The following is a 143,514-nucleotide window of genomic DNA, read 5'->3' as shown; positions in this document are numbered from 1 at the left end:
TTTTTCCAGAGAATCAGATTTTTGTTTCCTTGATTTTCTCCATCATTTTCCTATTTTCAATTTCATTGATTTCTGCTCTGATTTTTATAATTTTATTCTTTCTAATTGCTTTGGGTTTCTTTTGCTATTTCTTCCTATTTTTTTATTTCTTTTTGTTGTTAGTGCCCTTGAGTTGATTCCGACTCCTGGTGGCCCTGTGGACAGCAGAGGGGAACCCTGCCCCGTCTTCCTGCGCCATCCTCTCGCCTTCCGGCGCTCTATCAGACAGTGCTCCACTGCCATTCATAGGGTTTTCATGGCCAGCTTTTCGGAAGTGGGTGGCCAGGTTCCTCTTCCTAGTCTGTCTAGTCTGGAAGCTCTGCTGAAACTGGTCCACCATGGGTGACCCTGCTGGTATTTAAAATACCGGTGGCACAGCTTTCAGCATCACAGCAACACGCAGCCGGCACAGTATGACAACCGACAGATGAGTGGTGTGGTTCCCTGACTGGGAACGAATCTGGACCAGAGTAGTGAGAGCGCTGAATCTTAACCACTAGACCTCCAGGGCTGGCTTTTCCTAGTTTCTCGAGGGAGGAACTTGGGTTATTGATTTGAGACTTTTCCTCATTTCTAATGTAAGTATTTCATGCTGTAAAGTTTCCTCTCAGCACTGATTTAAAATGGTGATTTTTTTGTTGTTTGTATGACGAGTGATTTTCGGTTGTATACTGAATATGTCATCTTTCATATTAGGAGACATTGGGTTGGATTTAATTTTTTTATTTAGCAGGCAGTCACCCTGTTTACCTTGTGGCTTATTTTTGTGGGCTGTGGTTCTGATGACAGTTTCATTTTACAAGCTTTAGTGGTGTTATTTTGGTCTCCTTGGTTTATCTGGGGCCTCTGTTGCTCCTACTGGTCCCTGCTGGTGCTGCTGGAGGGGACAGAAGGCCTGGCCAGGCTGTGAGTGCGTCTCGGGGGGGAGGGACCAAGATGCTTCCTGGGTTGGGCTGCTTGCTGTGGTGGGGTTCTCTTGCCAGTGCCCCTTGGCAACCCCCATCGCCCCTGGTGGGAGAGGGGAGTCTCATGCGAACAGGGTGCGAGAGGCTTCCTGGACCAGGTGGCTTGTTGTGGTGGGGACTCCCCTGCCAATGCCACTGGCTGCCCTGGTATCTCTTGGCAGGAGGGGGAGTCTGAGGCCCAGTGGGGGAAAGACAGCACTCTTCCTGGCCACTTATTGTCAGCGGGGCTCCCAGTTGATACCCCTTGAGGGTGGTGCCAGGACAATGGTCTTAGTCCTAAACACCTCCATTTCTTGCCTATTCTGTAGCCTCCTAAAAGGTACCCCTGCTTCATTCTCACTGCACCCTCCCTGACCCCCCAGCTCTATTCTAGTGTGAACTTTGGAAAAGATAATAAAACTCCAATACTTTTCTCCTCAAAAACCCCCCAAGGGTCTCCCAGACTCCAAACCATGCACCACAGACCGTCCATCATCTGGCCTCATCTCTGACCACATTCTCTCTCCTTCTTCTATCCCAGCCCCAGTGACCTCCATGTAATTCCTGGCACATGCCTCAAGGCCTTTGCACCTTCTGTTCTGTCTCCTGGAACACTCTTACTTAGAGCTTCACCTCTTTCAAATCTCTGATCAAATGTTGCCTCCTTAGAGATCTTCTACCTTCCCATCCTATTAAAAAAACACATGGGTCATTCCCTTTTCCTTTATTCTGTTTCTGACGCTAGAGCACCTGGGTTTAAATTTCAGCATATCCACTGGGCAGGAAATGTTAAATTTCTCCCCCTCCCTCATCCCCCTTATCCATCCTCCCTTAGTTCTTTTGGAAAGTGAATTTTCTCTCACATTTAATCCGGTCGCGTGGCTGCCCAGGTAGAGCAACATTTCTCTGACTCCCTTGCAGCGAGATGGCCCATAGGGCCGAGTTTGGCCTAAGGGGATGTGTGTGCAAGTGCTGTGTGCAGTTGTGGTGTGTCTACTTGCCCTGGTCCTTCTCACTCTTTTCCCACCTCACAAACCGTAATGCCATCATGGAGCTGAGCTAGCTCTGACCCTGCAGAGAGGACCACACCCTGTGGGCTGGCAGAGGAGCAAAGCGGGAAGACCCGGGGCTCCTGAATGATCCCGTGGAACAGAACTTTCTGCTGACCCTGGACTACCCGCCCACTTCTGAGCTGTTATGAGAAAAAAATAGACTTCCATCTTATTTGGGCCACTATGTGTTGGAGTCTCTTTGTTATAGTGACTTGATTTATTCCTTAACTAATACAATAATTTACCAGCTGTGAGAACTTGGGCAAGTTCCTTAACTTCTCCATGATTCTGTGTCTTCATCACTAAATGGAGATGATAATAATAATACCTACCTCATGGTATTGTTGGGGGAGTTAAATATATTAACACATGAATGGGGCTTGTAAGAAGCTCTCAATCCATGTTGGCTATTATTATTCATTCATCTTTATGTCTTTTCTACCTACCTGACATGGTATACTATGTGTCCTTGTTTACTTGTTCATTGACTATCTCCCTCCATTAGAGTGAAAGCTCCCGGAGGCAGGGCCCGGCCTGGGCTGCTCCTCACTGTAGCCCCAGCTCTAGGACAGTGCCTGGTCCGGCATAGAAACTCAACAAATGTTTGTTAAGTAAGTGAGAATGAATGCATGCCTGTGTTGGCTCCTTAGCCATTCTCTCCTTTCTTTCCTTCACTTGTTATTTAATTCATCCTGCTCATTCCAACTTTGAAGCGAGAAGCATCTCAGCTGCTCCTCTAGCCATCCCGTGGGACCGGAGTAAGTGTACATTTCAGCTCCCTCCAGCCTCACTGCGTGTCAGGCCTCTGCCTGCTGCTTAAGCACAACCTGCCACGGCCTCTCATGGATGCTTCCGGCCTTCCCTATCTGCTCCAACAGCTATGCACTCATAATTTCCTCCGCTGATTCCAACACGAGATGGGAGATGAGCTGCATCCCAAAGCTGCATCACTCCGTTCCAACCTCCCCTGCAGAAGCGATCATCTCATCTCCTCCCGTGCCTTCTCTCTCTCCTCACTGTCTCCCCAGTGTTCCTGAGACACGAAACAGAGACTTGCTGGTTCTTGGCAAAGAGAAACGAGTCCTCTTCTCCTTGCTGCTACTCAGAAGAGGGAGCAGTCCTGGCCTTGCCTTGTCATTGGTGCCGAGAGAGCAGGAAGAGACGCTGAAGGCCAAGTGAGCTGTTCTCCCAACAAAGAGAGCACACAGCTAATGCCACACATTGTGCTGAGCCAAACAGACCCAGTCCCTGCCCTCACAGGGCTGATGGTCTTATGGGGGAGATAGACAGACATACATCAAATAATCAAATACATAAATATAAACTGCACAAACTAGGATGAGCATTATGAGAAAAAGCTGCATGATGCTACGAGAGAAAATAACATGGGGGACTGACCTAATCTAGGGGGTCATGGAAGTGACATTTGAACTGAGAATAAAAATGGAGAATAAAATTTAATTGGGAAACAGAGGCAGAGTGTGGAAGAGGAGAGCATAACAAGTAGAGGGAACAGCACGCGCAAAGGTCCTGTGGTTTGAGAAGTAGAAAAGGATTGCATGGATGGTACACAGAGAGCAAGATTGACACCAGACAAGTAAGTAGGGGCCAGACCATGCAAGGTCCTGTTGGCCACATGAGGCATTTTGTTCCTTATCTTAATGGTTTTGAGAAGAAGGGGGTGACGTGATCACATTTGTGTCTTGAAGAGGTTGGTCTGACTGCTGTGTGGAGAAAGGATTAGACTAGGTGAGAGGGGAGCTGGAAAGAAGAGTTGGCAGGCTAACGCAGAAGCCCTGGTAAGAGAGGAAGCAGCTTAGGCTAGGATGGTGAGGGTGAAGAAAGAGAACAGAGGGCAGAGAGTCTGGGAGGTGCAAAGAGCAGTGCAAAGAGTGAGGCCCAGGTTTCTGGGTCATCACTGGATGGAAGGGAAGTCCGGGTTTGGGAAGAAAAATCCTGAGAGCAGGTTTGGATTTGCCGAGTCTGTGACACTTGTGTGATGTCAGGTAGACAGGAGGATATGTGAGTCCAGAGCTCGGAGGAGAGACTGGAGATACACACGAGGGAATTGTGAGCCCAGGGGGTGGTGACCGAAGTCACAGCGTGAAGATGATCATCTGGGGAGAGAGTGTAGAGGCAGAAGAGAAGAGTGAAGGAGCAGACAGAGATGCCGGAGGTGAGGAACGAGCACAAAACATAAAAATATGAGAAGAAAATACAGGAACATTTAAAAATATAATCCTAAGGAAGGAAAGCCTTCCCCTACAAGTCACAAAACCCAGAAGACATAAATGAGAAGAAGACAGTCAGGTCTGAATTCTTTAAACAAAACGTAAAATATGTGAGCAAGGAAGACACAACAGAGTTAAAAGACAAGCAACAGATTGAAATGAAATATTTGCAATATATTCAAAAGACAAAGATTAAAAATTCTTAAATTCCATAAGGAAAAAAGACAACCTAATAGAAAACTGAACACAGGAATGACCAGACAGTAGACAGAAGGGACACACACGGCCACTGAGCACAGGACAGCGTGCTCCATGTTCCTAAGAACGAGTTACGGCGAATCAGCAGTGAACGCTCCTTGCCCATGAATTGGGCAAAATTAAATTAAAGTAATCCTGGGACTAAGGGGAAATAGACACATATCCTATTAGCAAAGTGTGTTTGGAGGGCAATTTGGCAGAATCTGTCAAAACTCTAGCCAGGAATGTCTCATCTAGAATCTACATTAAAAGAAAACTTATACACGTGTGTCAAGATGCATTTCGTTATAAAGAAGTTTGTTGCGGTATTTTTTTATAAAGGTTAAAAAAACCCACAAGTGATATAAATCCATAAACACATTATATACCATGTGAACCTATTTATGTGGAAAGGCACATGTGTTTATGGGCATAGAATGGTGGCCACTGAGTGCTGGAGGGTGTTGAAGGAAGATTTTATGTTTTACCCTAGAAACTTCTGCGTTGCTTGACGCATGCCTAACAAGAATGTACTCTTGTATTAAGTGTGTAATGAGAAAATTATAAAAAGTATAAAAAAGAGAAATCCTGAATTGGCGTCCGTAGGAAGAAGGCCAGAGGGAATGGTCACCTGCTGGCAGTCTTGACCACCTCTGCTCTGTCACCTACTGGCTGGGGAATGGTCATGCTGGTGTCCTGGGCTGCTCGTCCTCCGTTCCCATGTCCCTCTTTGTCCAGGTGGCCGGCCACAGGTTGCTCCCTCGTGGGGCAGGCAAGGAAGCCGGCAGCCCGCCGGAGAAGCTTCCATGAGAGGGAGGCCCATTGTAACTGCTCTGACCTCCCGTTTAAAAGCACGTTGACTCCCCCATTCATGCACATAGCCTGGCAGAATATTTTCGAATAAATCATGAGCATGGCAGTTACATTCTCTAAACCACACTGGAAAAAGGATTATGGTATTTACTGTGGGGACAGGAAGATTGATTCTTGCCCAGAAAATACGCCAGGTTCTTGATTTAGGGAGCTGGGGATCAGCACAGGTTAGCGCTGATTTATATCGGCTTGCTCTCCACGGGCTGCTCTCCTGTTCCAGGGGACACTTTGGGTGGGACAGCTCTGGAGCAACTACTGTCCTGCTAGTTGCTTGCAAGATGGCCCTCCATGGCTGCGGATACAGGCAGAGCTCGCTGCCCCCGGCTGCCTCCCGCCGTGCCCTCCATCCCGGCCGCTGCTCCGGTGGCCCCTGTCACCTGCTGGAGAAAGCTCAGCTCCTTTGCTTGGAATTGCAGGACCTCCTGGTTCTGCCACCTCTGTGGCCCTGTCTCCTATCACCCCTGCCCACCCTGCATGCTCTGCTTGTGGTTTCCTCATGGTGCACCCCGTACATGACTGACCCTTTCCTATGGCGAGGGACGAGCATAGAAACCAGAGAACATCCCGCCCTCAGACGGCTCAGAGGCCGGCGCAGGACGCTGACTCATAATCAGGCCTGTGTGATGAGTTCCATGGCAGGGTGGGCCGAGCGGGCAGGGAGGAGGCAGCATCCACGCCTCTCCTCCTCTGCCCTCCATTCGCCCACAATGCTCCTGGGTGACCTTTCTCAAAACCCTCATCTCACCTTCTTGCCCTTGCTGTCTTACTCATCATTCACGTATGCTAATTCTGTTTCCTCAGTGCCAAGTGTGATGCCTGGAACACACTTGGACTCAATAAATATGCATTGATCTGAACTGAATTATCGGGTGCCCTTGTCCCAGACTCAGCCCATTCTTGGGAATGAGCATCTAGCTAAGTAGGCACCACCAGGTGCTTCTTGTAGGGATCACTGAAGGGTCAGTGGGCGGTGTAATCAAGGCCACTCATCCTACAAGTCAGCGGGCTTTGGAACTAGCCATGGACTCGGGTGTTCCTGCGGGTGCTGGGGACGAGCTGCCACCCAGAGCTAGGACTTTGCAACAGGCCCCAGCCTTCCCTATTTTCACTTAAAACCTGTACTTCCAAAGCCGTCCCCCAGCCTGCTTTCCCTAGCCTGATTCCACGTGGTGTGGCTGCGGCGTCTGGCTGTTAACTGCTCCTCATCCCCGGGCTCCCTTCAGCTCTGCCCCCGACATCCTGTTGCGTTTCTTCCAGTCTATCTTCTACGGGAGATATTGCCCAGATCCACCGTAACCCCAGCCAGTAGCAAGGCACCGTGTACACTGAAAAGAGGATGCAATACAGACTCACGTCCCAGCTCCACCACGTGCGGGCTAGGTGAGCTTGGGCGAATCAACTTTCCGAGTCTCGGTTTTAGACACAGTAGTTAACTTGATGGTGGTTGTGAAGTAACCCGTGTAAAGGTACCTCCTCTGTCCTTGATGACAACATAAAGTCAGACCTTGATTAAATACCCAATTACCACTGCAAACCCCTACCTGCTGGACCCCTGCTGTGTCTGGCAACCCTGCAATGCTAGTCCATGTATCTTAAATGCCGTGCCCAGCCGTCCCTCCACGGTCTTGCCCCTGATAGCCCATGGGGGCTGTGGTGTCATCGGGAACTGCTGTTTTCCACCGAGGACCCTTTCAGCTGCTACTGCGCTCCCCTCTTTTGTCATCCCAAACCCAAACCCAAACACGGGGCTGCCCTTCTCTTCATTCTCTACAGCCCAGCCGAGAAGAAACTTCGACTTCAGACAACACTTTCGAAGGGTTCCATGTTCACAGAAGGGAAGAATCTTACAGAGAGGAATTACAACTGCTGTGGATGGGGCTGCACTCGGATCCGAAGGGCCAGACCCCTCCCTGGGGACCATTTAAAGCCACTTCTCTTCCAGTGGCCTCCATGTAACAAAGGCCAGCTCAGCTCAGAGGATACTGGGGTCCTCTGTCCCCAGTCTAGTGTCCCCTTTCCTCTTCTCCACTTCCTACCCGGGACCAGCCACTTCCCAGCAGGATTGACAGTGGGACTATCCACTCCCCTCAAGGGAAGCCCCACTCCACAGCGTGGGAGACAGTAGCTTTAGGCTTATTACCCTTAAATAACGCCATTCGAAGGACACTCGGTCCCATCCAATTCCCTTTCCCGGCCTTCCCTCCAGCAAGAGGTGAAGCGGTCCGGTCAGCAGGCTCTCTCTGAGGTCAGTCTTTCTCTCCTGTAAAGAACTGCTCAGAATGGACCCACGTTTCCCAGGAGCCGCCACAGTTTGCAGCGTGGTTCATCCAGAAGCAAGAAATATCTCCTACAGCAAAGCTTCCACCGGGATGCCCCTGCCCTCAAATGGGGAAGGACAAGAAAGTCTTCGCTGCCAGCAGAGCCCTTAAATTCTTCCTTTAAAAGGTTTGTATTCAGGTTAGCGGTGATTTCACGGTTCTCTCCAAGAACAACCGGTGAGTGTTTGTGTAACTAAAAAGCACATCATGGTAATTTTCCTAAAATAAAGGAAGAGTGTACTCTCTAAGATGAATGCAAGATTCTCAGGAGAAAATATAAAGGGGTTGCGACTTTTTCCCCACTCCGCTGCTCAACACGTTAAGTTTCCATGACTCTCAGCTTCCAGTGGTAGGAAGCAGGACCCCTCCCTCCATTACATCTGAGCCACCTTAGGAATTACAGACTCCCAGGTGGGTAAGAAGCCTAGAACTACCCTGTCTATCCCCAGGAATCAGGAGACCTCCTATTGACGTCCGCATCAGATGGCCTCTCAGCTCTGGCTCACGTGCCTTTCGTGGCAAGGAGCTCCCTCCCTCTTGGACCCGTCCACCACTGGCCAGCTCCAATGGTAGAATCGTCTTCCTCAGCTTCTACAGCTCGCTCAGTCCCAGCCCTTGGGATCACACAAAAATCTACTGCTCTTCCTGGGACTTCAGCCTGTTGATGTGCACACCGAGAACAGATCCTTTGATCTGATCTTCTCCAGGCTGAGGCTGAACACCTCCATTCCCACCCCTGCCCTCCCACCCCTCAGTCTCCCTAGCCCAGATTCACAGTTTTCTGTGATATGAGGTCTCCAGCCCTTCTACCACTCTGGACTTCTTCTGGGGACACGGCCCATCTGCTTGGCTCCTGCCCATTGTCTGCCCAGTGTGGGCAGAGCAGGGTGTCAGAGCTGCTGCCCAAATTCTGAAAAATACGCTCCCAACTAAGGCAACCTTCCTTCTCCTTGGAAATTTTTGACACTTGTGTTACAGACGGGCTCAGATAGACCTGAGAGGTGACCAACACAGGGTTTACAACTACAGACATGAGTATCAAGACACACTGTCACTCTTGCCTTTTGAGTATATGAGTACAATTCACTTTGTCTAAGTGGAAGCAGAATGATTCTAATGGCAACACAAGAGAATTCTGGAAAGATGAAACCTGAACATCCATCCCTACCTCCCTGTGTGCCAGCTGCCTCTTAACACCCTCTCCAGAGCGAGGCTGGACTGCCAGCATTTTTGTGGGGAATCAAACCAATTTACCAAGAATTATTTCACCAGTGGTCAATCCGTCATATGATCAATTTGGCCAATGGCCAATTTGCAAACTATTTTTTAAATTTGAGTTTTGCTATAGCCATTTTGCCTTTTTTTTTTTTTTTTTTTTTTTTGCCATTTAAGGCTGAGTTGCTTGCAGGTGTTGAGTTTGGGAGAGGGCTACCATTGTCATCCAGTTCCCCTGGGAGCAGAGCCCAGAGGGGCAGAGCCCGTGTGCCTCTCACTCCGGTCGGGCTGTGACAGCTGGAACTGGCTTCTGAGGACCTGCGGGACCGTGAGAAGGCAAAGAAAATCCCTGCCACCATGGGGACAGAAACCCGAGGGAAGCAGACCCGGGACAGGTGTCTCTTCCCGAAATAGATCTGAGCAAGAAGCAGAGACAACTTTAACACAAGAGGAATAAGAGCCCCTAAGAAGATCCAATAGGAGCGACGTAAAGATTCCTGAAACAAAAAAACAGTGGTTCTTGAATTTCAAAACATATATGTGAATCGGAAAATTGTCTTTTTTAACAATATAAATGATAACGGCTTATACCATCAGGTGGAGAAGTATCTTAACGCAGAGCCTAAATACAGAGAGAGAGAAATCAGGGAGAGAGAGAAAAAAAAAGAGAGAGAGAATGTGTACTGGGCAAAGGAGCTCTGGTGTGGGGGACTGGGCGGAGTAATCGCTGATTATCTTGTTTTAATACAGCAACAGAAGAATACGGGGTGCTTTATGCATGCGTAGGTCAAGACAGTCATCTCTAACAGAAGGCAAAACAAGAGAGCTGTCAAAATAATGGAAGGAGGAAGATAGGAATAAGTAGTTACTTGACAAAGCCAAATAAATTAAGGAAAAGGAACAAGAAAATAGCAGCAAAGTAAAATAAATAGTAACCATAATGTAAGAGGGAAGAAATGAGACAAATGTGTCCATTGTTTCCACAAAAGTGGATTGGCGGAATTCCCTGATTCAGAGATAGAGATGGCAGAGATCAGAAACCAAGCTTGGTTCTATGTTGTTTACAAGAACCTCATCTAGAATAAAGGTCAAAAATTAAGTGATTTGTGGGGCCGGCCCGGTGGCATACTGGTTACGTTTGTGTGCTCCACTCTGGCAGCCTGGGGTTCCCTGGTTCGGATCCCTGGCGCGGACCTACATACCACTCAACAATCCATGCTGTGGCGGCGTCCCACATATAAAATAGAGGAAGATGGGCATGGATGTTAGCTTGGGGACAATCTTCTTCAAGCAAAAAAAAAAAAAAATTAAATGATGGGCAAAAAGATGCCAAGAAAGTGTCTCACCCCTAACAACCACCACCAGAAGGAGGGGAAACAGTAATATCAAACTGGAATTTGAGGTGAAAGGCATTACATGGGATCAAGAGCATGACAAAACAGAAGCAGAATGAATAACAGTAATAAGTACTGTTTATTGAACTGTTGCCGTGCACACTGTGCTCTGGACTTTAAAGAACAATGCCACGTGACCTTCACCGCAGTCCAATAAGGTAGGTAATATCATTGTTCCCATTTTACAGATGCATATATCAAGGCTCAGAGAGTTTAAGCAGCTTACCCAAGGTCTCAAAGTTGGAAGCCATGCTCTTAACCAGCACCCTCTTGTTGCCTTCACTCCACTAGAGCAAGACGCAGTTTTCTCCCCACGACCAGCACCCAATGCAGAGTGATCCCACCTGTATTATGTGGCCTTCAGGGGATATAACCCATTTTAACATTTTTAACATTTTTCAAAATATCACCAATTAATTTGTTTGCAATGAAACGATTCCATCTCATTAATCACAGCCACTCTCCTGGCGGCATCTTTTACTCTCGTGATAAAGTCTCTTCTAAACTCGCTAGGGCCCTGCCTCCTCTGCCTTCGTAAAGACACATTAAAATGATCCAGACTCACGCCCGTCAAACCTTGACGGCCAGAATCAATGATCTTTCCTCCATGTGGGATCACCCGTGCCTCCAGCCCCATCACGATTTCCACACATCAAAAACCTCTACAAGGCAGGAGAGGTTCAACGTGATTAAAATAATCTGGTTCATATGAGTTGGCATCAAGGTAATTATAAAGTAATTTGATTAATTAAAAGTAAAACGTAATTAAATTGGAAGGATTTTGCAGCAGTCCTTCAGCAGCTCGGCTTAGCCGGGATGATATATTAGACCAGTCTTCTGCTTCTGCCACCAGAGTGTGATGCTGAAATAAACTCAGCGTTCTCTACTTTCAATACTTCAGATTTCATCCCATCCAACACTTGTCCATGCATTAGATGTGTTGTCCCGCATAAGTGACAGCTATGGCGGCAAAAGGAGAGGGTTGAACCCATGACAGATTCAAAAAACAACAGCCAATGTAAATAATATTTAATGTGTCAAATTGCTATCTAATTATCTTGATATTGAATTACCTGTAAAACCTGAAAGGCTTTAAATATCTGATATTGATAAGAAAGTCATTATCACTGAGCAGTTACTTACTACTTTTAGCCATTTCAGTTAATTACATGAAAATGAAATTTATTTCCTATGAAACTCTCAGTCGTCTTCTTACAATTAATTGATATCCAATCAACATAGGTTACCTTGTTGAATCCCTATTAGGGCATGTGCAGGGAGAGAATTGGAGACCCCCACTCAGCTGCGTTTCCAGTGGCCCCTGGGGCTTTCCTGTACCCTGGAGTACTTTGGGGAGGTACCCATCCTAAGGCTGGAGGTGAATGATGAATTACCGTGGTTCTCTCCCTGGGCTGCATATTAGATAATCACTTGGGGAGCTTTTAAAAATCCATATGCCCAGCCCTGCCTCCCCCCTAAAAAAACAAATCAGACTCTTTGGGAGTGGGGTCCAGGGCTCAGTATTATTTTAAACTCTCAGGGTGATTCCAATATGCATCCAGATTGAGAGCCCGGGTGAAGCAGACTGGAGGTATGAGCTAGACTGTGGGTCCCAGAAGGGCTGATGGTCAGCCAGGAGCCCTGGCCCAGCACAGCCCCTGGGTACTGGACTGCGCCCCTGCAGTGGGATTCTGCTCAGTCATCCCCCACCCCACCGTCTCCACCTGGCATCTTGTGACCATCATTCAGAGTCCACTCTGGAAGGAAGACTCCCTCCTCTAGCAGCCAGCCAAGCCCAGGTGAGCTTCGTCTGTGGCCCTGAGCTCTTTCTTTCTCACCCCACTCTCCTCTCCTGTCTTCTTGCCTTACTCTCCTACTTTCTCCCCTTTGGTGTGACTCTTCACCCAGCCTCGTAGTGCCCAAGGCTTTCCTTCTCTGGCCAGCCCCACAGCTCGGGGTCAGCCACACTGGCTTGGGAGGCAGTTCGGCTTTCCTGGGGCAGGGACTGTGATTGCTTGGTCGTTGCGGAATACACAGTGTCCAGTAGTGTGGGCACAGCATCAATATTCATCGAATGACAAAGCTTTAGAGAAGGGACGCTCACCTGTCACATGGGCTTTGAAAGGAGAAAGAAACGACATTGCTTTGCTGGAAACTGTTAGGAGTCCACTCTGCTACTTTATGAGGTAAAATTATCCCCGAGGAGCAGCATGAATGGACAGATACAGTGAGAGCTGGGTGAGAACATGGGTATCCTTGTGCAGGAGGGGAGGGAGTGCATATGGCGGGCGTGTGGTGTGGGGGGGTGTTTGTGAGGACTTGTGGACATTGTGTGTGCAAGCAGGAGTATGTTCATACACGTCTGTCTCATCTTTGTCGAAAGGCCCTATAGTGTGGTCATTAAGAACATTGTCTATAAGGTAAATAAGAACTAGGGATGTAACATACAACATGATGACTATAGTTAACACTGCTTTATGGTATATAGGAAAGGTAAGAGAGTAGATCCTGAGAGTTCTCATCACGAGGAGAAAGTTTTTCCCTTTCTTTTTATTTTATTTTTTATTTCTTTTTATTATACCTATATGAGATGATGGATATTAACTAAATCTATTGTGGTGATCATTTCACAATATATGTAAATCAAACCATCATGCTAAGAAAAACAGAACATTGTTTCTGTTGGCAAAAGAGAGAACATACCATATGACTCCATTTGTATAAAATTCTAGACGATGCAACTAACTGATGATGACAGAAAGCAGAACAGTGGATGCTCGGAGATGCGGGCGGGCAGGGCAGAAGGAGAGGTTACAAAGGGACCCAAGGAGACTTTTGGGAGTGATGAATGCGTCTGTTATCTTGATTGTGGTGATGATTCTATGGGTATACACACATAGCAACACTCATCAAACTGTGCACTTTAAATGTGTGAAGTTTAGTACATGCCAATTATATCTCAATAAAACTGTAAAAAAAACTAATGAAATGTGGTCAAAAAAGGAAAAAAACAGAATAAGACTTCTGAAGTCAGTCTGGGTTCTAACCCCGGCTCCCCTGCTTCCTAGTGGGATGATGGTGGACAAGTTACTTAAGATCTCTGTGCCTCGGTTTTTTCATCTGTAAAATGGTAATAATAACCTGCTTACCTCATATAGTTGTGCAAATTAATAAGGTGGTCATTGACATAAAGATATGCAAAGCACTGATGCCAGTGCCTGGCCCATTTTTACTGGTCAATAAATGGTCAACCTCTTATTATTACTGTTAGTGGACGTGCCCAGACATGTGCATAGGTTTTGTGTGCATGTCTGTGCATTTGTGTGTCTGTGCCTGTTTGTGCATGCAGGAGTGTGAGGTGTGAATCCACGTGTCTGCGTGTGTCTGTGAGGGAGTGAGGGGGGCTGTGGATTGTGAGCTCAGGCCTGAATCCCCCGTCTTCCACACTGTTCATTACAGCCTTCTCTTCCTCCAAGCAGACTGCGTGGATATTGATTTTTTTTTAAACAGTTACTAAACTGCTACATTTACGGACTCATTCAGTCTTTTATCGTATCCAGTAACACAGGGCATTTTGGAAATCACATCACCCGGGTTCCTTCATGGCTTCTGCAAATCAAATTTATTTTACCATTGAAAATGTCGAAAGGATTCATTCAGCCAAAGGGAACCTGGGGCTTTCTGGGGTGGGAGGACCCTGAAGCTGGCTCTTGGGCTGCAGTCAAGGAAGCTAAAGCTACCCCCTTTCCCAGTGGATTCAATTTCTGCCAATTCCCTGAAGCTGGGAGCCATCAGAGCCTCACCCGGGAGAACAGAGGCTCGGACCCGTCTGGAGCGGGCTCGCTTGGGAGGAGGGAATCAAGGGGCCTCTGGGGGTCGACGTGGCGTCACCAGTACTACTTCCCTGGGCCCTATCTGTGCTGCGCTGTGCTGGGGGCTTGAGGTGTGAGAGGAGTGTCAGCGACCTTGTCCCTAGAGAGGTCACAGGTGAGAGAGGCAGGGACCCAGGCCTGCCCCCCAGCTCCCGGGATGGCAATTAGCAATGAAAATTCTAGGTGATGTGGTCGAGGTGGGGTGAGAGAGCGGGGTGGACAGCTGGAGGGAGTAAAAGTGTGCTAAGATTCTCGTCTCAGTAGAGCAGAGGGATGGATGTACAGATTAATGCTAGGAGTTGCTAAAAAAAATCATAAGTGTGTTTGCTAATAATTTAAAGGTATAGAAGCTAAAAATAGAATACATAACCTCCAATCCAGTAGAGAAGAAATATCTGCAATAAGAATAAAAAACTTGGTCAAGCCAATGGAAAATCACGAAAGGAAAATAAAGAAAAAGAGAAATCCAGAAAAGTAGAAAACAAAATAAGACAGCAGAAAAAAGTGTACATAGATCATCAATTATAATAAATGCAAATATATTAAACTTACCAATTAAAAGAGATTCTTAAATTTGGTTTTTAAAAAGCCAGCTGCTCGCTATTTAAGAGCAAAATGGCTAAAACTACGTGATACCACAATATTAAAAATGAAGAGATAAAAACAATAATAGGCCTGCAAAAAAAAAAATACTATCAGATAAAATTGAACTTAAAGTGAAAAGTATTAAAAATATCAATGACAGGCATTTAATGGTGTGATTCCAACAACATTAGCCCCAAAATATATAAAATGAAAACTGAAATAATGACAGTGGAAAGTTGACAAGTCTGCAAGCATAGCGGGTGAATTTAACACACCTTTCTCAGAAGCTGATAGATTAAAAATCACGTATGATCATGTATGTATATAGATGTAAATTTGAGCCCTACAAATAGAGAATACATGTGGAAAAAGGGCTAGGTATTAGACCACAAAAGAAGTCTCCATAAATTCCAAAGAATCTTCATTATCAACAGGTTCTCTATCCAGCATGCATTAAAATTAGTAATCAACAACAAAGAGATGGTTTAAGTATATGTTTTGAAACTAAAAATACACTTCTAAACTACCTATGGGTTAAAAAAGAAATTATAATAGAAATTAACAAGTATTTCGAATTAAAAATAAGGAAATCACTACATATCCAAGCTTTTTTGAAGTAGTTTAGCTGCTTCTGAGAGGGGTGGTTTATAGTCTTAGATGCGTTTACTAGGAAATTAGAACCAATGCCAAAACTACAACTCAAGAATCTAGAAAAAGAATAAGAGAAACTAGAAAAAGAAAATAAACATAATGATGGGAATGAATAAACAATAAAGCAAATAATAGAATATCCACAAAAATAAAGACATCAACAAAACTAAAAGTGAGTTGCTTGGAAAGGCCAATACTTTAACAAACCTTGATAAGACTGGTCCAGAAAAAGAGAATGCATAAATGAACAATGTTCAGAATGAAAAGCAAAAATGTCCACAGACAGACTAGAGATGTTTTACCATGTAAGAAGACCGTAAACGACCATGTGCCAATCTGTGTGAAATTCTGGAGAGTGATTCTTTGATGTCATTTACACTCCCACAGCACAGGACACGGAGCCTGGGACAGCGCAGGGTCTCAACAGAGATTTATTGACTTGCAGAGCTGAATTAAAACTCTGGAGAAGAACATTTCATTATCTTAAGACTCCTTTAACTCAATTTTGAGAAATGGAATTCAACCAAATGGTATTTGTTCCAATGTGCTTCATAGAGCCAAGGGAGTTTGATGGGAGAAGGAATGATCAGAAATCAGACAGAAAAATATTTAGCAGGAGATCGTCAGATGAAGAAGGCGGAGAAAGGAATTCACTAATGAGGGAACAGCATTTGCTAAGGCAAAGAGAGCAGCGTGGGGACTGTCGGCCACTTATTAGCTGTGTAACTTAGAGCAAGTCTTTTAGCCGATCTGAGCCCAAATTTCCTCATCTTCAAGCTGAGGATAATCACAGTGCCTACCTCATGAAGCTGCAAAGATGAAATAAAATAATGGATGTAAAGCTCCAGGTCCAGGGCCTGGCAGAGAGTCAGCGCTCAATAAACGCAAGAGGAGGTGGTGACGATGACGACAATTGTTAGTGTTAGCAGTAGAGCTGCACAGGATGTGAGGGATGGAAGAGGAACGTTAGAAGGCACAGAGGAAGGGCAGGCTCGAGTCAGATTGGGAAGAGTCATAAATGCCACCTCAAAAGGGGAACTTCATTCCAGACATGCCAAGGAGCCATCAAAGGCTTTTGAGTTGGGACTTGCTGAATAAAATGGCTCACAATCTAGAGAAAGGGAGGCGTGTGTGTGCGTCAACTGTGGAGCTGGAAAGATGCCCAGGAAGAAGACATTTGTGCATCCTGATCTCCCAGTCTGCGTGGGTCTTACCACCGCCTAAATCTCTCCTTTTTTTTTTGATACTTTAATCCCTTTTCAATTTCCCCTTTCCCGCATGTGTGTGTGTGCATGTGTGCACGTGTGTGTTTAAATATTGGAAGCCACTAAAAGCAGAAGAGCAGCTTCACACAAATTCTCTCCATACCATGTTCATAAGCGTCCATCTCTTCTCCAAACAAGAGCATGTGGCAGAGTAGTTATCTAACTTGGCTAATTAGAAAAGATCTCTCCCTGCTCGGATGGAAGGCTAGGATGGAGCATATCTGGTATTCTCCAGTCACGTACACTGTGGAATTGGCTGGCCTTGCCGCTTAACAAAGCTTCAAAGGATGCAGCTGCTGCATTTAATTTCCCTATCACTCTGCCTCCCGAACACACTAGCCCCCTCAGAGGATGCAGAGAACTCCAGTCCTAATGAATCTTAATAAACTGTGCTACAGGAAGTCAGTATCCTGTTGAGTGAGACCTGCCTGCTTCTTTCTGTTAAAATCACTAATTTTTTTAAAAAAGTTAATTCTTAGAAAAATATAAGGGTTGGTTGAAGAGTCGGTGTTGCCGAGCCTACTGACTTGCACCTTTCTTTAGTCGATATTCTAGACTGCGCTGGCCTCCACATTTACACCTGGAGTCTCTCCCATCCACTTACCCCCTTCCTTCTCCATCTGTGCTTGGTAAGGTAGGGGCTAAACTAATTTAACAAACATTTATGAAGCACTTACTATGGTCCAGGTCCAGCGTGGGGCATGAATAATCCACTGCTGGATAAGATGCATTCTTAGCCTGCAGTGGTCTGGTGGGGAAGGGAGGTGAACCAGAAGCCAGCAGAGTGTGATATCTGCTCTAACTGGGGGACGCATGGAGGGCAGGGCAGCACTGGAGAAGAGGAACCTATGTCTGTCAAGTAGGAGCAGGGAAGACTTCACTGAAAAGGCAGCATTTGAACTGAGTCTTGAAGGATGAGTACCAGCTTTCCAGATGAGGGAGATGGGGGAGAAGATCCAGGCAGGAGAGGAGCATGATCTGAGACAGAGGTGCAAAGGACCCTGGTGCATTGGGAAACTTCAAGGAGGCCCATGGAGGTCAAGGAGGCCCAGAAAAACCCCATTGCTCCTCAGAGTCTGCCCAGGAAGCCTGCTCACTCTTTGGACCGGCCAGCCTGAAAAGACACTGGAACCAACTGGGAGGATTTGGTGGAGGCTGCTGATGGAAAGCATCATTGTCACTGCCACCACCAACATCCTTGTCACCACCATCATCATCACCGTCTCATCATGATCACTCTAGGATCAGCCATTTTCTACCTTTTTCTACATATCTACCAAGGCCCATAAAAATGAAAACAGGAACTTTGGCCCTCCTGGAAGTGTGGGTATGTGGTTTCTGCCCTTGTCTCCACCCATAAGAGAAGTGTCTTATCTGGTTGTGAGGTTAGATCAAAGCTCCATCTCTCTAGGCCACGTTCTCTTCCTTGACGGGCCTGACCACTGCTGCAGGTTGCCGTCCTCCTCTCCTCTAAGTGATAAGCTCACCCAGGAAGCCATGGGTGGGTACATTTAATTTGGTTAAATGGTTTAACTAATTTGGAAGGACTGGTTTTATTCACAAGTTTCATTCTCCAACCAAGCCCCACCAGGTCAAAAGAAATTTGTTTTGTTACTTTCCTGTTTTCTGTATATATTTCTCAATGGCTTCAGGACCTAGCAGAGTATATCCATCATTTATTGCCATACAATGCTGCATAAAATTACTACGAATCCTCAGGAGTCTGCAACCATCGCCATTATTGCTCATGTGTCTGGGGGCAGCTGTAGCCGGGGGGTCAGCTCTGCTGATCTTGGCTGGACTCACTCACTTGTCTGGCAGCTGGCCAGCTGTTGGCCAAACTAGAATGGCCTTAGCTGGGGCAACTAAGGCAACCTGGCTCTCCTTCCTGTGGATCTTATCCTCCGTAGGCAAGCCCAGGCGTGTTCCCACAGTCATGGTGGAGGAGCAAGGGAGAAAGCAGCCACATGCAAGGTCTGCAGGGACCTAGGTTTGGAACAGGCACATCATTTGCACTGCATTCTGTTGAACACAGCAAGTCACAAGGTCTCTCCAGATTCAGTGGGGCAAATGGACTCAGACTTTCTATGGAGAGGAACTGCAGGAGGCATGGCTACGGGAGGTGTAGGAAACGGGGAGAATTGGCATTCACCACCATCACGAACTCCAGCCTCATTGTCATCATCGCCCCTACCCTCTCCTCCATCTCGGACCCTCTGTCCAGGTGGCCTTCATCTTACACAGTGCCTAGCTCTTCCTCTCTGGTGGCTGTGACCAGATCTCACCAACACCTAACCCAGAATCTAATGGCAGAACTGAATTGTTTCCTTGAGAGAGGAAGGAAAGATATCACTTTCACTTTCTCCATGAGGAAAGTGGAATCTGGAGAGGTCAGCTGATCTGGAGAAGGTCGCACAGCTGGGCTGTAGGCAGGACCAGCCCCTTTCCCACGCCATGATCGAGTGACAGATGTGTGCTTCTACCAGCATCAGCTCAATGCCTGGCTTCTCTTTTGCTTTCTCCCCATTCACAGAACCAAAGGCTGCCTAATGCAGAGTCTCTTCCAGTTTCTGGGCTGCTCAGCTCCCTTGATCCGGAGGCTGCCCGCCTCACCCCTAAAGCTTAATTAAAATGAAGATGAAGTGCTCTCCGTGACGGGTCGCGCTCTGCGGCAGTCACTGTGCCAAGGACCCCGGCGGGGCCTCTGATGTTGAGAATTCTCCAGCTTCTGCTCCGGCAGCAGCTTCCTCCGGGATCCTCATTATAATTCCTTTGGTAATTAAAACAACAGATGTTGTAATTAAAAGGCTCCTCATTAAATCACAAATAACTGAAGCTTGAGGTGGGTCCTCACTGAACAGTGGCATCCGTCACCTTTGGAGGGAATAAAAAGCACGCGAAAGAGGAGGTCTTAGCCCGGCCTGGAGCTGCAAAGGCTGCCAGGTTGGGGGTGTTGGTGGGGTGCTGACAGAAGCATCAGGAAAGTCCACCGAGGGTCCTCAGGCCCCAGGGAAGGAACGTGTAATGGACAGTGGAGTGATCCCTCAAGGGGCTGGGGTGGAGGAGACAATCCAGCGGGAGGAGCCCGGGGTGCCTTGTCTTGCTCATTCTTTTGTACTCAAGGACCAGGTCCATAGGGAGCTCCCAGGACGGCTGATCTCTGAGAACTTGGAAGGGGGGCAAGCGCTGGATGAGGGCTCAGGACACTTTGTTCTCATCTTGGCTGTGCCACTCACTCCCTTGCTGTCCCTAAGCAAGCCCGGTCTCTGAATCACAGGACCTTTGTCTGGGAAATGGGCAGAATGACACCTAACCCTGAGCTGCTGGGGCATGAGATGCTTGTCAATCAAACAGAGGCATCTGGGGGTGTGAACCGCCTGGGCTGCTGTGACGTGTTTCTAAGGGACCCCTCACCCGGGAGCTACCTGAGCGTGGCTGTGGCTGACGGCTGACGGCTGTGGTAGGAGCTGTCTAGGGGGGATTTCTCCAGCATAAGCGTGTGTGTGTGTGTGTGTGTGTGTGTGTGTGTGTGTGTGTGTTGGTTCCAGCTGTAGATGGGATCCATCCCCCACAAAGGGGCAGTGTGCTGTCCTCTGTCCCCTCCCCCGCTCCCCAGCTGGCTGGGCCACTGACCTGGAGGGAGCTCTAAACAGCTCAGGGCACTAGGCACATGTTTTTATTGGAAGAGCCTGACCCCGGCCCTTCACTGCGGTGGAGGAGAGGGCGAGGCTCTGCCGGCTGCTGGGACCTGGCTGCCAGCCCCCTACTCTTCTCCCAGCCTATGTTCTCAGGCCGCTCTCCTTCTCTGGCTCAGCCTGTCTCCTGACTGTAAACGGTAAACCCGCACAAGCTGCCGTGAGCATTAAATGATAAACTAGTGAAAGCAAATGTTCCTGCAGTGCGTACTACGTGCCAGGAACTTTCTAGAAGTCCACCTATGTCAATCCATTCAATCCTCACAACGGACCTTGGGAGGACAGGTGGCAGAGGGAATCGATCAGTTGGGTAGCAACCTGGGGTTGGGAGCAGGGGTGAGATTTGGTCAGGCTAGTGGGGGACAGACCACGGCGGGGCCGTGCGGGGAGCTACAGGAGAGCCTCCGTGTGGGGCAGTGGATGGCACTGACCCCAGTGCCCCAGGCACTGCCCAGCACCGTCTGGAGCCTTCTCAGCCATCTCTGAGGCCCACCTCCAGGCAGCAGGTGCAGGGGCAGAGGGAGACAGTGCTCCTCCCCCCGGTGGCTGAGCCAGGGCCGGTGTCCATCCCACCAGCTCAGAGCAGCACCAGGTCAGGTAGGGGTGGGGGTGCTGGAAGGAAACCAAGGCCACAGCCTCAGATGTCAGAGCAGGGGAGGGAGAGAGGGGGAACACAGCAGAGATGTCCCAGCCTGCTTCCTCACTGTTACACCCCCAGCCTACTACTGCACCCAGCAAACAGAAAGCACGCAATAAAAGGTGGATGGATGGGTGGGTGGATGGATGGACAGACAGAGCCATAGGTGGGCTCTGTAGCTACCATTTATTGAGTATCTACTATATGCTGGATATTATATACTTCTCTTATCTTTTCTGACTGCAACCCCACCTTTATTATTCCCATTTTTTAGACAGAACAGTAAAGTTCCGTGACTTGCCTAAGTGCACGCTCCTAGAGAGTGACAGCATCTCCAAAATTGTATCCTTCCCACTATGCCACACAGCTCTTGCAGGACCAGAGCATCTAAGATCAGCTCCCCAGCCCCGTTTGGATGAATTCTGTCTTCCCTATGCACCCCCACAATGCAGCCAACCAGCATCCGTATGCTCTCCAGGACAGGCCCTGTGCTGAGAGCTGGGAACACAGACATGACCATGACCACGGTCTGTGGTCTGTGGTCTGTGGTCAGGAGATACAGTGGGGAGTTCTGGGCTTGGGGGATGTCCAGGGGCCGGGGAAGCCCAAAGGAGGAACAAACTGATTCCACCTGGCATGTCCCTGAGACCTTGGTGATTGAACTGGGTTTTGAAGGCAAGGTAAGAGCCAGACAGTAAAGGAAAGAGCGGGAAAGTCACTCCAGGTAGAAGAAAAAGCATTTTCAAAGAGTCATGAAGAAAACTTAAACTGTAGGCTACTTGCTGGTGGTGGCGATGGGGTGGTCGGCAGGGACCAGGGAGGAGGCAGGAAGAGGAGGTTGAGGTCAGGCTATGAAGGGCTTTGACTGTCAAGCCGGGAAGCGAGGACCCATCAGAGGTTCAGAGCTGAGGCATGCTGCGCTCAGATGTGCAGCAGGAAAGCTCGATCAGGATGAGGAGATCAGGACGACCAGAGGCTGGGAGACCTGGTGCGTAGATCTGGGTGACACCACTTATCCTTATGAACCATAAAATCATAGCAGATTGGGATGAAATGACCCTTGGAGACCATCTCCAACTCCCTGGTTGCATAGATGGTGAACCCAAGGCCCAGAGAGGGGTAGTAACTGGCTCAAGGTCACACAGCAAGTTGGTAGCTGACCAGGACTTGAAGTAGCAGCTGGGGGACAGATGGGCATCGTCTTCTTTTGTCTCTTGTGACTCCTGGGTTGTGAGCAGAGACCAGGTCAGTGGCTTCATGAATCGTGAAATCACAGCATGTCCGGGAGGTTTGTGTAAAATGATGCTCGTAATAAACTTTTCCCCCTTGAGGACAATGAAGTGCAAAAGGAGGTGCGAGTGCTTGCCAAGGGCTCTGATTAAAGCCAGATACAGACGTTTTCAACAATAAAGCCTACTGGTACCACCGAGAAAAGAATGACGCAAATGACAACAGCTCCAGGCCAGGCTGGGAGAGGAGGGGGTCCCAGGTGACTGAGGCAGGCAGGAAACCTGTGGTGGCAGCTCTCATGTCGCCCCCTCTGAGGAGACATTCTGCCCATCACACCCAGGCTGCCCCCCACCCTGTGCATACACCCCACGCTCCTCTCCTCAGGGGTTCCCCTGGCTTCCTGCATCCTAGATAGGGGGATTGTGTGATATAGATTGTGAGCAAAAAATTTTTTTGCTGTATAAATTTGTAAAAGAGTGACTCATTCGTGCAGTGGTGTGTCTTTGATTCTTTTTATAGACTGGCATTGTGCCATTTAAAAATAAATAAGGTAAGTAATTTAAACTTATATAAATCTAGAATTATATTAAAAAAATTTATAGTCTGAACTCCAAACACCCTCCCCTAAACCTTCCTCCAGTCTCCAGTCCTACCTCTAAAAGGCCAGGCCCATGTATCACCTCCTCCCTGAAGCCTTCTTGGATTGTACCAGTCTGTATTGCTGGCCCCAGACGGAGCCCCCACAGCCTCTTCAGGCTCTTCCAAAGGAGGGACCTTCAGTCCCTTCCTCAGCTGGCTATGCCTCCTGGACAGACCCCTGCCCACCCCCCCTCAGAGATCAGAGCTGAGAAATAGACGCTATCCCACAGCCCAGAGGCCCATAGGCTCAGATTTTCCCTGGAGATGAGCTTGGGATATGGGTAGGCTGAGGCTCTGGCTGACCCCTTGTGTAGGAGAGGGAGATCCTTCTAGTATGTGCACAGTCTCTCCTTACACTCGCCCAGCTGCTCATGGCCTACCTCTTATGGTTCGTGCTTCATCAGAGCATGTCTTCTGCTCCAGGTAGACCGAGAGTTCCAGGAGGATAGGCACCGTGGCAGCTCCCCCTTCCTCCTGCTCCTTCTTCCTCCAAGGCATGGCCACACACAGGGCGCTCAGGAGAAACCAGGCTAATTACTTGGAGCGAGGTTTCTGGGCCCTGTCTTTCATGGATCAGTTTCCCCCTCTGTCAATTAAAGGATTGGTCCGCATAACTTCAAGTCTGCCCGAAGAGTCAATGGATAGGAGATTTGTCCCCCAGACTGACTTAGAGGTGACATCTCCCAGTGATTCAGATGGGGTCCAACACAGGGTATGTGTAGGGAGCTTCACGTCTCTTGAGCACTAGCCTGGCAGGGCATTTCCAGGGTCCTGGGTCCACCTCGCCTGCTAGGCAGTTTGAGCAGCACAGGCCAGCAGAAAAGGCACGGCGCCTGGAGCCCCAGGAACCCACTGGGTGTGGACCAGACACAGCCACTGACAGGCTACTGAGCCCTGCACAAGCCAGTTCCCCTCTCTGGGTCTTGGTTTCTTTATCTGCAAAGTGGGAATCATGCCTTCCAGGCTGTTGTGAGCATAGACGACATAGGCAGATGATTTTTTCTTTGCCTTTTATGATTACCATTAGTATTCTAATTGTGCAAATAATATAGGAATATATTGTCATTATAAACATTCAAACAATGACATGAAAATGCAAGTAGAGCTTAATCACCTCCCCCTGCTTCAGATCCCGGACCCACCCCAGAGGTAACTGCTCTCGTCATTTAATGTCTATGCCTTTTTATATACATGCATTTACATGCACATATGTAGGCACCTATAGAAACAGAGTTTTATTTTGCTTTTTGTTTTAAGGCAGTGAGATCATACTAGCTGGGTCTTCTGTCCAGGGTCTCACAGGCTGCAATCAAATATCCACCAGGTTGTGTTCTCATCTGGAGGCTCGACTGGGGAAGAATCTGAGCTCAGTCCCAGCTCTGCCAGCTTGCTGGCAGAGTGCATTCCCTTGCAGCCCCGGTTTCTTACTGGCTATTGGCTGGGGATCGCCCTTTGGGCCGGAGGCCACCCACACTTGCCTGCCTTATGGCCCTGTCCCTCTCCCTAGGCAGTTAACGACATGGCAGTTTGCTTCTTCAACCCCAGTAGGAGAATCTCTCTCCAGTCTGCTAGGACAGAGTCTGATACAACACGATGTGATCAAGGACTGATGTGCCATCACCTTTGCCATACTCTGTGGGTAACGAGTGAGTCACAGGTCCCCCCACACTCAAGGGGATTACACATGAGCAGACTCACTAGCGTCACTTTAGGGTGTGTCCGCCATAGGGTGGTCGCATTCCTCTTCCCAACCCCAGTATTGGCCCCAGAGTCCTGCACCTTGCCTGCATCTTTGTAAATCATCTCATTATTAGCTGTCCTCGAATTTCCCAGTCTGAATATGCTGTCTGTCCTGGTGCCTGAACCATCGTGGAGACCACTAGCCAGGGCATAGTTCTGTGAACTAAATTCGTGAAGCGTAAAACTCAAGGGGAGGATGATGGTGAAGGGAACAAAGGGGCAAGGGTGTTGTGAATTCTTTCCAAACCCAGACAGTCCACACACGGCAGAAAGCCTACCTTCACTAGTATGGAATAAGGGATAAACACACTGTCCTCTCCTCCAGTTTCCATGAGGACAGATTGTCCTTAAACACCCATCCCTCTCTCCTCCCCTGCACTGCTCCATCCTCTTCAACCTGAAGAGAAGTGACTTAATTGATCAGGGCACCGGGAGGAGGACCTGGGCCTGCCTGACTGAGGTCCCCCCTCCACCTCCCTTGGAGCCCTGCCTGTCTGCAGAGAGTGGGTGCTCCAGACTGCTGCTTCATGCTCTGAGTTTTCATAGGAAGGCCCCACGTAAGGATCCCGGCACTCTCCAGCCCTGCCTGTGACTATATTCTAATTCTAGGGCTCAGAATATGGAAGCCCGTGACTTAGCGCATCCAAGCACGTCCTCCAATCCAGCTCGTAAAAGTACCGTAGCTGATATTCTGATCCTCAACTGCAGGGCTTATTTGTGTCTCCCCAGCAGTTCATCACACACCAATAATAATCAGAGAAATTCAAATTAAGTAAGATTTGCCATTTTCCCAGTCAAAATGGCAAAAATTAGAAAGTGAACATAGTGCTGGTAAGTTTCAGTGAGATGGCATCTCGTATCTTGTTGGTAGGGGTAGAAATTGGCACCAATATTCTGGAGTACGATTCAGAAGTAAGAATCAGAAGCCTTAAAATGTTCATACTCAGTAATTTCACTTTGGGATTTGGATAAGAAAGTAACCTGAGGTCCAAACAAAGACTCATGCACACATTAATTCCAGCGCGACGAATAAGAGCGAATCTTGCGGAGAAGACCCTAAATGCTCATCAATAGGGAAAAGGTAGAGCTTGCTGTGCTGCAGCCAGCCCATGAAATACCGCGTAGCCACAAAATGGTACTTTCAATGAGCGTTTCCTGATGGCAGAAAATGATGATGATACGACGTGAAGTGAGAACAGCAGAGAGAAAAGACTCGAACGTGCGATGCCAACTGGGAAAACGTGGAGGAGGAAAGAGTGGGTTACTGTGGCGGTTACGAGCCTTCTTTATTTTTTTCTATGTTTTCCGTGTCTCCTGCCGTAAACATGCGTGTCCTGCCCCCCTACCCCCACAGTTACACTGGAAGAGAGACCCACGTGCGTCCTCTTCCTGGGGACCTTTGATGTAACCAAGGGATCTGTCATGCCCGGAGCATAGCGTGAGTTGAGAGATGTTTCTGCAACAGTATCCTTCCTCAGACTTTCAAAACAGGATGCTGACCCCGCGATGTTCCTCATGATTGTGTGGAAGGCGGCGGCCTGGCTGAGGAAACGCCATCCTGAGTGTTCTTTCCCTGACCTCTCATCCTGTGGCTTCTCCCAAGAACTCCCGCTAGGTTTTTTGAAGAAACGTTTCTTTGTTCTCTGAGAGGATGTTCGAAGGGCATTGTCCCCTTGCACAAACATTACACTCCTGACCCTTGTTGTCCCAGCACGGAAGGCTCGCTGTAAGTGCTTAACCGGAGCACGCACCCACACGGACATTGGAACATAGACACAGGGCTGTGGAACGCACGCACGGGACTTGGGCTTTGTCCTGTGTGAACATGCAAGGCGGTGTGGCCACCCTGCCTTTTGGCCTGGCAGTGGGCCCTTGTCACTAAGGAAATAACCCTGGCTTTTTTGCTGTAGAAGAATAGCAGGAAGGTGCCTCAGAAGAAGGAAAGAGACAGGGCCATTACGATTGGCATCATCTAGGTCAGCAGAAACTGTAAGACTGAGGCCCACAGAGGCACAGGGTGGGTCTGCCAAAGAGAAGGAAAGTCCTAACTCTGGTCATCTCCCCAGCGAGCTCTAGCACCTGGGTCCTTCCCGGTTGCTGGGGGGGCTGGGCGCTGGGCCCAGGAGGTCTGGACAGCCTCAGGGGAGGGAGAGTGCTTGGGAAGGGCCCAGAGAGGGCTGTGCTACCCTGAGCTTGTTGTAGTATATCCTTCAATTGACAAGGAGCACATCTCCTCCTGTGGGAGGTGGTGACTTTCGCTTCCCATGTAGCCCTAAAGTGGCAGAGGGAACTCGTATGGTCTGGGAGGGCAGGGAGTCGGTCAGAGACTGGGCAGGATCCTAATTCATAGCAGCTGGGGGAGCGGAAATGAGAGCTTGGGGAGAGGGGTGTGGATCCCCAGCTGCCCCAGCAGTGGGAGGCGGGACACCAAGCCATCACATTGAATCATGACACAGTTCACGAGTCCAAGCTGTGGACTGTGGTCTGTGTTGGGAGCTCAGTCTGGGGCTGAGATCAGCATCAGCCTTAGGCCAGGCCAGGCCTGTGTCCGTGGATGGGGTGGAGGCTTAATCTGAGGCCATGGTCAGCTTGTGGTCAGTGGCCAGCATCTAGTTTACCGCTGGGATCAGCGCCCACTGTGTGGCCAGGTTGGGCCCAGCACCTCTGCCTCCCTCACTCTAGGAGAATCGATGGGCTCAGTTGTGGGGGTGCAAGGATGGCTGTCAGGCTCCAGCCTGCCCCCGGTACGACCTCTGCACATGCATCTAAGGAAGAGAACAAATCTGAGAAGATGAGGACTCAGGACCAAACCTCCCAGGGTTGCGCCCTGGCCTCCTCCTTGCCTCGTCTCCGGCCCGGCCTTCCCTGTCTCCTGACACACACCTGAGCCTGGGCAGGGGCGACTCAGTGGAGTGCAGTGAGGAGAGTGTCTGGCTCCTGCCCTGGAGCAGCTCACAGTCTGGCTGGGAGGATCGTGACCTGCGGGAATAAGAATAGTCCCATAGGCTGTGGCCCTGATTGGAGCCCCCTGTGCTCTGAACAGAGGCAGCTCCAGAGGCTGGGGCAGCAGGGGAGCCTTCCTGGAGGAGGCCGTGTGCACCGACTGGTGGGACTGTGGCAAGCAGTGAGGCCAGAACCCAGTCCTGTCAAGAGACCCATGAAAACCTGGTAAAACTACCCTGAGCCTTTTCTGGATGTTACCTTACTTCAGACACAATATTTTGATAGCTTCCACATGAAATGAATCAGAAACATATGCATTAATTTCCCCTTAAAAATATACACTTGTTGTACTTGGCAAAATGCAGCATGGGATTTGATGAATGTGAGGCAGCTGAAGAATTGTATGGGATCCAAGACTGGGAGGTCTCAGACGCTGGAGAATCTTGTGGCCTGTACCTGGAAGCTGCTTCTCCATCTCACATGTGGCAGGCCTGAGACAGTGCCACCTGCTCCAGCTGCTCTGTTGGGGACATCCTTGCGCCCAAAAGCTGGAGTCCAAAGTCAGGTCAGATCTCAGCGCATCCCTTCCACAGAGCATCTGACACGAGCTGGCCCCATCCTGGCTAAGGAGCTGATTTCTTGGAAAAGTCAGTGACACTCTGCTCCTCTGAATTTATTTGTTAATGTTTATTCTAATCAAACCTTCCTCGTTCTCCTCAAACAGTCCTCACATCCCACACTGAGAAGTGCTGACTACACTTATTGATCTACATATATGGAGAGGTTCGTCACAATCAAGGTTTGATTTTTCTTAACCCCAGACCTGAGATGAATCCAAAATCCTCTTTCACAACTGGGGCATCACCTGCCTTACCTTAGTATGAAAATGGGCCACTGAAGGTGGTGTCCTCAGATCTTGGCCATTGAATGAGCTCCCTTCCTGGTGGGCAGGGTGGTGCAGAGGAAAATGGTCATCCCTCCGAGCCTGTGCTCAGAAGAGCGATTCTTCAGAACACCAATGCCACTCAAGTCTATTTATAAAGTAGATCTGGAGGTGCAGGGTGGGGGTATCCCACTGAATTAGTTGCCTACTGCTGTGCAACAAATTACTCCATAGTTAATGGCCTAAAACAACAATAAGTATTTATGATCTGTCAGTTTCCGTGGGTCAGGGTTTGGGAGCAGCTCGGCTGGGCAGTGCTGGCTCAGGGTCTCGTCATCTGAAGGCTCGACTGGAGCTGGAGGTCCTCTTTCCAAGGTGACTCTCGCACATGACTGGCAGGGTGGTGCCGGCTGTAGGTAAGAGGCTTCTGTTGCTCTCCTCGTGGGTCTCACCACAGGGCTGCTTGAATGTCCTCACAACATGGCGGCTGGCTTCCCCCAGAGAGAGTGACTGAAGAGTGGAAGGTGGAAGCAACATCTCTTATGACCTAGGCTGAGAAGTCACGCACCGTCATTTCTGCATGTTCTATTGGTTACACAGGCCAGTCCTGATAAACATACAAGCTCACATACACACAGACACACATACACACATAAGGACACGAAACCAGGCAGGAAGGATCATTGGAAGCCATCTTGGAGGCTAGAGTTTCCGTTTCCAAGGTAATTCACACCCATTCAGCTGGATGTCCCATGGAGGCGGTAAATTACCCAGATGCCCTCTTTGATCCCTGTCCAAGTCACCAGCAGAGGCTTCTTTGCACATGGCATGTTCTGCTGGGATTGGTCTCCCACCCTGGTACCGACCGTGACTTATAACATGTCATGTTACAATCATTAGTCTGAGCCTTAGTCACTACGGGAATGCCTGAATGCCTGGTGTCAGATGTTAACGATGTTTGAGTATTGAGGAGGAAAGAGGCAGAGAAGGGCAATGAGCTAATAGAGGCAGGAGTGATGGATTAGGAGCCAGGAGACTTGAGTCCTCTGTCAGTAAACCAGTGGGCACCGACACGGGTCAGAGAGGGAAGGACACTCTCGGTTAGCAGCCACAGCCACAGGATGTGCTCCAAGTCACATCTTTCAGAGTGTGGGTGTAGATGCATGTGGGTTGGAAAATTTGGAGAGAGGTGAGAAGGAGGCACTCTTGTCTGGTTGCCTCTATTTTCTCAGTGAATTAGAAAGGAAGGTCATCAACAGGGAGAAAGGGCTGTCCTCTGGACCTGGCCATGTGTCCCGGGCCAAGATCCGGGGCAGAGGGAGTCCCTCTGTCTGGGGTGTTCTTTCCGTAAGGGTAAAGCCCAGGCCGACAGCTTCATAGAGACCACACTGGAAAAGTCCTCCCGGACATCCACCCCTTGTACCTGGGCCTGCAAAGTGCTGAAACTCATGCCTGGTGCATAGGAACTGCTGTTTGAGGACCAGCTGTGGTTGTTGCTGCTGCTCCTGCTGCTCCTCTGGGCATCCTTCACCCAGGAAAGGGGGAAGCTGCAGCCAGGCAGTGCCCAGCAGGCTGGAGCAATGGCAGTGGGGCCATGCTGGGGAGTTGCTGACCAGGCTTCTGCATGGAAGGCCTGGTCAAAGTCTCACCCTCCTGCCGATAGTGCTGGGAGAGTCTAGAAGCCATCCATACAAGCCAAGGCTTATGGATGGGGAAACTGAGACTCGGTGAGAGGAAGGACTTGTCCCACATGCCATAAAGAGTCTGGCAGAACTGGGACTAGAACCCAGGGCTCCTGACTCCCCTGATCTGGGGCTTTTTCTGCCACTCTGCATTGCCTTTTCTTCTGTATATATTTCGGGTTGTCTTTGCAGAGCTCCCCTGACATCTAGCTTCTCCTTTGATTGACATCTTAGCTATGGGCATTCAGTTCTGGGCCACAGCAGCCTCCATAGAAGTTCAGGTCATTCATTCTTTCCACAGATACAAGCACAACCTAAGAGCTGGGCTCTGTGCTAAGTGCGGGGTATTCCAAAACGAAGGAGGCACAGCCAGCCCCCACCTGAGAGGGTATGTGGGGCAGATGTGCAAAAGATTAACAAACAGGTCAATACTCAGGAATAGGGGCAGCAACAGAAGCACATACAAGGTGCAGCAGGAGCCCCGGGGAGTGGGGAGCGCTGTCTAGACAGGGTCAGGAAGGCTGGCCCAGGCGGTGACACCTGAGTCTTCAAAGGGGAATCGACCACCTGAGTCTTCAAAGGGGAATCGACCAGCCTTGTTAGATCTGTGGCCTGGCCTTGAACAAGTTCCCTGAGTCTGCAGTGCCTCCGTTTCCCTGGCTGTAAAACAGGGAATAACAGCAGCATCGTCCTCACAGGGATATTACAAGGATCGAAAAACACATATGGGGGCCAGCCTGGTGGCGCAGCCGTTAAGTGCACGTGCTCTGCTGCAGTGGCCCGCAGTTCACCGGTTCGGATCCCAGGCGCACACCAACGCACCGCTTGTCAGGCCATGCTGCGGCGGCGTCCCATGCAAAGTAGAGGAAGTTGGGCACAGATGTTAGCCCTGGGCCGGTCTTCCTCAACAAAAAGAGGAGGATTGGCGATGGATGTTAGCTCAGGGCCGACCTTCCTCACACAAAAAACAAACAAACAAACAAAAAACCAAACCACATATGAAGTACTGAGCGTGGGGCTGGCACACATGCAGACTCAACAAATTATGATTGTCGATATCACTGTTATCAACCATGGAGGCCCTTAAATGCCAACTACTCTGAGATCATTTCATAGGCCAAGGGGAGCCATTGAAAATGCTGGGGTAAAGAGTGGTGACAGGCATATTTGAAGGGAGAGGGAGCTGGGTGGGCCTGAAGGGTGGGTCCTCGTCCTAAAGCCAGGACCAATGGAGGCAGAATCCATCTCAGGAGGAGTCGAATCATAATCATAGCTGGCCAGAGAGAGAACAGTCTCTTGTGTGGTAGTGAGCTCCCCATCACCAAACATGTGCAAGTAGATGATGAGCCGTCACTTGGTAGAGATGTGGAATGTAAGTGTGTGAATGTGTTTTGGGGGAGGGCAGGCAGTTTTCCTCCCTGAATCTAGGCTCTGTGGGTGCCTCCATTCCTGAGAGTCTATTCTATTTCTAAGCCCCGGCGCTGGGCACCAAAGGGCTAGGTTAAGCTGGGCTTCCGACTTTATCACAACCTCACACAATAGCTGCCCTTCTGCCGGCTTTGAGGGGGGCGGGTGTTAGCAGGGAGCTTGGCTGAAAACCCTCCCTGGGTAAGCCACCGCTCTAGCTAACCAAAGGGCAGGTATTAATTAAAGCACAGATTAGCTGTCGGTCGTGGGTATCCACACCAGGGCTTAGAATTGCTTAATAAGAGGGTTTGTTACTCTGTTTTGCCTTGAGAAGGCAATATTGATCAGGAATCCCTGGCCTGGAACTAATTGAATATTCACCCCCAAATTGCAGCGGCTGATTACTTATAAGGCCATGTCTTTCATTGTTACTTGGGAAATTGCAGCCGAGGGTTGGGGCACAGAGACAGGGAGCGGGAGGAAACAGGAGGGAGGTGGGGAGAGGAGAGGGAGTTGGAGAGAGAGGAAGAAAAAGGGAAGGAGAAGGCGACAGGGAAAGGAATGGAACCTTTTTTTTTTTGCCTGAAAAATCAGATACGACAAGCCAGATAACACCTTCATCTCGAAACAACTTCTTATCCCTCCGAGAGGAGCTTCCGTGTCCAAGTTTACCAGGATGCGTTTGCAGCGCTGCAGTTTTAATGAAGGAAGCTTCCAGTATGTTAATCTTGGGAATAAACGGATATGAATTCATTCCTCTCCGAGCTGGCTCCCTCGCCCTGCAGCCGAGAGGCACTATTACAACAGGCTCTTGGTGCTGTTTGGGGATCCTGCGGCTTCTGAGGGAGGGAGTGGGGTCCTGGGAGTGTGTGCTGGAGCTGAGACGGGAGGAAATGGGGCTTGGGGGTCCCAGGGCTCTGCAGTTCTCGGCTCTCACCATGTGGCCACACGCGAGACCCTGAGCGGCTGGGAGGGCAGCGTCCTCCCTCTGTTGCCTGTGCGTCTGTCTGACCGCAAGCCGATGGCCTGCTCATCTTCCTGCCTCAAACGCAGATGAGGCTGGGCACAGATAGCCCCTCCACGCACGTCTTTGGTACCTATGCGCTGATGCCCAGGGCTCACAGTTGGGTGAGAGAGTTAGGAAAGCAATGGCGAACACACAAGCCAATGGGGCATGTGCTGCGAAAGAACTGTGCCAAGTGCTCCGAGGTGGGAGCCGAAGCTCCGTCCCTTCTGAGCGTGGGCTTCCAGGACTAGCGTGAGGTCAACTGGCAGCGAGGGGTGGGAAAGATGTTCTGAGGAAAAGCGGCAAAGTCAGGGGCACAGGAAACAGTGTGGTCTGTTCCGGACACATCAAGGATCTTGCTGGAGGGCAGGTGGACGTGGCTAGGTATGAGGCTAGGGGCTGGACCACGACGACCTCAAAGTTTAGACTTTGCCCTGAACGCCACGGGAGTGTCCCCAGAGATACTGCAGCAGGAAGTGATGGGGCAGAGAGCTGGCATAGGCAGAGCATGGATTTGGAGGTTAGGAGGCAGTTGGAAAGCAACTCCCGCCAGGGAGACCACAGAGAAGGCAGTTACAAGCCAGGGGTGAGCTGCTGAGGACCTGAACCAGGGAAGTGAGGCGGGCTGGGGAGAAGAGGGCTGTGATGGGGGAACGAGTGACTGATTGGGTCGGGGATAAGAGGCAGGGAGAACGCCAGGATGATGTTTCTGACCAAGAGGACGGTGGTGCCCTGAGATGGGGAACACAGATTCAGAAGCAAGTTTGGGGAGGAAATAGCATATTTATCCTTGGCTGTGCTGAGTCTGAGGTCCTGGGAGATGCCCAGAGCAGCTCGATTCAGGGCACAGGTGCTCAGGGGATGGGCACAGGTGTGTGGGTCCTTGAGACAGATTGAATAATTGAGGCCAGGCAAGAAGAAGGCCTTCGCTGGCCCAGCGGAGTGCAGAGAGTGGGAAGGGAGCCGAAGATCCACCCGGAAGGAATAGTAACACTTAGGGCCAGGAAAAACCCCCCACTGACTGAGAAACCACCATCCAAAGCCTAGGAGTGAGCATAATGTAAGGCAACCCTGTATTTTAACAAATTCTTGGTTCTACAGACATAACAGGAGAGGGGAGGCCTGAGTTTTAATAGTAATTTATCTCAATGTAGGCTTTTAAACCTCAATTTATCATCGTCACTGACAACACTTGGATTAATCTGTTGTTGCCCAGTGTCTTTGTCGCGGCTACGAATCCCAGAGGGGTAAAAGGGAATTGATAAACATTAAGAACTGAATTTCAATTAATGTGAGCCCGCGCTAATTTTCCAACACATAACCCAGAAACATTCTCATTCATTACAAGTTTGTCATTGCCGGTCCTTGAGGGGAAACACGCCCACTGATTTATTTATTTTTTCTGGCGTTGAATTCATCATTAAGGGCATTATGGAGGGGGAGGGAGCCAGCTGCATTCCTTGCCCCTCCCCCAGCGGTCCACATTTTGCTGAGAAATGGAGTGCAGTTCCAGAATTTGCCAGAAGTTTCTCGAGTGCTTTCCATTGTCCTTCAATGGCTTGAAGTTTGGGTCCTGTACGGTTTCCTGTGGAAAGGGAGCTGGGGGACTGAAGATGGAGGCAGATTCTGGAATTAAACTGACTCCGTGCCTGCCTATCCCGCAGGACTATTTCCTGACTCCCTGGGGTAGGGGACCTCAGTGGAGGGGTGCAGAATAATGGCTTCTTTTTGGGGGGACCTTGATTCCCAGGAGCTTCAATTCTGATGAGGGAGATGAACCTTACCCCAATATATGGAAGAGGACGATGTACTGAAGGGATGAGAAGAGCTTTCTCGCCCACCCCTCCCCAGCACCTGAGTGGGCTGCTCCCCATTGGCAGACGGCCATACACTTGCCCACCTCTGAGCCTTTGCACCAGCAGTTCCACTAGCCAGGAGTGCCCTTCCCCATCCACCTGTCAAACACTTCCCCCTTCACTAGGACCTGGCTAAGCTCCTTTTCTGAAACGCTCTCTCTCATCTCTGCTCCCAGAGCTAGCTTTTTGTTTCCAACTCAGTCCACGGGGTGCCAGTTCCCTGAGGGCAGAAACAAGCTAGTTCTGCAAGAAGTCCTCCACAAAGGTCCCAGCAGCGGGGCCAAGGAAGCTGTCACCAGGTGCCCACTCTACTCGACGAGCGGTGCTGCGTGTCTGCTGGAGGAAGGGGTGCCATTTTCTTTGCCCTAAAGCACCCTGGCAAATATTGTCTGTAAGAGGCTGTGTTTGCCCAGAAAGGCAGCTCTTTCTAATGCGTCCCTTATTCCAGTGGACAGGGCCCCCCGCCCTTGGCTGCTTCCGCTGAGAACGCCTCCTCCCACAACCCCTGGGGTGTGTCTGGGTGCAGGCGTTGGTCTCCGCGTGCAGGGCCTCCCAGCCAAGTCCAGAAGCAGATGCTTCAACCAGCTTATTCCAGTTCCCTGCCCTAGTCTCCCCTGCTGTGTGTGACTGGCGGGAGCAAAGCCTGTTTAAATTGCTTGGCCCAAACATAGGGGAGACTCAGAAAGGCAACCCCATGCGGCCCTGTTTGGCCCCCTCCCTGTGTGTGCAGGAGCCCCTCCTGAGTCCGTCACGGTTTGGGGTCCAGCTCCAGCCCAGACACTGGAACGCCCCCACTCATGAATCCTGGCTTGTGTCTGTTCTGTCTTCCCCTGAGGTCCCCCAACTCTGCCAGGAGACCACCGCTTGCCCTTGTCCACTTTGGGCTATTGGCCCCTCTGCAGTGGAGCAATCTCTGGTGTTTTCCTTCCAGAGAATTAAAGGGGCTGTGTTCTGTGCCCGGGTCTTAATTTATAAAGTGACTGAGTGACAACATAGAGAGGGCAACACCATCGAAAGAAACGTTTAATTTTACTTATGGTCCCCCTAGAAATGAGAGGCAGGCACGCGCACAGGAGGAATACCAGATTCTGGTCAGGAGGCAGAAGCGGGGGTGAGGGAAGGCCTAGGCCAGAGCCTTTACTGGGGTCTCCATGGGAAAGGCAAGGCCGAGCGGGGTAGATGGCTTAGGACTGGCATGTTTGAATAATTCCAGTGGGCTCTGGGCTATAGGGATGGTCCCTAGTCACTTGGTACCTGGCCCTGGGATGATTTAGAGGGGGGGAAATACTGGCTTGGTGAGTGAGTTAAATAAGGGGATGGTTGTGGGGTACAGACCCTGGATTGGCTGGTTTGTATATGACAGGTGTGCTCCCAGCCAATCTCTTTGCAATCCCTGAGAACTGGCTAGACTGAGAGGCAGTCTCTTCCTGGATCTGTAAGGCCCCTAAATGCCAGAGCGTCAAGAATATGGAAAGTAAGAAAATATGGTTACTATGATCGGCCCTGTGATGCATAGATGCCAAATAGACTAATGGAAGAATCCAGGAAAGCAGTTAGAACAGGCTGGTGTGGTCATCTATGGCTGTGCCGCAACCTACCCCCAAACTTAGTGGCTTAGAACAGCAACATGTTATCTGCAACTTGGGCAAGGTTGGGGGGTCAGCTTATTTCTGTCTCCACATGGCATTGTCTGGGCTTGACTCAACAGGATCAACTTAACTTAGGGATCCAAGGCGGCTGCCCAGTCGCAGTCTGACGCCTCAGCCTGGATGGCTGGACCTGCTGGGGGCTAGCTGGGCCTCTCCTCCAGGTCTCCTCTGCAGCAGGCCAGCCACAATCCTTTCCATGGTGGTTCAGGGCTCCACGAAGGCAAAAGAGGAAGCTTCCAGGTCTGACGGCCTCAGCCTGGAACTGGCACAGAGTCACTTCTATTGCGTTGGCCAAACTGAGTCATAAGGTCAGCCCAAAGAGAAGCAGGCTCTGCCCCGGATGGAGGAGCGGTGCGTGCAGGCCGGCGTGGGAGGAACGGGGGCCATCTTTGCAAAGCAACCCATCCCAGAACTATGATCATGGGCTCAGTGGGGGCAGGGGCACCGGAGGAGAAATGCGTCCTGTCTTAATATGTAGGGGGCACAGGTCGGGTCCCAGGGACCACAGACTGCAAGCCAGGACATAGTTTCCCTGCTTCCAACCCCTCAAAAGCCAGCCCCTGGGGAGCCGTGTGGTGTGGCAGCAGGAGGAAAATGCAGGCTTTGGAGACACACGGCCTGGGGTTCCAATCCTTCTCTGCCTCTTACTGGCTGTGTAACCTTGGGGCAGAGCCCTCTAGTGATGTCTCAGCATGTTTGGAAGAAACCCCAAACCCAAAGGCTTCCAGGCCCCGATGATCTGGGTGCACTTGCCTTCCCCGAAGAGCCCTGGCTTACTCCCTCCATCATCGGGTCCCTGCTCAAGCTCCCACGCCCCCGCCCACATGTGGAAGGCACACCTGGAGGCCCTCATTGCCTTGTCTTCACTGCTCTTGTTACCCCTGACCTTGTCACTCATTGTGGTCTCCACCAGAGTGACGGCTGGGCGGGCCGGGTAGTTTGTTACTGTGGTACGCCCAGTCCTTCCAGAGTGACCAGCACATAGTGGGTGTTCAGCATACGTATGAGGAATTGGCTCCCGTGATTAGGGAGACCAGCAAGTCCAAGTGTGCCGACTGGACCCAGGAGAGCCAATGGTGCAGACGAAGTCCGAAAGGCAGTCTGCAGGGAATTTTCTCCGGCTCGGGAAAGCTGATCTGTGTGTTCTCTTCAGGTCCTCCATGGACTGGCTCAGGCCCACCCATATCAGGAAGGCCAATCTGCCTGACTCAAGTCTACCAGTTTAAATGTTCATCTCACCCAAAACACCCTCACAGAAACACCCAGAATTATGTTTGACCGACCATCTGGGCACCCCAAGGCCCCGCCAAGTTGACACATAAAGTTAACCAGCACGGTACATAGGTGCTGAATGAATAAAATTATGTAGCTGAGCCTCAGGTTTCCTGTCTGTAAAATGCGGCTCACAGCGCCCGCATCGCAAGATGGTTGGGAGGAATAAATGAGATACTAGGTAGGAAGGCTGCCTCAGAGAGGCAGCCACTGGCCTGAGGTGCCACTGGCTGCCTCAGAGAACCAAAGCTTTGAGGACCCCCGTCTTGGGAGTCTGGGCTCAGTTGAGTGCGGCTCTGCCGCTGGGAACGCCTGCCGGCTTCTCAAGCTGTGCAGCCGACGGCATTCCACAGGAGCTGCCTCTGTTTGCACAAAACATTTCAGGGTGTCCCGGCGACACTCCACACTGGGGGAACACAGTGTCTGCATCCAAAGCCAAGCGTGCACTGGGCTCTGAGCATATCCTCACACAGAGCATTTGCAGTCATCAGTATAATTATTAGGGGGTTAATGAAGCTGGAAACAGCACTTCAAGTGCACATTTAAACAAAATCTTTTTTTAAAAGAGAGTGGAGAAGTTTGCCTGCTTGGCTTCCTCCTTTATTTAGAATTGGAATTTCAAGGTTTGAACTCAACATGTGGGAAAAAGCACTTTCTACCTTCCCCTCAACTCACCCCAACTCTTGGTGCCCAGACAAGGGGAGGAGGACCTGTTCAGACTGCGAAATCCAGCTGCTCATGGCATCTCCATGCTGGGGCGGACCAGAGTCCTCTGAGATTTTCTCACTGTCGCCATCCGGTCAGTGGTCAAGTCTGCCTATTCCTCCTCCTTTGTATTCTGCTGACACCATCACCTCCTAACTGGCCCCCCAGCCCACCTCTTCCTGGTCATCTTTTTCTTAGGCTGAAATCTCCAGAAGCAGTCCTGTGATGGAGATTCCTGTGAAAGAGATGTACTTATGAAGTGTTCTCGGAAAAAAATAGTGGAGTGGAGAAGTGAGACTGAGAAGGGAAGAGAAAGGGAGGGAAGAAGCCAAGTCCCGCAGAGGGTGACTTTGGTCTATTCTGGCAGCAGACAATGTAGGTCAGGGCAAGGGAGCTGGAGTATTTATACACCCCAGTCAAAGTTTAGGCCACGGTTCCCAAACCACGTGCCAAGGTACCCAGGGTGCCGTAGGATATTTTAATTTTATTTTTTTAGGATATTTTAATTTTTGAGGACAACACAGCTACAGCTGTCTGACACCGCACTTGAGACAGCTCACAGTTTCAACATTAGATTGCCCTACATTCCTTTAGATGATGTCATATCTTTGTGAAACTGGATGTTAGGTGCCAGCTGTGATATAAAGCAAGTATTGTGTGAAAACAAACGTGGAAAAAGAAATGAGAGTGGTGTTGGCCAATCTGATTCTAGGAATTGAAAAGTTGTGCAGTGCCCAACAGGCACACATGTCCCAACAATAAGAAATTGTGGTCATTTATGCAGTAAACAAGAATGCTAGTTTTTTGTTTTAATTTGTATAAAATTTTCAAACAACTGCTGAGCTGTTAGGCTATAAATACCCGTTAAGTTGTTTGAACCTCACTGCTTAATAAACTGAACTGTTAGGTATTTCTTTTGACCTTGGAGTAAGTGCTGTGAAAAAAATTACTGCGACACTAAGGGCTCCGAGAACTGTGAAAGTTCTGGAACTTCTGGGTTAAGAGCTGCTGCTGGGAGGATGTACATTTCCAGGCCCTTCTGGCTCCCTGTGCCACAGGCAAAGGGGCCTCGAGCAGCCCAAGGGCAGTCCTCCAGCAAAGGCACAGGTGCGGGCTGGCGGGATGAAGGCGCTCTAGGAGCCAGTGGACAAACGATGGAAAAGGAATCGAGGGCAGGTATGGGTGTCTGCTACCTCAGCGCTTCTCAAACTGTCCTGTGCACAAGACTCACCTGGGGATCTTGTTAAATGCAGTCTCCGCTTCAGCACTTCTGGGGTGGGGCCTGAGATTCTGCGTTTTTAATCTGCTCGCAGGTGAGGCTGCTGCTGGTTTGTGGCTCCCACTTGGAGTAGCAAGAACCACGCCGTTCCTCTCTGCCACCACTGTTATACCCTCCGTGCTCACACATCCACTGGTTTCCCTCACGGACTCACCAATCTAAGACTGATGTGGGGCTCTCTGAGAAGCCCCAGGACTGGACGGCTCTGAGCCCCGTTCAGACTGTGCAATCCAGCCTCAACCCTGCTTCCAGCCTGGATGATGGTGAGTGACAGCAGGGCCCTCCTCAGAGTCATTGTTCCTCCCAGTTGCCCCGTGTTCTCCTAGAATTGCAGACTCGGGGCCCTGGATGGTGAGGGACAGGGACAGACAGAGTTGGAGAGAGGCTGAAAGGACGATGGAGCTCACTCCTGCACAGTCAAACGTCGAGTCTGGAAAGCCACCGCCAGTACACTGGCCTCCCGGGACCTGGAAACTCGTGGCCTGGGAAGGCTCACAGACGTACACAGTGTCCCATCCCTCTCTCTTTTTACAGATAGGAAATCCGAGGCTCAGGGATGAGCAAGATAGCATCAGGTCTGAGATCGGAACTCAGGACATCAGACCCCACAACCAGGGCACTAGCTACTCCCCATCTCCCCTTAGGGTATCTTGAGCTCTAGATGTTAGAAGTAAACTGCCCCACATATTAGTAGTGTTGTCTGCCACTGATGTTCCAGATGTTGGGGGTGCACTGCATGAAATATTGTGGGGGAAGCTGCCCCAAAATATAGAAGGTGTGCTGTCCCAGATGTTGGGGTACACTCGTACCCAGAAGCTGGGGTGAGTGAGCATTTTCAGTGGCCCCTGGTGGGCAGGGAGAAGGTGCCACTGCTGAGTTGGCCCTGATAAAGGGGACTGGTTCCCGTGTCCTGGCTCCCCGTCAAATCGGAGGTCCACAGCCGTCTTCTCCCAGGGCAAGCGACTGCACAGCCCACTTTCCTCCTGAGGGCTGCTAACTCTTTCAAGCTCCTCCATCCATACCACCAACCTCCACGAGCCCTGAGCTCGGGCTGTACGCACGCAGAGGGGGCAGAGGACAGGAAGTGGAGTGCCTGTGGGTTTTGGCATCAGAAGGATCTGGGTTTGACCCTGTCTTCACCTCTCAACTAGCTTTGTGTATAGATTTTCTTATTGTTCCCGTTTGTTTACTCCTGCTACTAAAACCATGCATCCACGCCCTTTGCAATGAGACCCTGCAACAGCTGCCAGCAGAAGAGGTGAAACGTATTTCCCTTTCCCATTGATGTGGGGCTTGGCCATAAGGCTTAGTTTCGCTCACAGGTGTTATGTATTTGCATGTCTTGGCTTGGAATCTCGCTCTTCTACCATCCGCCATGTGTTCTGGGTAACCACTTGTCCCAGGAGAACGAGGAGACTCCTGAAACAGACCAACTCACAGCCTGGATCCAAGCCCAGCAGAGCCACAGCCATCAGGGAGAAGTGAACGCTTGTTGTCATGTACTGAGTTTGGGGCTTATTTGTTACATAGCATTGTTGCCACAATAGCTGACGAATGCACTATGGGACCTTTGGCTAGCTACTTAAGCTGACCTCTGGGGGATGCAGTTTCCTCATCTATAAACAATGGGGATAACACACACATGGTAGCCCTGGTGTGATGGTTCAATGGGCTGGCATGAGTAAAGCACAGGGCATGGTGCCTGTTCCATGGAAGGCTCTAGATAAATGGTGATTTTAAAAAGAGGGAAGACCCATCCGGTAAGAGCTTGATTTGACAAAGGGGTATTGAGTGCCCATTGCTGACGGCTCAGGGCCAGGCATCATGGGGGATGGATTTAAAGCCCTATTCCTGTTACATGATTGATGTTAGCCTCAGACGGGTCTTTGGGCAGAAACCCGGGCCAGGCTGGGGATTGGAGTCAGGGGAGTCTAAAACCCCCTCTCCTCAATCTCAGACTGGTCGCACACCTAATAATGGAACCCACATCCACCCTTCTTGACCAGTGGTTGATTTTCTCTTTTATGAGTTTCTTGGCCACAAAAGCGACTTTCCCAAAGTCCTGTCACTTCAACAAGGGAGCAGTTGTGACATTTCATCTACAGGACACTAGCAATGGCAGCAGCACCGTCCGCATCCATCACAGGTGTGATATTGGAGACTCGGGGGGCTCTCCAGACCTCCCGGATGCCTCCTTTCCTGCTGGAGTGGCCTCCAGACCCGCACACCTTCTCCAGGGGCTGGGGCTCTGGCCGGGAGGCGCCACATGATGTGGAGCCCTGCTGCTGGTAAATCCAGTTGCTCTGCACGTGGCTCAGGTCAAGAGTTTCTGCGGAAATGGGGGGGTGCTCTCACAGCGGCTCAGGCTCCACTGGCACACCGGGGTCCTGGCCATGGTCATTCTTCAAATGCTTGTGAGCGCAGAGGGTGGGAAGTCGGTTTTGACTTAGTCCTGGACACTTGGCAGGTTGCTGAATGACATCCAGGGCTTTTAGGGGGTGGGGTGTTAAGCGAATGGACTGGGGGCAGTGGTGAGCACTTGAATCGGGCCATCTGTGTCACAGAGGACATGGTTTTCCCCAAAATGAAAATTTCTTTTCCTGCTCCCTGCTCAGACTATGAAGCCAATATAGGATCATTTTAGGAAATTTAAGTAATACAAAGATATGTAAAGAAGAAATGGCAGAAAAAGTTACCAAAACTATCATTACCCTGAAGTGACCATTGTTAATATTTTGGTGAACATGATTCCAGCCTGATCTTTCTTTATTCATGCATGCGCACCCACACGTGTGTGTGTGAGACACATTGCTATCTACAACCCCAACTGCTTTCTAAGGATGCGGGTTTGATTTAGTGAAAGGCCTGTTGTGAGCTGACCCTCAGCCTCTCCATGGGTTTGGATAAGAGCAAGGGTGGCCCAGATCTGAATTTGGGGGTAGGTGCAGCAAAGGACTGAATTGCTCTGCTTCATAAAGGGAGAAGAGCTTGGAGCTCCCAGGGCCAATCAAAAGCTAGAGAGAGCAACAGAGTTGAAAATAGAAAGAAAAATAAAGGAGCAGAGCGCAACCCAGCAGGAGGCTGGAGCCCTGAGTATGGGAGCAGCCACGGGAGTTTTGAAAAGCAGGGACACCTAATTACTGAATTTCAGTTGCTTGCTTTGTTGCTATGAAAAGCCTTCGACAGGCTTCCACAAGCCTTAACTACACACATTCACTTCACGTGCAGTTCTAGTGTGAGTGTTCTGTGGGAGACACTAAGGAGAGGTTTGAAGCCATATCTGAGTTGTTATGGTGTGGAACCAAAATAGAGACATGGGCCAGGAAGGCAGCCTAACCTTGAGCTAATCCAGCAGAAGGACGAGGGTAGGAGGGGGGCAGGGAGGTGATGGAGAACCTCAATGTGACCATGTGAACAAAAGTCCTTTGGGAATTCACAGACATATTGGGATCAGGGGTTCCCCACTTTATGGATGGGAGTTCGAGTGAAACTTCTCTAGATGTGAAGCTGTAGGCTGGCCCCAGACATCTGAGATATATATTTATGTTTATAGGTTTTATTTAAATGGAATTTTTTTTGCACTTGCTGTTTTATGTTTTTTTTTTCACGCAGTCCTGCATCTCATGCATCATGGCTTGTCAATAAGTATATATCTAACTCACTCTTCTTAACATCTAGATGGCGAATTATTGGAGAGGAACTAGCAGTGTGTGTAGCCACTCCCTTATTGATAGGCATTTAGGTGATTTCCAATAATTCTGTGATAACATCCCTCCATTTACATCTTTACACATCTGTTGAGGTGTCCACTTAAAAAAAATTGTCTCAGGTTAGAATCCCAAAGAATAAAAACCACACTGTTGATTTTTTTTAGTCTACTGAGAATCAGTTGTTTGAAGGCAACATCAGCATTGCCCGGATGATCTCTGCAGATGGTGGTGGTGATTTTTCATTAGGCTCTCAAAGAAACGCAGAACGAATCCTTCCCCTGACTTCGAAATTGAAACAGGGCCTATTTGGGTCTTGAGTACCTTCTCACTTCACAGCCCTGACCTGTGACTACCGCTAAGAAGAGGGCAAAGTCTACTGAGGGAAACGGATTTTGTGCCCCTGAGAAACTTACCAATTCGAGCAAGAAGATGCCACCAGCTCCATTGTCCATCGCAGGGACTATCAGGGCGAGAAGCTTCCTCAGAGATTATTTGGTTCAACGTCTTCACTTTACAAATGGGAAAACTGAGGCCCATGATCAAATAGTTTGCAAGAAAATAGTAAAAGCTAGTTATTTTTAGTGTTTTTTTATATATTTTTAAGTCTAAAATGTAATAACAACCCTGGGAAGTGGGCATCTTTCTATTCCCATTTTTCAGTTGTGAAAACAGGGGAAGAAGGAGAGAGGGGACTTGAACCCTGGCAGTCTGGATTGAGAGTCGGCACAAAGAAATCACCATAGGATCGCTGTCCCCTGTAACTGAGCGGGGAGGGAAGCCGGGGTGTCTGACTCAAGTTCTCTGCTCTGTCCTGTCATTAGGGGGCTCTGGGGCAGAGCTGCCGATGTGCAGAGGGGCCCGTGGCCGCGCGCCACTCTGTCCTAGTGTCTGTCTGTCACAGTGCCGAGCCTGGGGGGATGTCCCAGGTGGACAGCACAAATGAATAATTCAATAGAAATGAATAATTTCCATGGCAACCTTGCCAGCACGTGACCTGCTCTGCTGCCTCCAAGGGCTGGGTTCACCCTAATAAAGAGACGCATTTGTCAGACTACACACAGCGAACTGGGATAACGCTTTCTTTTAAGGGAGCTGAAATGAAACTAGGTCGGCGGATGGCAGCAGGGCCAGGGCTTGTAGGAGACTTGTTGCAACACACCGTCGCAGGTCCGTGTTTGTGGAAGGCCCAGCACGCCTGCAGGGTTGGGAAAGGACTGCCCTTTCTGGCAGAGGAGGAGCATGAAGATCAGTCCCCAAGATCCCCTGAATTTGGGACAAAGAAAATGCAAGAACCTACTTTCCTCCATAATTTACAAAGGACACCCAGGCCCTAGGGTGACAGAGCCCTCACAGCATCCCTTCATGGTGAGAGACTGAGGCCCAGAAAATTGCCTCTTAGAACTTGCCTAAGGTGACTTAGCTGGTAAGTGACACGCTTGCACTCAGACCCAACTGAGGTGGTCTTTCCACCGCGATCCTGAGGCTCTTGACAAGTCCACCCACCCAGACGAGAGATATGGAAGCCGGGCTCCCGAGGTGGGGGGGCCGAACCATGCCATTCGCTTTCCCTGCCAGTCCTCCCGTGTAAACTAATAATCTACATTTGTGGGCTGGATGAGGTCAGGGGACAATTGGGGCTCAGCCTGGGACAGGGGTCAGAAGGCAGTCCAGGGTGAAGGCACAGTTGGGGCAGAGTTGAGGGATGAGCCTGGGATGAGCACCGGGCTAAGTCTGAACAAGACTGAGAAGCAGACAAAGGTCAGAGTCCAGATCAAGGCCCAGCGGTCAGGGTTGGGCCTGGGACTGGTAGGGTCAAGGCTCAGCCTGTCCTGGGGGGATTAGAATCTTCTCTGCGTAGAACTTGCTGAAAGTACCTGCTTATCGTCGCTGTGGAGGAGTGAGACCCAGCCTGAAGGTCTGAGGGGTTGGCCGGTGTAGCCACCCTACCAGGTGGGAGCGGGTTGAACAAAGTCATGCTCGCATCCTCAAGGGGGCTTGGGAGAGTCAGAGGAGGGCAGAAACCCGTTCCAGATGTGCAGGAGGGACGGAGTCATGAGGTAAGATGGAGTCAGGAACGAAGGGGACAGAAGCAGCTCAGGCATGAGGGTGGAAGTTCAAATCAATGTTTCCGAGTGGCTTCAGGAGATGGGGAGGAGGGGCAGGTGAGGGACAGTTGGAAAGGCCTGGTCTGGAGATTTCTTTGGGGCTGAGCCTTTACTGGGGCCCACAGGTCAGAGGGGAGGCCCTGGAGAGGCAGTTGCCCTGGGCCTCCTCACTCTGAGGGGGAAGCACTTACCTCCCCCTGAAATGCGCTCATCGGGCTCAATTCCTTCCAGGGTCCTGCAAAGCTTCCCCACTCATTCAAACCCACACACCCAACCCCGTGCCCAGCGCCCTGCTGCCCCCAAGACCAGTGCTGCTCTGCCTGACGGAGTGTTCGCTCCCCTCAAAAGTCCGCACCTCCTTCCCAGGCCTTCCCTGCTCTTTGCCAGACCTGTGGATTTTTGGATGCTGGGACCCCGAGCAAAGAGGGGGCAAACACGCCCGTCATCCCCGGCTCTCCGTGGACTATCAGGGGCAGTGGAGTTCCTGGTTCGCCTTGGGTTTGGCAGTGAACAGAGCTGGGTTGAGGGCTTGCTTCTGGAGGCCTAGCTGCCCCAGGGCTGTGGCCACCCACGGGAGCCCTTAACGCAAATCAGAAACAAAAAGCAAAACAAGACAAAACAGCACTCTTTCTTCAAGTTAAAAAATAACGAGGGTGGGGGTAAACAATTTAAGTCCTAACAGGAAAGGGGGGCAGGGGTGCTTCCTCTCTGGCTCTGTTAATGACCAGTCGTGATGGCTCTGCTAGGGGTCCCGAAAGTGTAAGGAGGGGGGGGCCAGGGGAAGGGAGTCAGAGAGTGGGGCGGGGGTGATGGCAGGGGAAGGGGCGGGTTCCAGGTTTAACCAGTAGCATCCTGCGTACATTCTCACGAACAGTGTTCTCCTAGCTCGGGCCTATTCTCATTCTGAGGACAGAGCACGCGCACCTGTGGGGGACACCGCTTTTCCACCACTTTCAGACCCTCTGGGCCTTACCTGTGCCCTCTTATTCCAGCCTCTCTCTGCTGGGCAGCTCCATGCAGGCTCCGGGCAGCTCTGTGACTTGACACAGCCTTCCCTCAGTCCACACCCACAAGTCTCTTCTCCTTCCCCGGGTGAGGGGAGCCCCGGAATGCACTTGGGCACAACCCAGAAGTGAGGGAGTATGCGCGCCCCACGGGGTGAGCCTTTGACCAACAGCGGGTGGGAGCCATGGAGACGTACTTCCTCCTTCCTCATCCCCCTCACCTTCCTGCCCCCCCCCAGGGGCAGTCCTGAGACACAGCTCAGGCAGCTCCTCAGCGGCCCCAGTGAGTCAAGCGACCAGTCTCCTGTAAGGGTGGCCAAGTGGATGCCACATCCTTCTCTCGGCTCTCCCCCCTTCTCCTCTTCCCTCTGTGGTGGGCTGAATAACAGCCCCCAAAGACACCCAGGTCCTGATCCTGGAACCTGGGAATGTTTCCTTATGGCAAAGGGAGTTTTGCAGATGTGACTGAGTTAACGATCTAGAGATGGGTTATTGTTTATTTACTTATTCTGGATTATCCTGGTGGGCCCTAAATGCAATCAGGTGTCCTTATAGGAGCGGGGCAGAGGGAGATTTGATTAGAGAAGAAGGCAATGAGAACTGAGCAGATGCTCTGCCCTTGACTTGGAGCATGGAAGAAGGGGCCACAAGCCAAGAAATACAAGGAAGGCAGCCTAGAAGCTGGAAAAGGCCAGGAAATGGACTTTCCCAGAGTCTCCAGAGGGAGCACGGCCCTGCCGACATCTTGCTTTTGGCCCATGAGACTGATTCAGACTTCTGGCCTCCAGAACTGTGAGAGAACAAATGTGTGTCGTTTTAAGTCACCAAGTTTGTGGTAATTTGCTATGGGGGCCACAGCACCCCTTGCTGGGCTCTCTAGTATCACAACCCTCAGTAAAGTGCTCGCACATAAGCCTCTTCTTAGGCTCAGCATCTTGGGAAACCCAGGGCAGACATCGTCTGGTTAGGAATCAGGCCCCAGCATCCTGCAGACAGCACTGCTCTCTCAGGCTCACAGTCTAGCGGACACCTGTTTGCACCTGCCCATCCCCCAGCCAGGCAATTACAGCCGATTCAGAGTCTGCGGGGGACAGGACCCAGGCCCACCGAGGGCCAGGGCAGTGACGGAAGCAACCTCAGAGGATTCCTGGGCGTGGCCAGCACCTGTTGCAGCTACTCTCCCACACCAGCGAGTGTGTGAGCTTCTGCACTCCTGAGTGGAGGCTGGTGGCGGGTGTCCGGGTGGGTTTACGAAGGACTGGTCTTCCTAGGACGTGCCTAGGGGAACTGAAAGCCCTATGCCCACAGCACGCTCTCATATAAGTTAGTAGTCGTCTACAAAATAAATGTCATCCTCTTAGGTGTGGCTCCCTTGTGCAGTACACAACCTGAACAACCATTCAGGGTGGCCCTGATGAGCTGATTGACCTTGGACAAATTATTTTACCTCTCCAACTTTCTATTTCTTCGATAAAATGGGAATAATCAGAGTACTTCCCTCAGAGCGGTATCCTGAGGATTTGATAAGATGATTCATTTGGGCTCTAAAATAAATACCTAATAAATAGTAATGGTGTTGTTGTTGTAGCTACTGTTATTTTCATAAAGGTGCTATAGGCACCTTCATGGAGCCCTGCTTTTCAACACTCCTGCCCAGTTACTTAGCTTTGTGGTGAGATCTACTCCCTCCGTATCTGAAGCTACTGGTTGGATATGAAGGGCCTAAGGCTTCTTCCCCATTCTGAGACAAAGCTCATCACCACATATAAGCACCAAGTGTTTACTGCCCCTTCCAACAGACAAGAGAAGGGGTAGGTGGCTGGCGCAAGGTCACAGAGCTAGCAAGTGACAGAACCACGTTCGAACTCAGACCTCCTGACTCCGAAGCCTGAGCCCTTTCCTCTACACCTTCTGCAGGCCCCTGGCCGCTGAGGGATAAGCAGCAGAGGAGGGAAGCAGATCCCGGGAGCCACCCCCGCAGAGGGGCTCGCACTGCAGCCCCTTGGATGGCAGCCACGAGAGAGTAAAATGAAGTGACAATCTGTGAGTGCAGTCTCTCTTTCTCCAATTCAGCCGCGTCTGCCAACGGCAAGCATCACATTTCAGGCCGTGGGAGGACTGCTGCTTTTGGGAACCTGTGTCACGTCAACGTAAATCTCTCACCATTTCTCTGCCCTGGCGAAGACATTCCTTTAAATTACACTCCACACCCGTTCCCACCCTCGGCCCGGGCGTGTGTGTGTTATTTGACGGCCAGCATCAAACACGCTCTGATTTGATCTGGGGTCTTTGTAGCCATTGAGAATAGATGCTTTCCTCCGGTGTCCCTCTATGGGTTAGCGCACCAGACCGGGATCATCAAAACAGTGAAAAGAGTCATAACGGATATTGACTGAACACTGACTCTGTGCCCAGCGCTCTGACAAGCTCTCCACATCGAATATTTCATTCATGCCTACAATCACCGCCTGAAGCCGATATCATTGTTATTCCCATTTTACAGGTATGAAAATAGAGGCTCAGGAAAGTTCGGTAATAGAGCTGAGGCCCCGCTGCAGGCTCTCCAACACCAAATATCCCTCTGCTAAATGTGTTGCCTCCTTGCCCCTGGGGACCGGGGGTCTCCGAGCCCTTTGCTAAAGGTCGTCTGCCCAACAGCACCACAGCTTCAGACCTGGAGACCAGACCTGCATCCCAGACCCAGCTGCAGGCAGGGCGCTTGTTTCTAAAGGCCTGCCCCCTCGAGGCTTCAGGCAGCGGTTCTCAACCAGGGTTGATTGTATCTCCCAAATTCAGCAAGAGGGAGGCAGTTTCGTTTTTCATGACTTGGAACAGGGCTTAGTACTACTGGAATCTGCTGGAATCCACACTCTACCTGCTGGTGGGCAGAGGCCAGGGATGCTGCTCAAATCCCACAGTGCATAGGACAGCCCTCACAACACAGAGTCATGGATTCCGAAACGTCAGCTTGTTGACGTTGGAAAGCCCGGCCTAGGGGAGGGATGGAGGCCGAGCGTGATTAGGAGAGAACAGGGGCAGCAGAATATTCTGCAGGCACACAGCTCTAACAAGCGCTTCCTTTGCACTTGCTCTGGTCCAGACGTGGCTCTGAGTACTTTCCAGGGGTCCACTTACCCGCTCCCTTAACTCCAAAACAACTCTGAGAGGAAAGGACCATTTTTAGCATCCCTATTTACAGATAGAGAAACTAAGGAGTGAGAGGTTAAGCAATTTGCCCCAAATCACAGCCCATGAGTTGCAGAACTGGGAGAAGAATCAAGCAGACTGACTCCCGGCCGAGTGCTCAGCTACCCCACTACCTGCCTCTGAAAGCTGCAGAGCCCAGACTGTGGGGCCACCAGACCAAGCTCAAGGCTGGCTCTGACACCCACTATCCGTAGGATGGTGACAAGTTGTTCTGAGACTCGGTTTCCTTAGCTGTTTACTAGGGATCCCATAGTTTCTTAGGGTTGTCATACAAATGATCACCAATGTGGTGGCTTACAACAGTTTATTCTCTCACAGTTCTGGAGGCCAGAAGTCCAAAGTCAAGGTGTTGGCAGGGCCGTGGTCTCTCTGAAGGCTCTAGGGGAGGATCCGTCCTTGTCTCTTCCAGCTTCTCGTGGATCTAATTCATTCCTTAGCTTGTGTCTGCATCACTCCAACCTCTGCCTCCACCTTCCACAGACTTCTCCTCTGTGTGTCTGTGTCTTCTCCTCTTCTGTCTCTTATATGGACTGTTGTCACTGGATTTAGGGATAATCCAAGATGATCTCATGTTGAGATCCTTAATTATAACTGCCAAGACTCTTTTTTTTCCCCAAATAAAGTCACATTCGCAGGTTCTAGGGGTTAAGAGGTGGACATATCTTTTTGGAGGCACCATTCAACTTACTGCAGATACCACGCCTACGTCATGGAATGGGGTTATGAATGTAAGAGCACCAAGCGCTGCAGAGAGTCAGTAAATCTTAGACGACTCTAGAAGGCAGAGGACTTAGCGTGTGGTAGGGACCTGGTCATTATCTATGGAAGAAATTGCATGGATAGTACCGCTACCGCCTGTCCTGGTGGGGTGGCAGGAGTCCTCATGGGTTTATTCCGTGCTTGGGGTCCTCGTGATTTCGTTCTGTCTGTGGTCCCTTGCTTCAGGCTGAGTGTCTGAGGCTAGAAGGTAGTATAGTTTCTTCTTCTTTGCCCTGGCTTTGCCTCCTCCCTTCTGCCTACTCATATCTGCCCTAGCCCAGCACCTCACCCACCCTGTGAGTGATTCCAGGACCCCAAAGCAGGCACACAGACTCCTCTGAGCCCAAAGTCTGCATTTGGGGAGGCAGGTTTGCAGACCTGCCTTTCAATACCATCTTTGAGAGTGTTACATTGGTGCTGTTTGCCCAACAGTCCAGTTCTCCATGCTTCTGGGCATGGACGGCGTGGTGGTGGTGGCGGGTGCACTTCCTGGCTCCCTTTGGTTGGGTGCAGCTGTGTGACTAGTTAAGACCAATGAGTTTGAATGGACAGAACATGTTTCAATTTGGGGCTTGAGCATTTAAATGCTGGTGCATGAGCCTCAAGAAGTGTCTTTCATATGTGCAATACTCCAGAAAGTGGCTGCCCCATCAGCTTAAGTCTTAGGGGAGGAGGGTGTGGAGCAAGATGGCTAGATGAGCCTCAATGAGCAGGATGCAGGAGTGAGACATACACCTTGGTGGTCCCAAGCCATTGAGATTCCCAGGTTGTTCGTAGCCATGGCATGCCCTAGCGTCTGCAGATTGACGCTCGAGGAAGGGAGAGAAGTGTGAGCTGGCAGGTGCCCAGGAGTCAGTGCAGGGGAAACGCTGACTGTATTAGGGACTCTGAATAAGATGTGATTCTTAGAGAACACACCATGTTCCGCTCTCCTCCAGGCACTTGGTGGTGTATGACTGGTTCACAGCCCACGGGCCCGATGGAAACCTCTTTTTTGGGTCAGGATGAGTCTCAGGGGACCCAGGGAGGGAATGACCCAAAACTTGCACCAAGAATCGGTTCCAAGCCCAAGGTGTTGTGGACTTTATTTTGATTGTTCGGGTTTCAAAAATAACCTCTCCAAATGCAACGTGATATCCTGGATTCAATCATGGAAGAGAAAACGGACATTAGTGGAGACCTGGAGAGATCCAAATAGAAGTCTGTAGTTTAATTTTGTTCCAATGTTCATGTCTCGGTTTTGATAAATGTACCCAGATTATATAAGGTGCTATTAGCATCAGGGAAGCTGAGGGAGGAGGGAACTTTCTGCACTGTCTTTGCAACTCTTCTGTAAATCTAAAATTATATCCAAATAAAAAGCTTTGAAAATCATCTCTCACTGCTTGGTTGGTATAGGGATTTGGGGGTGAATAAAATGTTTTAGAACTAGGCAGAGGTGTTGGTTGTACAACACCACAAAGTGTACTAAACGCCAGTGAATTGTACTCTTTAAAATGGTTAATTTTATCTTATGTGAATTTTACCTCAATTAAAAAAAATAAATCATAGGGAGAAAAACAATAACAGAGCAGTAATTAGTACCACAGGTGCTTGGGGTCTGCGTGAGCCTCAGACTTAGGGACAGCTCCAAACTTCCCTCTGTCCCATCATCCACTTTGCTCTGTTCTTCCAAGTACCACCTCCCACTCCCTCTCTCCAGACCCATTCCTAATCCACAGTCCAGAAGTCTTCCCAAACCGCCTCTTCCTGGTTCCTCTACCCACCCAGTCAGTCCTACCTACATGTCCATTGGTTCTTCTCACAGCAAGAAAAATAGTAGCAATAATAATAATGACTCCACTCACCACGCACCAGTCATGGTGTCAACCTCTTGAAATATACCAGTTGACGTTCATGGATAACCCTGTATGTTAAATACTATTATTATCTCTATTTTATAGCTGTAGAAACAGAGAGTTGGAAAGGTTAAGCCCCTTCAAGTCACTCATATCAGTGGTAGAGCTGGGATTTGAGCCCTTGTCATCTCACTCCAGAGCCTGTGGGTTAAACGCTGGAGGGAGAGTCCATAGAGACCATCCATGGGGATAAAAATCCTCCTCCTAGGATAACACAGTTAGGGTAATCCATGATCTCTCACTCACTAATTCATTAATTCATCAACCATTTCTTGAATGCCTAGTGTGTCCCAAGCACTGCACTAGGCACTGAGGTTCCAGCATGAACATGACCTTGTGCCTGACCTTGTGGAGCCTAGAGTCAAGTCAGGGAGACTGGTGATAAGTAAACATTGAGCATGTAATGTAAGTTGTAACATGTGCAACGAAGGAAGAAATCTGGTCTGCAGTGGAGAATGGCTGAGGGGACCTGATCTGGATTGGGAGACCCCAGCAAAGAAAGGGGAGTGGGAGTTAGTGAGATGCACAATGGGCAGTGGGGAGAGGATCTCAAGAGAGAGAGCAGCTTGAGAGAAGGCCCAAGATGGACATGGACTTGGCTCTTTTGAGGAACTGGATGAGTGGTATGGCTGGACCTGGAAAGTTCCAGAAAGGGAAAGGTAAGATAAGGCTAAAGAAGCAGGCAGAGGCCAGATCCTCAGAACCTAGGAGGCTAAGTTGAGGCATTGGGACACTCTTTGACCAGAAGTTTCTGGCCTGAGACGAGATTTGGAAAGGTGAGACTGAAGGAACTTGCAAGATGCCCAAGGACAACCCAGGGCACCTGAGTTCATCTTCCTGGAAGGTGCACCATCACCACATGGAAAGGCTTAGGACAGGGCCCAGAAGAGAGGCCCTTTACAGTGAAGGTCTTGGTGGAAAAATAAGGGAGAGGAAAGGAAGGATGGGGAGGCCAAGAAGTCCTCCTGGCATCTCCCCACTTGCTGGGACAGGCAGTATCATCAGTGGAAATGAGGTCCAGGAGGAGGAACAGATTTTGGAGAAGAAATGAAATGACCTCAGTGCGGGAAATCCAGATCCTGGGATGGCAGTGAGACACCTGGTCCTGCAGGCCACTGTGAAAGTGAGATTGGCCTTAGAGAGAGAAGTCAAGGATGGCAAGACAGTGGAGAAGTCAGCAGCCTAGAATGATGGCTGAGGCCGTGGGAATGGAGGGAAGGGATAAGAGAGAATTTAGAGAGAGGAGGGAAAAGCTATGAAATAGAAATTTGGGGAGGACCTAGGCTTAGGTGTGTGGGGGAGAAAGAGGAGCTGGCAAAGGAAACAGAGGCATCCCATGAAGACAGATAGGAAGAGGAGCAGTCATTGGTGACCCAGAATCCAAAGGCAATGGAGGCGACTGATGCTGTCAGACGTTGCCCAGGCATGGGAGTGGATGAGGGAGGAGAAAAGGCAGTTGTTGGATGTTGGAACACAGCATGGAGAAAGCAATTTTAGTGCAGTGGCGGCAGTGGAACCGAGATTTTAAGGAGTGGAGAAAGAAATGGGGTGAGAGGAAGTGAGGCGGCGAGGGTAGAGCACTCTGCAGGATGGGAGGGCAGTTGGTTGAGAAAGGATCCCTCTGGGATGGAGGAAATCTGAGTGTGTCAATCAGCTGGGAGGAGGCAGCCAGGAGGAGGGCTACAGAAGGGGTGAGAGATAAATAGGAGAGAAGGTGTTGGAGCAGGTATGAGGGCAAGGTCTGTAAATTGCCAAAGGAAGGGCTAGATACACTGCGGGCATTGGGGGGATGTCTAATGAATTTCTACCAAAGTATCAAGGGTTTTGGGGTCAAGTAGGACATCTGCCAGAAACAGAAACATCACCAGGCTCTGGCTGGGAGCCGGGCATGTTAGCGGGGGATGACAGCCTTGCTCAGTCAGCATGTTGATAGGTTTGAGGACTGTCCCCAGCAACGCTCTGCCATTGAGGGCTGGTCCAGAGGAGGCAGACAGTGGAGATTCTGGAGAATGTGGGGTATGAAGTTGTAACAGTCATAACTGAGGGAGTCTGGCTTTGGGTATCTCTACTCCCCAGGTAGCAGCAGGCTCAGGCAGATCTTAGACCCTGGGATCCTACACCCTTAACTCTCTGAAAGGCCAAGGATGGGAGACCCAGAGGAAAAAGAAATGAGAAGGGTTAGGAAAACTATGTTTGCGAAATTAGTCCCTGTGCTAAATATTTCATGTGAGTCATCCCATGTAATCCTCATACCATCTCTGCAAGGGAGATGAGAAAAAGGAGTCTTCATGAGACCAAACGGCAGAGCTGGGATTCAAACCCAGGGAAGTCAGAATCCAAGGCTCCTGCTCACTCCCCATGCCATGTTCCTCCAGATCACAGAGGGCTCCAGCTAATAGAGCACGTTAGCAACATTTTGTTAACTCTGATGGTGGGAAGTTTAAATGAAGGTGAGTTCTCTGTGCTCGGACAGGGCTGACTTCCTACTCAGATGAGCAGAAAGATAAATTAGCTCATCTCACTTTTACTGTTCAGACTCTGGCTTCCAAAGACCAATCAGCCTGAGGGAAACTGAGGCAACAGAGCCCTTTGTCCTTAAGGCAGGAGGCAAACTTCCTTGGAACATGCTCAGGCTGGCCCTGCTGGCCGGACGGTGGGTCTCCATCTCTCTTGGCCCAGAGGAGAGCCTGGTGGACCCAGGAAGATGCGGGTGAAGGCTGACTTCCAGGCTGAGCCAGCAAAGAGGAGTCAGCCCCCTTCCACGGGATGGATGGCATGAAACAATGAGCGCCTCATCTTCTAATCACATTACATCACCCCAGGGGGTGTTTCCTGGCCCATTATCACATGGCGTGGTTGGCTGGATCTCCATTTGTCACAACAAGCATCAGGCATATGGTAATGGTCCCGTAAAACATGCCCTGTTGGGTCTTAATGTCTATTTAATGACACCTGCTATGAAGGCTCCCATAACTGAACTCATAATGGGAGATGAGGGGATATTAGATTTTGGAGAAGCTGAGTTCTCTGAATGACAAGCTGCCTCTCCCTGGGAGGCCAACGCCGCGCTAGGTTGGGTGGGGGTGGCTGGCATGAAATCACAGGGTTTAACCACAGGAGGAACTCCAAGAGGTGAGCTAGCCCAAAGCCATCTCTGTCCTAATGGGAAGGGGGGAGGCTGAGGCCCTGAGGGAGGAGGGCAGAAATGATTCCAATGGGGAAACATGGAACAGCAAGCTTGGTTTATATTTCTTTTACCAGCCATCGATCTATGTTCAGAATGAATCTCAACCACTCCATTTCCTATTTGGGGTAGAGAAGAAAAACCGAAGCTGGTGGGAGTAGGAAATACCAAGGGAGGGGAATTTATTTCTCTCCTTCCCAAGAGTTGGAAATCTCCCAACTCCCTTCCTTCCCTTCTTCTCTCCCACCCTCTCTTCCTCCCTCTGATGCTCTTTCTGCATCTGTTGGCCTTAACTCTCACCCTCAGGTAGGGAGAGGCAGAGTGGGTCCTGGAGAAAAGAAGGTTTTGGACAGGAAAATAGGGGGAAATTTCATTTCCTTTCCAAGTCAAAATCTTACCCTGGGAATGATGGCAGTTCTCAGAACACTCAGACGCCCATTCGTTCATTCATTCATTCACCGTAAATTGGGTTAAATGCTGAAATGCTTATTATGCCTGCAGTATTTTCCAAAGATGGCTGCACCAATAGCTTCCATCCTGTTTGCTCTTCTGCAATGTGACCTCATCAAGAGGTGGAGTCTAATTCCCCACTCCTTGAATCTATGTTGGCTTGTAACCAATAGGATGTGGTCGGCTGTGACACTGCATGACTTGTGAGGCCATACGCAGCTTCCACTTGGTCTCTTGGGACCCTTGCTCTGGGGGAAGCCAGCCACCTTAGGAAGTCTGACTGGAGAAGCCACACAGAGATGCTCCAGTCGACAGCACCATCCGAGCTCCCAGCTGAGAGCCAGCATGAGCTGGGAGCCATATGAGGGAGCCACCTTGGACCTTCTAGCTAAGCCCAGCCTTCAGCTGACGCAGCCCCAGCTGCTGTGTGTCTGCAGACTGCATGAGCGACTCCATAAGAACTGCCCAGCTGAGCCCTTCCGGAATTCTTGCCCTACAAAATTGTGAGCAAAATAAAACAATTGTTTTAGGCCTCTAGGTTTTGGGGTAATTTGTTACACAATGGAAAATGCAAGACTTTCAATGATGAATAAAATTCAACTCTTGCCCTTGACAGATTCATAATTTAATCAGAGATTGGAGACGTTTTAACCAAGCCCAATCTATGACATGATGGATGCTTCAACAGAGGTGCCTACATGCGAGTTTACCAGACAGCCAGGGAAGAAAGACATTCAGTGAGGAAGGGGTGGCATGTGAAGGCAAGGAGGTATCACCAGAGGCTGAATAGGTACCATGCTGATGCCAGGACAGGTACAGAGGTACAGAGCAGCACACAAGGTGGTACTCAGAACCACTGGTTAAAGACAGCGCATCTTCCTTAAACCTGAATTAAGCCCATTAGGAAGTAAGTTAAAACATTTTCATATTAAAATCAACAAGCATATTTCACAAAACAAAAATGCAAAAATTACATGATTTTTTAAGGATTGAACCAGAAAATTTCAAATAAATGTTGTACCTTCTCAGGCCTTGCTGAAGCCTCCATGGAGGTAGAGGTTTGTTGCCTTTTGATGGAAACTTTGAGAAGCTCTGTGTCAGGGAGAGGTTGCTCTCAGAAGGTTTTCATCTGGGGGTGTAATATGACCAAACCCGTTTGAGGAAGATTTTTCTGGAAACAAGTGTAGAAGATGATCTGGGCAAGACTGAAAGCATGAGGCCTGTTCAGAGCCTGTTGGAACATCCAAACTAGAGGCTCTGCAGAATGGGAGGATGGTGGGGATGAGAAGAGGGGTCTACTTGAAAAAACTTTTGAAGGTTAGAATTGACAGGACCCCCACTCAGCCTTCCAGGTATCTGCTTGGCTCTCTTTCTCCAAGAAGTTTCCATCTTGTCTGGATCAGAAACCCTCCTAAGAGGTCCAACAGCTCCCTGTGTTTCCCTCATCATGCCACCATCACACTGCACAGTCATAACATCAACCACACTGATGGCACTTACTGGATGCTTTCTGCATGCCAGGCGCCTCACTTGTTTTGAGTTAGGAATATGTTCACCTGTATAAAACAGAAACTCCCATAACTGTGGCTTAATCAAGAAAATGGCTTAAACAAGAATTATTCTTCCCATGAACAGTCTGGAAGTAAGTAGAACAGAGTCTATGCAGGTGCCCAGGGTTGTCATTTGGAAGTCAAGTTCCTTCCAGCGTCCTGCTCCACCATCCCAAGCATGTGGTTTCATCTTCATGGTGTCAGGGTTGTTGAATGTTCCATATATGTCTTTCTGGCAAGAAGATAAACAAAAAGTGTCTCTCATAAAACTTTGTCCTTTTATTCAGGAAGGAATGCCTTCACCAAGACTTCCATCTACTTCTCCTTGGCCATAACTGAGGCTCATTGCCACCACAGCTGCAAGGGAGTCTGGGAAGGTGAGTATTTCATCAGAATGCATTGCCACCTCAACAAAATCAGGGTTCTCTTGTTAAAAAAAAGAGAATCATTGATATTGAATAAGCAACTAGCTGTGTCTGCCATAACATGTATGAACTTATTTAATTCTCACAACAGTCCTAGGGTATAGTTATTATTATTGTAGTTTTATGGATGAGGAAATTGAGGGACATGGAAATTAAGTAATTTTTAAAAATATTATAGAGTTGGTAGATGGAGGAGCTGGGAATGGCAAGTTTAACTATTTATACCTCCTACGAGACCATAGGGCATGTCCTGCCCTGACCTGGGGGCAGGACCCTGTATTTATTCTTTTACTTGAATTGTTTTCTCCCCATTACCGGGCATAGTATTAATTGGCTTCATGACAGATTGGATGCTTTATTGACAACCTAAGAAAAATCTGTACCCATCTCATAGCTGGCTTCCCTGTCCTCCATCCCATGACAATGGAAAGAGAGATCAGAAAGAGTCTCCATCCTGGCATGCCATTCCTTGTGGGGGAGGTCAGCTTGGATTTGGTATGAGGACTAAGTTCTGCTGACTGCCAGCGCAGCCATGCTTGACTGAGCACACCAGGAATATAACAAGGTCTGAATTGTTTCAAGGAGTGTTTTTAACAAGTTGTAAATGTATTTCACCAAGTCCCATTGCTGTATATAATTGATGCAGCTGATGAAAAGCAATCATGATCCCGTGAATCATTTCTGTCTGTTTACAAGCACATTTCATTCCCCATCTTCCAGAAGGATGCACAAAGCACACTTTAAAGGAAAATGTATTTGATATTGACATATGGTAGGGCATCTTGCGTTTCACTTCCTCATTGCTCACGTGTTACGTGAAAAAGAAAAAGGCAAACTCGTAATTACTATAGATTTTTTTTAAATACCCCCAGATAATTGCTTTTAAGTATAAATGAGGGCATTTGCAAGAATGATTGTTTTATATCCACTTGGTTTGCTTTAGGATAAGAAATGTGGCAGGCACCTCGGGATTTAATTATTTGTTTACATGTCTGTCTCTCTCACTTAAAGAAATGAAATATGTCTCATTCCAGGTTATATCCACCCCTCCCTTGCCCTTCATTGCCCTTGCTAAGGCCTAGCACAAGTCTTATTTGTTGAGTGTATGAACAAATGAATGAACAAAGGAATAAAACTCCTGGAAGAAATACTGAAAAACTCTGAAGGGGAAGTCTTTCTTATTTATGATGGAGGTTGTCTAACAGTCTGTATGGCAGTTGGACTTAAGGAGTGAGAGTAGAGGACTTGAACAAGTGAGGCTGTATCAGTCAGTTAGTGCTGCAGTAATGCTACATAACAAACCATCCCAAAACTCAGTGGCTTAAAACTGTGAGTATTTATTCTCCTAATCATGGATCTGCAGGTTGATTACAGTATGGCTGATCTAGGCTGGGCTCAGCTGGGTGGCTCTGCTTCAGGCTACAGGCCAGCGGAGCCTGGCTCCAGGCTCCAGGGTAGACTCAGGTCTGTTTCACATGTGTTTCTTCTGAGGCCCGTTCTGAAGTGGCAGCATCTACCTGGCACGTAATCTTCTCAGATGGCTCACTGGAGTATAAAAAAGCAAACTCAATTGCACAAAAACATTTCAAGCTTCTAATTGTATCACATCTACTAACATCTCATTGGCCCCAACAAGTCATATAGTCAACCCAAAAGTCAAGGAGTGAGGAGGATCATGAGGCCATAGAAAAAGTATGCAAGTAAAATTTATTACAAAGCAGTGAAGAATTGGAACCAAAACTTCAATCTACCACAAAGGAAGTCATAGGGGGAAGAGACACATGAAATAATAAGCAGAGAGAATAAACAGCAGTTGAAGGCAGATGAACTGTGAGTGGAGAGAGAGGGGAAGAACCTGTGACACATCTAGGACACAGAGTTGGGATTTTAGTCCCATGAAAGGGTAAGAACCACCACAGTAGACTGGGCATTCCTGAGGGACACATCCCAAGGCATCTCAAAGATCCTTCGATGTGAAATGTCACAGTAGCGTGTAAATTACTCTATAAAAAAGCAGTGAAATATAATTTCCTGAGAGTTGTTAGGTCTATTGAAGAGAGTAGAGACCAAAAGAGCAAAGTGGAGGTGTGAATGGCAGGCAGTTGACTAGGTACCTGCAGGAGCTATGAGGCTCCTCCATGCCAGACTAGCTTACTTCTCAGCCTGCTGCCACCTGGCCTCTGCTCTCTGGGCCCCACTTCTCTGGCATGGCTTTCATCAGGTTATCAATGATTTTCTCCATGATAATCCAATGGACACTTGCCAGCCTTCCTCTTATTTTAATTCTCTATAGCGTGTGACACTGTCAACCACTCCCTTCCTGAAATTCTCCATTCCCTTGAATTCTGCTTTGTGATTCTCATTTGCATTTCCCTCCTATCTCCCTGAACATTTCTGCTCAGTGTCTTTTCCTGGCTCATTCGAATTTTCAAGGAGGAAAATGTTGGCGACGGAGATAGAGAAAAGAAGTATTTGGTAGTAAATGGTCCAAAAATCTTTTGCCTTGGAAGCAGCTACAGCCCATGCCAACAATGCCTGCTGTGATATGGAACTGGGTGGATGGTGAGGTCATCTGGGGCCTATTGCCTCATTTGAACAGCGACCCCCTGCCTCCAATAATAAATGCAGACATGAGCTCCAGCCAGAATTGGCCACATCATCTCTTCCACCTCCCCTCTGTGTTTCTGGGGGTAGGCTTTGTACCCAACTCACCTGGGTCTCCCCCATAGCCCTTGCACAGGGTCTGGCAAGTAATGGGTATACTCTATTGACTGCATCAAGTTAATGTCATTGCATATGCAGAGGGGAGGGGCACAACTTGAGTTAAAAAGTTAAAAATATGCTTCTCCCACTTTACAACCTTCAACCTACTTTTCCACTCCATCTCTCACCACCCTTTGCCCTCTTACACTCCACTAAAATTGCTCCCACATTAGTCTAAACAGCCTACCTCTGTGCCTTAGTTCCTCAAAATGGTCATTTACCTCCCCACCCTCTCCCCATCCCTTCATCATTCATGATTTAGCTCAAATGCCACTTCTTGCATGAAGCCTTCACTGATGCCCCAGCAGGAGGCAACCACTCTGCCTCTGAAGTCCTGTAGCCCTCTCTCTGCATCTCTTCTGGAGGATTTATTACTGTCCAACCTGTATCACCCTTAATCTGTCTGCTGCTTATGCACTCCTTACTTGATTGCCCGCTCCTTGCAGGGGGGAGTTCGTTTCAAGTTTTGCTTTTTCCTCAGCATTAAGCTAATGGTTTGATTAGAGTAAGTCCTCAATGAACAGCTGAGTAATAAACAAATTAGGGTGGGCATGGTGAGCTGGGAAGAAATCTGATATGTTCTTGAAAACTCCTGTCCCAAGCTTGTAGTTTTGGGGGAAAAAAAAGAGTAAAATCGGTTTTTATTGAATCTGTCTCCTCCTTGCAGAATTATTTTGTGGTCTCTTTCATTGGACCAATTACGTTTATGAAGATGAATTACGACAGGCGAGAACCCACTTGCATGGATTGCTGTGCGCTAACTATGTAATTAGCGGCCGGTGTCTAGGAGGCAAGTTTGTCGGATATTTCCATCAGGAAAAAAAACACATTATGATCCATAAAAAACAATGAGCAATGATAATTTCATTTTTATTGGTCATTTAAAAACATTCACTGATAATTCTCCCCATGCTTAATAGGCGTATGTTTGCTTCCTTCAAAATACACCCATAAACTTGTCGCAAAAGACACTCTTACATAATCGTTCATCCTCGCTTCCATCATGAAACGCAAATGAAAGACTGTCAAAGACAAAGAGAGTGGAGATCTTTCAGGGCATTTAAAGAGGTGGCAGTTACCCTGGATCAGCAGGTCTGTCCTGAGAACCTCGCCTGGGCTGGCCCAGAACTAACTACTGCGTTGTTTTGGAGCCAAGGGAGTCTTCACACTTGAGAGGATTTGTCCTCTGTTTTGCATTTGAATTAGAACAGGATGAGCCCTTGTAACCAGTATCTTTTCCTTTCCTTAGATCACCAAGAGGAGGCTTGAGGTCCTTTCAGGGGACCTGGACCCCAGGGTCCGGCCAAAGGTAGACACATAGCAGGTGATAATTGATGTTAACTATATGAGCAAATGACCCTAGGCTGGCTGGCTGGCTAGCTGGCTGGCTGGATTCAGCTGAATTGGATGGGACTTCTCATATCCCATTCCTCGAGGTTCTGGCAAAGACTATGCATCCCACTCTCACTGGCTCCTAGCTCTTACGGAAAGAAGATCAGATTCTTGGTTCCCAGGGAGGTACTTAACAGCCTTCAGACCTGCTTCTCAAGTTCAGAAGGAAAAACACTTTCATGCGTTTCCAAAACCACCTTAGGAAATTATTTTAATCTTCCTAAGTGAAAATTAAATCCTCCATATGAAATGCATTTTCTTTTCCTTCGGGCTCCTATTGGCCGTGCAACTCTGTTTTCTGGCCCCCGACTGACCCCTGGCCCCTAGGTCCACTTTCCCACCATGTGCAAGGCCAGGAAACCGTCAAAGATGAAAATGGAGATTGAGGAGCCGATTGGCGGCCTCTCAGAGGGAGGAACGCACCTCACCAGCCTTCAGGACGTGCTGGTTTCTCTCCAGAAACAAGATCCACCAATTTGCTTGTGCTTTGAAGTGCTGGGAAGCCTGACAAATCTTCTGAGTGTGTGTGTGGGGTGTGGGTGTGAGTGTGTGCATGGGAGTGTGTGTGTATGTACACGTGTGACAATGTCTGTGTGCTCTCCCGTCTCTAGAATGCTCCCTGTGTGGGGCAAGTGGGGAGAAGGGAGGACAGGGAATGCTCTCGGGCTCGCCCCGCTCCTTCTGAGCATCAGGCAGGGCTGGGCGGCCGCCAGCAGGCAGGTGGGCCAGGCCCTGGTCTGTGTGTTTGCTCCTGGCTGAGTCCCCGGTGAATGTGGCCTCTCCCGGAGATAAACACGTCTGCCATGTGTTCACCCAGCACCTAAGGCTTCTCTGGGACTGAGACGCAGGCTGTTCCTCCCGCGTTCCTGCACCAGTGACCTCCGTTCTGCCAGCACCTGTGGTTCCCCACAAGCAGAGCCACAGCTGCCGCCTGGCGTCCGCACTGCCGTGGCAGGCCCTCCATCTGCCCTTCCTCTCATTTCCTACATCCCGCTTGGCTTTCTTCTGCTCTCCAAACATTCCTTGCCTGTACTGCTCTCTGACACTATGTAGCAGCCTTAGACCAGTGTTTGTCCCAGGAGGATCACGTGAGGGGTGTGAAGGAGCCAGAGGCACCCACCCTTGCTGGCCTGCATGCGGTTCCAAGGTCCTGTCCTCCTGGGGACCGTCAGAGCATTGTCCTGGACCCCAAAGGACAAGACCTTCTTCTCTATGCCCTTGGGAGAGTGTTCGGAATGACAGCCACTGGTGTGGCTTCTATCATCAGTGTGTCGAGGGGATTTTCCTGAGTGGGAGGAGGGTAACTATTGGATGATGAATGCGAAAGCTTGCTGTCATTGCTTGGATTCTAGAAAATGCCCAGCTTTAGCCAATGGAGTGGGTAATTTTTCTATATCGTGTAACTGTCCCCCTTATTATTCATTTGCTCATAATGCACTTGATTATTAATTCAACAAACATTTAATGAGCACCTAATGAAGGCAAGAGGTCAGAGTGGTTAGCTCGGGAGCCAGGCACCCTGGGTTCACATTCCAGCTGCACCGTTTCCACGCAATCTCTCTAAACCCCCATTGCCTCATCTATTAAGTAGAAGTAAACGTAGCATCTGCCTCATGAGATTGTTCTGAGAGAGTCAATAAAATCCATTCTCAACTCTTCATAAATGTTAGCTGTTGTTACTGATGTTGATGTTGTCATTGTTACTCTGACTTTGAGCCAAGTGTCAACTGGGGTGCTGGAGACACAGAGATAAATAGCATGGCCCCAGCGCTGTGAAATCTCACAGTCCAGCTGCAAAGGCAGATACGAAAAGCAGCAATGATGGTTAGAAGCAGAGTGATGGAAATGGAACTGTGAGAGTTCTGGAGGGGAGACCCATCAATTCTTCCCTGGAGAAAGAGAGAAACTCCTTAGAGGAGGCGGGTGCATTCAAGTTGGACCTTGAAGGATAGTTAAGGCTTTAATAGTCAGAGAGGGAGAAGAAAGGCCTTCCAGGAAAATAGGAGACCACGAATGTGGGCAAAGGACAGCTAACCTTCTAGAGTGGCTGAGCATAAATTGAAGATGACAGCCATGAAGAGGATGGTTATGTGGCCAGATAACAGAGGTCCTTGAAGGCCAAGTCAAGGGGGTCATTTTGTATTTATTCTCTTGGTCGTGGGGAGTGATTCCAGCATCTTAAGCAAGGGAGCAGTGGGATCTGATCATTGCCAAGGGTAAAACTTGCCATTATAAAATAAATACGTTTACCCGAGACTCTGAGAAAATTGGCAGGAATATGCAGCCAGATTTTCAACACTTTGCCTCTGTGAGTTCGTTTCCTGCCACAGGCAAAGGGGCCAAGAAGAATGATGTCATGGGGGACGTCTCATGTCCAGAGTAGGCAGCCTGCACTTACCAGGGACCATGAGGCAGGGGAGGTGAAGAAGAAGACATTTCACAGCACGCTGAGCTTCCTCCAATCCCTACAGCCCCGGGGGACTTCTAGAGATCCGGAGAAAGTATAGATGGGGAACTGAGGCAAGGTGGGACCAATAACAAGGCAAATTGGAGCCAGGTGGACCTGAGTGTGAATCCTCATTCTACCATTTAACTAGCTCTGTGATCTTGGGGACAAATTGTGTAACTTTTCTAAGGCATGGTTTTCTCGTCTGTAAGATGGGAGTGACGGTGGCTAGTTCACAGGGGTGTGATGAGGACTCGGTGGAGAGTATGTGGGAGGTTTCAGGCATAATGCCAGGTGAGTAGAAAGAACTCACCAATGGTTGCTGTCAGGAGGGGCTTCAGAGACTCTGAAAAGGCTCAGCACACAGGCCTTCCTCCCCTCCCACTACCCCTGCCTCCCTCAGTCTTTCTCACCAGTTGTATTCTGACGTGGCTGTGATCCACCCCAGGACCAGCTAGAGGAGCAGAAATGAAAAGCGCAGCTCCCTTCCTTGGAGGGTTTATAGCCAGAGAAAGCCAAAGCATATCATGCATCTTTCACCGCTTCTCTCCTAAGAGGGTAAAATAGGCATCATACATCTTTTTTTTCCAGGACCTCTGAAATTTTAGCTATAAATGGTAAAACACATCAATGAATTTCCCCATGAATATTTATTGAATAGCACTTTTAATACAAAGCCATTTGAAAAGCGGAACTCCAAGGAAAATGTATTTTGTGTAGCCATTGATCTTAAAATATTTACCATGAATATGCTCATCCTAGAAATATTACACTCTGCTTTTTACTATTTGTTCTGGATGAAATCGCAGGGATTCAGCCTAGATGGTTTTTACAAGCTGAAGATTGTTGGCAAGATGATCTTCTGGACTACATTCAGCTTTCTTTCTTTCCAGCCCTTGATGTGTTGGTTTCTGGCAACTGTTCCATAGCTGTCTCTGGGATTCACAAACAGCTAGTGAAGGTGGACTAAAGACACACCTGTAACAGGTGAGCTCTGAAAACAGATAACTGGAGAATCGCGGACACTTGAGCTGGAAGGAGCTTAGAGGTCATCTTGTCCAGTGCCTTCACTTACTCATGAAGGTGCCCGTCAAGATTGGACGTCGTGTCTCCACCCACCCACTGGATTGGCAAAAGTTGAAAAGAGTGATAACTCCCAAAGTCCATGAAGATGCAGGGAAATCATCATTTCATACATTGCTGGTGGGAAAATGAATTGCTACAGACGTTTTGGAGAGCAGGCCACCAATATCGGTTAAAATTAAAACTACACATATCCTTTGAATCAGCAATTTTACTTTGGGGATCTTTCTTATAGATCTAAAAGCCCTTGTAGATAAATGTGTGTAGAGCGATGCTTGTTGCAGCATTATTTGCAGTGGCCCAGGTAGAAACAGCCTGGATAGCCATCGAAAGCGAAATGTGTGAATCGATCATTCCCTGATTCTGTAGACTGGTGGTCTCTGAGTATCTTTGATTGCTCATTTGATGACAGCATGCACCTCCAAAATATGGATATTTATTTGCATGTATGAATATCTTAAGTGTAGGATAAACAAACACAAAATAGAAATTTTAAATAAATGAGATAAAAATAAACAGAGATAGAACGTTGACTATTTTTTCCTTGTGCCAGGGGGTGTGCACCCCGTTTTGGGGACCCCTACTAGAGGATATTATGCTATATCTCTAAAGGAATGAATATAGTGCATTATTTAGCGGAAAATACAAAGACAGAAAAGTCTGTGCATTGTCTGATCACCTTTTTGCCAAAACAAATGATGGCTCCTAAAATTCTTGTACCTATATAGATCTATATATTCTGTCTTTTTGTTTTCCACTAAATAATGCACTATATTCATTCCTAGATACAGATTATGGATACAGACGCACACACACATGCTTTTATATATTTATTAGAGCATAGGAAGGGTGTGAATGGATAACACCAGGCTGCCACTATTGGTATTGTATCAGGTGGCTGGACAAGAAAGTGGGAAAAGGAGAGGAATTGGGGGAAAATAAGATATAAAAATGACTATAGCAAAATGGGAGAATATTTATGATATAATGCCAAATTAAAAAGAAGCAAGTAGGGGCTGGCCCAGTGGCACAGTGGTTAAGTTTGCGCGCTCTGCTTCAGCAGCCCGGGGTTCATGGGTTCAGATCCTGGGCGTGGATCTATGTACTGCTTGTCAAGCCATATATAAAGTAGAGGAAGATGAGCATGGACGTTAGCCCAGGGCCAATCTTCCTCAGCAAAAAGAGGAAGATTGGCAACAGATGATAGCTCAAGGCTAACCTTCCTCACCAAAAAAAAAAAGAAGAAGAAGAAGAAGAAGAAAGTAAAAGTCTATGTATTACATGAGTTCACATAGGGAAAAAGTAAATTAGCCTATGAAAAGGGACCAGAAACCCCCCACCCCGAAAAACAAAAGCATCGATTTGATCAGGTGCACAATTTCTGTCTTGAGTTTTGCTTGTCATCCTAACATTGATATTCCCAGCTACCATCTCAGTCTTCCTCTGGGATATCTACTTCTAGGTTCTCCTTCTCAGCACAGTGATGTCATCCACTGGCCTCTGCTGAGACCTTCTGCATGACGGCGTCTGTGCTCCATGGACCCCACGTGCGTGTGTCTTCTTTTCACACACCCAGCACACAGGCTGGTGTCTCTCAGGCCCAAGTCCCAGGGACCAAAAGAGAGAATCCGATGGCCCCAGCTCAGCTAGGGTCCCAGTGAACCCTGGTGAGGGAGACAAGGTCATAGGGTCCAACCCAGACGTCAGCTCCACTGCCATGCTTGAGTGATAGAGAAGGGGACCAAGTCTTCCAGAGATGCACAGACAGTTAGTGGCAGAGACAGTGCTAGAGCTCAGGTCTGGTGACCTTTCCACTCCTCACGCTCGTCTCATTTTTCACATCTAAGGACTTGTGAGCCTAGGCAAGACCTGCTCAGTGATTTGTGGGATTAAGGCAGGCAAGAAGGGTCAAAATGGGGCATTTCTGTGGGAAAATGGCAGAGTAACTCACAGAGCAGAATGTGGCTTTTTAAAGGCGTGAGAATAGATGAGGGTGTCTCTGGATTATTTCCATCCGTTGTTCTGCAATTGAAAATCTGCGTAAAACAGTTCACTTATGGAATCCACTGTCCTGTGCAGCTCTCAGATTGGAGGGTTTGCTGGCCTCCTGTGCATCAAACACCTCTTCCTGGCCCCATGCCTTGGCCTGACCATGAGCCATGTAACAAAGCTCAGCCCACTGACCAGAGAGAGAGAGAGAGAGAGGGAGAGTGAGAGAGAGAGAGAGGGAGGGAGAGAGTGACAGAGAGAGAGAGGGAGAGAGGGAGAGAGGGAGAGAGAGAAGGTCCCGGCAGAGGGTCCCACAGGAACCTGGGGAGCTGTGGTTGGGATAAGCCCTGCTTGGTGCTCTGAGGGGCACAAGACTGAGCCAGGCCCAGGACACTTCCTTGATCAGGACTCGATGGCGTCAGAGATGATCCCACTGCCCTTGGCTACTGGGCTGTTTGAGGGGAAAATTGAATTATAATCTTAACATCCTTTGTACATCTGGAAATTTGTCATAGTAATTAAATGCTAATAAGGCGAAGGAGATTAAATGGATAGTTTCCTTAAAGATTACCCTCCACCACTCAAGGTCAGGTGGAAATTATAAGTAATGTAGTGGTGTAGTCAGATCACTCCGGCTGAATAAATGTCACGACGAAAGCAAGGAGTCATTCAGTTTTCTATATTTGAACATCTCATTAGAGTCTGTGTCATTCAAAGACATATTGGGTGGCAGAAAGGTGACATTTAAGGTCTCTCATGGAAAGCCAAGCCCTTAATTATCTGATGGAGGTTAATGTGGCTGCAGAACAGGGGAAGTCTGGGCGTAACACAGAATAATGGATTCTGCTAAGAGCAGGTTTTACGGGTGAGCCCATGGAGCGGGACATCCCACTAGGATGTCTGGCCAGACTTTTCCTGCCTTGTTGGTTCCCTGCCAGCCTGAATGTGGGGACCAGGACAGTTCTGCTTGGTAGAAAGAAGTGATGGCTACAGTTGTCAGGCAGGGGACTGCAGGAAACGAGCCATCACTTTCAACAACAATGTAGGCAGGAGCCCTGCCAGCCTAGAAACATTGCTGAGGATGCTGAAGGCTGTGATGTGGCTCCACGCAGGGGAGAGGCCGAGGGGCAGCAGCAGCAGGGCGGACCGTGAGGGGACTGACTCAGCGGTAGAAGGTCCTCAGCTGGAGGATGGTAGGCAGCTACAAAAATGGCTCCCAATGATCCCACCTTCTACCATTCATGCCCCTGTACAATCTTCTTCCCTGGATGTGGGCTGGACCTGGTGACTTGCTTCTGACAAACACAATACAGTAAAAGTGATGGGATGTCACTTCCAAGATTAGGTTTCAGTAACTGTGACATCTATCTTGCTCACACTCTCTTTAGCTCTTCTCACTTTCTCACTCTGATGAAGCAAGCTGACATGTTGTGAAATGCTTTATGAAGAGGCTCACAAGACAAGGAACTGAGGGTGGCCTCTGGCCAACAGCCAGCAAGAAACTGAGGTCCTCAGTCCGACAGGCCATAAAGAACCGAATCCTGCCAATGACAACGTGAGCGAGCTTGGAAGGGATTCTTCTCCCAGTCAAACCTTCAGATGAGACTGCAGCCTGGCCAACTTCTTGGTTGCAGCCTCGTGAAAGTTGTTGAGTCGGAGGACGCAGTTCAGCTGTGGCTGGGTTCCTGAGCCACAGAAGCTCTGAGTTAACAAATGTTTGTTTTAAGTTGTGGCTTTAAGTTATCCCTAAATTTTGGGGTGATTTGTTAATCAGTGATAGATAACTAACACAGTGAGCTTTAGACTCTATGATGCTGCTGGGGTGGGAGGCTCCAGGCTGCCTAGTAGGAAGACCCTCCATGCTCTGTGTCTGCATTTCTCACCCTTGTCCCACCCCATGGAGAGAAAGGCTCTGCCTGCACCTAACCTGAGGATTGGGGCTGGGAGAGAAGTCTTCATCCTTTCCTGCCTGAGCCAGGGCATGGGAGTGGGCCCAGGGGAGGATATCCTCCATCCTTCCCTCTCCTTGCCATTTATCCAAAATACACGCTCCCTCGTCTATTTCTCTCAGGAGAAAAGGAGGATGAAGGCAGGTCTTTGTGTTATACCTTGGAACCTAAAATAGAAAGGAGGTTTTTATATAGAAGAAAAAAAGTTTTGCTATAGGTTTAATGATTAGCTTTAGAGAATGAGCTGCAGAACTGAAGGAGGTAGAGAAGCCCACCTGCCCAAGCAAACGAGAATGGCGCCCATCTGCAGCGGAGGCTCCCACGTGGAGCAAAGGTGGGGCTTATGCCATTAGACTATCTTCCTGAACATCCGTGAACAGGGCGTTTGATGAAAATCCTGCCAATCTGTCTCCTGCTCTTCTCCAAGAGTCAGGAACAGATGGTTGACCAAGAACTTGTATAGCAGTTCCAAACAACTCTCCAGTGGAATTTGGTGGCTGCTTTTTTCTTCACCTTTTTTTACCTGTAGCACTGAATGGTTATAGCTCAACTCAGTCCCCAAGCTTCTCAATAAACAGCTGATGAAAAAATTTAAACAAGTGTCTTCAGCAACATCCCCTCAACTCACAAATAGAAAAAGCAAGGTATTATTTTTGAGGAATATGCTATTTTCCTGGAAAACTTTAAAGCCAGGTGATTTAGGATTTTCATGCATCCCTCCTTCATTTCACTTAAACTTCCTGTGCCTCCTGCATGCCAGGTCCTGTGCTGGGGGCTGAGATTACAGAGATAAATACAAAATACAATACTGTCCCTGCCTCCGTTGGCTTAAAATCTAGTGAAGGAAATACCTAAATATAGTTTTTCAAGTGAATGAAAAATGTTGGCAACTTGCTTATCAAATTAAAAAAATAAAGAATGAAAGAAATAAACAAAAACTATATTAAGGATATTTTATTTTTCCCAGGGCACTATCCATTTTGGGGTGAGACCTGACAAAGATTGGCTTCTTAAGCGAAGTTCTGTTATGATATCATTGGTGAGGGCCTGTGTTTTGAGCGGTTACAGAGATGGCTCCTTTTCACCAGATTATGTGGATGAGATAAGTAGAATTTTAGAATGCCCAAGTTGGATGAGGACTTAGACAATTCTTATTGCAAAATTTCATTTTTTTTAAATGAGGAAATTGAGATTCAGAGAGGGGCAGACACTTGTCCAAAGTCACACAGCGAGTAAACTATGCTTCTAGAATAGGACCCAGGTCTTCTCACTCCAGGCCAGCATTTTTTGTGATGCTCTTAGGTAACCTGAGAACATCAAAGATCTAGTTTTCATGATCAAGGATCTGGTTTTCATGATGGTAGATTAAGCATCAAGGATCTGGTTTTCATGATCTTGGTAGATCAAGCAAGCATTTGCTCCCTTTTTTCCCCCTCCCTAAATCAAAGGTATATGATAACATAGTTACGCTTGAAAACAAGAAAAGAACCAGACTGGACCAAAAACTGAACAAATTCTGAAAGACAGAAAACAGATAGGAAGATAAGAAGGAAGTCAGCGCCCAGGACATGGCTGGGAGCTGTGCCTCAGAAAGGCGGGTACTGCCTACTGAGAGTTGGTAGAATTTGGGAGTAGGAAGTAGCCTAGGGATAATTAACAGGGTCATTAGTTGAGGTATCAAACCTGAGACAGACAAGATAATGTACCCCTCACACAGTTCTCTCCTTTTATAAACACACATTACAAAAATTTTGATAAACACCAAAACCATGAAAGAGACAGCAAAAACGACAAATGAAAAAACTTACACCCAAGGAAACAGAGTTAATAGAGCAATCAGTAGAGAATGTTTGCATACGTATATTTAAGATCTTAGAGAGATATGAGGGGGTATCTTCTGTGAAACAAATTCAGATTGTGATAAAAAGTCAATCAGAGGTCTCAGGAATAAAAACCATAATTACAGAAATCAACAAGTGGGTTGAAGAGAAGAAGGTACACAGTGAAGGGAAAATTATAATTTTTGACTATCAACGGAGAGAATTCTCCCAGCACCCAGCACAATGGGACTGAGAGATGGAAAGTATGGAAAAAGAGCTGAGATGTGGAAACTGAATTCTAAAGTTCCAGTGTCAGTGTAAAAGAATGCCTGAATGAGGGTTTAGAGAAGGAAAGAGGTGGTAATATTCAAACAAAAAATAGTTAATAATGTCCAAGAATTAAAGAAGGAAGTCCAGATATTGAAAGGCCCACTATGTGCTGAGCAGGGTAAATAAAAAAAAGAGTATAGAGCTGGCCAATATGAATTGGGGATGTTCCTAACGATTCTGTTACTGTCAGTGCAGTGGCCTGAGGACATTAGCCCTGAACTCATTATGGCGTGGATAGAACCTGATCCTCCTGGATGATTCTTCAAAACATCCACTACGTCTAATGTAATCTAGCGATCAGCACTGCTCTATAGACCATAAAGAATGTACTGATTTCTGGACGTTTTCCATATTGGTGTTGTGATGGACAGACCCAAAGGTAGTCCTTAACAAGCCCCACCTCCTGGCCTTCACGCCCTTGTGTAATCCTCTACCCTTGAGTGCGAGTGGAGCCTGTGACTTGCTTCTACCCAGCAGAAAATGGCAACGGTGAAGGGATGGCATTCTGTGATTATGTAATGTATGTAACACTCTGTCTCACTCTCCGGCCAGCCTTGAAGAAGTCAACAGCTGTACTGTGAACTTCCTATGAGAGGCCCACATGTCAAGAGCCATGGGTGGGCCTGAGGGCCTCAGCCCTATAACCACAACCCAATTCTGCCAACTATCTGAGTGAGCTCAGATGTGGACACTTCCCCAGTTGAACCTCCAGATGAGAACACAGCCTGGCTAACACCATGATGGCAGCCCAGTGAGATTCTGCAGCAGAGGACTCAGGGCTGTGCCCAGACTCCCAGCCTACAGAAGCTGTGGGATGATATTTGTGTGTTGCTTTAAGCTGCTCGTTTGTGGTAATTTGTCAAGCAGCAATAGAAAACTAAACCAGGTAATTCTGGTGAGGTGTAATCTCAACCTTTGGCAGATCCCATGGTACCATTTGGATGGCTGAAGGCTGGGTAGGGAGGGAAGTGGCTGTGCCTAGTGCCATTGCTCTGCTCTCCCAGGCTTCCTCCCAGACACAACTCAGTGTGTGCCCTGCCTTCCAACGTGGGAGTGGATACTGTCATCTGGATGTGGTGGCTCTGACTGTGGGGGAGCAGAGTTATCCAAGTAAGTTGATGCCAAAATCCAGGTGACCAGGCTTTTGTCACTTGTAGTGGTCAGGATGGCTGGCTTGTGATTCAAAGGGGCAGCTGTCTGTCAGCAGTTGGAACTCACACCTGTACATACACATACAAACACACACACTGCTGGGCTCAGGCACCAAAGATGCTTGTCTACTAATATCTTGGAGGAGCAGCGCCTTTCTGTTGCCTGGGACCTTTGTGACTTAGGATGAAAACTCTGGGCTCCTATCTTATGACAAGTTACGGTCCCTCTCTCTAACCTCACTCCTTTAGAAAGGCCCGAGCAGGTTTTCAAGTACTGGCAATGCTTGATAAATGGCCCTTAAAATTGAACTCAGGTACCCACCAAAAATTATTTTGGCAAAGAATTAGTAGTGAAATTAATGGGGTCGCTTCCATATGAGCTGAATGTGCACACTTGGCTCACTTCCAGTAACTTCTTGAAGAGCTATAGGGACGCAGTACGGGGGCAATCAGGTGGTTCCGTGGAAAGAGCCCAGATTCCGGCCCCAGCTCCACCTCTCATTCTCACAGCATGACCTTGTGGGAGACCCTCCCCCATTCTGAGTCTCATTTTTCTCATCTGTAAAATAAAGGGTTTGAACTTTGGGCAGCTCAAATTTCTCTTTCCCCCAATGGAAATAATAATGTCCACCCCACCGAGGCACGTGTGGGATGATGTCTGTGGAACTTTGTGACCTGGAAGAACACTGTTTTCTGTTATTGAGCATCGTTGGCCATACTATCAAGCCACAGATCTGTCACTGCTGATGTCTGAACCTGAAAAAGATGTCTAAAGTACTGAAGTCACCTTGGAAAGTTAATTCATTCCACTCATGCTTATGCTTATGGCACCAGCTGGAATTTTTATTTTTGTTTGATATCAAGATTCCTCATTTTATGTCAGCAATTATGCTTGTTATTTAGGGTGGATTTGCTCACATTTCTCATGGCAGGGACCCAGATTTCTGCAATGTTTTTGCATGGTAGAAGTTCTCAGGAGGGGCCCAAGTCTATCTTCAGTTACAAAAGGGAGCAGTGGGGAAAAATACACTCACAATTTCCTGAGACCTTTGGCTTTCTCTACATATTGTATAGACCTCCATCCTGGCACATGTACTATAGTTGGATGTTCCTAGGAGAGTTTGAAGATAGGGGCCACATACAACTCCCTTTGTCCCTCATATTTCTAGCACACAGTAGGATTAAAGAGGGCAGGACAGAGGAGAGGAACTCTCAGTGGCATTACCCCACTTTTCCTCCAATGGCAGCAATTCTGCTCTGCCCCAAGCTTGCATGTTCCACTCAGCAAAACCAAAGCTGTATGGTTAACCATACCTGCCCTCCTTACAAGGCAGTTTACTGCCCATCAATTGTCACCCAAACATGTCTCTTGAAGGGGGTCTCCCCTCTAATCCAAATAGCTTATCAAAGCATTCCTTCCAACACCACATCATATTCTTCGTGAAAGGAGTAAACACAACAGGGCCACACTTTTTTCAATCATTACAGGCTGGTATCCCAGCCTTCTCATCTGTCAAGTGGAGATAACAACAAAGTGATGGTTAAGGATTAAATGAGATAACTGATGGCTTGAACTGGGCAATCAAGAGGAATGATTTTCTAAGGATATATAGGTGACTTCACTGTGTACTGACTTAAAAATGCTACTTGTTCTGGCTGACTGAGCACAGCTTCCTATTGAGCATTTCACACCCAGCCTCATTTCTTTAAAAAAACAACTTCCCAATCCTACCAGCTGGTACTGGTCTGAGTCTCAGTCTTTATCTACATCAGCCATAGAGACAGGGAATGTCAGAGCGCCAGGGCCTTTCAATCCACACCCTTTGTATGTTGCTCTGGGCTGTAAGCAACAAAAACCCAATTCAACCCAACTTAAACAATAAAGGGAATTTATTGGCTCACGTAACAAAACCGTTCAGAGGTAGGGCCAATCGCAGGCAAAGCTTGATTCTGTATTTAACAATGTCATCAGGACCTGGTTTCCTTCTGCCTCTTGACTCTTCCTTCAGTAGTGTCAGCTTCATGCTGAAAGTGGTTCCCCTCCATTGTCCCAAGACAGCCCCCATCAAGACCCAGGATTACCTACTTCCTCTTTCACATCCAGCAGGGGGAATAAAAGAGTCCCTACCCAACATTCCCAGAAAAAGTCTTGCAATTCTGTCTGGCTGCACTGCCTTAGCTCACATGGCCGTATCTGAACCAATCAGTGCAGCCAGAGATGGAATGTGCTGATGGCTTAGTCCAGGTCATCGTTCACCCTGGGAAGTGATGACAGAGTCAGCTCAGTCAGACCATAAAATCCCCAAACAGAAAGCAAGGGCTGTTAGGAAAGGAAATGCGGGAGTGAAGATTGGGAATGCAACCAACAACATTTACCACATCCCTTACCTTATAGATGGGAAACTGAGACCAGAGAGGGAAAGGCCTTGTCCAAGATCACGGCAGAACAGAGCTGGGATGACAACCCAGCCCTTCAGTCTGCAGACCCTATATTATAACCACTCTACTCGACTTCAACCTTGTTCAGGCCAATTCCCCCAAAACTGAGTGGTGATCCATGTGGGTTCAGACCAATCAATTTCTCCATAAACCTGAACGAATCACCTTGGAGGCCTCACATTTCAAATACCTCCAATGAGTTTCCAGTCAAAGAAAACAAGTCTATGCCCAAGAATTCTTGCAGCCACAAAGATCAACCCCAACACTTCCATCTCTCCTCTTGGGACCCTCTAAGAATCAAGTAGGTCTTGCTACTTTTAAGGGAAAAAAATGGCATTCTAGTGTGCAAACATTATCGCATATCCATGCACTCAAAATCTAATTTTAGCTGCAAGAGACTTCATTATAAGATGCTCACATAATTAAGCAGCTTTCTTCCCAGGGTTTTGAAGCCTGTCTATTCTTCTCTCTCATTTACACATCACTGGGATTATCAGAATGTTTTAGTTTTTTAAAATTATATATTTTGGTTTTTCCAAATTGATCTACAACAGGAGATGAAATCCATGAAAATTACATGTTTTAACACAGGTTTGTGTAACTCTGTAGCCTTTCTATTAAAGTTGGAATCTGTAGACAGTCAGGGTTTCACTGTTCTGTTCTGATCAGCTCCTAATGCATTTGTCACACCTCTCCCCTAAATACAGAACCGCTTTTACTCCTTGGCTGGTTGGGACAGTATCCTCTTTACGGAGAAGCTGAGAGGTATCGACGAGACCTAACTTGGAGAGAGACAAATGGACTTTCCCAAAAGGACGGACAGATTCCCTTTCTGCGCTTCTAAGGAGCCCTCCCACAGAAACAAGCCTGAGCGATGACTGCTGAGAACCTGCAGCAGTAGGCAGGGCCTTGCACCTCCTTGCTCATCCAAGAGCCGGGAGCACCTGACACTTGTTGTGTGGACTGACTCAGCACGGCCCGGATGCACCCTGATCCCATCATTCTACTCATCTGCATGCCTGGCTCGGGTGCACAGTAAACTACTAGGCCATTGGAGTAGGTGGCACTCCACCTGGGAGGAGAGGAGGTCTCTGGTACCTGGCAGCAGGGAATGGACCCACCCCTCCACCAGGAGGAATTGGCTGCTGCTGTTGCTCTCCTGACTCCTACGCAGGGGGGCCCTGGGGGCCACGCCCCAGCTGTGGTCCCAGCCAGTCCCCCAGCCACACCTCCACCCTTCCCAGCCTCCACAGTTTCTGAGTCTTCTCCCTGAAGATGTCTGGGTGGCCGGGGAGAGTGAGGCCAGCGCCGGGAGCCAGTGTTGGGAGGAGGCCAGCTTCCCTGTCCTCCACCAGTCAGTCTGCCTGCTCCTTCAAAACTCTAGGTTTGCTCTGGGAGGCAGGTACCCCCGGCGCCCCTTCCACAGGGGCCTTCACAGCCTTGACCTTGGAGCCATGCCGAGCCAGCAAATGTTTACAAAGACCCTGGTGTTTCCAGCTTTGGGCTGAGCGAGTGATGCTGTGGGAGGGTCTAGAACAGCCACAGCAGCCGTGTGGGTTTGGGGAACCTCTGGAAGGACCCGGAGGCCACCAGGAGCACAGAGCTCAAGTCTTCTCATTGGCAAAACCAAAGGTGGGGGAGGCCTCCCTCTAGGCAGGGTGGTTCCGCTGGGCCCTCCAGCCCCGTCTGCCCTCCCTGGGGGTCTCTCAGCTCCCCATTGCCGGGCCAGGGAGCAGAGGATCAGGGCCTCCCCAGGCCCACTTTCCCCAAACTCCTCGCCTGTCTTCTCCAGAGGCAGCTTAGCTTAGGCAGGTGGGAGGTCAGACCAAGGGGCCCAGCCAACATTGCCCCAGGCCTGGAGAGCCTGCAGGGGGCTCACGGGCCGCCAGAGCTCAGGCCTGTCCACCTTTGTCCCCCTCGCATGGGTCAGCATGCACCCGAGCTCTCCACCACCCTGGGCTGTGCTCCGGGTCCACCCCCACCTCCAGACCTAAGCCCCCTGGTCTCCACAGCCTCACTCCTGAGCCGGAGATGTGTAGTGAAGGGTGACCAGACAGGGTAATTAACATCAGCACCTCTGCCCCTCCCAGCTGAGCACTGAGTGGCTGTAAGGACAGTCCCTCTCTGTGTCCCCACCTCTGACCTCACCCACCCACTCCCCTCCTCCTACTGCACAGACGCAGAGAAACACATGCCCCACACCCCATTCACCTGTTTTGCAAAGCACACCAGTGTTTTCCAAGCCTCTGAGCCTTTGCACGTGCTGTTCTCTCTGCCTCAATTACCCTTCCCCTTTGCTTTCCTGGGATAATTCCTACAGATTCCTCAAGACCAGTTCAAAGCCACCATGACGCATTCCTTGAAGACCCCAGGCACATGGGCTGACCCCCCATGAGTCCCCACAGCGCACACGCTCCTCTGTAACTGGGCTTCTCACTCCCATTTGTGACAACCCCTCCCCTGCCCCCACTAGACTGTGAGCTGGGCCTGGGGGAGGGGGCCTTCCTATCCATCTTCTCCCCAAGGCCAAGGCCAAGGCCAGCACACAACTGGCATCAGCATCTGTGAGTGCCCTTCCCTTTTTGTTGAGGAAATGGATGAACAAGTGGGAAAGACGTCAGCCTCACAGAAACAGACAAAGGGTGTGGCAAAGAGGCCGGGTGACAGGAAGGAGCAGGGTGATAACAGAGGGACAGAGAGGGCTGGCCACGGGCCATCAGGGGGGTCAGGCAGAAGCTGAAGCCACAGCCTCTGCCCTGAGGAAGGGTCGTGTTGACGGGCCATGCAGCCCCCCTTCCTCATGACCCCAGCGCGGGACCCCATGGAGAGCAGGGACTGTCAAGATGGGTGGGGCAACCATCTGCAGTGTCTCCCCAGGCCCACCCAAGGCTCCTCCTGCTGGCATATGGGCCCATCTGGTCCAGGGCTCCCCTGGACGCCCAGCCCTTCCCCGGCCCCACTACCCTCTTGCCCTCACACCCTGCTTCTGGGACACGGCATGAATCCCCGGCTTTCCTGGGGACAGCTGGAGGAAAAAGCCAGGCAAAGAGGCCCCGTGCCAAGGAGCATTCATGTTGGAAGGGGTGGCGGGGGTGCGTCCTGAGGTTGGTGCGTGTACTCAGGGGTCTCCGCTCAGCCCACTGTGCCGCCAGCCCATACGCAGAGAAAGGGGAGGCAGAGCTGCAGAGTTGTGATGCCCAGTAGTCACACCACCCACATTAATGGGATGTCAGACACGCGGTCAGAGCTGCACGGCCCTGCAGCAATAGTCTGTGCGGTCAGAGCTGCACGGCCCTGCAGCAATAGTCTGTGCGCGCACCTCCCTGCCGAGGTCTGCTGCTCGCAGCACGGATGCCCACCCCTCCGGGCATCCCGCATCAAGGACCCTGACAAGCGAGTCTGTTCCTGGGGCTGGAAATAGGAAACCCCACGCCTCCGAGAGCCCAAGGTGCACGTGTGCGCGCGTGCATGTGCGAGCCAGCCAGCCAGCCATCCTCTGGCAACACACACCCTGGCATCTGTGTGCCCGCGTCTGCGTGTGGCTGCGTCTGCAAGTCTGGGGGCGTCTGGTACACCCTGCGTGGTGGCTTAGGTGCATCAAGACAGGCACTGTGAGCTGAGAGCGGTGGGTCTAAGCGCGTCTGTGAGAGCTTGTGGGTGTCTGTCCTGTGACATCGTGTCTGCCTAGGTGGCCTAAGGGCTTCCGTCCGGGCCTCCCTGCGCAGGAGGGAGGCAGCACCCGGACAGGCCTCCCTGCTGGCGGCGCGAGCAGTCGTGCCTCCCAGTGAGCATGCGCGCAGCCCGGGGGGCGGCCGGCTCTGGGCGGGGCGAGCACAGCGGGCCGGGGCCTATCATCTGGGCACATACTCCCTGGGCAGCCCGGCCCAGTTGTGGTCGCGCAGGGCCTTGTCCACTGTCCGGATGTAGCCATTGATGAGGTCCTTCATCTCCGGGGTGAAGGGCTCGGGGTCGTGGGGGCGCCGGCCGCGCCGCCGGAAGCTGCCCTCCTTGTTGTTCTCCACGCAGAGCAGCCGCTCCTCGCTCACCGACACGTTGAGGAAGGCCACCATCTGCCGCAGCGTGGGCACCAGGCTGCGCCGCAGCTCCTCGTAGTGCACCACCAGCAGCCGCTTGCCGTAGCGGAGCCAGTCCAGGACGTGCGAGGACCACCACGACGCGTAGCTGTTGACGAAGTCCGGCCACTCTGCGGCAGGGCGGGGGGAGAGGGGCGCCCTGTCAGGACTCGGCCCTGGCAGTCCTGCTCGCCCCCTGGATGCTCAGGACAGGGAGGCGGCCGGGATTGTCCATCGCCCACGACCCAGGGCCAACCTGCCCGAGTCCCCCGCGGAGGAAGACCCTTTTGGTGACCGAGCGTGAGTACGGGTTAATGTCAGGCTGAGCTCTGAGAGTCCTAAGCCAGCCGGGGAGATGTGACCTTGAGTCTGCAGTTTCCTTGGAAACACACCAAGTTCAGACACGTGGACGGAGTGTACCAAGAACTGGTTCTCTCCCAATTCCTTCACCTTTGGGACTGGACCTGGTGGGGAGAGCTGGCGCTGGGCCACACTGCGTGACACAGTGGTATTACACAGGTGGGAAACTGAGGCAGGACATCTCTGTCGAGATGACCCTCCTTCACTTTGATCTTGTCTCGGACAACTATGCACGTCCACTGTGGGTGACCGGGGCGAGGGGTATGTGTGGGGGAGCTGTGGGGCCTCCCCGTGAGACGAAGATGCTGCCCAGGCCCCACTTCCTGTCCCGGCGCCTCCTACAAAGCTAAGTGGATGTGGTGCCTGATTGATGCTTCTTGTGTCTGGTGTGTGTGACTGCCAGTTTGAACCTGTGACACTACTAGAAAATGGGACATACAGTGAAGCCACAGACAGGCGCAGCTGCAAACTTTTGCAGGTGATCTACTCCATGAGATTTCTTTTCCAAAAAATTAAGAAATTACTTGTTTTTTTTGGTGAGGGGAGGGTGCAGGTGTCAAGAACCACCCCAACAAAAATAGTTTCCAGAATTGGGCTATCAGTACACCTCAAATGCTGTGGGAGTGTTTGCTTTCTCTAATCTTCACAACGACCCTATGAGATGGGGACACTTTTGTTTTTAAGATGAGAAAATTGAAGCTCAGAAGACAAGGTACGTGGCTTGTCCAGGGTCATGCAGTTCAAAACGGGCCGAGGAGGGATCAGAGCTCAGCCTGCCTGCATCCTAAAGGGGAGTCAGCAAGAGGGACAGGGATGGCCGGGGGGGCTGGTCTAGTGGAGGGTGCTGGGGAAAGGGGAGGACACCAGTCAGCCTCAGCTGACCCAGAGTCACGCAGGGACAGAGCACGAGCCTGCCTGGCCTACTGCCCCACGTCTCACCATGCCACCCACTCTGCTCGGCACAGCTTTATTTCTGCCTGATAATTCTATATCACTCAGTACCCTGACTTGATCTCTTTAATTCATTGCCCAGAGTGCATGCCTGGAGGGCAGAGGCCATGACCCCTTAGCCCAGACCCCTGGTCCCTTGCCCAGGGCCTGGCATGCAGTAGGACTTCACTAAGTATGTGTCAGCAGACTGACTCCATGAATAAAGTTGCAGTGGGGAACAAGCCAATTTGACCCAGAATCAGAAAATCCAGGCACTATGGACTGAATGTTTGTGCCTGCCCCCCCCCCAATTCATATGTTGAAGCCCTAACCCCCAGTGTGATGGTGTTTGCAGATGGGGTTTGGGAGGTCATTAGGGTTAGATGAGGTCCTGAGGGGGGTCTTCATAACGGGATCAGTGACCCTATAAGAAGAGACCCCGGAGAGCTCGCCTCTGCTCTCTCCACGCACATGCACCGAGGAAAGGCCATGTGAGGACTCGGTGAGAACGTGGCTGTCTGCAGGCAGGAACAGTCCTCACCAGGAACCAAATAGGCCAGCACCACGGTCTTGGACTCCCCAGCCCCAGGACCATGAGAAATACATTTCTGTAGCTATTTCTGTACGTTGACGGTATTCTGTCACAGCAGCCCAAGCTGACTAACACCTCGGGTTGGAGTCCCAGCCCTGCCACCTACCACCTGGGCCGCCTGGACAAGTCGCGCAGCCACGTCCTCTGGTCTCCTTTAGACAGGAGGGCTGAATGAGGTTCCCCTACGGGACACTGTGAAGGGTCCGTGAGAGGCCGCTCAGGAGGGGACTGACACGCTGCACGCTGACCATGGACAGGGCATACCCCTGATCTCACTGATCCCTGACTCCCCCAGGAGGGGTAGGCTTTTCCTCATTTATAAAGGAGGAACCTGGTCTTGGAGGCAGAGGAGGTGCAAACCCAGGGCCTCCTGCATCCAAAGCCTTGCTCCTCCCACAGCTCCGGGTGAGCTCCCGGGTATGAGCAGGAACAGAAAAGGGGTGTAGATCCCCCACCCTGACATCCCACGTAGAACACCATGATGTGTGGGCCTGGCAGGGACGGGGGGTGGGGGGGACAGGGAGGAGGTGAGCGCAAACCCAGGCAGAGCAGGAGGATTGGTGTGAGTGCCCCCGGGCTACAGACGCTGCATCCCGATGGGCGTCCCGCCCACCCCGAGAGCCCGGCCACTGGCCCCTTCTGTTCACCTTTGCTCTTCCAGTTGCGGTCGGCCGCGTAGCCCAGGTGCCCGGCACATTTCCTGTTGAATTCGGCCACCAGGGACCTGTACGGGTTCCGGATCAGCAGGATGGCCGAGTCGAACATCTCGATCTCTCTCCTGCCGCTCTCGTGGGTCTTCACGCAGATGGTGCGCCGGCTCCGCCAGTGATCCTTCTCGCCCTTGAACCCTGCCCGGGAGAAAGGAGAGGGCCCCTTGGAGGAGGCATCGTGCGGCTCCCGCTGCCATCGCAGCAGACAGATCTGAACGCTAACCTGCATCCCTGAGGGAAAGCTGATATTAGGGGCCTAAGAGAGGCCTGTGGAGGGCCCTGGGAGGGCCTATGGATGGCTGACAGGAGCGGCCTCCACAGGCCAGATCCCTGCTCAAGACAACTTGAGAGCAGGAGGTGTCCAGGAGTGGGGAAAGATGGTGTCTGCAAGAGAATGGAGATAAGGCACTCCCTGCAGCCCCCAGGAGTCAGGAGACAGAGGGCCTGACCATGCCTGTCTCTAGACATTGGAGATGCACACATCTGGGCATTTACATGGTGATTTCACATAAGCATCATAAATAACCCTGAGATTTAACCATATCAGCAGGCACAGCCGGATGAAGAAACTGAGGCTCAGAGTGGGTATGAGACTTCCCCAAGATCACACAGCAACAGAGCCAGGGCTCTCTCTACGTGGTTTTGTGTGTCCCTGTGAGGCCCCGGCTCCCACAGTGGGGGCAGGATCCCCATCATCAGGCTCAAGGCTGTGTAAGTAGCTGTAGCCCCACCCCCGACCATGCCGCAGTCCTATATCATCAGGGCCCAGCCTTGCATATGTGGAGATGCTCCACCTTGGGCTCAGAGTAGGTCTGGCCGAGGTCTCATCCACAATGTCGGAGCCCAGCCCTGTGGAACCCAGGGCCCAGTTTCTGTGAATGGAGACCTGCTCCCACTGCCCAGCCTCTCTGGGGCCTGCCTTCTTCCGGGCCTCTCGGGCCAGTACTAGGAGTTCAGAACCCGAATGACTTCTGGCTGAGAAGGCCAGGCTCTACCCATCCATCCACAGAGCCACACATTTATCAACAACATTATTGTGTACTCGTTCAGTGTTGGACTTTATGTTGGGGATAGAGGGGTAAGACTCAGACCCTGTCTTAGCTTACAGTCTGTAGGGGAATAGCCTAACTATACTACAGAGCATAGGGGCTTATGGGAACAGAGTAGGGGGACCAACCACGGGGATGTAGTGGGATGTCACAGAAGGCTTCCTGGAAAGATGTCCCCTGGATCTAGTCTCCTGGCCACATCCCAATGGAGCCCACGCCAGCCAGCTCTGGGGACATGCTCCCTAAATGCATATGAGCTTATCCTGGGCTCTTGGAAACATGAGTCCTACTACGTGCCCCCTTCATGAATGGCTGGGAAGCATTTGTATCTACAGAGCAGCGAGCAGCATCTTTGATGACTGGAAAACGCAAGTCTCTTTTGAACCTGGAAGTCTGGGTTTACCCGCTGAAGCTCAACACATGTTTCAAACTCATCTCTGCCACGGGCCAAACATCAAGAGTCTTTGCTTTGATTCATTCTGTCAAATAGCTGGGAAGCTCTAGGAAAGGAAGAGTCAAGCCATGGGCTGAGTAAACCTGAGATCTGGTCTTTGACACCCTGAGACCCAGGGTGCATTTTGTACTGCCTCAGCCAATGTCAACAGCAGCCACTTTTCCTTGTAACTCAGACCACGCTCACCCATGACAGGTTTGACATTTTGGCATTGGAGCTGCCTTGTGAATTTTTCATGTGTGTATGTTATTGCTCTGAGGCCAGTGGCTACATCTAACCAGTCCCACAAGGCTCAGAGATGCAGGGGGTATCTCTAAAGCCATTCTGAGGCAGTGTCACCCCAACCCTTATATCCAGATATTCAAGCCATTGGGCCACTTAGCCATTTGTAGACCAAATCAGCCAGCTGTGTGAATAGAGTAAAGACCTTCTAGATGAACAAGGTGGGTAATGCAGCCTGCGTACAGTGAGTGGTTCCCAGGGGATGAGGCCAGAGTGGGCAGGACCACGTGCTCTATCTGGGCACTTCACCTGTAGGTGCCCATAACATTCAAGACTACCATGGACGAAGGGGCTGGTTATACGGACACCCTCGATTTTTCCCAGCCAGACCAAGACTGCCGTGGGTGATTCCAGGACCCCCTGCCAAGCTCAGGAAGTCCCTATTTTCTCTAGGATGTCACTGATAGTATCATCTTTTCCTAAACGAAACTCTAGTTAGGAAACCCAGAGAAAACACTGTAACCCTCAACAACGGAGAAATATTTTGCCAAATTTAGATCCCACTTGACTTGTCTGAGGTTCTTAGTTCTTAAACAGCACACAGACTTGAGCCATTGAAGTTCATTTACTTGGCAAAATGAGGCCTCTTATTTCTACAAGGGAAAGATTAGAAATCATAAAACTCTTGAAGATTTTTGGACCTATCTTTAAAAAAACAGCATTTTGATAAGCTACCCCTTGCCTCCGAAAAATAAAAATAAAAAAAAGATCAGATGAAGTCAGTCTCACCTAATTATCGAGGGTTTGGGAGATGAAAGAAAATTCAAGAAATGTTTAAAGAGAGGGAATCCTAGCTACTAGGCTTTCCCTTTGAATCCAGAACAGGCACTACCTCGTGAATTTTCACCCAAAGTGTAAACCTAGGGCTGGCTGCATCGGCATCGCCTGGGAGCTTGTTAGAAACGCAGATTCCCAGGCCGCATCTCAGATCACCTGAATGGGACTCTTGGGCTGGCCCAGGAATGGGTGCTGAAGCTAACAAGCCCTCCGGGAGATTCTCATGCACACTCGAGCTTGAGAAGCACCGCTCTAGTGCTCCGAGGAGCTCGGCTGCAGAGGCGACAGTCTGACCCCCAGCAGCTGCCTTCCTCCCTCCCCCACGGCCTCACTCACCTTTGTTGTAGAGCGTCCCATCAAAGTAGTAGCTCCCCGTGTAGAAGCCAGTGGCATGCTCGATGAGGTGCCGCGCCCATGTGTTCCCGGCTCCTGGGAAGCTCGACAAAGCCACAAACACTTTGGACTTGGTGGGCAGGAACCTCCTGTCTGTGCACCGAGTGTCTGAAAGTCCAGAAGTCGTCTCAGCGTCACTCGCCCCCACTGTGACCCATAAACTCACCACCAGACTCCCCGAGACAGGAACTGCTGATCCAAGACTCTCACTTAATAGATGGGCAAGCTGAGGCCCAAAGAGGGGAAGGGATTTTCCACCTGTACCTTGGCCGCACAGGTGGGTGGCTGGCGGCCAGTGAAAGCCTCAGTGACAACAAGGCCTCCTGTACCCCAGTGCAAGAGTGGGGTGCGAATCAGTGCCCTGCGGACACTTAGCCCTGCTTTGTCTCCACAGCCACAGCTGAACCCTAGCTCCTGCACAGCACAGATAACTCCAGATTTTGGAAGGGAGGGGGGTGGGGGTCATGGCTGGGCTGACCAATGCCACACACCAGGTACAGCCAACAACAAACCAGGGCCGGACTAATTTCAGGCTAGTAGCCTCTCTGGGCCTCATCTTCCTTCCCCCCCAGGGCTGTGGCAAGGAGCACATGAAATCATCAGGTGAGAGCCCCAAAGGCTGTGCTGGGTCACAGTAGGTGCTGGATAAAGGTGGCAACATCCCTCCCCCCCGCTCTGCCTCTCATCAGCTCCTGAGGTCAGCTGGGGCTGACCTGATACTCACACAAGGGAGATGCTGGGGCCTGGGCGTAGCCCAGGAGCCTTACTGGTTCCCACGTCCTGGACTGGCTTTGGGAGGCCCCTGTGGCCACTGGGCTCCCATGCCACCCAACCCTACCACCCTATTCCTCTGGACTCTGTCTCTCTGCTCTTCCTCTCTTTCTCAAACCACCTTCATCCCCAGAGAAACTCAGATAAAGGTCAGGTGCTCTTCAAACCGAGCCCTGCATCCTACGTCCAACCTCCAGGGATGGTGGAGGCTGCCTCCTTCCCATTATCCCAAGATGGCATCACCCCCCAAGATGCCAGGGTTTTCACACAGACACCCTCCCCACCCCAGGACTGCACACCCAGCCATGGCTGGCATCTCCAGACCCCCAGACCAAATGCCACAGCCAGCAGTAGACACAGGGCAGAGGGCCCTGCACACCTTGTCCACCTCCAGGGCACAGCTCACCTTGCACGGGCGTCTGGTAGACCTCGCAGTACTCCGCCAGCCTCTGCGCCTCGGGCTCCTGGCCACACAGTGCGCCGTCCACGGCATCCCGTAGGTTGAACTGGGGAGTAGGGTAAGCACAGTAGCACTCCCAGCCCCTGAGGACAGCCAAGGGGAACTCCTGCCAAGGAAGCAGAGGACGAGAAGCATCTTGGGTGGATGCAAGGTCCACGCCTCCCGCAGCTCAGGTGCTGGGACGGACATGTGGGACGTACTGCTGGCGGCACGGGATCAACAGGGACGTCCGTCCGTCCTTCCACTGCCGGCCTCTGTGCCCAAACCCAGGGGAGAAAAAGCTCAATGAGACGTGACTTCTGCCCACCAGTAGCTCACAGCTGGCCAGTGACAAGTTAACAGTCAGCCCAGTGTGAGCCGAGCTATGACAGAGGGGTGAGCCAGGTGTGGAAGGCAGGGAGCAGGGCCTGGAACTGGACTTGCCAGCCGTCTAGGAAGTCATCAGGAGCGCCGGGGAGGGAACGGGGTTCTGCATGAGCGAACGTGTGCGTGGGTCAGAAGGGAAAGAGAAGCCCACACAGGGCAGCTCGGGGCTCAGCGGGTCACATCTTTAACCAACAGACTGTGAGCCCCTAGTTGGTTCTGGTATTCTCTCTGGCCATTCCTGGAAAGAGACCCAACCCAACCCTTGTGCCTGAAGTCCTAGTGCAGAGTGGGTGCAGGGCCGGTGACAACACACAATCCCACACAACCATCTCTCCAAGACAGGAGGGATGGGCAAGAGCAGACCCTGATCCCTCCGAGGTGCTAGCCCGATGGGCGCCTCCTGAAAACAGAGGGGCCCCGCCAGGTTTAGGAGAGGGAGGCGCCTCACCACGTGGGCCCAGCCCGCTCCTGGCAGTCTCTTGGTCCCCTCAGGGGAGGCTGCCCCACACAGCGGAGAGAGCTGGGACACTGAGCTCCCGCAGGCCTGCATGTGAATGCGGGGTCACGGGCTGGGTAACCTTGGGCAAGGGGCTGGACCTCTCTGCATTTCACCATTGAACAAAGGTAATAACATCCACCTTGCACGTTTGTTATGAAGCCTAGATGAGAAGGGTCCAAATGGCCCAGGGCTGGGCCTGGCACACGGTAGGTGCTTTCACAGAGGAACGGGACGTCCTGGGCTCCTAACCCCTGTGGGCATCAGCCACAGCTCGCTCAGAACTCCCCCCACCCACCTCTCCCACACATATTTTTTGAGCATCTACTATGTACCAGGAACTAGATAAGACACTTAGCCCCGTTTCATCTCTGCCTCTCCCTGCATCGTGCAAACACGAGATGCCAGCCTCCTGGAGTGCAGAGAGATGAGAGAGCAGTCTGTGAGCGTATGTGAGTGAGGAAGGCGGTGGGTGGAGAAAACTTCTCGCTGCTAAGGGAAACGCTGCTCAAACCTGTTTATTTTTTGCCCACAGCAAAAAATCTCATAAATAAATAAATAAAAGAAAATCAATAGCATTTCCTGAGCGTGGCTTGGCAGAGCCGAGGATCTCGGTACTCAGAAAAGTCAATATATGGTATCCCAGCCAAGGGAGGGCGAGGTGGGGAGCGACCTTAGGAGGGGTGGGAGGAGAGGCTGCCCCCCATGGTAGGCCTGTTGTGTCAGCACGGCCGCATTCTCTCCCGGATGCCTTGCAGCGCCCATGAAAACCTCTCCCACCTCCTCGTCCTCTTCAAGGCTCAGGGGCAGCTCTGCCTCTGCTGGCAATCTCGCCAAGGGCCAGGCCCACGCCCCTCGCCCGGAGCTGAGCTGTGGGGACAGCAGAGAGGATGCTTTCACTGCTCTCACACCACACACACACACACACACACACACACACACACACACACACACGCACGCTATCTGCTTCGAGAGCTCAGAGCTCCCTGTTGCATTGGAAGAACTCTTAAACATTCTACGGGACCATAAGCAAGTCACCTCCCCTTCTGGAACCTTAGTTTCTCCCTCTGTAAAATGGACATATTCCACAAGTCGGCCCTCTCACTAGCCTCCTCACGTGAGGGCCAGTGAGACCAGGACATCTATGCCCCCACCTTTCCTGGAAGAGGCTTGACACTCGGATTTCTCCAAGGATGGAGGATGGAGGATGGGGGTAGACAGTCGCTCTGGGTGTGCAAGGAGGGACCAGGGAGCAACCCCACATAGGACAGAAAGCACCAGGTTTAGAATCCAACAGACCTGGACTCAAATCCAGTGCCATGATTCAATATCTGTGTGACCCTGGGCCAGTCACTGGCCCCTCGGAGCTTCGATTTTCTCATCTGCAACACAGAGGCAGTGTGCTGGCAGAACGAAGGGAGGAGAATGCATGGAAAGGGCCCAGCCCAGTGTCCAGCGCATGGTAAGTGCCCCCCTATTCTACCTCTCAAGACCTTTAATTGTACTAGAGGCGGGCCCCAGACCACCCTCCTACATGCAGAGAACCCCCGAGTTTGATTCCTAAAATTCCTCACTTTGGCTCCCCCTCAACGGCCCCAAAAGCACAGGATCAGGACAAGGTCTGAAGCCCCTCCCCCAGTGAGCACACTTGTGGTCCTTTGGTCTTGAGCAGATGCATAAAGACAAGAATGGCTTTGAAGACTCCACGGCCACAGTGGGGCCCTAACCCCAGGACCAAGCCACACCCTCCTCCACAGCTGCTATCACTGTCAGAGCCCCAGGGAGGACCCAGCACAGGCAGCGGGGCCACCATCTCAGTGCAGAGCCAGGTGACTGGACTTGGGAGGGTGGGGACAAAAAGCTGACAAGTGCCATCAGTGCCTCTGGCTAGACTGCCCCGCCTGCGGCCCCCAGGCCATTCCTCTACAGAGAGCAAATCTGTGTCCTGACCCTCAATCAGGACACCCCCGGCTTTCTGGAAGCAAGTTCTCCTGCCATGTGAGATAGTGAAAAGCCATCACAGGAACTGCGACCTCCGGCCTCTGCTGTCTCCATCCGTCCTCCCCCACAGAGCCCGCATCCAGCTCATCCCACAGCAACCCCTGCATGGCAGCGAGCCGTGGAAACAAGCAGCCCGGGCGCCCGCGGAGGCAGCACAGAGGGCACACAGCCATCCATCTGCGTCCCCCGCACTTCTGTCTACACTGGCTGATACGGCTGGACTGTGTCCCCTAAAATTCCTATGCTGAAAGTGACTGTATTTAGAGACAGGGTCTTCAAAGAAGTAATTAAGTTAAAATGGGGCCATTAGGATGGGCCCCAATCCTATCTGACTAGCGTTGTTATAAGAAGAGATTAGGACACAGACACACAGAGAATGAGGGACGACCATGTGAAGACACCAGGCCACCTGCAAGCCAAAGAGACAGGCCTCAGAGAAACCAAACCTGCCAACACCTTGATCTCAGACCTGTGGCCTCCAGAACTGTGAGAAAATAAATTTCCGTTGTTTAAGCCCCCAGCAGTCTGTGGTAACTTGTTATAGCAGTCCTGGTAAACGATACACGTATTCTCACTGGTCCTTGGCCAGTGTAGACACCCCTACCTCAGGGCCTTTGTCCTTGCTATTCCCTCTGTCTGGAATGTTCTTCCCCCAGATAGCCTCATGGCTTTCTCCCTCACTTTCTTCAAGTCGCCTTCTCCGTGAGGCCTTCTCTGGCCACCCCATGTTGAGTTGCAATATCCCTCCCACCTTCACCAAAACACCCTGTCCCTCGTTGTGCTTCTTAATTTTGTTTCACTGAGGTGTAACTTACCGCGAAGAAATGCTGACCCTCTGTCGGTTTTGGTGACTGCCTATCAAGGTACATGGCGTTTCCCTCACTCCCTCACTCCCCAAGCACGGCTACGCTGATTTCTATCACCTCAGATCAGTTTTGTCTGTTCTAGAATGTCCTATAAATAGAATCACCCACTGCATATTTTTGTGTGTCTGGTTTCTTTCATTCAGAAGAATTATTGTTCAATCCACCCATGTCGGATTATGTGTCAGTTGACTGTTCCTTTTTATGGCTGAGTAGTATTCCACGTGTAGATGTACTGATTTGTGGATGCATTCACTTGATGGACCCCTGGGCTGTTTCCAGTTTTTATCTATTACGAATAAAGCTGCTACGAACACTCTTGCACAAGACGTTCAGTGGATAAATATTTTCATTCCTCCTGGGTAAACACCTAAGGTTCCTGCTCCATTTTTCTCCACAGTGCTTGTCACCATTCAGCGTACTATCTATTTTACTGATTTACCTGGTTTATTGTCTGCCTCTATCTAGGAGCACGTAAGCAGGGATTTTTGCTTGTCTGGTGTGTTTGCTGCATTCTCAGACCCTGGAACAGCATCTAGAACATGGTGGATGCGTAATGAAGGTTTGAGGGATGAACCAATGAATGAATGAATGAATGCCCTTTCCGGATCCCAGCTCCCCCCAAAGTTGTTGGCAATGGACTTGGGCATGAGCCCTCTGTTGGTCATTCGCACGCTGGCCACGAGAGAGGAGAAGAAAGCTCACTACATCTAAGCAATCCCTCCCCAACATCGGGACCCCCAGGGGCTCTGCTGTCCTGGGATTCCTGTTCAAAGAAGAAAATTTCACCGACATGGCAACTCTGCTCAGGGCGGGCTGGCTCTGCCTCCCCGGGTACCAGCGCTGCTGATGCTGATGCCTCACCATCCTCTATCCCAGGGCTGGGGATGGGCTGCCCCCAACAGTGACCCAAACCTTTTCGCTTCCTTGAGTGGATTGAACTGTCAAGTTGCTGGGTGTTTGCAGAGCGACGGGAGAGCTGTAGACAGTAATGTGGTTTTATTTACAACATAACTGCTTGGGCGACATCACTGGATTCTGAAAACACAGAACAATTTTCAGACCCTTGGGGATTTCTAGGACATGATTTCCATAAAAATTAAATATTGATGAATCTTATCTCTCTGCCAACTTCCTCGCTCCCCCTACCCCCACACCAAGCTTCAGTAAGAGAGAGAGAGAGAAAGAAGAGGAGAAAATGATCAGAGAAAGCAAGGCAGAAGGAGAAAGCGAGCACGCCAGGTGTGGGACTCTTTCAATCAAATAGATGAGGGGCTAATGAGGGAGCCAGCTCAGCCTGCGTCCAAGGGCAGGTGGATACACATCCTAATCCAGATCCTTCATCTACAGCCTGAGCCTGGGTGTCCAGGAGGGGCTGGGGTGGGGGCTGGAGCCGGGCCTGCAGCGTAGCAGGCATTCAGCCTGGAGCCAGGTCACGACACAGCAAGGGCTGGGCGCCCCAGGCGGCATGGATCCAAGTGCAAAGGCTTGGTCGTGGCCAAGGGGTCAAGAAGTGGACTTCCAACAGGCAAAGAGCAAGGCTCCAAGAAGGACTCCTCTAACAAACCAGCCCATCTGGGTCTCATCTCCTCTGTCTTCATTCCTCCTTGGGCACCTTTCTCGGGATCTCCAGGATTACAGAGAATTACAGAAATTTCAGAGATCAGAACCTCAGGTTTCCGAAGGGGAAACTGAGGCTCAAACGCAGGTGGCAAGCAACCCAAGACCTCAGATCGTCAGGGTGAGTGGAAAAAGAAGCCAGCCTTCTGGACTCCCAGGGCTTTGCCAGACACCACACTCAACTCCTCGGAGGCAAACACATGAATGCAGGGGATTTTCAATGCAATCTGCGAACGAGCACAGAGGCTAGCTCTGACCAGTCTCTCTTCTCCAGGGCAAGTTCCCTTCACTCCAGAGGCAGATCTGGACATTCAAGACACAAAAAGGAAAGAAGATGCCCTCATAGGTGGCTGTGGGGATGAGGGATAAAGAGGTTGACTTTTGCTTTCGGGCACTTGTCAGGCTGAATGAAAACCCATCTGCGGATCCTGTAACTGAGAGCATGCTTCCCTCGGACCTGACGGCCCTGGCGTCTGACCGCAAAACGGGGAGCTGTGTGGTTGGTAGAGCCAGCCACAGGGAAGTGGGACCAGCCCAAGGCTCGTTGTCAGGCTAGAAGCTCTCGACAAGCTCCTGAGCATCTCTGAGCTTTGGTTTTCTCACCTGTAAAAGGGGCACAGCTTAATGATAAGGGCTGGAGTCAGCAGGTGTGAGCTTAAATTTAGATGGACTGAGTCTTGATGTCTCCATCTGGAAGGGGGATTTATGGATGGAATGAAATACTTGTGGGGTGCTTGTCAGAGAGCAGACACTCAGCAACTTGGCTGGTCCGAGTCTGGGGGAGGCTCAAAGCATGGGACGGGCGCAGGGGCTTTGGGCCCTCCCTCCATATCTACTCTTCTCCATGGGAAGAGCTGACTCACCAGCCCCCTTCCATGTGTCCAGCCTCAAAAGTGCTGCCTCAAAACTGTTTGGGGCAAATGTCAGTGTGTCTCCAGGAAGCCCTAGGGGATGTCCCCTTGGGTGCTGGCTCTTTGCAGACCAGAGTCTCCAGACAGCAGACCCACTAACCCAGCCCCACACAGCACCTTCCCCATCAAAGCCAAACACACATCAAAAGGAAGAGTCTATGAAACACCACGTGGCTAGAAACCACCAAACCCTCAGGATCCCAAGGTGCCTGGACTTCTGCTGACCTGAGAGAGGACCAGCCCCTCGTCTTAGGCAGTTTCTCAAACATCCCACGCACAGCAAAGGAACCAGGAAACGTCGACCAATAATGATCATCATAACCATCATCTGGAATATTCACTACTCAAGAGACACCCAAATCACAAAACTCTCTCATGTCCACAAAGTCAGTGAGTCCTCCTCAGTATCTGGTGAGGCATGTCCACCTCCGCTGACCCCATCCAGCAGATGAGGACACTGAGGGTCATGGCTGTGTGATTTGGCTGAGATCACGAGACGAGAAAACAGCAGAGCAGGGATATGTACCAGACCACTGTGACTCTAAAGCCACCTTTCTCCCATCTTCAGAATGTTAATAAGGCTAGGGGCCTCACTTCTCAAAATGTACCAAAAGTCTCAAAAGTGCACACATGAAATGTACATATCCTTTGCCCCAGCAATTCCATATCTGATCATATAACCCAAGGAAATAATGATGAACATGCTCACAGGTTTACCTTCAAGGATGCTCATGGCAGCACTGTTTATAACAGCAAAGAAAAAAACAGAAACTGCCTAAATGTCCCCCAGCAGAGGGCGGAATGCCTTGTAGCCATGAAGGGCACAGCATGGCAAAGGGAAAGTTCACGATGCATTAGATGAGAAAAGGGAACAAATGGAAGGAAAGAGTCAATTTTTTAAAAACAAATTCCATATACATACACCTAGAATAAAAAACCAAAATCGTATAAAATGTTACTAGTTGTTCTTTCCGACTTTCTCTGGTAAAGTTACAGTTGAGTTTTAATTTTATTTTTGCATTTCCAAATTTTCAAAGTTTTCTAAAAGAGACATGCATTACCTTTGTAACCACCCCCTCAAACAATAAGTGTTCTTTAAAGACACACACCCAGTATAACATCGACAGGTTTACTACGGAATTTTTATAAGAAATCCAAAACTGCACCATATCAGTCACCCAGCATTTGACTGTCCAGCATTTTGGCAAAGGGAAAAATTCTTTTAATTCACAAAACCCAGACCCTTACAGCACTTGGCAAAAACGTGAAACTGCGTGTCTCATGGAGGCAATGAGTCCCCCCAGCATCGACTGCATCTATGGGGATCCCAGAGGATTTAGCCGGAGCAGCCACCCAGCAGAGAACAGGCAGCTCCACATTAAGGCACGCCTTTGCGTTTCACAGGCGGCTGGGTTAGTGCCACCATTAAATGGCCAAAGAAAAATCCTTAGAAGAAATGGCAAGGGCAGAACATCCAAGTGATTACTATTCTGATGAAGAACTTATACACGCAGCAGAGGCTAAAAGAGGGCAGGCAGAAAGGGTAACCCTCTCTTCCTCCTTCATCCTCTCCCTCTGGTTCCTTTCTCAGTACAACCATTAGCAGTTGCTGGGAGAAGAGACCTCGGATCACAAGGCGTAATAGCTGGTGAAGCTTCACACGTCCGTAACCTGTTTGCAGGTGGGGTTGGGTTTCCACCCATCAGCCTCGCGCCGGGAACGCGTGCTCCCACAAATGGTCTATCTGCCTGCTCACAACATCGGGCCTCAAAATTAATTACCCCAGATCTGAATTGGTAGCAATGCAAATATCTAGGCTCCCCTTCCGCTCGTTCTCACCTTCTGCCCAAACGAAGGAGGCGATGGGGTCTCGAGCACTGAGAATGAGCAGCTTTCCTTCCATCTCCAGTACGATCGTGGGAAATCAGACGAGATCATTTTACAGTGTTTAAAAACACATTACATTGGTCAAGTCCCTCTTGCTGGCAGAGAGTCAGATCATTAAGATGCTGATATTGCCCCAAATGTTCTTTTTCTGTCAAACTACACTCCTGGAGCTCCCTAAATCCATTTTAACTAACTAGCGAAAAACAGAGATTTTTATCTGGGGCCACAAATGAACCTCGGATGGTGCTCAAAACTGGGGCACTGCAGGGAGGGCTCCCCCCCTTTTCCCGCTTTCCAGCCCCACCTCTCGCATCTGCTGCTCCGGGACCCACTGCCCAGCCAGCCCTAATTGAGCCCCCAGCCCCACCCTCAGATTCAGTTCTGCCCCATTTAACGTTTTGCTGTGAGTATTTTCCATCATAAAAGTCTTTGAAAACATTTTCAATGGCTGTATTATAGTCCACGGTACGGCTGTGGCATAATGTAACCATATCACAGGACATTTGAGCTTGTCTTTCTGCCAAATTAGGATGAGATAAAGCTGCCACTGGGACAGCCCTGCAGCCTCAGTGCCCCTGGCCTTTCTGGAGAGAAAGCGCTTGGCACTTCAGACAAGAACATACAGCCAGACATCCCCGAATTCCTCTCTCTCACCCACTCTCAACGTCCAGGAGAGGAGAGAGAAAATCATTCCTGCAAAGAGGTCCCTGGGCTCCGCAGGCCTGGCTCAGCTGAACTTCCAACTGATCTCACATCCACCAGACCTCAGCGCCAGAGGCAGAATTTGCTTCCTCATCCCCATCAAATGGTTGGAAAAGACAATTGTTCACCGGGATTCAGACCCGTGGGGAATGTGGGCCACGCCTGGGCACTGCTGAGCTGACACATTCAAGCAGGCCCTCTAGGGCGGTGGTTCTCCACTGGGGGTGACATCTGGCTGTGTTTGGAGACAGTCTGGGTTGTCACAACCGAGGGGGGAGGTACTATTGGCATGTAGTGGGTAGAGGCCGGGGATGCTGTAAATATGCTACAATGCACACACAGATCCTAAAACAAAGATTTATCCGGCCTGAAATGGCAATAGTTGCAAGATTGGGAAACCTTGCTCCAGAGTGAAATCAGAGCCCCAGCAAAGCCCCCACTGGGAAACCACAGGACTGACAGCTGCTGGGGGCCGTGCAGAGGCGTGACACACCAAGTCACACCAACATCCATCCACAGGGTGAGACAAGAGAGGATGGACGGACGGACAGCCCGGGAACCAAAGGCTCACTCTGTTGGGTAGATGGTGGCTCTCCTTGGACGCATGATGTCTGGGGCATTGGCCTTGCCTGACCTGGAATCTCTCCCTCCAGAGCCAGGTCACAGGTCAATGTCTGTGCAGCTTTGCCAAAGCATCTCTGAGGGTGGCCCTGAGGACCGCTGCCTCCCAAAGGGATCCACAGAGGATGCTGCCACTCCAGAGCATCCTCCACAGCTATGAAGCACCACCCAGGCATCCCGACCCCTCCCTGCCACACCGTCGGCAGCTCCCTCTTACCCACCGAAAAACGTCTGGACTTCGAGGCAGGCATCCAAGGCCCACTGCAATTTGTCTCGCCCTGCCCTCCACACCACTCCATGTGGACTTCCACTCTGGGTGAGCCGGGCTGCTTGCCCACTGCCTCGTTCCTGCTCAGCAGTTGCCTAGTCTTGCAATGCCCTCCTCATGCCCTTCATCTGCCTGTTGACGCTGCCCCCCCCCTTCCAGCTCCAACCCTCCCAAAAAGTTGCAGGCCTCCTCCTTAAGCCTCCCTCCCAGCCTCCTTCAACCCCATCAGGCGCTGACCTAACTCCACTGAGGGTCAGAGGCGCCCAGCTCCTGTCTGAGCCCCTCCCTAGCTGTGAGCTCTACCTCATAAGTAGGGCCGGGTCTCACCCACACCTGGGCTCTGTGGGCACCCCCATAAATGTCAGCACACATGTTTGGCCACATCCCACTAAATGTGTCCTGCTAAGACCCACTTTCAACTTGAAAGCTGGAAACGATGACTCTGCTCCTCACAGCTGCAAAATTCCGTGCATCTAAACAATGGGACTAAGGAAATGCCCTTCCTCCCAGCCCCATCCAACAATACAGGGGAGGCCGGATCACAAACAGGCCTCAGCACAGATTCCCCGGCCTGTGTGACCTTAGAGCAAAGGCCACTTCTGAGAACCGTGGACGCCCTCTCATCCTTGTTCTGACCTGGACAATTCACAGCAGCACTGGCCAGAGCTGAGCAGGTAACTTGCCCTTGAAACATGCTGCGAAAGGAGACACACAAGGTGCTAAGGTGCAAGATGGCATAAGATACCAAGAGCCTGCAGCTATCTTTTGGCACATGCTCCAGTACAAAATTGCAGCAAGCTGGATTTGCGCCAGTAAATAGGAAGAAAGGGTGAAAATAGATGTTGAAGAGTTTTACGTCTTTACAATCTGTGTCTGTAACCACAAGGCAGAATTCTCTGGGCCCCCGTGGGCTGCCCGAGAGGAGGCACCCCCAGAATACTGGGGCATCTACCTAGGATGCTGCTTTGAAGCCACCCTCCCCAAAAGAAGAGTCACAAGGGTGCCTTGTTCCCACTCAGGCATCGCTGGCCGGAGTCTAAGATTACTATAACCTTTGTCAAGGGCAATAAGGCAGAGTTTACCAACATGAGAGCACACACAGCCTTGGACCCCACATGTCCTAGGAATCTTATCTTACAGATCCGTGGACGCAAAACGACCCACCTACAAGGATAGCCATTGCAGCCTTGTTTGTAAAAGCAAAAGACTGGAAACAACCTAAATGCTTAACAGCAGGGGATTGGTTAAATAAATTATAGGACATCCGCGTAATGGAATAAAAGAATGGGAAGGCACTTTCTGTGCCGATATGGAGCAATCTCTAAGACATACTGTCAAGGGAAAAGGGTACAGGGCAGGCTGGTGTGTGTAGCTTTGTACCATCTGTGGGGTTTGTAAAGGAATTATGAATTTGTGAAAAAACAATGGCTTGAATATTCCTGGGATCTGAAAGTGGATGCAGGAACTCAGGACCTTTAGCTGCCTCCAAGGAAGGACCCTGGGTAGGTGAGGCTCAGGACGAGAGGAAGACTTCTCCCTCTCCACCCTTTGGTGTCTTCTTATTGTGTTCCATGCGAGCATATTACCTATTAAGGAATAATTTAAAACCCTAAGGACACACAGATGTGACACACTGCCTGCTCCCTCTCCTCTTGTATCACCTCTCCTGTCTCTTCCTCATACACTCTGCCTGCCCATCCCCTCCCCCCGCCCGATGTCACACTGAGAGGCAGCAGCACAAAGAGCACTCTGGTGTGGTGTCAAGAGTGGGCTGTACAGCCGGCCGCTCCCTCTGTGCCTGCGTCTGAATGCTCTCACTTCTGCAAACCTGCACCGGCTCTTGCAGCGAGCAGGGCTCAGAGATCTCCCCTCACAGAGCACTGGGAGGATTAACAGATCACCGGTGGGAAGGCCTCTCACACAGCACCCAGCACACAGGACGACAGCCCCAAGTTTGTTAACTGAACGGGCCCGCCTTCAGCCTGGTCTGGACCAGCTGAGTTCCTCTGATTCCAGTGGGGGGCCCTCCAGGAAACTGCTCTGAACCGCAGGTGGGAAGGAAGCCCTGAGAGAGTGGCTCATTTCCTTGCGTGCGTGAGCAGGTGTCCCTGCTGCCTCTACCCACGGCTCTGCTCCCACAGTGGCGGGGAGAGGGGAAGAAGGGGTCCCCAGGCCAGATGTCTGTGAATCAACAAACTCTTCTTGGCTCGCTGCACTGTGTCTCGTGAGCCCTGATTCCAAGACATCCTGGGCAGTGGCTTCACAAACGCTGGAGACACAAGAGAGCCACTTCAAAGGCTGCACTTGTGCAAGAGGAAAGAGCGTGTGAAAGGCTCTGTCTCCACCCGCCTCCAAGGGAAGCATCTCAAGAGGGCTGAGAACACGGGAGCAGAGGGCGGGCAGCTCCCGGTGGGTGGGGGCACAGGGGAGGGCGTGCTCCTTTATGTCCAGCCACATCTGCTCTCACCGAGCCCACTCCCTGCACCCTCCACACCACCAGCAGACCGGGGCTAGGCTGAGTTCAAATCCTGGCTCCACCACTCATGAGCTGTGTGACCTCAGGCAGAATGCTCAAGCCCTCTCTGCCTCAGTCTCCTTACCTGCAAAATGCAGATAATCACAGCACCTACCCTGAAGGGTCGTCACGAGGATTAAATGGGCTAACACACGTAAAGTACTTGGAACAGCACCTGGCGTGGAATAAACGGTCAACACGTTAGCCACTGCTGCTAACCATCATCATCCTCATCATCGCCAAGGCCCTCCTCTCTCCCAGCCCCACTCTGCTACACTGCCAGGTGTCACAGTCCCATGAAGACTACTGAACCCCAGCACACAGGAGCAGCCCCAAACCCCAGCCGACTGGCACCTCAGGCCATCTCTGGGGCCATAGCAGCCAGCCCAATCTGGAGACCACTGGACTCAGCCCCAGATCTCAACGCTCTTTGGACATCTGCTGGGTCTCACCAGGCTCACTTCACACTCCCCCCGTCCTGCCTTTTGCAAGCCCCATCTGGCCGTGACCAACTTTTCCCACGCCAGAGCTAACATGTAGGGCCTTTGGTGCCCAGCCCAGCCCTTGCACAGAGTCACACTCCACTCCTCTGCGCAGGCTGAACCCGAGGTGCACGTGTGAATCTGGCCCCTGCGGTCAGATTCACAGTCAGAACACTATCAGTGCAAATAACGGAAAACCCATCAGCTCTCCGCAAGTCCCGAGCCAGCATCTTCCTGCTTCCAAACCAAGTCAATTTAACATCTGACACTTGTGCCAAGAGCTCACGGCGGGAAAGACACGATCCTTTCAGCTTTACAACCTTTGCTGACAATTCCCCACCCGGCCTGGGATCGTCAGCGTTCGAGACGGGCTCCCTGCCAGCACCGGCGGTGATGTCGCGCCTCTCTCCCCAGCTCCCGCGCGGGCTCTGAGAGTGGACATCTGCAGCCCAGCACGGGCACCCGCCCCTCCCTGAGACCACTGCACACGCTGGACGGTTAAAGGACAGGGTTGTGAAATTATAATTGGTCTTACTTTCTGGGAACAAAATCCTGAGCACGTCTCCACCGTCACGTTGGCCTGTACCAGGGAGTCGGGGAAGGCGTGCGTGACGTTCTCTGGCAGTCTGAAGCACCCTCGGCTCATGACGGTCCTCCCTGCGGCGAAGGAAATGGGTTTCTGGTGAGAAATGGTGCCCACAGGTGTTGGTGCTCGTCACAAGGGAAAATGGTGGCTTCAGATCCCAAAACAGGTGTAAATATACCCGGGGGGGGGGCAGATTTCAAATCGGAGAGGGTAAACTGCCCTGGAGGGGGTGTGGTGAAGCCAAGCTCCTGAGAGAAGCCAGGCACCAGAACTTTGGTCACCCAGGGTCACCGACAAGGGGCCACCTGGCTCAAACTGTTCAGCTCAGATCTCGCTTCTCCTGCCAGCTCTCAGGGGACAGTGTTCATTCACCTATCCATCCTTCCTTCCTTCCTCCAATAAATCTGGATTGTGCATCTATTATGCGCCAGATTCTGTACTAGGTGACCCGAGAGGCTGATATTCCGGAAAATTCTGTCTTCCCCACACATGCATAAAAAGAAAAGTAGATTTGGGAATCTGAAATCATGCCACGTTCCCTCTCACTGTGCCGTCGAGTCACACCACTGCTCTGCTTTCTCTCTGATCTTGAACTCCCACCCAAATTCTAGGAATACTCCTGAAGCCTGTGTTACAAAGGAAGCCTCCTGCCAAGTTGTTCTCCAGAGCTTCTGGTGGAAAAGTCCAGCTTGCTAGTTGGCTTCCTTGGTGGTGACCAAACCTTCTGGAATGTTCCGGCACCAACTGCTCATATTTCTTCCAGATTCATCCGAGTTTCTCTAGATGGCATCCTGATTCATAGCCCATCTTCCTTTTAACACAACATCTCCTGGGGCTCAGCATCTCTCCCACCTCTCTCTGCCTGCCACAGCTCTTGACCAGCAGGAGAAACCCTCTCACCAGCCAGCACCATGGCAGAAGGGCTCTCTGCATGCAAAACTGCAAAAGGGGACCAAGCCCTGGGTCTGGAAGCCCATCCGATGGAGTGCAGCACCAGCAGTCTGAATGCCAGGGCACAGGCCTGTTAGGGCACACAGTCCACGATGAGCATCCTATGGCCCGGGGTCAAGTCCTGGCACTGCCAGTGACTCGCTCTGACACTTGGGTGTGTTATGGACTCAGAGACTCTCCATTTCCTCACCTACATAACGCCCGGCAGCTAGAGTTGTTCTGAGGAGCGACACGCACCCACGTGCCAGCCCCTGAAGGGGCTGCATCTCCCACGACCTCTTCTCTGCCCTGGCTTTTGGTGTAAGGGCCGAGTGACAGCTTGTGCGGGCTCAAGAACTCCTTCCTGTCCTGGGGCATGAATGGCCCCCAAAGAACAAAGTATCTAGATGGCCTGGACTGTGGCCCTCAGCTGGCTGCACTGGGGTGGGACAGACACCAGGGAGACTGGCTCTGGGGCAGGTGGCAAGGGAGGTGACCAGGACAGGCAGGGTGCAGGGAGAGTGGGATGACCAGCATCCCAGTGAGTCCCAGGCCACAGGAAGGTACAAAACAGAGCTCTTGGTGGGGAGGCTGCATCTGGGTCACCCCCGTGCTCCCCACACCCAGCCCTGACCCTGACACACAGCAGGTGCCCAGTGAGTACTGATGAAGGAATGAACATGACAGGGCACGTGAGGGGGCAGCATGAACTGCAACAGGTTACAATACGAGAGCTGCTAGAGCGGGCAGCATCAGCTGTGTCTACACCTCACTGACGGGACTGTGGGGGACGAGGCTGCCATCTGCTGCAGTCTCTTCCACACCTTCTCCCTCGCTCCCCGGGTGAGAGCCCCACGGCCACTTAAGGCAGAAGGGCACCTCCAAGGTGAAGCCACTGGGGAACTGCTCAGCACCCAACTCTGATCCCAACCCGGGAGCATGTTCCTGGGTCTTACTACTTGTGGGTGCTCCTTGCCAGTGACATTTAAGACGGGTGGTCACCTGGTCACCTCTTGACAGACATCCTGTTAGCTCATCCCCTTGAGAAGGGAGCGTGCAGGCAAAGGTCAACCACAAGGGCTCCACAGCCTGCCAGAAGGGGCGGCCACTGCACCGTTTTCAACATGAGACACGACATCAGGTCTAGCCGACTCAGGATCTGAGTCTGGCTTGAATGACTGGGGCTTCTGACCCTTACCCAACGGTTGCCCATTGGGTATACAATTATCTCTAACAGTCAGTGGCTGAGCAGGCAGGAGGAGCGGGCAGGGCAGCCCAGAGCCCACACACGGACCTGGTCCTGCTGGGTTGCAGCGGGGAGGGGTCGGGGGCTAATGTTGTTTGAACCCAGGGAAATCAAAGGTCCAAGAAGCCAGCCTGGAGCAGTGTGGTCCTCAGAAAGCCCATTTGGATGCCCAGGTGTCAGGGCAGGACTGAATATATCCATGAACCACAGCAAACCCCCATGCCAGGACGGGGCCTGGCACAGAACAGGACCTGTTGAGTTAATGGTCTCACGAGTGAATCCATAGAGTGTGCTCTCAGGTCTCCACCTCATCCCCGTTCCCTCACCTGGAGCCCTTGTTCCCAGACACATCCTGTCTGAATACAAGAAACACCTAAGCAGCCTCAGGGTGCCGGGTCTGAACACTGAGCCCCTCTCCCCGTCACTCTGACCCCACAGACAGCGGCCAGGGTTGGTGTTTAAGCTCACCCGTGGTTCTCAAAGCCAGGCTTCTCTGCTGCGTGGCAAACTCATTCGTTGCTAGGAGAGCTCTCCCAGAAACCCCTCTGCAGTCTTAGCTTCTGCCCCGACACCTCTTTCTCTGAGCCCTGCCCTGTTCTGGAACTACTGCATCAGCTCTCCTGGAGCCCTGTTACTAGGACCATGGCCAGAGGGGACTGTGTCCCTGAGTCAATGTGCCTGGACGCTGGCCTGTGCCTCCATCATCTCCTGTCCCACCTTTGCCAGTGGTGGGGGGAGGTCTCCCATGCTCTGACTTCTTCCCAGCCCAGCCCCTCCCATCATGAAAAGGATGGCCCCAGACACGTGCCAATGTGCACAACCATGTTATTTTCTAAAGGAGCCTTGTATAATTCGATTAAGCAGATCTGGGGCTCAGCATGTTGAATGAGGACGAACCTAGGTTTCAAATGCACCTAGTTGGGCTCCTCAATCATCATTTCTATTTGACAACACTTTCACTTGAAATTCTTGGGGGTTCCATCTTGCTGTCTGATGCAGCAGCTTCCCCTCCCTCATGGCTGATTATTTCCTCCTGAGTTCTGTAATTTTGAATTGTAAGCTCGTCTTCCATGAGAATTTATCTACGGGAGCTCTCTACACTGGGGCTGGTGGCACAGCTCTCAAGAGAGATTTTCCATTTGCTTCTCCAGCATCTCCAGATGGCCCAGAGCCAATTTTCATGTTGGAGCTTTTGGGACCAGGCAGATAGCATCAATTTGAAACTCAAAAACAAAACACAACACAACAAAAAAAAACTCATACAAATGCAGGCCTGCAATTACAAAGTCTTAGGAAGATTTTTTTTTCCCCACATCAAGCTCAGTTCAAAACAGACAACTTTTCTTTATATCTCCCTGAACTGAGGTGGTATTTTTTTTTTAAATCTAAAATCTTATTGATTTATACTTCAGTGGAATTGAATCCCACTTTACACAGAGGTTTCGATCCAATTTCCTACTCTGATAGGCCCGAAGCTCTTTTCTGCCCTACTTGGACACTGAAGCCTGAGCCGCGTGAACACCAAGACCAGAAACTTCCCTCTGCAGAGACGCAGAGCTGCACAGCATCTTCTACTCTCATCTCACGACCGGGACTCTTAGCTCAATCTTCATTTCTGGAGCCAGAGATTTCCTTATCTTCTTGCTAGTTCAGCTACGCATTTAAAATAATGTTTGTGCAATTTTATCCAGCATTTCTAGGTGTTTTATCACTAGGAATCTTTCAGATTATCTGGTCTGCCCCATTGCTGGAAATCTAGGCCTCCATCTGTACTTTACAAAATAGACTGGAACCCAGAGAGGGGGAGCAAGCTGCCTGAGGCCACACAGCATGGCTGAGACACACCTAGGCCTAGGCTCTACTTCCTGATCAATTTGTCTCTCCTGCAGGGGACAAGGAAAGATGTGCCTCAGTCATGAACTCAAGTAATTTTTGGCGGACGCTAACCATTCCCCTCCCTCCCCTGCCCCGGCCACAAGCCTGTCCAGTGAAGGTGATAAGGAAAGGAGGACACAGGTTCTGTCCCATGTCGTCTGGACAAGAGACTGTGGGCGATGGGCAGTCAGAGAGAGGGAACAGACAGAGCTGAGGGAGAGGCCGGCACACTCACGCCTCCTGGAGCCCGGCTGCAGCTCCTGCATGCGGTACACGGAGAGCCGGCCAAGGCCGCCGCACGCGGAACCCTTCTCCCCCTTGCACTCATGGTTACACTCCTCCGGCCCGACGCTCATCGCTGGGAGCCGGTTCCCGCAGTAGCATTCGGCCCCGGCCTCCAAGCCCGCGTAGACGTAGGACCTGCAGGAAGAGGGGGCCTGGGGTGAGTTTCGACCTTGGCCCAGAGCTAGGGCTGGGGTCCCAACAGCACTGAAGTCTAGATCAAGGAGGGGCAGCTGGGTCTGGGGCCAGGACTAGGGCTGGGCCTGACGCTGAGGGCAGGTCTGGGTGAAGAGGGGCCACAGCCATCAGCACATGGCTGGCCTCAGGGGTCAGTCTTCAGCCAGACGTGAGGGTCATCTGGATGGGTTTAGGGAACAGTCTTTCCTCTGTGATAAGCTCATGTCATCAGCCCCATTGGTCCCCTGTCAGCCCTGAGCTTGTCCCCTAAAGTGCCATCCACGGAAACAGGTTACAGCAAGTCTAAAGCCGTGGTGTGCTGGTAAACTGGTCCTCAGTGTGGCAGGAAGGAGCATTTGTCAATTTCTGTGGTGTAAATACTCCCATCATGGACGATTTCAAGCTACCGACGGTTTAGTAACAGGCTTACAACATTTCTAAATATTTACGTCTGCCCTCGTGAGTCAGCATGAGTTGGCTCCAGTGCTCCTGGCCCCAAGTGCCGGCCACACATTACCAACAGGCCCTCCTCCCCCAGAGACAGTTCCTCACCCCCTTTTAGCCAGTCGTAACACTGGAGGTCAAGAAAGACTGCCAATGGCACCTGAACGTACACACAGGATTTAACTATGGAAAGAGGTGAACATTCTAAACTCCCATCTCAGTGGACCGAGGCATAAAAAACCCAGATTGCACACCCAAATACAAGCTTCTAATCCTTGTTTGGCCCCTTGCTAGCTGTGTGACCCCGAACATCACTTACTACTGCTGAGTTCAGTTTCCTTAACTGTTAGGAGAATAAAACGAGATGGTGTCAGTCTCAGCTTTGGCTTTATCTAGACCGTAAAGCACACCTGAGCAGGGACCCTGTCCTTTCCTTCTCCAGCCTCAGTTTCTCCATCTATAAAATCGGCATAATTCATTGCTACCTAGCAGAAGGTGGTGAAGACTTATATGACACAATAAATGTGAAAGAATCTAACATGACAGAAATAACTCAAGAGTCCCATCTGCCGATTCTGTTTTACCCATCTCTGGTGTGCGAGCGTGCGTACACACACAGTGAACCATGAATGTCTCGAGGGTAGGGACCGTTCCCTGACACAGGACTAGTGTCCCGTAACTATTGGGTAAGCTGGCAGTGTCAGAAAAGTGAATCTTGTTATAAACACAGGATAGAAATAAACTTTTCCTACAGAACTAGAAAGGTCCTTAGAGAAATCTGGGTTAAAGGTCTTTGTCTTAAACATAAGAGTAAACTGAGGCCCAGGGAAGGAAAAGAGCTCAGTAAAGTCACATGGCGAGTTCCTGGCACAGCTGGGCTAGAACCCCAGTCTCTGGACACTGAGGCCAGGCCCTTTCCACAACCCCGTGCCATCACATCAGTGAACGTTCTTTGCACTGGACACTGGGATCTGATCAATCCAGCTCTAATTACACTACAACAGCCAACTGGCAGCCAACGTATGGCCCTGTTCCGGGGCCATCTCTCGACCTTATTTCCATGGGGTTGATGCCCTGGGGCCCCACACTTACCGCTCAGCACATGCATCCTGGCAGTGGGGGACGGTCATCTTTCTCAGGTCATAAAACACAGCCCCCTTCAGAGTTCTCTCTTGGCCGTCATCACTGAAGCATCCAACATAGGTGCCTGCAGGCAGGGAAGCACAGCCAAGACTCAGAGGCCTGGGAGAAAGGGGGGTCCTAACCATGGGCCCACCCTTAGGAGTACCCTTCCTGCCAAGGCACCTCTCAAAGAAGCCTAGGGGGTGAGGCTGTAGTTCAACCTTCCCTGCAGTGCTTCTGGACACTTCCGCCTTATTCTCTTCCTGCCGCTTTTCTTAGTTAATGGCCCACTGTCCCCTGAGACACCGTGCCCGGAGCCTGGTGTCAGCCTGACCACCGCGTTCTCCCACCACCCTCAACTCACCAAGTCCAGCTTGGTTGAATTGCCTCCTCCGGCCCCCTCCTCTCCATCTTTCCCCCTCCTAGGCTCAGAGAGGCCACCCTGCCTCCACAAATGTCCTGACAGGCAGGTTCTGTCGCCTCTTTGTGATCCAAAGGGAAGAAATTAGTTATAGAAAGTCTGCATTTAGCTCACACAAAGAAGATCTTGCAAACCGGGAGCGCTATTTCAAGAAAAAATCTGCCATCCCAGGAGGGAGTAAGCCCCGATCGCCAGAGGTGTGTAAACAGCATCCGTTAGCATTTAAGAGAGCTGTCCCATGTGGGAATCGATACGGCCAAGGGACCGCTGAGCCCTCACCAGTCCAGGCATCTCTGGCACATCCCTGGAAGAGGACACCAGGGGACATGACTCTACGAAGCAGTGGCAGTGCTGACCCAACCATGCCCACGTCACTGGGAGTCTGAAAGCCCTGCCTCGTCACTCCGAGGGGGGCAGGTAGGTGTCTCCCAGGGATGCACGGAGAAGCCTGGAGAACTTGAGCACAAAGCAAGTGCATTAGGCGTGTAAACGTCACGTGCACCGCAGCACATTGGGAGTTTGCAAACACGCCACCACACGATCCCAAGCTGCGAATGCACACCCACAATAGCCGTGCCAAGATCTGGATCAGGCGCCCGGGATAAAGATGCTGCTCATCTCCCCTAGAACGTCTGCTCTCGGCTCCAGGACGTCTGCAATGGCACCTGTGCGGAACACCGCGGCCTCCGGAAATCAGGTCGTCTCTGGGAAGTAACAAGGCCTCCCACCGCCTGCCGGCTCCTGAATGGCTTTGGGGTGAGGAGTAACATCCTCTACCAGTCCAGGAGCTCCCTGCGGGCAGGCGAGACCCGTCCTTATTCCTGCCAAGAACCAGGCCCAGAGCAGGAGCGTGGGGCCGCCTGCTGCGTGAGCTGGAGGAGTGGACCTGCCAACCTTCACTCCTGAGGCCCAAATCAGGGAGGGATCTTTCTGTCTGTGAACACCACACTTAATTCCACCTCTGACCTGGGCTAAATCACTTCAACGTTCTGTGCCTCAGTTTCCTCAACTGTCAAATGGATAAATGCCCTCCCCACCTGCCTCACCCAAGCTCATTCCTCCTGCCCCACGTTTGGACGTGTCCCTGTTCCTCCTCATGTCCACTCTCTGCTTCCTGCCTGTCCTTGACAGCTTACATCCCTGACCACTCCAGCCTACGGTGGCCTCTCCTTCCTCTGGATTCTCATATTTTGTATCTGGGAAACTTGCTGTCACCCAAATCCTTATCATTAACCGCTGTTATTGCTAAAAATCTTTTATGCCTGTATGCCCTGTCTCTTCAATGTGACTTAAGGCTCACTGAGGGCAGGGGCCACACCTTTACTCCAGCTGGTGACCCCCCAGGGACTTATCACGGTAGGCCACAAGGTCAGCATGCACAGTTCCTTGTCAACCTGGGTGAGAGCTCCTGAAAACCATACTGATATCCTCTGAGGGCCTAGAGTAGGAGCAGAGACCCAAATGCAAGGAAGGGATGGCCCTATGGACCACATCATTGCGCAGTTCCCAGGGCCCTGGTGTAAGAAAGGCAAAGCAGAGGAAGATGACCAAGATGGCGGGAGACTGGGCTCTCCACCATGGCAGGAATGGCTGAAAGACCTGGAGACCTCAGATTAGAGAACACTAGGGCAGCAGAGGGAGCGATGGTCACCTTCCTCAGTGTCTGCCAAAGGGTCTCACCCCCTTCCAGACAATGAATCTCTCGAGGTCACCTTCCCCCCAGATGCCCATCGGCACACGTGTGGCCACACCCAGTATCCATCCACAGGCACATGCTACAGCCCTCTCCCCAGAACTCCCAGACCCCCAGGCCCTGCGAGCTTCTCTCCCTTTTTATGGTAGTCTCAGGACTACCGACACCAGGATTGACGGCTGCAGAAAGCTTCCACCCAGGTCAGGGAGAATGAATTGTTCTCTTCAGCCTGCCCACTTAGTAAAAGAAAACTAATATTTGAGAAATTTCTGATGTGCTGCTCAGCAAAGAAGAAATTCTATTATAGCTTTCAATTAAACATCGAAAACACAAGCTCAGGGTTGTTAAACATTTATCACAGTTGACGGGAAATTAACCAGAAGGTTCTAAACGTGCCTGGGCTCAAGACCCTGGAAGGCTAAGACGGGCATGTCCATGTTTCTGGCGGGGGCGGGGGGGAACAGCCTTAAGGAATGGGCTGACTTAGTTTCATATCTAAGCTCCACCTCTATCTGGCTGTGTGACCTGGCATGTGCACCTTGCCCTCTCTGAGCCTTAGCTTCCTCATCTGTAAAATGGGGCTATGGTCCCATGGAATTCATGGGTGGTTGTGAGAATTCCAGATGATGACACAGGAAAAGTGTCCAATGCAAGGCTTGGCATGTAAGAGTGCTCGGTGGTGATCGTTTTTATTGTAAATATACCATTATTAACAATAAACATTTTTAAATTGCTTTACTCCCCTGCAATTCAAATTCTTCATCGTTAAAATGGTGATTGCACCGCTTACATCATAAGGCTGTTGGAAGATTAAATTAAATGAGATAACAGATGTACCTCCATACAGAACAATGCTTGGCACATAACAGATGTTTGAATAAGTAACAGCCATTATCATTCTGATCCTACACTCTAACCTGGACCTAGTGTGAGGACGGATCAGTAAATATTCGCTGAGTAACTAACACATTAATAAAACAGAGAAAGGAACGCTTGCAAGCAGGGAGGCTTGGGTCCTTTGGAAAACAAGGAGTGGCCAGCTACCAGCTGGCCATTTCATGGAACCGACCGGTCTGGAGAGGAAACCCACGCCTGGCTGGCCCCGTCTCGGTGTGTAGCAAGGACCTGAGATGCAGACGCCCCCGCTGTGTGTGTGAGGAGTAGGTGAGCCCTTTTTTCTAGAAAAATAACAAATGGCTTTTCTAACTCCCTGACAGAGGCGAGAATGTGCAGAAAAGAAAGGACTTCCGAGGGATACACTGGGACACATTCTGAGGCGGATTTATTACTTTCGGCTGAAATGGAGGCAATGCATTATTGTCTGTGCCTCCGCATCTGTTCATTTGCACATCAAAATGGACATGCCGTGAAGCTATTAACGATGGCTTTGGAGATATTGGAATGTCTTTGGAAATTACTATCAATAAAAAACAAACTGGCTATGGAGAAGTTACTATTTTTCCCCTAGTAAACTTACTGACATTTTATTCCATTATGGATGTTGTCCAAGGTATAATGAAATGCCCCGTGATTGATGGAGCCTCCTGCAGCTTCCGCGCCTTGCAGGATCCCCTTTCAGGAGGATGGCGGGCTGCCCGGCCACAAAGAGACGCCCTCTTTGTCCACAGCCCCAGCAGCTGTCCTGAGCGGGGGCCTGTGGGCTACTCTTCACCAGGGAGGCCTTCCTGGCTGTGCGGGGCCCATGGAGCCCCAGAAGGAGAAGGGGCCTCCCTGAGGGTTTTTAGGCCAGTGCCCCACCTTCTTCCCTTCCTCTGAAGATCTCCGGCCATGTGACACCACAGCCTCTCCCAGAGTGCAACTGTTCCTTAAATCCTGGGGGAGATTCAAAATATTTAATAGCTTGCGGGGGGCACCGGCCACCAGAATTGCCCCCATTCAACACTGGAACCAGCCCGATGCTCTTGCGGTACCAGGCATTAACCCTTCACCTGCTGGGTCATGGGGAGGTTTGGGGGTCACGGGGGAGGGCACCAGGGTACAGGGGAACCCAGGGGCTCAGGGCAGTACCATTCCAATATTTTAACAACTGATGAGACCATCCTGCTGTATAACGCTTGACTATTAGTCCTGTTTATCCAACCGCAGTCTCCTCAGCCTTCACTGGAGCACCTTCCATCACTTCTTTAAGTCTCCAGAGATGACAAAGTAAAGGGATGCCCACTGGTTCTCCTGGACATACATACTCTACACCCAGGGCTATAACTAGGTCCCCCTGAGCCCTCCCCTTGGCTGGCCAGCCACCGTGAAGTCAGGTTATCAAGTACTAGTCACTTTTATCTAATGAGCCTAAGCCCTTTGCACGTGCCTCTATCATGCCTCCGCCATGCTGTGCAGTCATCACTAGGGTGTATATCTGATTCTGCCACCAGACTAAGATCCTCGAGTGCACAGTGAATAGCACCCATGGAGACTCAGACATGGATCCTCAATAAGTGTGGATGGAGAGCAATAAAGGGAGGAATTGCGGCTAATTTGCCCAAGGTCCAGAGCCAATAACTGGCAATACCGGGAGAGGAACCCAGGTCTGTTTTTAAAACATATCCTCTTTCCATGGCTTCCTCTCAAGAAATCCATGTTGACTTTGTCAGTCATTTACACTTTAGTCTAAATGAGTTACACTAGTGCCACCAGCAGAGAGACCCCATTTCTTGGTGTGCTGGGGAGAGTTTACAGAAATAACACTTGTATAAAATGAGCTGCAGAATCGGTTCCTCATTTCTCCCTTATTTCTTACAGGAAAGACTTGCTGAGGAATCCGACAGCAAGGGCTCTGACCTAGATGATTTCAGAAGAAACTTCCTTCCATAGAGACAGGAATGCACAGTCCTCCAGTCTTCATTTTCCTGGGCTGCTAGAGTCATCCTTCTAAGGCAAGGGCAGTTTGGGCTCCTTTCTCTTCCCTGGAACCATCCCAGGAATGCCAGAAGAATGCCACGGAAGAACGCCAAATTTGCAGAAGCACACTAAATTCCTAGGCCTGGCACTCGTATCCCTCCCTGACCCAGGCCTGAGACAAGATTCAAGCCAAAGTCTGTCTGAACCCAAAGCCCGGGCTCTAAGATGAGCCTCTCGACTCCCCTCTCTCTATATCTCCCCACTGAGTTCCCACACTCCAACCAAATGTCTGAGTCAAGAGAGCCATTCCCCTGTGATTTAGAGTTCAGGACCAAATGGGGTGGTGACAGGGATGCTGAGACACTGTCTGCGCTCAGTCACCACCCAACAACAGCCACGACGCGTCCTGGGTGCGCATCACACGCAGGCTCAGTTCCTGGGCCCTGCACAGAGTCTGTATAATTCAGTGCAAAGGGCCTCGACCTGGAGGCAGACTGTCCCCATGTCCCATGTTGGAATCCCAGCCATGTGACAGTGGCAGATCTGGTCAGCGCCCTGCCCGTGTCCCCCAGGCCTTGCTGCTTCCAGGCTGCACTGAGATGCACACTCTACTCACTCCGAGTCCCCACCTGCTGCAGAACGACCCTTTGTTGGCTGCCTTCTCTTCCCTGTCTCCTTCCCACTCACAACCAGTGTCCCTGGGATCACACTCCAAACATACCACATGCATCTGAATCTTGGTTTCAGGGTTTGCTTCCAGGAACCCAAACTAAGAGCATGACCGCGGGAATTTACTTAACTTCTCTGTGCTCCACTTTCTTCATCTATAAAACCAGGATATAATAATAATAGTACTGTAAATAGTACCCTTACAGGTGTATAGTAAATGCTATGCAAGTTAGCCACTTTTATTAAATAATAACAGCGGCCAGTTACTGAGTGCCAAATGGTACACTAGGTCCTCCGGCCCAGTGCTTCTCAGCTTGGGCGAGGCGTCAGCATCACCTCGAGAGCGTTGCCATGCAGACTGCTGGCCCCTGCCCCAGGGTGCAGGATTCAGTAAGTCTGGGAGGACCTGAGAATCTGCACTTGTCACAAGCTCCCAGGTGATGCTCGGGCTGCAGGTCTGGGACCCCACTTTGTGAGCCACTGCTCTCTACTGTCACACTTCGTCTTCACAATAACCCTGGGGTGGATCGCTATGCCCATTTCAGAGGGACTTGGAGAAGGTAAGTAACATGTCCAAGGTCACCCAACAAGTTTGTGGCTGAGCCAGGATTCAAGTCAAGGTCTGTGTGAACCCAAAGGCTGGGCTCTAAGATGCTCACATGTCTCGGCCTTGAGCCACGTGGAAGTCCAGCTGGTGAGTGAGCAAAACTCCAAAGGACTTCCAATCGCAGGCCCTTCCTGTCTCCTGCAGAGCAGGAGGGAAGGAACCATCTGTGAAGGCCATGGGCCTGCGGTGCCTACTTCCCGCAAGGGCCAGAGAAAGACGACACCAATCCCGGGCCCCCGAGCAGGGCTCCCGGGGCAGCCCCCAAATCCGCAGGGGAACCAGGGCTGAGCACCTACCTCGGCTGCTGCCGGCCGGCCTGGGGGCCTCGGGGCCCAGGGCGGGCGGCCCCTGGGGGTCACCCATGAAGCGGCGGAACCAGCGGCGCCGCAGCTGGCGCAGTTCCGAGTTGCGGCTCCGGAGCCAGCGGGGGCCGGGCCGGGGCCGGGCCAGGGGGCTCTGCAGCACGTCCACTCCGAGCAGCAGCTCTGGGCTGACCCGGCGGTCGTGCAGGGCTCTGCTGTCCAGCAGGCCCACGCCCAGCGCCATGGCGGCCACGGGCAAGGCCTGTAGGGGGCCGGGCGCCCGGGGGCCCTGCGGGAGGGCCACTCGGGCCCGCTGCAGCAGCAGCAGGCTGCCGGTCATCAAGTAGGCGGCCGTGAGGAAGAACAGCAGGAACTGCGTTCGGCGGAGAAACTTCTGGAGTCGGAAGAAAGGTTTGGCCATGCCCCTGGGCGGCAGGGCTCCTGGCTGGAGCCCGGGGACGGCTCCTAGCACCCGGGCGGCAGGGAGGCCGGGGCCTCCAGGGGCGGCATGCCTGCCTCCTGGCACCGGCTGTGCTCCCTGGGGTTACTGTTCCTCCTGCCCCGTTTCCAGCAGGTGCTCGGACGGTACCATCACTCGTCTCCGGCCACCAGGTCCTGCAGTGGCAGCTTCTGCCCAAGTGTCATGAACTTCACCATCCTGGAGCTGTACCGACCCTCATCTCCAGGCTCAGAAATCTGGAAAAGCAGAGAAAGCGCACTTAGATGCAATAGGACAGTCCACCACTCCCACCGCTCCAGGTCAGGAGCCCACCCTCCTGTGTTCCAAAGGGCCAGCTGTGTCGCAGGAGCACGGGACAGAGAGCTGGGTTCAAATCCCAGCTCAGCCACTGGCTGGCTGTGAGACATCGGGCAAGTTACTTAACCTCACTGGGCCTCAGCCTCCTCATCTATAAAATGGGAATAACACTCTCCCCTCGAGCAGTAGTGAAGGCCCAGTAATGACAGCAATGAGGAAGAGGAACCGCAGCAGCAGCGTCGCACTGAGTCCTCGCTACGTGCCCTCAGCTAAACATCATCTCATTGAATCCTCACTCCAGTCTATGAGGCAGATACTGTAACAGCCCCATTTTACAGATGAAGAAACTGTGGCAAAAGAAGGCAAAGTAAGTTACTTGGGAAAGTAACTTTCCCAAAGTCCCACAGCTGGTAAACAGAGGGGTCACGGTTTGGAAGAGTCTGTATTCAGAGCCTGTACTCTGAACTACTACACAGCCCAGCCTACAATGAGACACCACCACATACAAGTGCACCCAGCCCAGGGCATGAGTATACAACAGGTGCTCAATACATGCATGCAATCTGCCGACCCCCAGGGCGTGCACTGGGACTGCAAGCTGTGTTTTGGAAATGCTTCTGCAGAGGCTGGTCGGCTTTAACACAGGAGAGGGGACAGGGGAGGAGGTGGGCTTGCAGTCTTCCCAGGCTTCCTGAACACGGCAGGCCAGAGCCAAAGGAACAGGATGGTGCCTGGGCCGTGCACCCGTGAACAGAGATGGGCACCTGGTGTGGGGAAGGATGAGGGCTCTCAGAGCAGCCTTCCAGGGGGGCCCTCCACCCCCAGGACGCGGCTCTCATGCTGGGCTCTGGTTCCCACTGGCGGTGTCTCTGAAGTGCCCTGTTGGGGGCTGGCAGAGGGTTCTGCAGCTGCTGGGAGCTGGGCTGCTGCGTGACAATGGTCCTGAGCACAAGGACAGGCTTGTCCCGGGAAGAAAGGCTCCTAGGAGCGTGACTAAGCCACTGCCCGTAACTAACATGGCCCAGGATCCCTGCCAGGCCTGCGCAGCCCCTCAATGGCTGCTCTGTGCGCTGGGCACAGCCAGCTGGGTGTGAGAGGAAAGACAATGTTTGGGCTCTTGTGGCCTGGCATTCGGAGGACCCAGAGGGGCCCAGACCAGCGTGACCCTTTCTGATTAAACCCGGGAGCCTCCAGGTTCTGAGGCCTCTGGGGAGGGCAGGGATCTGGAAGACGGTCGGGGGTCCTGTAGGCTGGGGTGGGGGAGGTAGGCTTGGTAATCAGCAGTTGAAGGAGGAATTAAACTCGGAGTCAGGGAGCCATTCCAGACGGGTCTCCAGAGCTATTATTTTCTAAGCCGGTGCGTGCCAGGCCCACCCCAGCCAGCCTCATCAGATTTGTAAATCCACAGAGAAAATCCCAAGAAATCCTGACTGATCTCCCTGCCTCCAGCTTGGGCCCCTCCAATCCATCCTCCATGAGGCTGCCAGGATGATCCTCCTAACGCACAAATCTGATCATGGCACTCCCCTGCTTAAAAGCCCTTTCAATAGCTCCCCGTGGCTTTGGGGATAAACTCCAAGCTCCTTAGCAGGACATACAAGGCCCCTTCATGATCTGGTCCGTCCAGCCGCATCTCTTGCCAGGCTCTTTCCTCTGGCTTCCCCATCACACGTGTGTGTAAGCGCACACACACGTGCACGCACACACCCCAAGGTGTCCCAGAGCCACCACAGCTCATCTGCCTTAGTGCCTGTGCACACACTGCCTTTTATTTCTTTTCCTCTCTCTTGGCCTGGTGAATCCCTCCAAGGCTCAGCCCAGGTATCACTTCCTCCGAGAAGCTTTCCCTGACCACCACTCCCCCACTGGTGTGGAGTCCTCTGTCTTCCCACAGCCCGTGCTGACCCCTATCCCAGCACGACCCTCCTGGGATGACTTTACTTGTCCATCTACTTGTCCATCATCCTCGCAGAACTGTGACCAACTCAAAGCTAGAGGCCACACCCTACCATTTTTGTAACTCGGGCCCCCAGCACAAGGCCTGGCAGTATAGATGCTCAGCGATCTTTGTTTCTGAATATATTTGTTAAAATGAATAAGAGGATAAATTGATAAGGCAAATCCTGATATCGGAAACCTGCTCCTGTGGGGTCTTAGGGCAATGAAATCTCGAGTTCCATGTAGCCAGAGCTGGGGGAGCTCAGCCTGGAACGCGGAAGAGACGGAGCGATGCACAGCACAAAGGACACAGCCTCACCGAGCAGAGGGCATTCAGACACACGGACGTTAACAAGGGTGCCTGCTATCCTCTCTAGGTTGGAATCCTATGAAGAGGTCGGCTTGCAAAGGGCTTTTGGGTACAGGACTGGGATTCTATCCGTGAAAAACCCTATAAAACTAAAATAAAAGGAGAGAGGGAATGACTCCTGCTGTCAAAAGAAAGGTTCTGATGAGATGGGGCAGAGGGCTGGGCAATGGATCAAGAGTTCAGAAATTTGAAGGCAAGATGTGGTGTGAATTCCATATACTACATTTTGTACACAGGACGGAACATGCTACAAGTAGGGGTGGGGTGCAGTGGGGTGGGGCACTGTTGGGGCTACAATTAGGATTCGACTGATCACAACCGGGGTCCTCAAGGACCCCCAAGATCCTCTCTGGAGCTCCCCCTTCCCAGAGGGGCCTTCCCTGGTCTGGGGAGGTGGCACTGGGCAGGCAGGCAGGGACAGCCACTCTCAGGCCTCTTATAAAGCACCTGCCACTCCAACCCTTTGAAATCTCAAAGCTGATTCGCAGCCCAGAACACCTGCTGTGGGCTGGGCAGGGGGCCGGCATGCCCAGAGCACTAGGAACTTGTCCCCCTGCCCTGGACCTCTGCCACACTTCCCACCAGTACTATATCTGCCAGTTGTCCCCCCACTCTCTGCCATGCCCACCTCTCTTTATGGCTGGCAGCCCCGCCAGAGCACAGATCACACCTGACTGATCACCACGTCCCCAGATCCCAGCACACAGCTGGCACGGCAGTGACAGTAAATGTTTGTTGAGTGACTGAACCTGAAAGAGGCCTAGCAGTGTGGGCGATGTGGAGCATCCGCTCCCAGCCAAGCCACGAGGTCAGTCGGACAGCAGAACCGGCCAACACCTAGGGGGAGACCTACCACCGCCTGTCTGCCCCAGGCCTGGGAGCCCCCCAGCTGCGCCTGCTGCACCCCAAAGCCAGAAAGCCCTCCGTTACAGCAAATCCACCCTGGGCGAATCACTGCACAGGAGAGAGCCGCAGGCTCCTCATCTGTAAACGGGGTAAGTCGGCACTGCCGCGGGATGGAATCAGGGTGTAGAACTTCTGTCACCTACAAATTGCGATGTCCACTGGTTATGAACGCAAAAGAGGAAACCAGGAAGCGATGGAAGAGAGGACTGCAGCAGCTGTGCCACGGGTGAAATCAGCCTCAAAGGGCCCCCTCACCTCCCTCTTAGCCCCCCACTCCCCGAGGTGGGCCTTGTATCCCATTCTTGCTTTCAGCTGATTCCATGCTAAGAGGGCTGTTAACAAGTGCTTTATTCTTCAATGCCACCATTTATTAAGCACCGGCAGCGTTAATCAACAGGCTGGGCTGGGTTGTGTACCTCAGCTGCACCCTCTCATTCACCCCACACTTGCCACCGAGGCACACACCCCCATCACCCCCATTGGAGAGCCGAGGTCTCTAAAGCTCAGCGGGGTGGAGCGCATTGCTCAAGCCAGACACACCAGGGCGGGCACTCAGGCCCAGGCCGCCTGCTCCCAGAGCCCGCCCGTGCCCACTAAGCTCCCTGCCTCTCTCCGCACTCCAGCTCCAGCTTCACACGAGGCAAGATTTATTCCTGAAAGGAGTTCAGTGTGCCTCCGTCAGCACCTTTTTGAAAACACGCCAGGCCGAAGCTCCGGAGACGTGCTGCACATGGCGTGCTGAGCGGAACCTCACAGACACGCCCTGTGGGGCAGCGCTCTGGCCCCCCGGGCCACCTCGTCTCTGCAAGTCCGGATCATTTTTCCCCCAGCCTTGCTTCCCATGTGGCACCTCCCATCTTGGAACCACGCAAAGTGCTTCAGGGGAGGATGGGGGCTCCACCCCTGCCGGAGGCCCGGGCCTTGTCGGGAGGGGGCACCAGGGCTGTGCATGGAGCCTCAGGCTGGACAAAGGTGGACACCCACTGCCCTGCCCAGTGGCCTTCTAGAGACCCGAGTGTCACCCCAGAGAAGGGCAGGGCCTGGGGGAGGGAGACCCTGAGTTCCCTGGCAGGAATGAAAGGAGAATAATGGGACAAAGGAGTTTCTGGGGGTCTCAGGGAGGGAGCAGGAGCCTAGCACAGGTGGGGACCCAGAAAACCTGAGCCCTCTTCCATCACTTTGTTGCCATCTGGGCCCCAGGGGGCAGCAGGTGCTGAGTCTGGAGCAGGGAGTGTAGGGCAGATGGCATCTGCGTCTCAGCTAGGCGGCGGCTGCGGGGACTGAGCAGGTGAGGGGTGGCGGCCGCAGAGAGGGGAGAAGAGAGGAGAGGAGGCAGCCCCTGGGCTTGACCAGTGGCCACTGGGGTTCAGTCACGTGACTCTGCCTCCCCAGCACCTGGCCAAAGAGGACAGGCAGTGGCAGGTGAGGGGGGAACTCCAGATGCCCCCAGGTCATCTCGGCCACTGTGGCCACTGCAGCCAGGGCTGCGACCTCCTGGGATTCAGAGCCGTGAGCTCTTAGCAGGGTGAGAGCCTTGCAGACAGAGGAACAGGGCCCAGCAGGTTCTCCAGGCACAGAGATGGGCACGTGTGGTCCCAGAGGCTCGGAGCGCTAGTCTCCATGACTGGCAGCCGGGGGTCTCAGGCTCGAGACCTCAGCGAAACCATACCAGGGAGCCCCCCAGCTGGGCTCGGGGCTCTGAATTACCCCTCCCTGCTCTTTTCCCACCCCTCCAACGCCTGCCTCTGCTCAGGCCCACTGCCTGTCAGCTGGACCCTACAGCATCTCCAAGAGGCTGAGAAAGTGATCTTTCTAACACAAAGAACTAATAATGCTACAGCCTGCAATGGCTCCCCAGGACTCAGACAGCCAAGTTCAAGCTCCTCAGCCAACTAGTCAACGGCCCTTCTTGTTCAGTCTCCCAGCCCCTTCCTTTCAATATTCCTTCCAGAATGCTATGTCCCAGCCACAGTGTCCCTAGCCAGCACGTGAGGCTTCCTGCCCCCTCACACATGCTCTCCCCTTGGCCAGGGATGCCTGTGACCCGTCTCACGGCTCTGATATGCTTTGTGGCTGTCAAAGCTCAGCTCCAGCACCACCTCTTCCATGAAGCCTTCCTGATCCCTGGAGCAGAGCTGCTCCCAGCGCTCGACGGTGGGGCTGGGTGCTCTGCGAGCTGCGCCCGGGTGAAGTGTCCTGCCTTGACTCAGGGCTCCACGCTACTCTGCCTACTTCCCCTTCCAGCCTGCGAGCCCCCTGCAGGCACAGACCATCAGTGCCCCTGCCCACCTCTGGGTGGGGCCCAGGACAGGCCCCCAGGAAATCTGTGTCCGCTGGCCACCCTCCAATACTCAGGGCCATGCTGCCCTCATCCGGGGTCCCAAGCCTCTGCATCTTGGAGGCTCAGAAAGACAGCAAAGGACCCACTAAATACAAAGCCGCTGGGTCCTTGGGCGGGACAAGGTCTGGGAAACGGAAATGAGGTGGGGTCCCTGACTTTGAAGAGGCAAAATTCTGATCTTCTGAACTTCAGAACTTAAGTGAAAAGGTCCAAAGTAAGAAAAGTTGCAAAAAAGGTAAAAAACATAATAGTAAGGTCAAAACTCCATTCAGTGCAAAGGAGGTGGGGGGGAATCCTCCATCAAATCCACTGCTGAAGTTCAGATAAACAAGAATAAACTTTTATACACCATATTAGAGACTGCAATGTACTTTCACACACTATCAAGCGTGTTGAATGAATGAACAGATCAACAAACGAATGAGTGATCTTTCCACATACTTGTGAAATCAAAATCTTATCATCCGCATTACATAGATACAGAATCTGAGAGAGAGAGAGAGAGGGCCAGTTAACTCGGCCAATGACAAACAGCTATTGCTAGGCTGAACTCAAGTTTTTGGATTCCAAGTTTGTGGCATCATCTACCACAGCACACGGCCTTCATCTGTTCCATACCAGGCATGGGGACTCCTCGAGGCACCACGCTAGGGACCAGGGCTGCAAAGAAGGACAGGACACCACCATGGGGTCTGGCGTTCTCCCTTTCCAGGTGGTTGATCTGGAGCCACCCCACCCTTGAAATAGCCAACCACCACCTCTTCTAGGCCATCTCTGGGCCACCTCTGTTATAGAACCCTATTCTGTTCATTTGTTCATATGTTGCTTCCACTCAGTGGCGAACCCTGGAGGGTTGTCCACACCCCGTTGGGCGATTTGGATAAATCTGGGCAAGTGATTGGAGTACCCAACCGAAGTTAGCTTTGCCCTTCTCTGGCTCTGTGCCCACCATGCCTGCAGTCACTGGGATGGCGGACTCACGCTATAGGCGGGGGCCCAAGACACCTTGGGCATTCCTGTCCTCAGAACCCTCCTGGCCCCCTTATGCCAAACCAGCCGCCCTCTGGGAGGGAGCTCATATCCCCGAGGGTTTCCAGCAGCAAGAAAAGAGAAGCAAAGTGGAGGGGAGAGGCCTTAACAGCTACCAACAGGTGCACTGTACCTTATAGCTTACAAAATTCATCCAGTTCTTTCTTCCACCCACTTCTCACATCCACACCGGGAGGCAGAGTTCCTTCCTAATTACATTCTCCAAAAGCGGCCCACTTGCCATAATTTTTCAGGCGGTATGTCAACATGGTGACTATTAAAGCCATGACAACAAGAGATCAGAAGATGCAGTGTGAAAACAAGACCACGAGGCCCCAGGAGAAGGTAGCTGAAGGCCATGTTCACCCACTCACTCCCTAGACGGGCAGGGCCTGCCTCCGGCCCAGCTGTGCCCCTGCTGGGGGGTATGATCATCACTTGCATCTCACAGATAAAGACCCTGAAGGCCTACATACCAAGCTGCCCCAAAGTCCTGGGCCCTGACCTCAGTGTAGCTCTAGCGGGAGAGTTAGGGGACCTGGTCTCACCAAGGCTGACCAGGGTGTCAGCCGACGGGAGCACAAGCCAGGAGTGTCTACAGAAACACCCCTGCCCGACAGGCCCCGCTCACACACATGGACCCCATCCCAGAGGCTCTACACTGCCTATTCAGGCTGACTTCAGGGAATGAGCTCTGTGACTCACTCCCCAGTGCTCAGCCTTAACTGACCGGGCGGGAGGTTCAGGCTTTAGCAGCCGACCAACTGGTGGCCCAGAATATCCACTTCTGCCTGGTTAGGCAGACAAGAGGAAAGGGACAGGGGTCTGGCCTTCTGCCTAATCCAAGCTTCTCTTCACTTCCAGCCAGACACGCTGCAGGCCACAGGACCAGCACCCCACAGGCCACCAATACCCGCTGAAAAGAGGTATCCTCTCATCCCAAAATAAGGCATTCTTCCCGAGGAGCCGCGGAAACAGTCCTGCTGAGGACAGAAGGATGCACCACAGGTGAGGGCCTGGAGGCTTCTCCTGGGGACGCTGAGGCTGCCAGGCTCAGCCCACCAGCCCAGCTGCCCGCCAAGCTTCCTTTAGCGAGTGTGCTTGGGAGACCTACACACCCGCTCACAGACCAACACAGCTGCTCCTCCTCATAGAACCCTGGGCACTGGCAGCCCACTGGGGCACCTTCTCTAAGGGACTTCTGAGGCTCGAGCTAAGTGTTTGGGTGGGGGGGCATACTTGAAGGAATCCTCCCCCTTGCCCTCTGTCCAGCACTTGCGGCCATCAGACAGGGGCTGCCACAGGCAGGGCAGGGCAGCCAGCTTCCTGTCTCCTCTCTTTCACTCCCCACCAGCCCTCACTTCCCGTGCATGGTAACCTGGATGATTCAGAGGAGAAGAGAAAAGACCCCCGTCTCCTGATCCCAACCGTGGTGTCCCCACCTGGGACAACCCAAGTGCCTCCATAAACTGAAGCATGCTGTTCCAGCGATAAGAGGGGTGACGGCATCTAATGTTAGAAAGTGCAGTGGAGTTCCGAGTCTGTCTGTCTTGGGAGCAGCTGCGGATCGGCGGGTGTGAACAGTGGCTGGACCCCAGGGCAGGGCTATGGGGGCTGGAACTCATATTACATCCAACCCTCCCACTGCTCAGAGAAGAGACCGAGGTCTCCTCCCGGCCGCTGCCTCCCCACAGGCAGCCACCACCGAGCAGGCATCATCTGAGGGCACAGATGCTCAGGAAAACGGACAACCGGTGAGGTTACCCTCAGGCAGGGGACCCTTGGGGCTTCTCAGTGTGAAAGAAAAACGCAATTAGCAGCCTCCAGTCGTAAGTCTCCGTCCACACCTAGCAAGACGCAAAGCTCTACTTGGGGTAATTTTCAGGTCAAAATACATACGTTTCGCTTTTGCCTCTGCTTCTGTTCAAGTTCACCAAAAGACGGAGAAAACCCTCCACTGACCGGAAGCCTGGCTTGGTAGCGCGCAACGAGAGGGAGCTGCTTCTGGGTAAACGTCTCCTCCCAGGGGAGACAGTGCGCACCCCAAATCCTGCCCTCGTCCCCTCCCCGGGCTCGGATCCGCGGCTCCCTCCGGGGAAACGGACGGTCTCTCAGGATTCCAGGAGGGGGTCGCAGCTTCGGAAACTGCCTTGCGCACCCCCGCCCCATCCCGATCCTTCCGGAGCGCTCCCCCCCCCGACGCGCACACACTCACACTCCCCTTCCCCGCGAAGCCGCCCCAGCCCCGGCAAGGCGCCCCCCGGCAGCCCGCCCCGAAGCCGGAGCAGGTGCAGCCCGCCGCGCTCGCAGCCGCGTCTACACAAACTTGTGTGCCCGCGGCTGGGGGACGCCCTGCCCGCAGCCCGCGAGGGTGTCCCGGCTGGGGCCCCCGGGAGACAGGACTCACCCCGCGATCGCGGCCGGCTGGGGCGCCTGCTCAGCGGCCACGCGCCCGCCTCCCCGGGGCGCCGAGCCCGCAGCCCCGCAGTGCCCGGAGCCCAGCGCCCTCGGCGCCCGCACGCCCCCGGGCGGCCTGCGGCGAGCGGCACGACGCGCCCCGGCACAGGGCGCCGCCGCCTGGCTCCTGGGCTGCGGGCGTCCGCGCTGAGCGGCGGCGGAGCGAGCGGGCTCCAGGCGGGCGGGCGGCGGGCGGCGGGCGAGCGGGCGCCGGCTCTGCACATGCTCACTCGCGCGGCCCGGGGACAGCGGCCGGCCGCCGCCGGGTCCTAGAGGCGCCCGCGCGCGCCGCCCGCCCGCCCGGGGGAGGGGTCGCGGCTTGCCGGGCGGGGGCCCACACCCTGCCCGGGCTGGCGAGACGAGCCCACCGGGCGCTGCCACACGCGCCGCTGCCGAGCAAAGACGCTGACACCCACTCTCATGCATGCACACAGGGACGCACATGCACAGCCTCACTCGCTGTAATGCACACACCGGGCGAATGCATTGGCACTCACACCCCGACACACGTACACACAGACACACTGGGCACAACCACAGAGAGGAGCACGCAGCCACACTCAGTCACAGACACACAGTCTGATACAAACACACTGAATCACTGCTTCACAGACACACTGACGCCCACACACACGCACACTGGGCTCTGTCGCGCTCAGAAACAACCTGGGACGCTGTCACCGGCACACAGATACACACCGCCACACAGTTTGTAGCACTCTGATACTAACACACAGAGTCAGACACACACTGGCTCACTGTCCCACGCAGAACTAGACACTGACAACTGTGTCCTTATGCACACACGCGCACACACACACTGTCTGAGACAGGCACACAGAGAATCACTACCCCACAGACAGATACACTGACACCATCTCCCACGCCTACACACTCAGGGCTCTACCACTAGCTACTACACTGCCCCACACCTTGATAGAGTCGCCCACAGGAGCAGTGCCGCACACCGGAGTCCACTGACAGACACACTTGTCCAGAGAGTCACACTGGGCATTGGCACGCCTGCGCGCACACACATACACACACACACACACACACACACACACTGAGGCGGGCAGGCGCTGGTACAGACCCACAGGTACACAACCACGCTGCTATCCATGATCCCCTTCTCTAAATAAGGGCTGGATCCAACCCTAAGGATTTCCCCTCCACGCCCTGCCCCCTGCTCCTCAGAAGCCCCCAAGCCACAGTGCCACCCCTGCCCTGCCAGGGCCAGCGGCGGGCCCTGTCCTCACCCAGGACTGACTGCTGAGATGCTCCGGAAGGCTGAGGACCACGGAGGTGGCCGGAGCAGGTGGCGGTGGCATGGCTCTAACCCGTCCTCCTGCAGAGGAGTTTCATGCCTCCGACTCCCGCTAGGGGCAGAGCTGCTTGGCAGGGCTTGGAGGAGCCTGTTTTCAACAGGTGCAAGGAGGGCAGGGAAAGGATGAGCCTGGGGACCAGTGGAAGCCCCGCTTTATGTAGGTCAGTCAAGTGGTACCCAGAGGGGAAAGGGACTTGCTTAAGTTCACATAGCTAGTCAGGCTGAACGCCAGGATTAGAACAGAGTCAGCCCCCTCGGGATGAAGGTTGGGAGCTCTGGAGCCCTTGGGGGAACTTGATCAGGTCATAGGGAGTAAGAGACACATCCTGTGCTGCCCCAGCCTTCCTGGTTTGCAGAAAAGCCCCCATACAAGTCCCTTACAGAATGTGAATATTTGTATTGTTATTATTATCAACAATAACACTCTGTACATTTTTACAGTGCATTTTGATTTTCAAAGTCCTCTCCAAGACCAGCTACGTAATTTGCAGGGCCCCATGTAAAATGAACATATAGGCCCCTTGTTCGAGAATTAATAAGAATTTCAAGAGATGAGAGCAGAACATCAAACCAAGTGCAGAGCTCTTCTGAGCACAGGCCCTGTGCCCTCACGGGTCTCACGAAGCCAGCCCTGGCTCTCTCATGCCCAAGTCTCGCTTAAAACTCACAGTAAGTCTATGGGTGCCTTCCTGTGCCCACTTTACAGATGGAGCTCCTGAGGACCTAAGGTGGATAAATGTCCAAGGCTCACAGCAAGTAGAGCCCAGGGGGACTCAAGCCCAGCTCCTCTACTTGGGACAGAGGACTCAAGCTGAGGAATCAATGTGGCTGCCACCAGGGAAGGAGAGTTGCCCCAAGGAAAGAGAAGAAAAGGCTGACAGGCATCTGTGCCATTTCTGTGCTGGATGCCACACCACACCTGCTTTGCAAGCCCTCCAGGGGTGCATCCCATGGGCTCTGTGTGGGAGATAGGGAGGAGCAGCTGCCGACTCTGGGGACAGGCGTTGAGAAAGGGGCTGCATCAGAGAATCCAGGAAGAAGTTGAGAAGGTCTGGGACATGCAGCTTGGGCCACTATAGGGTGTCCGAATGGCCAGGAGTATTTCAGGGTTGGGATGAGGACCTCATCTGTAGCAATGGTGACAGATAGCACTAGGCCTGACAACAGAGTCACTCCCAACCCCAGCCCAACTCTCTGCCTCACAGCTCTCTAAATAGCTGGGACCATTTGATATTTGTGTATCATCTCTTTCCATATCCTGGAAGCAACTGTGGGAAGATATCCTAATATCTCAGGGGCTTCTATGGTGGTCCCACGATGGTGCTCACACACATCCAGTTTCTGCTGGGTAATGCTCCCCAGCAAGTCTGGGGCTAGGGATCAGACCAGTCCAATCCTACTTCAATCCCATCTCCTGGTGTTTGGCTCTTGACTCCATTTGCTCCTCTCTTTGTGAACCCCAATGAGTGGATCCCAAGCACTTACATTGCCTTCTAACTTCATGTCATCTGCTGGCTTATCCTTCCATCCATCCATCTATCCATCCATCCGTCCATCCATCCATCCTTTCATTTATTCACTGAGCAAGGCACCCATTGTGTGTTAGATTTTGTGTTGAACACTGGACACATTTTGAAAAGAAGAAGCAGTCCCCTCAAGGAGTTTCCAGCGAACTGGACAAGGAAACAGACCCAAAGTGATCACGTACCACAAAGAGGGAGCTCTGCTCTCAGTTAGGATGCTTGCAGCTTTAAGCCCATTGCCATTTGGTCAAAATTGTTCCTCTGTTAGCAAAGTACAAGCAATGTGATGGCTGTTGGGAAGGCAACTAGCTGTGTGTGCCATATATATGCACAGTGCATTGGAGACCAAAAGATTCACAATGTCAGTTTGGGGGAATTCAGGGGAGGCTTCATGGAGGAGGTGACATTTCAGTTGACTCTTGAAGGAAAAGTAGGCATCATCTGGGTCATAGGGAGCAGGGGCCATTCCACAGAAGGGAGGCATCCTGTGTGAAGGCAGGGAAGCATGAAACACACGCTGTGTTGGGGGAATTGCCGGTAACTAGACATAGCTGGTATAAGGTCACATGTGGTTGGAGAGGAGTCTGGACCATGACTGGCCTGAGTCCTCATTCAGATCATCGACACCAATGGACATGGCAGGGCTGTGGCTCAAGCCTGAGCCACCACCATGACAATCTCCCTCCACAGGGTGCTCACCTCGTCACCACCCTTTGGAAATAGTCATTCGACAAAGTTGTGAATCATCAATCCCACATTTGTGTGTTGCATTGACAAAGGCAGCATGAGTGGTCAGAGTCATCAGGATGACAAACCCGGTGGGGGGGCAGGTTGCGGCTCCATACCTCTCTGTCACCTTGAGCAAGTCATAATCTCTCTGAGCCTCAGTGTTGTCATCTGCAAATTAGAGAAAACGCACCCATTATTGGGTTCTTATGAGGATCAAATAAAATGCCTGTTGAGTGCGTAGTACACTGTCTGCCACAGACTAGGCACATAACACATTTCAGTAAATATTACATGAAGAGCTTTCTCCCAAGCCTTTGCTACAATCCAGAAATGCCCCATGTGCAGTGCTCCCTTGATCTACCAGGCTGGTGATGCTTCTCATCCTCCAAATGCCACCTCGTCAGAAAGACCTGCCCTGATGTCCCAGCTAAAGCATCCACCTCACTGTCCAGTCCCCAGGCTGCACACAGCTTACCACCTGTCGTTAACCTTGTATGTTTATTTGTTAATTGTCTGTCTTCACCTCCCCAGCCCTCACATCCCCCACAGCTAGAATTACAGCCCCCTCAATTACAGCCCCCACAGAGCCAGGGAACTTTCTGTTTCATTCAGAATCATATCCTTGGCATCTAGCCTAATTCTTAGCACGTAGGCATGCTCACTAAATATTTATTAAATAAATAATTGATTTTTTAAAAATGCAATGTGTCTAGCATGACATATTGCTCAGGAACTCAAGTGAGTTCCCAATGGTCGCCATGTTTCTTTCCAAGAATTCAGAGACGGCTCCCTCCTGCTCAGGTCACAGACTGATCCCTGTTTGTGTCCAGCCATCTTAAGGATTGTCCATCGGGTTCGACTGGCCACGGGAAGACCCAGAGGGAGAGTGTGGATGGCTCACTGCATGGCAACTCCCTGCCAGGGGCCTGGGGTGGGATGAGGGAGCCGGTGTTCCAGCAACACCTGGAGCATCTGCATCTGAGCCCCCTCCTCTTTGACCACATCGCCCTTGGCTACTGCTCCACCAGTCCCCTGGCCCGAAGGGTGACCGGGCTTAACCATCCCAGAGGAGCCTGGGAAGGTTGCCTGTCGCTCCTGTGGAGCACTGCATCTTGGAGACATCATGGGTCAGAGTCCGAGAGAACCTCTGGCAACATCTCAAAAGGAGGGGATGCGGTTTCTTCTTTCTTCCTTTGCATTTTCCAGAGTGCCATGAACTACTTGGTGCCCCCCCCCCCGGGCACTCAGACTCGAGGCTTGGTTCAGCACTGTGCTGGACGGCCTGTTTACTCGTCTCTCCTGTGAGTGCCGCAGCGACTTAAATATGCCTCTGTAAAGTCGCCAGCGACACAGATGGTAATTGCACCCCCTGCCAAGCTGTGCCTGCAGACAGCAGGGGGGCGGGGGAGGGCGAGGGCGGGAATCTGTGCCTGCCTGAGAAGTGGGGAGCCCCTCTGAGGACGGGTCTGGTCTGGGAGCAGCTGGACTTCCTAGGCATGGGCCAGAGGAGCCCGGAAACTTTCAGGACTTCAGGGGCAGCAGCGAGAGCGCTGGGCTTAGAACGAGGGGGAAGGCTGAGTTCCTTTTCTGGCTAGGCCTGAAGAGGCTGTGGGGCCTCACGCAAAACTTGCCTTTCTGTGTCCTGGTTTGCGTTTTTGTAAAATGGACAGGTTGTCTAGAAGGGCATTTCTTTAAGAAAGGTAAGGGAATAAAATGAGAGCGCTTTGGGGTCTGTTCTGCTTCTCTAGTTGGGCAAATCAAATCGTTTCTCCCAAATGTAGCTTTTTAACCTGCAAAACAGGAAAAGTGTTTTCTTTTCTAGTGCACAGTTCCTGGCACAGGGCATACATTCAATAAATGATCGCTATGATGATTCTTCCAACTGTGGTAGTTACGATGGCAACTCTAACCGGCCCTGGTATGGGGTCTGATGTGGCAGGTGCTGGAATAAGGATTGGTGGGTTGGGTTTACAACTGCCTGACCCTGCCACCCCTCCTACCTGCACAGAGGCAGCAACTGGGCAGGGCCAAGGAACAGAAAGCATTGAAGGACCCCCGCCGAGTGCAAAAGCTGGGTTAGATGCAGAGCTTATGCAATCAGCCATCAGCTGGAAGGTGGAAGGGTGCCGGGGTGGCAAGTAGGTCCTGGTGCAAGAGGGGGGGCAGAGTGGCCCCTGCTCTGTTCCTCCTGCCGCCTGGTGTGCACCAGCGGGCACACGTCTGTGCTTAAGCAGATGAAGCACCTCATCTTTGCCCCATTTTTATGAACTTCCCTGTAAATCACTCTTCAAAGATTTTGAACTTGCAAGGAGTCTTCTAAGTTAAGCTGCTGGAGCCTCTCAAGCTTATAGAATTGATACAAGAGGAGGTGGGTTCACTTCAATAAAACTTCTTATTTTGGAGTAATTTTAGATTTACGGGAAAGTTGCAAAGATAGCAGAGAGTTCTCATGTGCCCCCCACCCAGTATTCCCCCTTGTTAACATCTTACGTTACTAGGTACCTTTGTCAAAGCTGAGAAACTCACATTGCTGTTGACTAAACCCCAGTGGGTGTCTATGTGGATTTCACCAGTTTTTCCAGTAACGCCCTCTTTCTGTTCCAGGATCCAATCCAGGGTACCACATTGCATTTAGTTATCACATCTCCCCAGTCTCTTCTGCTTGTGACAGCTTCTCTGTCTTTCCTTGCCTCTCGTGACCTTGGCAGTCTTGAGAAGTACTGGCAGGTATCCTGTAGAATGTCCAGTGGGCTCCTCTCAAACAACTAGACATCTCAGACTGGAGGAGTTTTTGAAGCTAGTGGCATCATGTGACTATTGATGCTTCTTCTCTGTGCATGTGGCCCATTGGCCAAGCTCCCTTAAAAGAGACCTGGTCAACATCCTGAGGAAAGACGTGAAGAAGAGACCACCATGGAAGAAATTCCAACAGCATAGGAGCTAGCAGATGGCTAGTGGCTGAAACGAAATTCTGGAGAAAATACGATGTAAAGTTCCAAACGCACTACTGGCCAGTTCCCAGAGGCACCCTGGAAGGCAGGGCTTGCTCATTACCTGTGCCCTCTTCATCCAGGTGTCCTGGCCTCACAGGAAGGGTCACTGGGGAGGGAGATTGGCTCCCCGCTAGCCTCCACCTCCAGCCCTGCCCCTTCCCCCAACCTGTGTGGGACCCCGGTTTATCCACATACACAGCCGGCCACCTCCCCTCCCCTCAACCAGATAGGAAACAGCACACCTATGGCGTTGGGCACAATAAGTGCTCCATCATCATCTTTGTCAAGGGAAATTATATGTCTAAGAAAGAGAAACATTTTTAGCTCTTTCCAATCCCTTTTCTCTCGCTCCCCTTTGTCAGGTTTCTACACAGCACCTTAAACACAGCCGTGCTGCTCTTCTTCGTGCCAAAAAGTGAAGTGTCATCTTGAGATCATGAGGTGACAAGCCGACCTCTAAGAGGGCAGAGCACAAAGACAGAAGAAGCCTGAGTCCTCCTCAGCGGCACCCCTGAGCTGCTGTACCAACGGAGGACCCCTTCCCTCTGGACACATGTCAGAAAAATAAGATCTATTTGTACAGAAAAGAATCCTGCTCATTTATGTGCTTTTATGTGGTTTCTTCTCTCCAAATTGTGAGCCCCCAATATCCAGCCTAAGATCAGCCAAGTCCTAATTAATGCCTGCTAAGCAAGTGAGGGGAACACTTTAAAAGTCATGCTCCCATATTTTGGGTCTTCTGCCTTCGGGAAGGTTGGGTGTACAAGCCAGCAAATAAGTGGCAGGTGGTAAGAGTGCTGGGGGTCGTGCAGGTGGGCATCAGGGGTTGTGGACAGACAGGTGGTGGGTGGGGAGCAGAAGGGTTTGAATGTATACAAAGTATTTACTGTATGTTCGAATGTATTTACTGCTGTTACCCCAGCACCTACAAGAGAATCTGGCATGGAGTAGAGTCATCCCCTCTGTCCAGCCGTTTCTGTCTCAATCTCTCCACCTCCTACGGCCTCACCTCCTGGGAGCCGCATCCCTGGAAGCCCTCCCCCACCCCGCCTTGCCCAGGTTACCATCCACCCCTCCCTTCTCCTCTCACACTGCTCTGTTGTCTCCATTTTCTCCACCACCCTTGCTGATCCCTTGCAGCCTGGCCCTCACCACTCCACTCCCCTGAAAGAGCCCCCCTAAATGTCAGGAACACCCCCAGACCACCAAATCCGGGGCTACTTCTCCCAACCTCCCCTGCCCTCCGATGGTGCCTTCCCTCCCTGCGCAGCTCAGGCTCCTCGCCCTCCCTCCACCTCTCCCTCCTCTCTACCTCATTCTCACTCTCCTCCGTACGCTCCTCTTCTCCTGCTCACTCTTTAAACAAAGATGTTCTTGAAAGTTCTGTCTTCAGGCCTCTTCTCTGCTTGTTCTCCTCCTCTAGACCCTGCCCCACCCGACATCATCTCCCTTTCCCATCTCCTGAGTGTCTTCTGCCCCTGGTCTCCCTCCGTGGTTAATGGTACCACCATCCACCCAAGACCTGAGCCAGAAGCCTGCGCATCAGCCTCAGCGTTTCTCGCTCTGTCGTCCACCCCATCTCATTGCTAACCTTCACTCACTCCACATTCCTAAATCCCGCTTGAGTGGCTCTCCTCTGTTGCCTCCTGACCACCTCTTGTCTAGCGCAGACCCCATGCCCCCCGCAGCCCAGCCCCCAGCCCATCTGACAGCGTGGATGTGGTCTTTACACGTTCCACGTTCCCACTGCCCACAGGGTGAGCTCAATCTAGGTAGCAGTCGCCCAAGGCCTCTCACTGCCAGGCCCATCCTCCTATAGACGCCCCCACCCCGATTCCCCTGCTCTGTGTCATTTCCTCCAGTCAACCTGTGTCATCCCATCTCTGGAATTTGCCCACTTTGTTCCCTTCGCTTGGAACACCCTTCTCCCCACTATCTGTCACCAAAGGCTTCCATCTTTCAGGTCCTGGGACAAACTCTACCTCCTCCTGGAAGCCTTCCCAGATTCCACATCTGAATTTAATCTCCCACCCCCATCAGCATTCCCATAGCTTTGTGCTTGAGGTCAAAGCCAGATGGGGAAACACAGGGGCCAAAGTAGGAGGAAAAGATGTGTGTGGTGTAGAACTGTTCGGAGCTTTACTGCCCCAGAAAGTACTTGTGTCGCCCCTCTGCCCCCAGCTGGGCATGGCAGGAGAAGGTGCTGTCACTTAGAAGAGTCCGTGGTTTGCTGGGCCCTATGCTGGGTGTTTCATGTACGTTACTTTACGTAACCGTCCTCACAGCCCTATGTAATATGTACTGTTTTAGTCTCATGTTACAGGTGACAAAACAGCTCAGAGGAGTGAACGGATGAAGCCAAAATCATAAACTAGAAAGTGGACATGCTGGGGCTGGAGCTCAGGTCTGTTTGGCTTCAAGAGCCCCGTCTCCGTGGGCTCTAACCTCGTCACGCAGGTCCACCACCTGTCTGTCTCGCATCCCCCCCACGGGGCACACAGGGACAGCTGCCGCTCCTCTATCAGAGGAAGCCTCTGGCCTCCTTCCTCTGTGCAGTTGTCTCATGGCCAATGCACACGCGTTTGTCCTCCACCTCAGGTTATGAAGGAATTTCATGGAAAGGACGCTGCTGAGTCATTACCAACAGGGGACGCGGCCAATGTCACCGCCAGAGCCCAGGGGATGGGGGAGGGAGGGAGAGCTGCTGCTCTCTTAGAGGTCCTTGAGCTGGATGGAGGGATCCTCTGGGGAGAGGGAGAGAAAAGAGCTGCAGAAGAAAGGAATTCCCAGCCCTGCCCCCATGCCCCCCAGTGCAGATACCCCAGGCCTGTGGGCTCAGCCTCCCGAGAAAACTATTCTATAAGCGACATACACAGGAGTGAGGGCAAAGTTACCTGGATAAATACAAGTGTTCCTGCATGTTTCTTCCAGCTCCTTCTGCTTCCTTTACATGTGTGCCCCAAGAGGGACCGAGGGATAGAGGTGCCAGGATGCAGGAGAAACGCGCTGGATCAAGACACCCCCCAGTCTCTGGAAGCTCGACAGAGCAGACTGACTGCCACTCGCTGACCTTGTGACCGTGTATCGTTGAGCAGGCCCTTCCCCTCTTGGAGGCTCAGTTTTCTCCTCTGAAAAATGGAGATAATGAGAATGAAAGGAGACGAGGCATGTGGGCTCCTTAGCCCTGTGCCTCCCACCTGACTGCTTGACTGCATATTTCTTTTCCTTGAGATATGAGATCAAAATTTGTAGTTATGTTTTCATTTGGGTACCTATTGGATTAATGTCTGCCTTTGACACTAGACTCTGAATCCCACACGCAGGGACTGTGCTGCAGATCATGAACATTGCTTCCCCAGAACCTAGGACAGCTCATGCCATGGGCAGGGCTCCGCGGTAAAGACGCGTACAATGAATGGTGCTCGCAGCTCCCTCTAGCCTGGTCCACCACCACCCGGGACTGTATGAGGCAGGGGCTTGCACCTGGTATCTGGGAAGGTGGGGAACTGGAGGATAGTGGGTGAAAGCTGGGAGCCGGAGGGGACCCGGGGACACGGAGAGTGTCTGTATAATTCAGATAGGCTCTGTTGACCCTACTTTCACGAGTCTGGGCAACTCAGAAGAGCAAGGAATACACTTTGGAGGAATAGGAGTGGAGATTGAGGAAAACACTTCAAAGAAGAAGTGTTGGGTGGATGGAAGAGAAGGATATTCTAGAATGAGGAGTGGATGGTGCAAGTTGGCTAAGTCTAGGGCAGCAAACATACCTGGACTGCTCAGGGGAAGGTGAGAAATTCGCCGTGGTTGGCAAGCAGGTGGGGGCAGAAGGCTGGAGGTGTATTTGGAAAACCTAAGGAATTTGACCCTTATCCTGGAGCTGGGTGCTGGAGAGCCGCTGAAAGTTTTTCACCAATGGTGGAAACAGTGATACAGGGAAGGGAGGGAGTGGTGGGTCCCAACCGTCCTGACCACTGTCCCCAGGGCGGCCTGTTACCATGGCAACCAATGGTGTGGAGAGTGGAGAGGGATCTTTTTGTTTCTACACGTATGAGTTTGACCCTCAGAATCTCGGTCTGATTTTAGGACAAATAGCTGGGGTCACCTCCTCTCCTTAGATTCCCCAGGGGAGTAAGCAGTTTCAGCACTGTCCCAGCAAGCAATGGCCTCACTTGTGAGCCCCAGGCCCCTCCTGGTCCCTCCACCTGAGGGATGACAGGGCTCAGGTGTACGTCAGGCTCTCTGACTAGTCTCCACCCAGTTCCAACCAGGCTCTGAGGAGCAGGGAAATGGGAAGTGACAGCAAGTGCCAGGAGTCACTAAGTCTCTGTCATCTCGATTTCCAGCCAGACAAAGCTGGCTCCGAGTGAAGGCGGCACTTCAGAGACACCTCTGCCCCTGCAGGAGCCACCTGAGACAAGCTGAGGCCTCACCCCTGCTGTCCCTCTGCCTCCCTGCGCCTGTGCCATACTCATCCTTCCCTCGGCCCTGCCTCCCTCCCCCCAGATCAGGTCAGCCACTTCCTGGACCCTGGCCCCGGACCCCTGTGTCCAGCCACAGCCCCGCCCCCGCCCCTCAGAACCATCTTTATAAAGACCCATCTGGCTCCTCAACACCCAGCCATGGGCATTTCCTTACCCATCATTAGCACCAACTCCTCAAGAGAAACAACCTCCCTCGCTGCCCTCTAAAGATAACATTTGAAAGACTTCCTTACAATAACATCCAACAATTCTAGGGCCAGACTCCTGGGAATAATTAATTACTCCATCTGTGTTCAATTTCTTTGTCCCTTTTTATTTTTACCGACAGATTGAGGGGTTTCAGGCTGCCACGTCTTCCCCCAAATAGTCCTGCTTTCCAAAACGATCGAGACAAGTGTCCTGTTTGTTGTTACATGACAGACTTGGGGAGGAATTTTTTCTGAGGGAAAAATGGGAGAAAAATAATCTCATCTTATATGGGGCATTTACAGTCTCTAAAATGCAGATCTGGCTAAGTCACAGCCCTCTTTATATGGTCCTACAAGATAAGGTATGAAGAAACTCCTTAACCTAAGATAAGGTATGAACAAGATAAGGTATGAACAAACTCCTTAACCAGACCAGGCCTGATCCAGCCAAACTCGCCATCCACATTTTGCCAGCCTGCTCAAGACTTGAGCCTCAGCCCCTGGATTCAATTATCTGACTCCCCCAGGCTGAGTTAGTTGCCTCCAATCCCAACACAGACACACACATGCACACTCAAGTGAGTGCACACACACATGCGTGCATGCACATATATATGCACACATACATATAAGCACACACACACACTGCAACACACGCACACATGGGCACACATATACATGCACACATGAGTGCATAATACACAGGTGCACACACACAAGTGCTTTTTGCTTTGTGTATTTGTTTTCATCGTAACAGTGACACTTCGTTCTTACCACCGTGTCTTTGGGTCTTCTCGTCCCTCCTCCAGGCTGTTAGCTCCTGACCCTCAGGCGGTGGACAGTCCCAGCATCTGGTAATGAGCACACTTAGCAGTCAGGAGGCGCGGTCCTGGGACTGGCTCTGCCACTGCCCTTCAGTGGGACCGTGGGTGGGTCCTTGCCCTTCCCGGAGGCTCAGTCTCCCACTAGGAGGATGGGTGTGGACTGGCTGGGGTCCTCGGGCCCACGTGGCCAGGTGGGAACAGCCCAACCCCTCGTGCGGGGAAGCTGGGAGACCAGTCTATAATTCCCCGCTGCAGCCAGCACCACTGCCCAACACAGCTTATTTACGATGCTTTTAGCTCTAAGCAGACCCATTTCCAGACTCCTCTCCCAGATATAAATTATCTTAAAGGGCTGATTTGTATCACTGTGGTTGGACGATGCCTAACGAGAAAGCACTCCCACCTTTCAGCAATTTCAATCCAGGGAGAGCTATGGATTTTTTTCACCTTAATTGAGCACTTCAGAAAGGGGGGTTGAAACCTTCAATAGGTTTCATTTTTAGGAAAAGCAATTTTGACTTATTAGGCGCTGCTGGCTTCAGAACTATGCTCACTAATGACTTCTATTTAAATATTTTCCTCCAGCTGAGACTTTTTTTTTTAATACCATGTTAATGGATTCAACATCCCCTAAAAGAGTATTTTCCCACCTCGACCTCTGAACTTTCTTGCCAGATCCTCCCAACAAGTCAAGAGGTCCCAAGCAGCCTGTTAGGAAAGACCCCGTCATTACCTATACAGACGACGATTTCCTCTTGCGTCTTGGCAGCACTTTACAGTGGTCTTCCCCGTGTCGGCACAAACTTAGGTGAAATCACTGGTTTCTCAAAATCTTTCAGTGGCTTCCCAACCCTTACAGGATTAAATCCAAACACTCTAGTCTTGCAAAAAAGGCCCCCCTGCCCTCATCTGGGACCACAATGCCCACCATGCTCCCTCTTGAACCCCAGGCAGGAAACAGTGGTGGTGGTTGCCCCAACTCCAGGCCATTTTCATGGGCACGTGACCCACACAGGCCCACAGGGCCCGGCATCCAGAAGGGCCTGCACCTCATTTAACGCTTTGCTGTCGCCATCTTGAAATTCTCAATAGTTTTTTCACAAGGGACCCTTACGTCCTCATTTTGCACTGCACCCTGCAAATGTGTTGCTGATCGCGCCCAGATCCACCTCGTTCTCCTCCACCTCTCTACCTTGCTTTGCATGCGCTGTCTTCTCCCCACGAGGCATCAGCTTTCAGCCCAGCCCTGCCTGTTCCTTGTCCATAAGATAAAGCTTGGGGAGGGGTGCAGCGGGCAGGGGAGGCAGAAGAGCCCAGCGGCTGAACAAAGCCGGGGGCCAGGGTGCAAATCTCAGCTCCACTACCTCCAGTTACATGGCCTTGGGCAAGGGACTTAGCCTCTCCAAACCTTAGTTTTCCCATCTGAAAAATGGGATCATCATTGTCCCTACTTCCTAGGTTGCTGCAAGGACTAGTTTAGAGATAATCACGGAGCACTTAGAGAAGTGTCTGGCACAGAGTGACAGTTTAATGATGTTCATCGCTGTTATTAGTCCTTTGTGTCTGTGATTTAATATTGATCCTCTTATGAAGACTTCCCTAAAATCAGAAGTCCCCTGTCAGAGCTCCTGCAGCCTCCTCTCCTGTCCGTATGATTGCAACTGTCTCTCATAATAGGTTAGGAACACTTTTATTTGCAAGTGTCAGGAACTCAAGCTAGTTTAGACAAAAAGAGGGGCTGGTTATAAGAATATGGGGGTGTCTCACAAAACCCCAAGGGCAGGAATGTAGCTGAGCCTCAGGAAGGCCTGGAATATAGACCTGGAAACATCGCAAGTAGCCGCTTTCCCCATTTCTGTTCTGCTTTTATCTGAGTATTAGCCCCATTCCTCTCTCTGTCTGTCCCTATCTCCATCTCTCTGTCCCTGTCTCTCTCTTTCTCTATCTTTCTATCTCTATCTCTCTGCAGACCAGCATCTTCCTCAACTCAGCCACAAGGTAGAAAAGTATTATCTCTCAGCCTTCTAACTTTTCCTGATGGTTCTAGTCACTGGAAGGTTGGGCAGTTCCTGATTCAGTTTGAAAGTTCTGCAGACAGAGGCCTGACTGGGCCCTCCAGGGCCAGGTACTCATGACCTTACACTCCAGAGTGCTTAATCCCTCTGCACCTGTCGAGCACACGTGTCTATCTTTCCCTGTAGGGCCATGAAGGACCCCTAAAGCCCTTCTCATCTCTGCCTCCTCCAATATCTAGTCTGGTGCTGGGACATAATTGCTATTGAATAAGGAAAGCATGGATGATGGAGAGGCTTGCGTTTCCACCCTGGGCCACCATGCAATGTCACAGCTACTCTGTCCCCTGCAGGAACCCAGTGAAGGAGATTGTCCAAGCACCAAGAGCCTCCCAGGAGGCAACGCACCTGAGGGATGCCGGAGAGCCCAACCCCACACCCCGCACATTCAGGCAGGGGTTCCTGTGGTTCCCCTGCCTGCACCCAGAGCATCTCCTGCTTACCTCTCCTGCTCGTGTCCAAAACAAATCAGGGCTCAGTCTTCCTGAATATGCAGTGTGCAGCTTCAGGATTTAAGTTGATTTCTGCAGGAGGGAACCTGCTCACTCAACAGAATCTATACTCTCAGAAATTATTAAAGGAGCAGAATTAAATTCACTGGGGTCAGAGGTCCGGGAGCACTGGAAACAAGGCAATCCCAGCAGAACCGTAGCTAATTGCTGCAGTGGAACACGCTGGAGGAGCAGAAATGCTGCTGAATTATTTACTTGGGTCCTAATACTAAAGCAAATAACAGAGAACCTGCTCCACGGCTGAGGACCCTGTGAGCTCAGGGCATTGTGGGGGTCAGAGAGTTTCCGTATCTAAGGTGTTTCTAGCACTGGCACCAACTGACCCTTACTGACCGCTGCCGGGTGAGGATGCCAAGGGAAGAAAAGGGTGTGCCTGGTCAGGATTCCCCAGGCTAAGCAAACCCAGGACTGGCGTTGAATTTACAGCTTCCACAAAGTGCTCCACGTAGGATCCTTCTATGAATCCAGCTTAAAGCTCCTCTGCCTGGGTCCCCAGCTCGAAGCACAGGGTTGGACGGCAATGTCTTGTCCCCTTGCCTGGTTTCCATGTGGAAGGCTTTTCCAAAACTCCCCTCTGGTGTCTCTTTGTTCCTTCATCCTCTTGGCAGTGAGCTGGCCACAGGGAGGGGGCCTGTACTGCCTGCCCCCGTGGGGGACGCCTGCCTTGGTGCAGCCAGCAGACCTAGAGCTGTGTCCTCCAGCCCAACTCGATGCAGTCGTGAAAGAAGACTTGTGGCCTCCATCTTGATTCTTTGCTCAACTTCTTCCAAATCCAGGTGAGGACTAGAATGCTATTTATTGGAGAGTGCTCAGAGCCCCAATTTTTGCTGCATGCATCAAAAGTCACCCACCAAAGTCAATATGCCACTTGGCCTGCGGCACAACACTCCTGCCCACACCAGAACTGTTTCAAGACAACCACACAACCATAAAAAAAAACCCACCATTCGGCCTCATCCAAGCTTCTAGAAACCCCCAAGGTCAGAATGCCCTGCCCATACACAGAGGCCCGGGGTCACAGCCACAGGCTCTGGCTGCCCCCAAACCATTCTATGTCTGTATTTGGCGTCCTAAATCCCAGTCTTTTTTTTTTTAAATTCCCCATTGCACCTAATATTGAGAATCTTTGAGGAAACCTGCAATAAATGGTGCCCCTCCTAGGTTTTGAACATGTTGTAAAATAAAACAAAAAGTAAAGACAGAGCCCAAAATATCAGGTTTGTTACTGCTAGACACCCGGTGGAAAATGTGCCTATTAGGCAAGTGGCTTGCTAGTTCTAAACCCCAAATCTGGTAGATGTGTCCACTCCATCTCAGGTGGTGCCAGACTGGCCCACGCTTCCCACGCGGAGGGTCCTGCCCAAGTGAGACTTACGTCTTGAAGGAGCAGAGAACTTTCTTTTATATATAGACTTTACTTTTTAGAGTAGTTGGAGGTTCAGAGCAAAATTGGGCAGAAAGCACAGAAATTTCCCATTTATCCCCTACTCCTCGCATGCATAGTCTCCCGCATTATCAACATCCCCCGTCAGAGTGGAACATTTGTTACAATTGATGAGCCTACCTTGACACATCACTATCACCCAGAGTCCACACTTTACATAGGGTTCACTCCTGGTGTTGTACATTCCGTGGGTTTGGACAAATGTATGATGCCATGGATCCACCATTATAGTATCATATAGGTAGTTTCACTGCCCTAAAAATCCTCCGTGCCCTACCTTTTCATCCCTCCCTCCGCCAACCCCTGGCAATCACTGACATTTTCACCGTCTCCATTTTCGCCTTTTCCGGAACGTCCTGTAGTTGGAATCATACAGAATGTAGCCGTACAGACTGGCTTCTTTCGCTTAGTCATATGCATTTAAGGTTCCTCCATGACTTTTCATGGCTTAAGAGCTCCTTTCTTTCTTGTGTTCGGTAACACTCCATTGTCTGGATAGGCCACAGTTTGTTTATCCATTCACCTGCTGAAGGACATTCGTTGCTTCCAAGTTTTGGCAATTATGAGTAAAGCTGCTATAAACACGTCTGTGCAGGTTTTTGTGTGGACATAGGTTTTCAGCTCCTTTGTGTAAATACATGATTGCTGGTACGGCGAAAGGATGGTGGGCTGTATAAGAAATCACCAAATGTCTTCCAAGGTGGCTGCACCATTTTGCACTCCCATCAGCAAGGAATGAGAGTTTTTGCTGCTCCACAGCCTCGTCAGCATTTGGTGCTGTCTATGTTCTGATTTTGGCCATTCTAATGGGAAGAGAACTTTGCCCCTTAAGGTCAGACTTGACCCCAAGAGGAGAGACAAAGCGGAGAGGATTGCACAGTCATTCTTCCCAAGTTTACCAGTCAGACGAGTCCGTGTGTGAAAAGGCAAAGAAAGGCCAAGTGCGCTCAGGTAAAACCTCTCCTTCTGGAAACCAGGAGTGAGGAAAAGGGGTTCCCTTCTAACAAATTGCAACTCTGTTCACCTGTCACATAAATCAGAAACTAGGGCATCATTCTCTCTTCCTACCTGCCCTTTACTACCCACATACAAGCAGTCCCCAGGTCCTGTGAGTTCACCTTTTCTTTCTAAATAAACTTCAACTCTGTCCCATTCTCTCTGTTGCCATTGCAGACACACTGGTCCAAGTCATCTCTCTCCAGCAACAGCAACAGCTTCCTTAATTGTCTCCTTGTTTCTATTCTTTCTACTTAGTCAGAGTAGTCCTCCTATAATGAAAGTCTGGTCATATGGATTCCCTTCTTAGAATGCTTCAGCTCCCTACAGCCCTGTGTTCATCTCCAACCTTGTTTCTCCCTCTCATTCCTCACCCTGTGCTCCAGTTATATGGACCATTTTTCTGTGCTTCCAACGTGTCCTGCCCTTTCCTGCCCCAGGGCCTCTGTACGTGCAGTTTACTCTGCTCCTGTGGTCTCCTGCTCCTGCTTCACCTTTTCACCTGGATAAATTTTAATGATCTTTAAGTCACAATGTATGGTTAGAAAGATACAACATTCACAGACAGGAAGTCTTAATATCATAAAGATGTCCAGATCCAATAAAATTTCAATCTGCTAAGTTTTTAATGGTACTTTCCAAAATGATTCTAAATTTGTATGTAGGAGTAAAGTGCCTAGAATAGTCAGGACGCTTCTGATAAAGAAGATCCAGGAAGAGTGATTTGTCCTACCAAATACTGAGACTTATTTTAATGCTGGAGTAACTAAGTCCGTTATGGAACTGGTGTAAGCATAGACAAATAGACTGATGGAGTCCAGAAAGAGACTCATGCACAAATAGACAATAGACTTACATGTTAAGACAATATGTAACAGAAAATGTAGATAGTAGGTAGGGACAGAGAGCTTTTTCCCCCAATGAATAAATGGTGCTTGTTCAATCGGATATCCATAGAGGAAGAAATATATCTTGATGCCTGTGCTTCATACCATACCCTATAGGGCAAGTTCCAGCTGGAAGAAGATATAATACACACAAGAATTAGTGTCAATAATATGTAAAGAACTACAACTGTAACTCAGGGTAACCAAATAATTAATAAATTAATTTATTTGGGTCATGCACAGACCAAAGATAAAAATGTATATGAACTATATTAATCTTCTCTGGATGCCATAACATATCACAGACTGGGTGGCTTAAGCAACAGAAAGTTATTTTCTCACAGTTCTGGAGGCTAGAGGTCCAAGATCATGGAGCCAGCAGGGTTGGTTTCTGGTGAGACCTCTCCCTGGCTTGCAAATGGCCACTTTCTTGCTGTGTCCTCACATGGTCTTTCCTCTATGTGTGTGCACTCCTGGTGTCTCTTCCTCTTCTTATAAGGACACCAGTCCTATTGGATTAGGGCCCCACCCTTATGACCTCATTTAACCTTAATTACCTCCTTAAAATCCCCACCTCCAGGTAAAGTCACACTGGGAGTTAGGGCTTCATCATAATGGATTTTGAGGGCAACGTAATTAAGTCCACAAAAATGAACCAAGGATTGTGCTTAATCCAATTGTGTACACCTAAAATTAAACAATAAAATAAAAAGACCACATATATTCAGAAGATTTGAAAATAATGACTCAAGCAGACACTTGTATGTGAATGTTCATAGCAGCACTATTCACAATAGTCAGAAGATGGAAACAACTCAGTTGTCCATCGACAGATGAACAGATAAACAAAATTGGTCTATCCATACAATGGAATATTATACAGCCGTAAAAAGGAATGAAGCTGTGATACATGCTACAATGTGGATGAACCTTGAAAACATGCTAAGTGAAATAAGCCAGATGCAAAAGGACAAGTTTTGTACGATTCCACTTACATGAGGCACCTAGAATAGGCAAATTCACAGAGACAGAAAGTAGATTAGAGGCCACCAGGGACAGGCAGGAGGGAGAAAGGAAGCAGAAGTTATCACTCAGTGGATACAGAGTTTCAGTTTGGGAACACGAAAAACTTTCGGGAATAGATAATGATGATGGTTGCACAATAGTGTGAATATAATTAATTAAGTGTGGATTGCACACTTAAAAATGGTTAAATGGCAAATTTTTAATCTATATTTTACCCCACTAAAAGTAAATAAATAAAAAGACCAAGGTAGGTCCCCATCATAGGCTTCTGTATCACCTGCACGTCTTGATGGGCACTTATCCTAGTGGTCTCTCCTTGTTATATCTGACTGCATGTCTGGCTTGCACATATTAGGTGCTCAATAAAGTAATAAATAATCATTAAATGATTGAATGAATGAAAAGTAGGAACCACATCAGGCTGGTTTTCTGCTGCATCCACAACCTCTGGCAGATGATTGACACAAATATTTGTTGAATCAATAAATTAGCAAAGCAATGATGAAAGAATCAATGAAGGGTGAGGGTCGTGTCTGTTGTTGGGTTCATCTCTGTATCCTTTGTTGCTAGCAAAGTGCCTGATGCCTAGTAGGGACTCAGTGAAGTATATGTTAAGTGAACAAATCAGTGAATGAATGAGTGAATGAATGGATAGGTGGGTAGGGTGCAGAATGAGGGAGGGGAGAGTCCTGCCTGCCCAGAGGTGGTCAGAGCTAACTTAAGAGCTAATAGCAAGTCCGGAGGAGGTGAGCATTAGACAGAAGATTTCTGGAAATGTTGAAGGAACTGAGATGTGACACTCTGTCTGCAAATGTGTCTTTAAACATCTGCTAGGCTGTCATGGGGAGGCGGAAGCAGATGTATTCTGGTTCCCGAAGGAACCCGTGGAGGAAGCTTCAATAAGGCAGATTTTGGCATAATTTGAAAATGAAAAGAATCTACAAGCTTTGTGCATCGACCACGTATGAGGCATCCTGCAAGATGTTTAACATACATCCAGTTACATTTCACACCTTCCTGAAGCAAAAATGATTTCCCCACACTTTATACACGAGAGATGACGTGGCTTGCTCAAAGTCACACAGTTATAACAGAATAAGCCAGGATACAAACTCAGAACCAGCTGATTCCATAGGCTACACTGTTGAGAGTTGACAAAAAAAAATGTATAGGCTGCTTTGTAAGGTAGTGAGTTCCCCATCGCTGGAGCTGGTCAAGTAGAGGCTTGGTCAATCATTTGGTTAAGCTGAGAGAGACCACAAGGTAGAGCTGGAAGGACAGACTGGACTGGAGTCTCTGGTTCCCTGGCTATGGGTTTACCCACCCTTGTATTGCGCCCACCCTAGCATCATCATTGTTTTTGAAACAATGGCTTTGATCTAGTGAGCTTGCTTTACACAAGATCGACCTGTCCTCTGGGACATACCTAAGAGGCTTGTAGAGCACACCTGACGTTCACTGGAAGGATGGCAAATAGATTTTATTTTCTGTTTCTATTTGATTCAGTTGGTAGTGGCTGCCTGCAGTGCTCTCAATTCTAAAGCTTTGTTTAGCCTCCATGGGAAATGACGCTTTGATTGATTAGTGATGTCTGTCACGGGTACGGGATAGTAGCTGGCAGATGTTTGCACATATTTGCCATCCTTGCTCCAGGACATACATTTTAACTCTGGAGAGCCCAACTGGATAATAGTGGTAAAGCCACATTCATCTGAGATAATATCAAAGTACATCACCTTAGAGCCAGAAAAGGGATTAATTTTCAACATGGAGATTTGCAGCTGTCCAGACTCCAATTCCAAACATCACTCGACTTGCTTCCTTGTGGGCCTAGCCTTTAATTAGGAAGTTCTGCAAACACTTCAAAGCTGAGCAGTTCCCTGGCCATCTCAGCCCAGTGGCTGTCCCTGCCAGCTCCCCAGTCCTCCCCGGCCCAGTATCCCAGAGCACCAAGCTGGGTTATGATCATGCAAATAGAAACAGATGTTTCCCACTGTGCTGTAAATAGCTTGTCCCCACGTTCAACCATGTCTTTATCCCTGAAGCCAATTAGAGGCGTGGCTCCTTCCCCAAGCAGAACCGACAGCGCGTCTGCTCATTATCTTCTTGAACCTTGGGGATACTGTGCTCCCACATCCCATCCTGTCCAGTTCTCCAGAAAATCCTGAGCCTTCCTTGGACAAGTGACCTAAGGAGATCTCTGCATCCCTGCCTGTCCAGTGTGCACACACCTTCCTCTAGGGGCCCCAGTGGTGACAAACGTGTGCTTTAGAGCCTGACAGTTTGAGATTTGGGTTCATTATCTTGATTCTATCATGTACTTTCGGTGTTACTGTGGGCAAGTCACTTAACCTCTCTGAGCTTCACTTTCTTATTTCTAAAATGGGAATAATACTATCAACCTCGTGATGCTTTTGTCAGGAGTTTTTCCTCTTTATTCATTCCACTGTCACACGTGAATATCTATCACACACACCTGCTCCTTGCCACCACTATGGTTTACATTCAGGCCTCATCGGCTCTGCCCTGTCTAGGACTTGTGCCTGGTTAGGTAGAACTTTTCCTTTAAACCACAGAAGCTGCTGTTTGGATTTGCCAACTTCTTCTCTGCCTGTGAAGGGACATTAAGTCATCTTGGAGCAGATTTTCTCCTTCCTGAAGCCCCCTTAGTCGTGGAGCCAGGGGAAGTGAGGCACTCACTCTCCCAGAAGAGAGGAACCAGGGGACATGTCTGAGGTTTGACCAAGGCTGTGCCTCCCAACATTCCCAAGCTGGTGACCAGAAGGGAATTGGGCAAATTAGGTGCCTCTTGGGAAAAACGTTTCAGGTGCCCAACTTCTTCCTCCCCCTCTGAGGCTCAGTGATGCAGTCTGAGATGATCCTGACTCAGCCTGCTGCAGAAAATGACACCAAAGCCCCAAGAAGTCACCCTGAGAGAAGGTAGTGAGCTGGGGTCCACCTCGGAGCG

The 143,514-nt window shown here is 51.0% G+C and overlaps 1 protein-coding gene across 1 annotated transcript; it reads right to left on the bottom strand.

The window, feature by feature from the left end:
* Nucleotides 1–78,495: 78,495 nt before the first annotated feature.
* On the bottom strand, nt 78,496–121,671 carry WSCD1 (WSC domain containing 1). Its single transcript, XM_058560006.1, has 9 exons — nt 121,495–121,671; nt 111,741–112,442; nt 105,169–105,283; nt 103,409–103,593; nt 99,072–99,193; nt 85,751–85,910; nt 84,517–84,681; nt 81,556–81,756; nt 78,496–79,157 (listed from the first exon to the last, which is right to left on the bottom strand). Exons 2-9 carry the CDS (start codon nt 112,165–112,167, stop codon nt 78,805–78,807), a joined length of 1,728 nt encoding a protein of 575 aa, XP_058415989.1. The 5' UTR covers nt 112,168–112,442; nt 121,495–121,671; the 3' UTR covers nt 78,496–78,804.
* Between the last annotated feature and the right edge of the window lie 21,843 nt (nt 121,672–143,514).

This window comes from Diceros bicornis, chromosome 18 (assembly GCF_020826845.1).
Source record: "Diceros bicornis minor isolate mBicDic1 chromosome 18, mDicBic1.mat.cur, whole genome shotgun sequence".
Classification (NCBI taxonomy): domain Eukaryota; kingdom Metazoa; phylum Chordata; class Mammalia; order Perissodactyla; family Rhinocerotidae; genus Diceros; species Diceros bicornis.
The sequence above is the reverse complement of the archived record's forward strand: the minus strand, read 5'-3'. Positions and strand labels throughout refer to the sequence as shown.

Bases quoted from the DNA above. Each gene is read 5' to 3' on its own strand.
- WSCD1 (XM_058560006.1), bottom strand. From the start codon at position 112,167: ATGGCCAAACCTTTCTTCCGACTCCAGAAGTTTCTCCGCCGAACGCAG. The intron at 81,757-84,516 runs GTGAGTGAGGCC...TCTCCCGGGCAG, and splicing joins TGGGACGCTCTACAACAAAG to GGTTCAAGGGCGAGAAGGAT. The intron at 79,158-81,555 runs GTGAACAGAAGG...GCCCTGCCGCAG, and splicing joins CCGCAACTGGAAGAGCAAAG to AGTGGCCGGACTTCGTCAAC.